This window comes from Aulonocara stuartgranti (assembly GCF_965226115.1).
Source record: "Aulonocara stuartgranti genome assembly, chromosome: 11".
Classification (NCBI taxonomy): Eukaryota; Metazoa; Chordata; class Actinopteri; order Cichliformes; family Cichlidae; genus Aulonocara; species Aulonocara stuartgranti.
Window position 1 is genome coordinate 8,259,241 of NC_138947.1, and position 134,316 is coordinate 8,393,556.

Below are 134,316 nucleotides of genomic sequence, written 5' to 3' on the forward strand. Positions count from 1 at the left end.
CCTTTGTAAGACTCTTCCTTCCTCTTTGGCACTTTAGATAATGAGATTCATGAACGGGCGGTATTTTGATTGATCCACCATGCAGCACTCAACCCCAATCTTAGCATCAGGGAGCATACCATCTTGCAGCAGGTCATAACCTGTGTGTAAATGTATGTATTTGAGCAGATTGATTTATACAGGTATTCCTTACTAAAATGGTTACCTAGCAGTCCGTATAGCTCTGTTTTTTCTTCTTGAGTGCTAAAACAATCTATTAATATCTCCACATGGGGCTGATGCTGAGAATGCTTTTCTGCATTTATGACTTTTTCTCATGTGACCACTTGGCAGCCATTTTTTGTTCTTGTCTGACTCTTTGTTTTGAACAGTGAAAAGTACTCTGAGGCCCAGCTCAGCAGTAAATTCCTCTTGTCTTCCGTTTTTTCTCCTCCTATTAGGTCACATTTGTTTCCCATCTCAGCACATACTCACAACCCACCGCAAAACTGGAAACAGCTTACCTCCCAGAATCCTCTGCAAGTCATATGATCCTGACTCACCCCGTCACGGGATAGGGTTGGGTTTTATCATTACAAAAACTGAACTGGCTCTGTAATAGCAAGAAATAGCCTTACATCACAGCGTTTAGGTACTGCAGAGTAAGCTGAGTGACATCTCATTTTCTATATGCATGTATATGGCTCTCAGAGGACAGATTATATGCCCCGAATGCTGTAACTTGTTGAAATCCATTGCATTTGAGCACCATAGAAAATCAAGCTTCATTCAGATTCTTTTCCCCTGGCAATCTAGTGAGAAAGCCCAAGAGGCTTTAAATTCTCATCTGAACTGTGTGCACTTTTCATTGACCAGTTCAGAGATTAGTGCCGCAGACACCAAAGAGGTTTTAAAGGCTTGTTTTGATTCCAACAGATTAGACAGTGTTGTCTTTTTTCATTCCAAGCTCAAATTGTTTATAGCAGGGGGAAAAAACCCATTACGTGTATACTGAGTTGTTGTTGTCTGAGCCATGCATGTCCTGCTTTCTCTATGAAAACACGAGTGTCTGTGTTTTACATTAAAAATGAAGAGGAGATGTTTGTCATGCCCTAAAAGCTGCCATTCAGTTTTGCTGTATAATTCTGTCTAGAAATAAGAGTAGTGGCCTGAAGCCAGGTGCATCTTTGTGTTACTGATGCTATTCTTCTAGAATTGTCAAATTTGTCTAAGGTATTTCTGAAAATTTGTTTCTGATGGATTTTCAGTACCTAGAGTGAAGACAAGACTTCAGGAAGTTACTGCTTCTGGTCACACAAAAAAATCTTTTCATACTTACATTTTTAGAATTCCTCAATTAGTAAATTAGCAAATATTAAAGCTGTTTCACTACTTGTGACTGTATGAAAGCTTCCTGCTATAATAATCCCCATTTCTGTTTCTGAATTTGATCCATTTTATTATGTAAATAAGGCTTTTTATGTCACCAAGAACAGAGGTGAGTGTGATTCTTCTGATCAGAAGAGTCACATACTGGCGTCTATAATAATAATAGGAATAATTTTCCAAGAGCGTTAAATCAAATTTCCCATATTACATGTTGCAAATGAAAGTAGCCAATATGTTTCAGTACAATCTGTATAGCTCATGCAACACACTGAAAGATAATAGCAAAGTAATAGTGGGAACAAATTAGTGCCACCTGGTGGCTTCTTGCGCCTCCTGTCAGAATTTACAGTAAATTTAACATCGTAAAGTGGTCATATAATCATATATACCAAAATGATAAATTTCATATTTTTTCAAGCTCCATTTCTTTTATCATGGCTTATGTCCAATTCAGGCAAAGCTGACACACTGGCACAGCTGATGTGTATCTGAGAGCGTGTCATGAGAGACATTTTCCATTGAATGTCAATTCAGTGTTCAAACAAAGTAAATTCATAAGGTACTTCCAAAAGCAGCACTGAGAGGGATGTGTGCAGCAATGAGCGACACATACAGTATGTGCAATAAAGCAGCCAGGAGCCACTGGGGCTTTGTGCTAATACCATATTACTCCTGAGGATATAATATCCACGATGACCTTCAGTTTCATTTGTACATTTCAGTAACTTGTCTTCATGGGAAAGCAATTATTTTTTACTGTTGAGTAGCTTTTACTATTGTTATTTGTCACTATTTCTTCTAGGATAATCCTTTTTGTTAGTATCAACATTCAAGATGGATATTTGGCAAATTTAGAAACAAAATGACCAATAAATCAAAAAACAAAAAATCTCACAGTTTATAAAACAGAGCTCACACTCGGCCAGCAGTGATGCTGGTTCACTGATGACTGAGTTTAGCACATTTATCTGATCATTTCTGATCTGAACTCTGTTACGCCCTCTCGTCAGCTCATTTGACTGAGTTCATTTCAGAGTATAAAATAAATATTCTCTTCCATGAAATAAATCAGATCAAATTTCAACTTTTTGATTTCAGCTCAGATCGTATGCCAGAATCATTATTTAATATCTATTCTGGTAGAAAATGTTGCTCTTGTTTGCTGCAGTGTTCTAAGAAACTCTAAAATGGTTTTTGGACCTGTTTTTGTAGCTTCGTAATTATATCAAGATAAACTCAGCACTGTTGTCAGAAGAATCAACATGCAATCAGCACAGAATTTGAATAAACTACTGCCTCTGCTGTTCAAATACAAATATGTAGTAACAACCTGTATCATCAGCAAGGTTAAAAAGGTCCCCAAAGAACTTGTGTAGAATGCAAAATGAGGTTGAGCTGACCAACATGTATTCAGTAGGTTAATTAGATGAATTGCCCTAGAGGAGCTCTAGGGGTTGTTTTGGCAGCAAAGTCAGTGTGGAAAAGAAAACAGAACAAGCAACAGAAAACAGACAAAAACACACAGTAGAACTACACGATTCACTGAATCACGGATAGATTCCCCGGGGGTGGTTTTTGGCCATGTCTTAAAAAAAATGGTCTTCATAAAACTGTTGTGAAGTTACTGTGGCTGAGGTAGAATTGTATAAACTGATGAAATCCACAACTTTGTTTCATGACAGGTGAATGGATTTAGCCAACTTTGCTCGCCTGATATTGGTTAGAAAGTCACTACCACTGTCCACATGGTGCATTTCACACACACAAAAACAAACAAATTCTGCTAATACAAGAGTTTTAGTCACTACCCACTTACTGGATGCACACAAAATACATATTAATAGTTAACTATTGCAGTAAAGATGCAAGAACAAGAGCACTTTAATTGGGTCAGTGATTCCAATTAATGTGACAAGCAGGTAGCTAGCAGCTGTAGCTACCAGTTACTCAAAGCAACCAGGCAAACAGTTTATTGTGTAAGGCTTAATTTGTGCTCTAGAGTTAGGCACTTTGAGATTAGAGTCTATGGGGAAGGGCTACATTGCACTTCCCCATTGCCTTGAAATAAGAAATTGCAGTTTTGCACTTCTAGACTAATTTTTCATGTTAATGGTTGGCATTTTAAAGCATCATCAATAAGCACAACTCAGTAAAGACTGCAAATCATGGGGCAATGTGGTGATAGGTTTGATAAATAATGGCAGCTTTATACCTGTATGGACCATTAACCCAAAAACAAAGAACAAAAGATCATGGATTTATTTCCTAATGCCATCATTTGAGCTTATAAACAACACTAAGTGGTGAAAGAGCCAATTATAATAAGAAATGTCAAGGATAACAGCTAAATTTAAGGGAAGTTACATTTTGCCAAAAACTTGTAATAAAATATAAACAAAAAGATTTCATCTTATGTCAACTTCTAGAAAACTTTGACTGTCTTAATTTATTCATTCCCCTTTTACAAATTTGAAATCCATATAAAATTCAATAAAAAAATTAATAAAATAAATTGCAGAACAGTGTTTGCTTTATTTTTAAAGCATCACCTCGCTTTGAAGCTTTCCTTTCTGCATCTTCATCATATACCCATGAGTAAATTATCAACGAATCTCACCATAAGCTGGCAGAAAAACAAAGTCATTCACGATTCCTGGCATCTAATCTCTTTACATGGCCTGGTTGCTGTGCATCTGTGCAGTCCGTTGATGCACACATGTGCTCTGATGTTTAAAGGATTAGTATTTATTCTAAGCAGAGAAACCCCCCCATATCACACACACGGAATTGAAAGCCCATTTCACAAACAACCTGCCAGCACACATTCATAATTTTTCCAATGGTTGATCTGTCACGTGCCAATCCATCTCCAAGTTCGTTCTTCAGGGATTAGCAGCCCACACGAGGCTTTAAAGTGCTGCAGTGGCTTACACTTCTGTCCTTTAATTTATATTTTTAGGGTAGGGTTAGGCAAAAATTGCTAATGTGCAGAAATTAAATGTGCTCAAAGCGTCTAGCTTAAGTGACACCCTCTTTATAGTAGTGCCAATATGTTAACCCTGAAGAATGTTTGAGCACTCAGCATTAGTCGGACTCTCAGCTGATGCCTCAACATGGATTAAAATACTAAAAGATCTATTTGTGCTTGTTTACTTTGGTCTGTGAAACAGCATAAGTGTCACCTTTGAAATCAGTTGCTAGTTCATCACAGCTTTAATTTAAAGACAGATTTAAATGAAAGGTTTAGAAAGGTTAATGAAAAAAAAGCATCAAGACTTCAAAAAGATGCATTTTTGAAAAGGTTTCATTGAATATCAGAAAAAGGGGATTTAAAACTCCATTTAAAACGCCACCCTTTGTCAGAGACCGTCTGGAAAAATAAACAGTTTGCTTGTTGAAGGTTTTGAATGTAGATCGTGAACATGTGTAAGGGTAGTGATAAGAAATACGCTGCATTTGCCTTAGCCTTTTTCAAAAAAAGACCCATTTATTATAAAGATGACCCATTAAGGAATAAATAAATGATCCTCACATAGTATCCATGGTTATAAGATGAGACGCAGTCTGTGGATGGCAGCAGGGAGACCAGATGTCGCTGGCAGCCATTATAAAAAGGATAATCACTTGAGAAGCCTTGCTTCCTCTTCAACAACCTGATAGAGGTTCCTGTTGGCTAACTGTGCTGAGGCATTTAATTAAGCATCATATCAGCCAGTCAGCACTGTGGATGAAGCTTTAATAAGCACATGGGTCACCCTCCTAAGGATTTTTAATGTTATTAGTTACTTCATTGATCTTCCAATCCAGTGTGTACCAACAAATCAAACTGAGATGACTGCTCTCATACACAAACAAGCTCGCAACAGAAAGGAAAACAGAGAAGGGCAATCAGGGGTAACCAGCCCTACAAATTATTCTCCTCACATGCAAATGGACACGATGGACGTCAGCTATTTGTTTTTGTCTGGTAAACCACATGCTGTTGAGAATCTGGTCACGTTTCTGCTTAATCATCCAGAACCTGCTCTTGACAAATTACCCTAATATAGAGGACTAGGGGTGAGAGCAAATTGGGTTTATAGGTACAATTCGGCGCCAAGGAACTGATGTACAATTTTCTGTTGATATTTATAATAACGTGCATTTAGAATTGACTGTCTAAAGAGGAATGTGTGTATCTATTGAACAGTCACATGCCTTTCTTTATCAGTGTTGCTGTTATTTGCAGGATTTCCACAGAAGTTTGCCCCGAGGGGCCAAAGGTCAGGCTTCATGATTCCTCTCTCCTAATTAGCTCTACTTTCCATTGCTCATCTCATCTGATGTTGAGCCTTCTTGGGGGTTTTATTCAAATTAAACCCCGGTGAACAGAATACCACCGCCATTCGAAAACACAGATGGATGTGTCTTCATTTGTAGAATGCGAGTTCACCTTCAGGCAACACTGTCCCTTCAATATACCATTATTGATGAGCTGTCTTCTTGGATTACGGCGTCCAAAACAATCTCTAGAATAATAGTTAGCTGAGCGCTCCGGCAATGATGCTCTCATTGTTTTGTCCACATCCTCTCTAGATTGCTTGCGTCTACAAGCTCCCTTCGATTATTTCAACAGCACATATCAAACATTCCTGTATGCTGAGTGTTGTAAGACTTCTCTTAAACCTACCTGGATATGAACTGCTGACTTGTCCATCAAGAGCAGCCACCTGTCTGGCAGATGGTCTGTCTTCTGCTGCAGGGAACTGAGGAAGGATGCCCTGCTCTAATCACTGAGCCGGAGGCCAATGGATGAGGATTAATTAAAATGGAAAGTGAGGTTAAGCCCCAGTCAGACTCCTTTTGGGAGCTAAAACTGAGATCTTCAAGCTTCCTGAAAATCTGCTTACTGTCTGAAAAAACAATTTTAGTGCTTCGAGGAAACTAAAGCACAGACTTTATTCAAAACTTTGATACAGCTGTTCTATTGCTAATAATCTGCTACATAAATTGGTCAGATTATTTCTTGATATGTCTTAATCGGTATGATAAAGTGTCTACACAATGACACCAAGTATACCTTAAAAGTTAAAGGCATCTGTTTCTGTATTTTTGTTTTTTTATGCTTACATAAAAGCAACGTTTATGGCACTAAATTAAAAGCCCAAAGACTATTAAATCAAACTTCAGCTGTTTGTCTTGTGTTCTTTACTGTCAACAAATGAAAGTCTACTGTTATAAATAAGAAAAAGTGTAAAATATACAGTTTATAGTGGCCTTTAAATGACTTTATAATTTACTTTATAATGAAAAATCAAATAAAAGTTATATTGAGTTCATAAAGTATATGAGCTAACTGTATTTTTTTATTTAGGTACACACACACACACACACACACACACACACACACACACACACACACACACACACACAAGAGTGATTAGTTGCAGAATTACTACATTTACTACATTTCACACAAAAGTTTAACTGCCCAGATGACCTTATGGTTGCATATCATATCAGTGAAAATTAGCTCCCCACTCCCAGTTTCATTCCTGGTCAGTCTTCTCCTGGCAATGTTTACTTTAGAAAAATCGAGTGTTTCAAAGCAAAACTTTTTAAAAATGAAATCTTTTATAAATTCTGTCCATTTCTGAAGACAGTCTCAGCTCTCTTGGTCTCTCTTGCATTCCATTTGCTTTTAGTGGGTTTCCTCGTCTGTTTCTATTGCTCCCGAAGGGAGCTCTGACAGGCACACATGGTAAAATCCAGAGGGAAGGTCTCTTTGGATGGGTGACTTTCCATTTCAGCCTGGGATGCATTAACTGTGAAAATTTTTCTGCACCTGTTTGCAACAGCTGAATGCTTGAATAGTTTAGCAACGGCCTTTGAGAAATGTTTGCTCCCATTTGATGGGTGCTTTGAGACTGAAAACCACTGCAGCTGCGACAAACACCCAAAGAATCAGTCATGTTTGAAAACACAGTGTACCAAATGAAAATGAAACATTTAAACAGTTTTATTGAAAATTGATTTAAATGTTCAATTATTATCTTCTTCTTTTTTTTCTTTTTTTTGCAAGAGGGCAAACACAAGTGTATCTATTCTGTAGAAACCACTTCAGTCTGTCAAAGTTTATGTCACACTTACAAAATCACTGAAATGTTTCCATATTTCAGCTTGACTTGGAGTTGGTACTTTAGCATTATGAAAGAATAAAGAATAAAAAGAATTTAAAAAAATGCCTTCTGGCTATGGTTGAGCCAAAAAAATTCTCAAACACAGCATTAGATCTTTCATGTCTATCATCTGACAATGCTGTTATTTGAATAGTAAACTACACGGAGACTATGATGGACTGTAGTCATAGACTAAGAAGTTGAAATAGCCACTGCAATATCACCCACTGCTTTTTATCTCCTTTTTGAAGCCTCAGTGTTAACATTTTGTTTTCTTTCCTTTTTTTTGGAACCAGAGGAGACCGCATCTGTTGACCTGGTCTCATGGCAGTTTGTGATACAGTCATGATCTGAGTTCATGAACTGCCATGAGTCTGGCTTAGAGTTTAGTGTGCACCTGGCACAATTACACAGTGGAATAAAGCACTATGTGAGGGTGAGGATGTAGCATTAAAGGCCAAAACAGCTTCATGTCACAAACAAAAACTCAGGCGTAAGGCTGTTAAACAGAATCTGCAATCCAGTGATGTTCAAGTGCTGTTCACCTGCTATATGATTTTTTTAGGAACTCTTAAAACTGTGCGAAAGGATGCTACAGCTTGAAACCATCAGCCCCTGACTAGGTGCTCATGGTCAGTCTGCAACACAGCGGAGAGGTTGTTCCATGAAATACACATTTAGAATGAATGAATTTTTCATTAAATCTTAAAGAAGTTTAATTAGCTTTTCACTGTTCATTGGTAACTCGATAGTTAAACCCAGATCTGTCCTTTTATCTTTAGCATTTCATGTGCTATTCTTCCGTTCATCAGTTCTGATCCTGGTAACATCTGGTCACATCTTTATTTAATGCTTTCTTGTTCCTGTTGTATATAGATCCTTGCAAATAAATCCATTTAGAAGAAGCTCTCAGTCCTGCATGTTCCTTTTATGCAAAGTATCACAGATACTGAAGTGACCAAAACCGTACCCCTGAGTACTCACTATAAGGGGGTGGCATATTAAGTTATCATCTAAGATTAGCAAGCTTGATTATAAAGATGTATCCATGAATTGTAGAGATATATGTGCACTGCACTGTTGCAGATACCTGCTTATGAGTACTGAGTAACATCAAAGTAAAAAACTAGAATTTCGCTGCACATTTTATCGTGGCAGTCTTTGGAACTGGTTTGTATTTGAAGGTTGGCCACTTGAGAAAATTCTCATCTTCATTTTTCAGCACCAAATTTCTTAATAATTATTAGGTAATTTATAGACGAAACTTAATTGAAGATGTATTTTGATAAGATTTCCAACCTACCGCGTTATTATTGTGTGTTTCTCTATATCTTACAATTGAAAAAATAATTCTTGGCTTTTAATTTGACGTCTGTTTCCCAGTGGTAAATTTGTTACACATGGGAAATATGTGTGTATGTGTATGCATATGTGTGCATTTGTGGGGAGTGGGGAATCCATTAACTTTATTTTGTACAGTCCTTTTATGTTGTATCTCTTTATGACAGAAGGCTTCCATTAAGAACAGCTATAAATACTTGCTCCTTGAATTGGTTGCATACCACCAGGTCTCACAGTAAGTATAAGTGTGTGTGAGTGCATGATGTGTGTGTATGTGTTTAGAATGTGAGGTCCCTATTAAACAGGTTTTTAGCCTGCGGTATGGAGCATCTCTGTTCTGAACGGAGAGGGAAGGTCAGTCTGCCTCATGCTAATAAACAAGAACTGCACACAGTCAGTCCACTGACTTCTCTGTGTGAGCTTGAAAAATACATCTGTATAATTATGATAATCTAGGTTTTGAAAGATTATGACCTCACAGGAAAACTGAACTGAAGTGAACTGAAGTGAGAAGTTAAAAGGATGTCATTAAGGCCATTAAAACCTTTTTTTTTTCTCAGATTACACTTGAAAACATCATTAATAAGTGTTTATGGTGGCTGTCATGTATACTGGTGTTTGTGGGAGAGACAGTAGGGGCTTTCCTTGTCTTTAATATCCAGCTGTTTCTTTAATCTGAAGATTTAGCTGTCCCATACATATCTGCACATTTCTCCCTACAAGCTTTGATAGTAATGTACTGTCCTGGAAGCGTGCCAGGCCTCACTCAGAGTAGAGGATAAAAAAAAGGAAAAAAAAATCACAAATCCCCTCAGAGCTGACAGCTTGGGGATTTTTCCACCCATATTATTATTATTTGCACATCTCTATCACGCTGGATGTGTTCTAACAGTTACTTTTGTGACAGAAAGCTAGTTTTATTCACATCAACCTGTTGTGAGTACAGCTGTGGTCTTAGTAAAGCACTGTATTGTTTTTTTCTTTTTTTAATTTCAATGAAAGTAAGAAGTCTTAAATTGTATTTCCATGTATTTTAACTGGTTAAAAGCAGAAACACCAAATAAATGAATAACTAATACTGTTGAGCTGTCAAGGTCCCAGGTTCTGATGCAAAGAGAGTCAGGCAGGTATTTTAATAGGCTCCACTCCCCACTTGAAACCCTACAGAGGATAAAGTAGGTATAACTAATTGTATGGTGCATAAAAACTTAATACACTGCAACACTGTTAGTGAAGAGCCCTGACAGGACTGGAGACAAGAACTGTCAGATGATCAAATAGACCATAAAACTTTCCTTGACCACTTTTTCAAATAACTGAACCTAAACAAATCTCCTTGAAATGAAAAGTGTTTACATTAGCCAAAATTCCAAATCCAATTTGTCCTCCAAGCCAACAATAAATACAGATATAGGTTAAACTGTACAGAGAGAGGTATATGCTTATATAGGTAATGTGCATCAATATCCATGTACCATGGTAGCACTGAAATATAGATATCAGCTTTGCATTGTGTTACACCCAAATTATTTAATTAAGAAAACACTTTGAAGTAGTTCAGTATGCATGCATAGTAACTTCACTCTGCCAGGTCCTCGGGGATATTTTGTTGATTTGTCTGTAATGTTGAGACTAAAAAGGGTCTAAGTATAACCCAGCAGAACACCCTAACTTAATAAAAACATTCTGGTAATCAATTTTAACCCATGACACTCTCAGAAGGCTAAAATTTCTCTATTACAGAAATGTGACTGCATTTTCGGTTTTCCTATCTTGTTTTTTATGTTCTTTTTAGCACTTCAGACTCATGACAAAACTTTGACCATGTAGATATGAGCAGGTACAAGTTTAGGGTAAATGTAGTACTCTTGGTTTCAAGACTTAACTTATTTCGTCATTACATTGAGTTTCAATCTGAATCAGATGACCTCATATACAAAATATATCATTATAGTGATATATTAATTTCTATTTATAGATGTATTTTTGAGTCGTTGTTATAGACAGGGAGCAGTAGCGCACGTAAAGGTTGAGGACCAATAGACTCATTCTTCGTTACGTGCGGATTTGCAGCTCCGACGCATGGCACCGCTCCAGCCTTAAATCTGTGTGACTTTTGCTCCGTGAGCTGAGCAGAGGGATGGAGATGCGGAGAGCGCAGCATCAGTAGCACCGCGGTTTGAGCGCAGGTGCTTCTCCACAGAATCAACCACTCACAACAACACAGACAGAGACACAGCCGACCTAAATTACTTTAGTAGCGCAATTATTGGAAAACTCCCGGAGGTATTCGGCAGTTGGAAAAGGAAATTAATGAAGAAGGAGGGCGAAGTAAATTGCGCGACTCTAGCGTGACAGATGTTGGAAAAGTCTGGCTGAATGTAGACCAACCGAAAAGGGAGAGGAGGGAGAGGGAAACCGTCCTTAACAGAGATGAGTACGCCTTTCTGTGGGAGATGGGCAGTGAGAGTTTAAGCGCTGAAGGCTTTAATGCGATGATTCAGGTGAGTTTCTTTATTTTCCTACAAACTACTTTGTAGGGTTCCATGAACCAGTCATAACAGAAATAGGCCACACTATATTTATTTAAAGCACGAGTTGAGCTTAGGTTTGGTCTTCATCTTAGGGTAGGTGACTCTAAAACGAGCCAGTGTTTACTTTATATTTTATTTTTATGTGGAATCGCTAAAGTTCGCATTCTTACCACTAGTCGCAGTTCTGTGAGAACTTAAACAAAACTGAAAAAAAAAAATGAACCAAACATTTATATTATTTATGTATTTGTAGCCTACACCGTGTTTCTATAACATTTAGTCCAAACCAAGTCTGTAGAATTGCAAAACAGATAGTAAAAATATCATAACAGTTATAATGTGAAGAACTTTTGTGCCATTTATTGTGAGTTGTCTGGAGATTGCCAGGGCTGAGTTTAAACACTGACCTATATTTTATTACTTGAAACCACAAAGATAAACATACCTTTAATGTCACTTTAATGTTCAGCCAAGTTTTTTCTAGAGGTCTGCTTGTTTCTTGTTGTTGTTGTTTGTGTTGTGGAGTTAGAGTGTCCATGGGAACAGTAATCCTCAGGATAGTTTGTTCCATAAACCTAAAAAAGGGCCACAGCAGACTTTGTTTTAACAGCGTTTAGGCAGGATTACTGACAGCTGTAACTGCAGCCTCATTTCCCCTGGGGCAGTGCAAGTCCCTCCGTTTGTCTTTATACTCTATACTACTTTGTAGTATACGCCACAGTATTTTCAGTACTGTCGCTGAAAGATATGTTTGTCAGTTTGCTATTATTAAAGATATGATCATCACCTCACCTGTAGTCAGGATCCACATTTCAGTGAAGGTACAGATATGAACTCAGACCAGCAGCCAACTCTTTGTCCCCCCCTCCTGTCATAATGAGGACACACATCATATCGGTTGTGGCTCAGGAGGAGCAGATCACCATCAAGGGAGAACCAAGGATTTGACACTTGGGATTCTGCCAAATGGCAATTTAATCAGAGGGCATTTTATGCACAGGAAGTATGTCAGTCTCCTTGTTAGAAACTGATTTATCTGGACTGTTATATTGGGCAGCCACTCCAGACCTCAGTTGATTGGAGCCTTAGGCAAAGAAGTACAAGACAAGTTTTTAATTGTTTTTCACTTTTATTGCACAGCTTCAGTGGCAGATATATGCAGCTGGGTCTTGAGGTATGTTGGTTAGACAGTGACTTTGCATGCTAATGTTGTGGTGAGTTTATACATTTATCTGTATTATTGCTTGCATGATATCATAAAGAATGAAATTTTTCTCCTTTGTTTTAATGTTAAAAAAACTTTGATGATGAATATTAAGGGCTTTTTTGTACTGCGGGAAACTCAGAACCTTTGAATTTAAATTTCAGATCCCACTTTAGGTCAAAGTAGGTAAAATTAAGTGGAGTATAATCAGCTTTGGTCTGCTTTCTATATGCTCCCAGGTAGAATCCAGACATTCATTTTATACCTGCCAAAGAAATGATCTTGAAGAGCTTGGCCAGATAAATAGTGTAGTTGGCTCTTTGGTGGAAAGAAATATCATCACCCCTTCAGTTATATATATATATATGTGACTCACATGAAGACTGAAATTATTATAAATTTAAATTAAAACATACTTTCTCTTCAACTGTCAACACTGTCAACCATCCCACTTGTTTTCTGAGGTAGAGATTTTAGACAACGTTTTGCTTAATTAGAGTGTGCTGTCTACACGATTAAAAAAACATGTTTAGCTGTTATTTGGCAGCTTGAACCTAAAACATTTGTGGAAATAAATATTCTGTAGAAAGAGAAAAAATCTTTACAAAGAAAAAGCAAGCTGTTGTATAATATTAGGTTTGTATTAATCCTAACACACTGTTTGGGTCAAATTTGACACATTTTGACATAGTCAAAAAATAGTCTAATTGTTTACTGTTGTATTGCTCTTATACATTTTTTCTACATTTTCCTTGTTTTTGAGCAGATTTGACCCATATCTTTTTAGATGGATTTTAGATCTATCAGTGTGGGTCAAATCGAATAAATGATGGTTTTAGGGGATCTTTGAAACTGTAACACTGTATATTGTTATGCGACATTGGTGACAGAGGACAAGAGAGACCTTTACACTGTAACAAGAGCATCACATCACCTATAGCCCTTTATTATTTCCTCACATATCGCACAGAGACAGGCACTGACTGATCATGGGGTAATCTGAAAAACAGTGAAACAGTAAAACAACATATATAGGAACAGAAATCATACAGAGGTCAGAGGGTGATTTGAGACATGGTGCCTTGACATGAGATCTGGAATAGATAGACAGACAGACAGACTATTTACACATTAAAACTAATCTGTAGTTCAAAAACTCTTTTACGCACGTATTATGAGGGAATCCTTGGCTTTACATACTGTAAAGGCACAGATTAAATTGGGCACTTTTGTAAATTTTGATTTGATTTATTATATAGCACAACTTTTGCTCATGTATTTATGGAACTTGTGTTTTCCTAACTTGTATGGTTAATTACAAGCAAACTTTTTTGTTCAGCATCCGTGAAGACAGCTTAAAAAGAATACTTTACAATACTTCAAAATGACACACATTTCCATATAAACCCATCACATGAGGAAAAAAAGAGACATGTAGGTGGGAGATTACTTCACTGCAGCTTTGACTTCTTTCCAACAGCAGCTTCTTAATACCAGGCTCCGCCAAAGAGCTGTCTGGGAGAAGGTATATTTTAGCCTGGAACAATGCATCCTCATTTCCCCAGCCGCAGTTTCAATCTTAACAGCTATGAGATTAACATCACAGTTCCATTTAGTACTTCTGCCCCCCCCCCTTTCCTTTTTGTGCAAAAGCTAAATCTCTTAATTTTCACATAAGGCCATGTGCGGTTTGCCTTTTCATCAGTCTTAACTTATCCTGGTTTTGGAGGGATTGCACATGAAAACGACTCGTGTACTGTATCCAGGGCAGGATCTGCACAGCACATTTGAACTCACAGTACACAACACTCACTATTCAGGCCACATAGTCATTTGAAGTCCTTTTGTAGATGAACAGAAACATCAGATGTTTACTGCCACTGGAGGAATGTAGTCAGGGCTTGAGTAAAGACTTGAAAGCCACTGGCCCATTGCTTGTGTTAGCAGCAGTCTTGTGTTGTTTGGCCATGAAAAAGAAAAAAATATGTAATAGAGGATTTCTTTCATGCTACATGTTTTTCTAGGTTGTGTTTCCATTTTCATGATGCATGCGTCCTTTCCGGTTTATTCTATTATTTTATTCATCTGTAAGCCATTAACCCATTTCACATGCGAAGACTAACCCAACGTCCAACAAAGAGTAAAGCATAGGCACTTCCTAAGCTTTTTTATGGTAAGCGTCCCGGATTGTTTCCTTCAGGGTAAGATATTGTGAGGGCAAGGAAAGAGAAAATCAAAAGGGGCATGTTACAGTATGTTACTCTTATTCTGTTTGTGTATTTTTATGACTCTGATGTTTTTTTGATCTACTTAATTCTACTGGTTGTCAGTCAGTGAGTGTGCTTAATTTTATCATCAAGTAGTTGTTGAGTCATACACTGGGGCCATTCAAAGCACCTCACTTCAGAAAAAATAATGTATAGTGTGGTGGTAACACAGTTGCTAGTTTAATTCCAGACAAGGACATAAATCCCCTTTGGGTGTTGCAGCAGGAAGGTCATCCAACCTAAAACTCTGCCAAATCAAACATGCAGAGCTGAAAGTTAGCATGCTTCAAACCATTGTTGTGGTTACTGGAAGCTCGATATGTCATATACAGATTGAAACCACAGTAGGTCTCAAGCTTCTCGATCAAGCTGTTTTGTTGTCATTCACACAACTACTTTCATCAGTTTTTGTATGTATAACTGCGTGCAATTTCATGAATGTCTACAAGGACATGCTGTTCAAAAGCACTTCCTCATTTGTATTATTCATTGAATCAAGTCTACAAAGGCACACAGAAAACAGTCTGTGAAGAGATAAAGAGAATCCAGTTTGATGCAGTTAGTATAAATAAGGCTGTGACCTCAGGGCTTTTGCTCCCCCTTTTAGTGCAGACATTGTGAACACGTATAAAGGGTTTAGGCTTTAGAATTTGGGCTACATTAAACATGAACTAGTTTTTCTGAAGCAAACTCAACTTCTTAGTAACCTACCCTATCTTTATTCGCTTTATCCGCTATTGAAAATATCACTTCCTGTCCGCTAGGAAGATTTAAAAAAGCAAACGTCTTCAGGCCATTAACCGGGTCCTTTTTCTGACCCCATTTAGCCATAGTCATAAAGGCTGGACAATATTTGCTCTAGGTCAAAAAATAAACAAATAGAGAACTAGATGGAGTGGCCAATCAGAAATTTTCAAAGAAATAATTAAAAGTAATTAATACAGTATTGTGAACTGGAGTAGTCAAAAGCTTATGTCCTTCTTGTCACATTCATGGCTACTGCTGGGCCTCACATTGTAGTATTTCTTTCCATCTACATGGTGTAATTGATTGCTTCTCAATGTAAAAATACAAAACTATGTATATTAGACCTAAAATTTCCCTCTTTCAGAAAAAGAAAAAGCCGTATTGTTTAATGCTGTTACTCCATCAAGACGTCTTCACTGTGTTTTGGTGGAAGATCTAATGACAGAGCGTGTTGTACGCTGTTCAAATCACCAAGCTCTTTAAAAGAATACTGTCTCGAATTTAGCAGTGCAGTTCTTATCAGAACTTTATCAGACAATTTGGGTCATTCCATCTCAAATCTATGCGGGTCTTCTACTCGACCATCTCCAATTTGCATAAAAATGTTATGGTCCAAAGTTTTTTCTTCTCAGTCAATTTGTATTTTTTCTTACTTTTGTTCTCTTTGGACAGATTTAGGACAAAAATTATGCAGAAGTTGGATGGCAAAATTCTACCATGTTCATAAATATTCATTATGTCCAATTCGTCATTGACGATGACGAAGAGTCCCACTCAAGGCACTGACAATAAACCCCCATTTTATGAAATTAATAAGAAAGGGGACTTGACCAAGTTTTTTTTTCTTTCCCTTTTTTCTGGTGAGATGGGACTAAGTCACTTTCTGAATAGCATTGATTTGTTTCCGTTTGCTTTTGTGTTGCTAAGACTGTCTAGGCAGGCTTGTGGTAGTAGCCTTGGCTGCTATCAGATTAGCATTAGCATTAGGTCTTCTAAAAAAGAAAAGCTCAACCTGCATAAAAGGGAAGATTATGGAGTTGGTGGATTTCTGTGAAGTAAAAGTTCATTCTGTCTTTGGTGTTTGTAGTGATTTTATAATTTGGCTTATTTTAGATAAAAAAAAAATATTATATCGGGAAATGTGATCAGAAATGTCTTTTTAAGACATTTTTTAAGGACTTTTAAATTTCATTTGTTTTCTAGTTTTCAGTTCTCAATTTTCTCAATTTAGGCCTTTTAGCTATTTTACCTCTTAATTGTTTTCCTTTCCCAGATTCCTCCAGATCATTCTTTTCTCCTACTGTTACTTATTTCTACTATTTTCTCTTCCCTTTGGTTCTTTTCACCGTACTTTTCAGTATTTCTTTATTTCATACTTTTATATTTCTTCTTTTTACCTCACACATTAGTTTTCTCTTTAATGTTTAATGTGTTAAAGTGTATTTTTTTTTATAATTTTCTTTGCACGTTACTTTTGCTGGTAATCTTTAATTCATTGGAATTGTGTAGGATCCAGGTAGTTCTCCTGTCTTTTGTCTTTCATCACTATAGAAACATAATTTATCAATAAGCAGTTTAAGACCCATTCTGCTGTTCTGATTGCAGCTATATTCTGCACTCGGTATGTAAGTTGTCCTGAATTATTGAGTTTTTCATCTATGATCTGTTGCAGGTTAAGAGCCCTCAGCTCCCTATTAATGTGTGACCTCCCATTATCTCTTTGTTGTATAATGATGGATCCAGTGCATCATATCAGTTAGCTGAGATGACCTCATTTGTCACATCACATAGGGTGCTGCGCTGAATCTAATTCCCTTCCCTCATTTATTTGTGCTATTATTAATATTGCAGACGGTGCACTTTGCATGACGTTGCACAGAGTCTTAACTCTCTCCTTGTCGGAATGAGGAATTACAGCAAAGTGCTTTACCCAACACACAGTCTGGAACAAGGCTGATGTGAGTGAATCTGTCACTGTGACCCAGTTCCACCACACATTAAATTGGTAATCACACCAATATTCAATCACACCATACTTAATGTGTCTGTTCTTTGTTCCGTCTTTTTTTCTCTTGGCAAAATCAATGATAGTGACATGCATACACCAAGAGATAATAGAAACAGAAAAAATACACAACTCTTGAAGACAGAGGCACAGAGACACACGCTAATTATTTATAACCAAGAGCTTTTAAAATTTGGACACTGTTATGATGGGCGATAATGGAGTTTGTTCTTGAGAAAAATCTTTACCATGTTAAAATTAGCTTCATAAATCAATCAGTGATCTTTGGCAAACAATTTATACAGTCCTATTTGTCCCAAGCAAAAGCTTATAACCATACTGAGATATTTTCTTCTTTATCTCAGTTGGATGTGTCAATTTCAAACATGCAACCAGGCAAGAACAATCCTCCTTTGCTATACTCATATATTCACAGGTCTTTGCTTTCCTCCCAGCATTTTAGAAGGTGATCAAATTAGAAATGTCTTGCATGTGCTCCACACAGTTTGTAAAATGTTGGCAATGAATGCAGAGATTGCGTAATGTAGACATGAATTATGTGAAGATTAGATTCTACCATCACAAACTGGATTACGTAACAACACCTGGCACCTGATATGTAACTGCCTATTATTGTTTCATTCATTAAAATTTGCATAACATATCTTAAGTCCCGCAAATTATATATATATATAGATATATATATAGATATAGATATAGATATATAGATAGATAGTAGCTACATGATTGTAGTATTAATCGTAATTTTAAACCTAAAGAACTATGAGAAAATATGAACCATATTTCATTTTGCATCTGTTATGTATATCTTTAACATTTCCGTTGGAGCTGTTTATAAACCCACGTGTTGCTCTTCGACTCTCCGATAGGCTGCTAACTGCAGCCAATAAATAATCGTGTAAGGTTTCTCCTATTTGGACAGTATTCATAAACCAGTTGTGCGGCCAACAGCAACTTTAGTTTCTTTAGAAGATACACAATGCTGTTGAGTTTATATACAATTTACAAAGCTACTGAGCCAAGCTTGCTAATGTTTAGCTGATGTAAAATACATCCATTGGCATATATTTTATGGCCATTATAAGCTTGTTTACGAGCATCATTATAAATACACAAAGACATTAAACAGAATTTTTTTATGGAGCACCAAATTTAAGTCTTTTAATATCAAATATTTTTTAAGCCTTTTTATAACTTTTTGTTTTTAAGACCAAGGAGAAAAAAGTAATAAAATGAAACATGTATGTACTTGAATAATACCGTACAAATTCATAGTATAGCGTGGCCTAGATGCAAGAACTCAGAGCGTTATGCTGGGTTAACATTATGCAATTTTGTGATGTACTCGATGAATGATGACAATGTAAAAGAATAGTGTCAATATTGTGTTTGTGGCTCTGTTATACTGTAAGAAAGTTCAGTATTGGATGGCATAACTGTGTTGTACAGTACACAGTGCTTTACTTTAAATTCAGAACAGTAAGGCATGCTAATCTGTTTGCCCTATTTTAAAATGCATTGTGTTTTCATGTAACCTTTAGATAAAACACAAAGTTAGTGTACCTCAGGTTGTTTCGCAAAATGTTTCACAACATGAAAAAACATAACTTCACATTATATCAGATCCAATATCAATTTTAAAAAATTAGGGCATTACATGTAAGTCCTTTGCTAAGTATAACTGCTCTTCTTTCTCCCCATCTTGTCTTTCTTACATTTTTCTCAACGACGTTATCCTGTACTCTTTTCTGTCCTTGGAAAATGCATTAGTGTGCCTTCAGATAGCAGACACATTGTGTGACAAACTGCACACTGCACAAACAGTTAGTGACATTTTTTGAGCTTATAAAAATATTGCATTTGAAATTGCTTGCCACTTAAAAAATGTTTCTGCCTTTGTGCTAGCTTCTCTTCTGTAGGTGCTGAAGTATTACAACCACAACTTATAAATATCCAAAAAAAAAAAAAAATCCAAAACCACAGTTCCAGATCATCCCTCTGCATTTTAACCCCTGAGTACAGCACTATAAATGATGCATAAATTATGGTTTTGCTTCTTTCATCTCTTTGTATACAAGTGATCAATTCACCTTGTCTTTTGCCTTTTATGTGTTATATATTTATGTGTTAAAAAATTCTCAGAGATTTCATTGGAGAAGAAAACTGAGTTAAATTTATACAGCACATTTAAAAGTAGAGTGTTTTGTATGCTCCAGTCGTGGGACAGTATACAAACAAATAATGGAGGAACTATATTGTGGGCTGCAATTCATTTCTTATCATCCAACAGTTTGTGTGCACTAAGCTTGATGTCTGGGAGTAGTGTATGACGTCTCACAGTGTCCATTTAATTTATAGGATTGCTAAAATCTCAGAGTGTAGGCGTATTTAGAATACTAAAGAATCCTGTCACCCAGCTAAAAACCTTTTTAATTTCCTCCTTCTCACTAAGAAGCATTAAGAAAAGAACATCCATGTTCCAGAATAGCATCCTGAAACTTTACATCACTGTGACACACTAAACTCAGTACAGCAGGCTAATCAGCAGGTTTAAACAACTGCACAATAAGGCACACAAAGGACTTCAACAAATGTTAATGCTTTTAAACTAGGCCTTTTTACCAAATTGCCTTTCGTTATATTTTGCAGGATAGATTTTGCAAGTTTATTATTTAAAATTAGCTCAGTTCAGAAGTTTAAAAAAAATAAATCTTGAGTTTTTTCACACTTGGGGCCATTTTTTCCATCAAGTGTGCAACGTGTTTCGGCTACAAGATTCTGCATTTTCTACATCTGAACACCAGATCGATAGATCTCTGCAATATTTTTAGTCCATCATACTCTTTGGCAACCTTGGGATCAAGATTTTTTATAAATTCAAATTATTTTGAATCTTTGTTTTTGTTGGTTTCAACAAGATTTCACTTATTAGCATAAGTTAGTGACCAAATGTGTGACCCTGCTCTCAATGGGGTAAAACTATAGTCGGTACTTTTGCAACTGTAGCTCCTTTTGTGATTCAGTTTTTCTCTGAGCTTTTACACTTGTATTTCAGATATTTTCTTTATAGATGTGCCTCCTGACATGAGCTTGTTTACAAAGACTTCCTCAGATACACCCAAAGGGGAAAGACCAGGAGACTTGTGTTTTCTTTCTATGCACTGAACAGCTGTTCTGCCAGTAAACCCTTTAATATTTGCTGCTTGCATGCAGGTCTCAGGGGCCGTCACATTGTAGCAGGTGCCAGAAACCCTTAAAAAAAAATGGAAACGCACAGCTCCACCATCTCCCCCATCAAACGTGCTTTTAACAACTTGAGTGCACACACCCACACAGAGAAGACACAAATTCATGCTCTGTGATCCCTGCACTGTTGTTCTGTTCCAGTCTTTTTAATTGGGGATTTGAGCCAGGCTCTTGTCTTTCTCACTGTGACAAGCTAAAAATAGCCCTTTGACAAGTGTCAGAAAACTCAACCGGGCTCAGACTGTGCATTCTGTGTCAGATGGGGCTGCTTGGCGCAGGGATTCAAGCTTGGGGCATCGAAATTCAGTGGAGTGGATACTGCCAAACTGTCATCCTGTGGCCCATGTGAGCTCATGTTCCTGTTCCATGCACCTGTTGCTAAAAGAACTTTTCTTTTCATCTCAGTAATTGGATTCTGTCTGTCACAATTCTTCACATTTTGCTTGAAGTCCTTTGGTGACAAAGCGATCGAACATTAAAGAACTCAGCTAAGGTGGAACTTTAAAGGGCTGAGTTTCAGAAAGACGTCCCTCAAAGCTAATGAAACCACAGTGCAGGCTACAAGAGAAGTTCAGGTTAATTGAGAGTCATTGCCTCTTTCTTCCTCGTGGCAGTGTTTTAGCAAAGTAATGATGCAAATTGCTTTTCAGTGAGTAAATACATGGATCATGTTAGGTTTGATGAATAAGAGGAACAGCAAAAATGTCTCATTTAAGCTGTGTTTCACATTTCTGGCATCAGCATAAACAAACAACATCCATACTCATGAAGCCATCTCAGTGACTTTAGTAGTCACAGCAATCATTAATGGTATGCTACTTTTAATTTAAATCATTATAATCTTAATTCCTGTGGAAGAACACAGCAACTTCGGACAGTGAAGAAATGACTGAACCTGCAGCAACACTAGGGCAAAGAAGAAAGTCCAAATGTTAACATGGGTTGGAAACTAACCACAGACTGATGTAAGGTGATAAGAGCCCGAGCTGAGAGGCTTGATGAGTTATGTCTGATGAAAGAACAGAGAAAGGGAAAACTGAACAGAGTATGGAAGGTGAATTATGTCGAACAATTATGCGACAGTTGGAGCCCATCCAAAATACTCTGCCAAAGAATTGTCTGATGAGATGTTACATCACTGATATTGTTTGCATTTTGGCAATGTGAGGGGTTATTAGGTAAGAGCTGGCATCTTCTTGGCTTTAGGCGAGTGGATATTTTTGACTCATGCATAAAAAGGTTTTTGCAGGGTCATCAAATGGCAGCTTCATATTGGTCAATCAGAGTCTGCAGTATCTTGCCAGACTCTGGCAACATAAGCAAATCCCAGGAACTGGATGGAACAAGTTCTCACAGTGATCAAACAGCATGCTTACTAAACAGAATTAAACTGAAATGAACCTGAAGTGACTTCTTAGAAATGACTGCAGGGTATTTCTAAGAAAAATATATAATAAAGAAATACAAATATACATATATAATTGAATTAACCAGAAATAATAAAACACTTAGAAAGACTGAAAAGAAATACAGGAAACGTTTTATTATTAACAACTCATTGTGATTCAAAAATGAAACAAAATATAATAAAAATAAGTTATTTGCAGAGTGTGATTTTCAATAAATGATTTTTTAAATCTATTAATTTAAATTGGTAGCTTGTTTTGGAAAAAAATGTATCCATGAAAATAACTGCAACTATAGTAGGCAAGACTATTAATCCTGTTTTTGTATTCCCAAAGGTAACCACAGATTTGTATTTATTTATTTTATTAAATGGATTAATTTAACCCATAGTCTCCTCATCTTCAGTCTTCTTTTCTAATTCCCCCTGTAGGAGGTCTTCTGCAGTGTGTTGACCCTCGTTTGCCTGCATAACTGCAAACAGTACTGTAGTAAAATATGATGATCTGCTAAACTCTTTTCATCTTCATCTCATTCAGTTAGCTGTGTAGCTTTTGGACTGTAATGACCTATTGTTTCTTAGTGGCATATTGTAAAGCCACACATGGATCAAGGTAGATTTGGAACACAACCAGAATATCCCCCCATGCATGCAGCAGCAGCTGTACTTTCAAAGAAGCCCAGTCACTGACAGGGAAAGTCATTTGCACAAAAAACAAAATTGAAAGTTGCAGCACTAAGAAATGCTGAGGTGATATTTAAAAAAATAGATACCTCTGTATATATTCAAATTTTTAAAAACAGTAAAGCTTTTAGTATTTTTATTTTTGTGTATTTGTGTTTATCTTGACAGCTTAGCGTCTTAAACCAATAAAAACCATGCTGTAGTCAATTACTGTGCATGTGTGAGCAACTACAGAGTAACACATATTTAAATGCAGGGAGTTCTCCTGGAAATACAGATATAATGTCTGATTTATTTTCATTTGTGAAGGTTACAAAATTTAAGGGGGTACTCAGTTTTCCATTTGTGCCAGTCTTTGACAAATGCACTGACAGTGCACTTTTTGTGTATGTTTTTCATTCTAATGAGAAATTGTATTATTAATAGAAACAACAAGTGTTTCAGTATGATAGAAAATAGTTAAAACAATTAACACTGTAACATGACACTCATGTGACCACAATCCACACAGGGTGAGAAATAACAAATTCATTTATTTCCCACTTTCTAATTTGATGGATGGGTCAGTCCTGGGTATAACTCTGGAGTCGTGACCTTTGGCTGGACTGTATCTTTATGGTGTGCAGATAGACACAGGGGAGGTGTGAAACCAATTGCTGATTGGCTGGAAGGTCTCGGCAACTGACAGGGTACAGGCCTGGGATATCTCCCAGCTGTCAGTCTCTGTCTCTCACAACTTAGCTCAGGGGGGGGGGGGGGGGGGGGGGGGGTATCAGCATATTTAACTTGTGAACCCCATCAATGGACAAAGTAAACCAATGCAGTTTTGTAAAATACTATATTTGCTACTCATGGTCCATTTCTTTAGGTTTTTATTTTTATTTATTTATTTTTTTACAGTTTTTAAAGAATATAAATTTAATACCATGTTATGTATTTTTTGCCATTTTTAATAGTTGAAGAACTTGAGCTTGAGATCACATATACTACATAAAATTAGCATAACAATTAACCTGCAGAAACAAAATAATAATAATAGTAATAATAACAATAATAATAATAATAGTTCACAAACACCAGTAATAAAACGTAGCATTTTACAGCCGATTTGACTTTAGCTGTGGTCAGTAAAAACTGGGAAATCACCAACTATGCCTGGCTGACGTCCAACATTTATTGGTATCTTTCTTGTGTGACTGCACTCTAATATATTGGTCTAAAAGGAGCCCTGTGAGTCTAAGAGCACAAGTGTTGGGTTTGTGAGTCAGCGCTCCCAGCCTGCCAGTATAAGAGCTGTTTGCATGAAGAACAAGGATGAGACAAAGACTGTAGAGCTCTGGGACTGTTGGCAACTCAGGCACTCAGAGGAGAGGCTGCAGCGAGGGTGGGTCCACACTCTGGAAACTGTTTGATGGTGAAGAGTAAGCTGCAGCCGCTGCAGGTCAGACACAGTTTGGCTTTAGTATTTTGAGGATTATTTTTGTATTGTATCTTTTTTTTTATATGAAAGGAAATATCCTGTGTGAGAGCAGTTCAACTTCTGGACTTGGAGGTTTTCATGCAGCTGTGGAAAAGTGTTAAGAATTAAGATTTGTTTCTTTTAACGTCTGTTAGGTAAGATTTGTTCTTCATATTTTAGCAGGTCTTAGTGGTAGTTGTTGGAGAAGGGATGCATAATTTATATTAGATTCTACATTCATCATTTTCTTAAATTCAACTGGCAAGCCAGACAGCAGCATTATGTAATTTACTGATATTTCACTTTGCAGCATTTTACAGACAGCAGGGCTCTTTTTTGACTCTGTTCCCTAAAGTTTGGAGGTTGCTTTTACTTATCACTCAGTTTCTTCACTGATTATTTTAGAATATGTTCATACAAGATTTATGCTGTAATATTTTCCTACTTAATTTGTACCAACAATGGAGGCTGCTTTGTGTTATCATGTCTTCTAAACATCTATATGAAAATATGTTTATCATTATAGTGCTTTACTCTAAAGCAACACCGTAGAGCAAATTAAGGTACAATTTAAACAAAAGATATTTGTGCACAAGTCTTGATGGATTCAATAGCTCTAACACTGACTGCATTAATATTCTGTTCATAGTTGTGAGTAATTAGAACAGATTGGCTATAAAAATAGGCACTTTCTGTTGTTCACTTCCTTATGTAAAAATGCTGTTGCAATGCACCTACTGACAAGCAGAATTAATTATGCAATATACTGATTGCAGGACTCAAAATTCACACAATCTTGAATTCTTGATTTCTTTCACTTTGGCAGTGATTGGTTTAACACACTGGTCAAATGGTTGTCTTCCCCTCATGTGAGGTGCACACTGGTGCCTCAGACACTATTCTGTGTGTTGCCAGATGCTACAAAATGAATCATTTAACTCACAGGACTGGGTTGCCTTCTGAGAAAGCTGTGTTTGTGGTGGTTTTTAATCCATTTGGTTTGTCCTGCTAGGAACACTAAGCTGATTAAATAGATGGGGTTAATAGATCTTACAACTAATAAATGTTGAAACTTACTCAGCCTGTTGTGGAGTTGCCATTTTTTCACTTAGTTAACCTTGGTTTTTCTGATTTTCTTTTATCCTCAGGTGACACAAAAGGGCATGTTGTTGACAGAAAATCATCAGTGGACTTAAGCTTGACTCCAACTTGACTGCCACTGGTTATGAAAATCTGCACTTCAAAACTAAAACGGTATGTTTTGATTAAAATGTAAGCTTGTGAGGGCAGTGAATTCAATACAAATACATTTTGCTTACACTCTGTCTTAGAAACATTAAGCTCCTATAGAGAAAAACATCTTTATAAATGTTTTTAAAAAAGGTAATTATGTGCATCTCTTTTCAGGCCGGGCGTAAGATGTTTGTGGAGTCAGTCGTCCGATGGGGCTTGTGGAGCATCCTGCTCCAGTTTGGACTGGGCGTATCTGCAGGAGGCTGTACTCCAGGCTGTCTGTGTCGACCTGAGCCCAAAGAAGTGATCTGCTCTGGAAAACACTTAAATTCAGTGCCAGGGGCCTTGCCCAGTGATGCCAGACGTTTGGATTTATCCCGCAACAGGATTAAGACTGTGGGACGCCGCCAATTTTCTGGCCTTGTGAAACTTCAAGAGTTGGACCTCAGTGATAATATAATCTCCATGATTGAGGTAGAGGCTTTCCTGGGCCTACAGAATCTCAGGACACTTCGGCTTAAGAATAACCGCCTCAAGATCATCCCAGTTGGGGTGTTTTCTGGCCTGTCCAGTCTAAAATTTCTGGATTTGAGCCAAAATGAGATTTTGGTCTTTCTGGACTATACCTTTAAAGAAATGGTAAATCTGCAGACACTGGAAGCTAGTGAAAATGACTTGGTCTTCATCTCCCAGCGTGCTTTCTTTGGTCTGCAGAATCTACAGGAGCTCAACTTAGACCGTAGCAACCTGACCTCAATTCCCACTGAGGCATTGTCCCAGCTCCAGAGCCTGACACGTCTACGAATGCTACGCCTCACCATTTCTACACTTCCCAACAATGCTTTCCGTAAACTGCAACACCTGCGCAGCCTCCTGATCACAAACTGGCCAGCACTGGACACTATAGCTGGCAACAGCCTAATTGGTCTAAATTTGACCTCGCTTGTTATCAGTAGCTGTAACCTAAGTGCAGTTCCTTATTCTGCACTTCGTCACCTGGTGTATCTGCGCTTCCTGGACCTGTCCTATAACCCCATCACTGTTATCCAAGGTAACCTGCTTGGGGATCTCTTGAGACTTCAGGAGTTACACTTAGCAGGTGGCAGCCTACTACGAATAGAGCCGGGAGCCTTCAGGGGACTAGCCTATTTTCGCATGCTTAATGTGACATCCAATCAGCTCACTACTTTGGAAGAGAGCGCCTTCCATTCTGTTGGGAACCTTCAGGTGCTGCGGTTAGATGGGAATCCCCTAGCATGTGACTGCCGGCTTCTCTGGGTGTTTCGTCGCAGAGTGCGCTTGAACTTCGATGGACATCAGCCCACTTGCTCCTCTCCTGATACAGTAAGACAGCGTGAATTCAAAGACTTCTTAGAGAAGGAACTTCCAAGGGTTTTTACCTGCCGCCCTGCTCGCATCATGCACCGTAGGCCGCAAGAGGAAAGAGTAGAGGAGGGCACTACTGTTCTCTTTTCCTGCAAGGCTGATGGGGATCCATCACCATCTATCACCTGGATCTCATCCCATAAAAATGTGATTTCTCCAACAGGAAGAATCAGAGTTTTACCAAATGGAACTTTAGAAGTGCGTTTTGCCCAAGTTCAGGATAGTGGCACGTATCAGTGCCTGGCAAGTAATGCAGCTGGCAATGACAGTCTGACTGTCAGCTTGTATGTGAAGGGGCTCCCACGCAACCGAAACATGTCTTTCGTCACAGAGGAGGGCTTGGTAGAACCTTCAAATACCCAAGCTGCAAACTCCTCAGCTCAAATGGCTAAGCCATACCCATTCGATGCAAAGACCTTGATCATTGCAACCACCATGGGCTTCCTGTCGTTCCTTAGCTCAGTTGCCATCTGTTTTGTCTTCATGTTTTTCTGGAGCCAGAGCAAAGGTCAAATTAAACACACTGCAACTATTGACTTTGTTCCTCGGTCTTCCGTGGGTGGAGGGGGAGGGGATGGAGGTGATGGTGGCAGATTTACCATGAAACTCATTTAAAGCTGAGTTAGAATTAAAAGGAGCGTTTATATAGAATTTGAGTCCTTCTGTATCACTGGTGATTTCCACTGAGACACTCAAAAACCAACACTACTATTTAAACACCCCCTAAGAAGGCAAATCGGAGCCAGTGTGATGCACTTGTGCCAGTCCTCTTCTAATTTTAGAGTTGAAAGTTCCATCTCAGCACCAACATGGCTGTGTTATCTAACTAATGAATATCTTATGATCCAGGGATGGGATAATGTTAGCAGATTGTAGGTGGAGCTGTCTGCTGGTTGCTGTGCATTTATTTTCAAAGACTTGTACATGGAAAAAGCAATTCCTTTTTTTCTTTTTTGAAGCATGTATTTACTAAACAGTTATAAATCTCATAGGTTTATGTAGTGACTGAGACCACAGTTAGAATTTCACAACTATCATATTTAAAAAGTACCAGGTGCTTGTTTAATCATCTTTATTGTACTAATGTGCTAACTTTTGTTTTCTTTTGCCAACACAATATAAGCCAAGCTAATTCTGGTTAATTCTGCTTAACAATTGAGGTAAAAGACTGTCAATTCAGCATTGGTTGTAAGACTTTAACATGTACATATATAGCCATAAAGCTTTTGATACATGCAATAAATTATTGGAGTAGAGTAGCCAAATAATTTCTTATTCTTAATTCAATTGTTACATTTTGGACATTAGAACTTTTTAGAACGTTTCAAGGTTGCTGCTTTGGAATTGATAGCTAACCCTAATGTACATAGGAATGTATCCTTTCCCTTTTCAAACAACACATTTTTCAGGTCTGTCAGTCTTTTTACAGATGTAGTTAGCATGTGATTGCATTTGATGAATCTTTGTTCAATCAAAAATTGCATTGATTTTGCTTTTTATATAAATATATACAGCAGGAAAAAATTTAGCTTTATATATATATATATATATATATATATATATATATATATATATATATATATATATTTCTTTTGTAGCCATCCCACCCCACCCTCACCCCTTAAAGACACACACACACACAAGCTAAAAAAACATGTGCCTCAGTAACATTCTCACCATTGACAGAGAGAATGCTCACCTGATCATTTTCATCTTGTAAATATTTAGGTCAAGGGCGTTTGTGTGTGCACTGTTCATTCTGTCATTTTATCTAGTTCTGCGGATTAGTGTCACTCAAATAATGCACTCTTTTTGTGTGTAAACTGAACCGTGTAGATGCACTACGCACAAAGCTTTATTATGCCATGAGAGAAGGATGTAGGTCTAAGGATGCAGCATCCACATGTTTGTCTATTATTTGATATCTTGTAAAAATGACTTTTCAGTGATATGTCATTAAAAGCCTACATTTAATTCTGGTGTGTATCCATGTACGATGATTTATTTGCAATGTTATTGAATTAGAGTGTTTAAAAAGCATCTTATCTCTGCCAGCAGATCTTTACCTGAAATTATTCTATTGTTGAAAAAATTGGCAGCTTTTAGCTTTTTTTACATAACGAAAGCGGTAAGTCTATTGTGAGAAATGGGTGTTTCAGTTTGATACAAAACGTAGCCTTGTTGCCTCACTGTAAGACCGCAAAGCTACAGCTGGCACTCAGCCACACAGATGTACATTTGTGTTTTTCTTTTCTGTGAAGTTGAATGATTATGTGTACAGAAGAATGCTGGTATGACTGCCTTTTATTTATTTATTTATTTTACATTTTTTTCCAGAGCCACGTGTACCACATACAAAATTACAAATAATCTATTTAGTTAGACATTTACTGTCTTTTTCCTTCCTCCTTACCTGCATACATAATTTTTAATGCTGACTCTCTGTTCACAACACAATATTGTCCCTGAGTGTGAGATAAATGTTAAATAATGAACCCTCGTTTCACCTTAGCACTCTTCAGAGACTTGCAGTAAATTCACTGGACAGAAAATAATTTTGTTTGTCTAATGCAGTTGCCCAGAATAACCCAGAAAAATGGAGGACAAAAAATGATAATCACGTGTATGAGCAGAGATTTAAACCCTTTTGGATTACCTCTGCATGTCTCAATCTGTTATATAGGTCTGTCTGGCGGGTGCTATCCTCCAGCCCAGCTTGGCCCGTCATATTATCTATTTTAATACAACTATGTGCTCCCATTGGACAGAAAGCCAAAAAGGCAGATTAAAGTGGTGTTTATAAGTCACTCCCCTCATGACTGGCATGCTCACACCACTGAGAACACCGTGGTCTTTGCTCTTAGTTCGTTTCAGACTCCTCTATTCTTAATGTAACTATGGAAACATTTCTTTACAACATAAGGTGCATTTTAAATTTATGACGTTGGTATTTATTTGACACTACCCTTAGTGACACGGGAACAGGCTTAACACCCAGACCATCTAAACTACAACCAACTAACAAAAGTCTCAAAGCAGAGTACTGGTTTTTTATTATTATTGTTCTTTATTTTTATCTTCAAAGAGTGAAAAGTCAAGCTCCATTAATTTAGAAAACACTTTTATCATGATGTTTTGTTGGGGCTGATATTCTTAACTATTTCAGTTTTGATTTAAAATTGGCTTTGTACCCTTAACTGCTGTAATTTCTCGTTTTATCAGGTGTGACTCAGTTTCAATTGTCCTAGTGTGGACATAAACGGTCTCTGCAGCCCTTTAGATAAAAGACCCTCAGAAAAGAAAAGAAAGAGAAAGAAAGAAAAGACCTCGCTGGCAGTATTACTCTAACTAAATTGAACATGATGCTACATTTTCAAACAGAAAAAGGTGGCTTAAGGCAGATAGCAGGCTTTTTTGATATGAATGAATTTCTAATATGATTACTCCTTATGATGATTGCATACTAGAAAAAATAGTAAAACTACATTGTATAACAAAATGCTGTTACCACAACCAGATATTTTACTGCAAGATTTGCTATTTCATTAGAAAATGAACAACAAAGCTTTATATGTAATACTGACATGCTCAATATGAATATTTTTTCAGGCTTTCTACACACGTTTCTTTAAAGAACTGTTAAAACATTTAGTGAGTAGCAGTCAAAACGCAGGCATCAGCTCTGTTTATTGATGTTTTGTCCATGTAACTCATAGCTTTTTTATGCTGCTGAAGTAAATTACTGTGCTGACTGTTTAGTCACAATTACTAACTCTGTTTGATCACTAAACTCGTAGATGTTCTTTTATTTTATGTTCTATCCTGGTCTTATCCCAGCGCAACACAGTTGAAAAATGTTGGTGGCACTATGAAAATAAAGTCAAGTGAGGGAATCACCAAAGCTTTCAGGCCTAATCCTCTTTAGGGCATCAAGACTTGTACCAAATCTCATCACAATCCATTCAATATTTTAGATTTCTCGCCACACTGGACTGACTGACATTACTGTGCTGTGGTGTGCAGGATTTTTATTTCACCTGCTCAAAGAACTAATGAGCAATGCTATCAGTAATAATACATTACAGAATTTTATGTCACTTTATTACTGTGATATGAAATAACCAAACAAGACTGAAAGTATTCAGTATTGCCTGTTTCCACTGTTATTCTGCAGTTACTCCTACTGCAGAATAGAATAACAAGCATACTGTTATTTACATCACTAATCTTTAAGTGTTTCGTAACACTCTCTAAATAACCATTTTGCATCATTTAGCTTGAGAACCTTTGAACTAAAAGGGAAGAATTAAATTAATTACAAAGAAGACATAGGCACATGCACATACTCACACAAGGTATTTGCTAATTTAATACTAATTTACATGAAACTTTAAGTTTTTCAGATCAAGTTTTAATATGCTTACTTTTAAAGCCCGATCATTATACCTATGTAAACAAGTGCTTAACTAGATTCATTTTAGTTGGTGAGTTTTATTTAATGGTAATAAAATATCTTTCAATAATTTTCATTTTATTTTAATTAAAAAAGATTTTAAATAATTAATAAGTTATTAAAATGTCACAGTCAGAAATCATTGTTATTTACCACGACTACAAACTGTGTTGTTAACTGGTTGCTTCACACATTAATGCAGATGACAGTGTTTGAAATATCTATGTGACAGTTTTAGGCTTGTTGTCTGTCCAACTATGGAGAAAACAAAATGAGCAAGCAAATTAATCATACTATCTGTTAAAGGTTAATTCATTATCATTAAATATCAGATTTATCTTGCTTCTGTAAATTGTGTTAACTGTAAACTGCAATTTGACAGAAAGACGGTCTTAAAACTGACAGGACAGCCTTGTTGTAATCCTTAGTTTTAAGTAATTCCCAAAAGGTTGATTCTGTTCAGCGTTTTCAATGAGAGAAACGTTTCCTCACTCTTCCAAGTGACTTCTTCAGTATTAGTTTGAATTAATGAAACCAAGACTAAAAACCCTGCTTTTGGCGCCATCTGGAGGTTGAACATTATACACCCAAATAAACGAGTACATGCATTATTTCATTGTTAAGCGAGGAGATTTGTTTAACAAACACATAAGGGTTTATTGTGTTAAATTGCTATTTGATCAGTAAGGAGTGAAAGCATAAAGAGTGGGAAACCAGTTAGCTAACTGTAATCTAGATACAGTGCATTACTGATACCAAAGCGGAACGCATGCCTCAAACAGACATTTTTTTCCCCTCCATGTCATACATGAATTGAGCCTCTGGATTTGCAAATATGTCTAGATTTGAATTGGTTTGTGGCATTTTCATGCAAAGCAAGATGATGTTGCCTAATTTGTATTATCTAGTTAAAGACTTCTTCCATGAATCCAGATCAAGACTGAGATCTGGATCAATTCCATAAAGTAATCACTTTGAGCTTGGGCCAAGCCCTACCTTTAGTAAATATTTCATGCAAATTTAACCTTAACTATTAACCTTAATCTTACAAAAATTGCTGGTGGATCCATTAAGGATAATAATAAGTAAACATACAGACCAAACACAGTACCGTACAATGCAAAATATGTTGCCATTTGATGGTAAGCTGTTGTGGCCTGAGTGTCCTAAGTTACGTATGTTGTGTACAGTCTATCTGAAATCTCCATATGCTTTTAATAACCATAAACATAAAAATAATAAATAAGTAACTAATCCACATATGGATCAGAATATATCCCCCATGTGCCCCTGTGTGAATTCAATAAAAAAAAAAAAAGCCAATTATGAATGAGTGTGTAGTTGATCTTCCATTAACAAGTGAGGGTGACTCTCTGACTAAGCTCAAAGGCCTTGATTATAAGGGGTTACACAAGGAGACAGTAAAGGCCTTTGAAAGAAGTTAAAAATGGTAAATTGCCCCCCTAGTGGGCGGGATTTCAGAGGCTTGTTTCTTCCAGGATCCACCTGTGTGCCTCATAACGTGCTTTCTCAGTGAGGGAAACACAGGAATGCCTCTAATTTGTTTCTCAATGTGCTATCCTGCTGATTTCCCTCCAAGGAGCTCACTGCTCATAGAAATTTCTCACAGAAGCCCAGATGAAGGTTTAGATAGCGCCTACAGAGAACGATTTTATGAAAATGGAAGCATCTGTTTAGTTGCCTACACTAAGAGGCATTCACCATTAAGAGTGGTTCAGTTTTTCAAATTTGAGTTAGCTTCCGTAATGCAAGCGCAGCAGAGTAAACCTGCTGATTCATTCTTATTCAGGCACTCAGGCAATTTATGGAGACATATTGATTAGATATTACAGTGAGGAAGTTGCTGAAATATCATCATTGGTTGATGGTAAAACTTGATATTTTTTCTGTTAAACTTCCAATCCCAGACATTTGGGGTCTCTCTGATGGTTGCTATGGGTTTCTGGGTATCTTGGGTAAAATATATCAATAGTGTCAAGGTTCGAGTTTTTGAGGAGGAGACAAACGACTGCATGGTCCTCAGTAGATGTCAAAATAGTGGTTTTTATTATACACATCTACATGTGGGGAAGATGAGCATCATAAACCTTTCAAAGCTGATCTCCCCCGAACAACCATGTCACAAGGCTTTTATTGCAATGATGACGTCAAATCACATGATAAGTATCAGTCAGTTGTCAGAACTCAAGAAGTTCTTCTTATATGGCCTCCAGATGTTTCCACTCAGTCCAGCACTCAGAGAAAACCAGTGTGTGCGGTGTGTATATCTATTCGTTTCGATTGTGAGTGTGTGTATGTCAAACAGGGAGCATGTCCTGAGACGCCCTCACAGTTCTCCATAAGTGTGTGCGTATCCTACATGACTATGTAGGTGCGTGTAGTGTGGACTTAAATGTGTGTACTCTGTGTAAGTGTATTCAATTGTTGTCCAAAACCAAATATGGGGTTGTCTTTAGTCGGCCTCAGTTTTGACAGCATTACATTGGAATGTGTGGGGAGTGTGTAGTGCATGTATCTGCAGACCTCTTATTATTGCTCAGTTTAACATAGATATAAATCAAAGATTATTCTGTCAACTGATTCGACAATGCTAAATGATTGATTAATGATAGTTCTGACTATAAACTGTCACCATAAGAATACAAAATAAAATATCTCTTGTCCACACTAGGCTTTTAAAGAAAACTCATTAAGTGAAAATGCTGACTCTTTTGCAGAATTATCAACCTCAAGGAAATCCTCTGCAGACATGTAATGATCATGTTACAATGCCTATAGGTGCATAATAGACTGGAATTAAAATTAGGTTGCTTATGATTAAGGACGTTTGAATAATTTAGTTTGCCATATATTTAATTGGCATTAGAACATTTTCAAGGCTGTACGATGACACAAATGTGCATTATACCTTTAAGAGATACCGTGTACGATTCAAAATATCTATGAAAATCATTTTTTATCAGCAACAGGTATAATGTGTAATGCCTACACGCGCCAGCTGTAAAGCAAAAGCGACGTGTTTGCGCTCGTTTTTGCACTCCGAGTTTTCATTCCAGCGCCCCTGCTGAAAGGCTGCGCTCCCCCCTGTGCCTTTTGTTTCTGAGGTGGAGCCTGATACCCCGACTTTGCCAAACTGAATTGCCGGCGAAACAGACGGACAAGACAGGACCGGAACCAGCAGTCGTTCTCACGGCTCTGGGACGTGGCATATCTGGGGGGTCAGGCGGCTGCAAGGAAGAAGAAGGGTTTGGGGGAGCGCTTCGTACGGTTTAGTTAATTTCGCAATCGACTTCACGCTACAGAGTGACGGGAAAGATGAATTATTTCGTACTGCTGTCGCTTTTCGCCACGGTTATCGTCGGAAAGTCACCTCGGCTGAAATTTGTTCTGCGTGGTAAGTAACTGCTGTAACCTTCATATATCGTGATGTTCTAATACATGCAGCAAATTATTTTTAGGAGTCAAGAATGTTTTGTGTTCTTATTTTGTGTACGGAATGAATGAGTGAATACTTGCACTGCTGGAGAGATGGACGGATGAGTGGATGGAGGGATGAGCAGATGTGAGTTATGTCATGGGGTAATGCACCCGTTTTTCAGTACTTCCTATTATCTTTTGTTTTCCTTTAATTGAAAAAAAAAACCCTGCACACATAAAGCCAATAAAAACAGGGCTACCTCTGGATTAATCTCTGAAAACACCCCCTCCCCCCCGATGTCCAAGTAGTAAATTACGCGCTCCGCCGTTCAGGCCCTGCACACATGTCCCCGGGCTATAATAAGACGAGCACCAAGAAGAAAGCGATTTTTTTTCCTGTATAAATCTCAGTTTTAACAACTGTTAATCTAATGTAGGCCTACTGAAATCAGTTTCTTTGTGTTACCATTTTTTCAGGTTTCTCCGTGAGCACGGTCTGTCCAATCTGTATAAATTGGATATAATTTGTGCAACTCGTGCCTTTCTATCCGTCTTTTTGCCAACTTGTGTGTTCCGTTTATCTCAGAGCATTACAAGTTAGCGGTGTGTTCGTGTCTAGTTTGCATAGACTCTTATTGTAGTGGCTGTCCCTCCATATCTTCACATCTTCCGGACGCACAGAGCGGAATAAAACCACAAGTGCTTAAAAGCAATATTTCCTCTGCCAAGAGGGGGAACATGGCGCCTTTCCCCCCCTAACGCACGTCAAGGCTGTACCCTTTAAACACCCGTCTGCCGCCGCCGAAAAACATCATTACTGTGAAATATGACTCTTTGGAGGTTGGCACAGTCACTGTGCCTCCCGCGTCCTTGCGGAGCTGCAATGCGGGACACGGCAGCTGCTTCACACTGCAGAGGAAGGGTCCTATTCAGTGAAAAAGAGAACTGCTTTAGTGTAGCAGACAAAATAAATAAATATATCCTATATGTGTACACATGTACAGAAAAGCCAAGATGAGGACAGGGAGTGTGGAGCAACGAATGGAAAATTCCAACCCGCCTCCTTGTTATCTATTCCACTCACGCCTTTTTACACCTCACACAGTCCTCTAATATATTCAACAATCAATAGAGATGGGTGCTGTGTGTCAAGGTATTGGTATCTCTAACCCTCCCCGCGGATGTACAAAACGCACAAGATGACGGCCTGGACGTGCGTGTCATATCAATCAAATTCATTGTTACGCAATTTCAGGGTTAGCAATGAACGCCTATCCTTAGGACACACAAATCCAGAGACACACACAATTACACATGGAACACTGTCAGAGGAAATCCATCAAAGGCGCAGTCTGAAGCTTCAGCACCTCGGACAGCTCCGAGGTGCTCTAATGGTGAAAATATTCTCATTTTGTAGGCGTTTGCCAAATGAGGACATTAAACAGGGTTTCATACCTTCACAGAGTTGTTTGAAGGTTATAATCTTTCTTTTTCCTTTTTTTTTTTATAGATTAAAATAGTATTTCCTTTAGTGGTTAAGATAGGAGCTGGTGCTTTTGATTACGATATTATAGAAGCAAGGGTTGGAATTACTTTGCATTCATTTGGTATAGACTAGACCTTTGTCCAAGTCCATTACAATAAGTGCATTCAAGCTAAGCACAGCAAGCTTTCATCCAAACTGTAAATATCTCCCCCCCCCCCCCCCCCCCAAATGACAAAGAGGATGCAGGTACAATACATTTAAATTTTATGGTGGTCATAATTTTAAGTTGTGGTTTTTAGAGTCTTGACCCTAATTAATTTAATTTGGCTACACATTTTCGATATCCATATCTCAGTATGAATCAAAGCAATGCTACTGCCCAATAAAATACAGCACCCAGAAGGATCTTTGGGCCGAAGAATGGTAAATAAATGGTAAATGGCCTGCATTTGAATAGCGCTTTTCTAGTCCCTAAGGACCCCAAAGCGCTTCACACTACATTCAGTCATTCACCCATTCACACACACATCCACACACTCTTAAGTAAAGTTAAGAAACACCTCTTTAGAACAGTCACTAAAATCAGTCAGTCGATATGTTCTCCATTGTTCTCTTTCTCTTTTTTGTGTGGATGTGTGGACTACCAAGGATGATACAGAGAATTAAACGACTAATAAATCATCATATCCAGTGCAATTATAGTATAACTTACATGTTTTTTTGCAGAGTGCTGTAAGATGTTAATATGCCAACTGTGTGAAAAATAATTGGATTGCTTTTTTACTTAAGAGTGGTCTTTCTGACTAGCTGATGATTCTAAATTGAGGAGTCACTCTATGTTTTCCTCTGTTTTTAACAACAACTACTAACAAGTTAAAATGATCAAATTAAAGGCCAATTTAACCAAAGCAGCTGGCTGAAATATGCCAAAAAACAAAGCAGAGGGAAATTGCAGAGTAGCATGATAATGCTTTGTGAGCTGTACATAAAAACTACAGTTTATTAGGTAGACCTTGCTCGTACAGGGTTGGACACTGTTTTCTCTAAGCATAGATTCAACAAGGTGTTGGAAACATTCCTGGACATGCAAAGGAACAATAGGAAGGCTGTTGCCTTTAAATGATTCTAAATAGATTGTAAGGGGTCCAAGGTGCACCAAGAACATATGCTCAAGAAAGTGACACCACCATCAGCAGCCTCAAATGTTAATATTAGACAGGATGATGGTGGTTGTGGTGTAATGGTACTTTTAAGGTTTCATGTTGTTTATGCCAAATTCTGACCCTGTCATGGTCCTGCATCATTGCCTATTATTTTGAACTAATTTACTGTGTCATTTCTGTTTATTGATAAATATGTTCTGTTTCATTCTTAGTTTGCTTATTGTTGAAGTTTCCATCTTGTGTATTTCTTTGTTCTTTTGAGCCTCAAACCATTATTTCCAAATTATATTAGAGTTTATTTTTTGTCCTCAGTATTTCTTGTAACATCTTGTCATCTCCCCTATGTTTGGTTATGGTTCTCACTTTCTGTTTTATTTTGGTTGTTCCTTGTTTCTAGTGTCTTTTGTTGGGTTAATTCCCCTCATGTCTCATTGTCTTTCATTATTAACACCTGCGTCTCATAACCCAGCTGTGTTCACTTTCCTTAACTGCTCTCTTTTTGCTAATTTTTTGTCTGCACTTAACCTGCACTTGTGTGCTCCCTGTAAACTCTGGATTCTATTTTCCCTTGCAGATTTTGTATTTTTTTGGACTTTTTCAACTACCTTATCAAATGTCACTATTTGGGTCCCAATTCCACACTTCATGATAGCTGTTAGTTTAACTTCCTGTTACCTTCCTGCATTCTGACCATCCTCCTCTGACATTAAAAAGGAATCTTTTTCCAGAGAACTGCAGCTCACTGGATATTTTCTTCTTTTTTGGACCTTTCTCTATAAACCCTAGAGATGGTTGTGTGGGAAAGTCCCAGTAGATCAGAATTTTCTTAGATATTTAGACCAGCGCATCTGGGATAAACAAAAATGCCATGTTCTTCCCAATTATGATGCTCAGCTTCAGCAGGCATCGTGGCCATGTGCATTGAGTCACTGCCATGTGATTGGCTGATTGGATTATGAGCAGTGAACAGGTGTACCCACTCATTAGTGTGTAATGCATTAGTGAGTGTACAGCACATTACACATAGAGATTTAAGCCAGATATTTATGTAGAATAGTCATAACAGCAGCTTTAATATCATATCAGTAAAGCAGAAACCATCAATATTCACCCACTGTTTTGTTTGCACTTTTTTGTTTAATTGGGGAAAAACTGTTCTGTTCTCCTCACTTCCTTAAGGGACTGAAACATAATAAGGATTTGGAATAAGGTTAACAATAGTTGTTGTTTTTTTTAAAGCAAGCTTAAGCCATGCTTTCCTTTATATTGTGTGTACATACCTAATGAGTGACAGTCACATTTGGCAATTACATAAAATGCATATATTGGCAAAGTAGGACAAACAGAGAAATCAAGAGAGAGGAAGACAGCCAGCAGCAAAAGAGAGTGAACACAGAAAGATAATTTTAAAGAAACACCCTGAGAGAGAGGAACAGCTCCTCCTCTCAAATATAATTTGACATGTACAGCATCTTAAATATCAGACAATTTCCCAGAAGTTCAGCGATCTTTTGTGTTGACCTTTCTCTTGGAGACTTAAACACATCAATACAAAATACTCTTGAACTATGAGTCTTATGGATATTCTCTTGTCATGTTAATAATGTGAGACGTTGAGATCCACCTTTTAAAAAAAACTGAATTAAAAGCTTTTATGCAAGTAAAAACAAACAAACAAACAAACAAAAAGCAGCAAACAGAAAAGCTTCAAAAGATCCCTTACCTTGACTCTGCTGCTATCTGTCTTGCTAATTTTAAGACGCTGTTAAATAAACAACTGTGTTCTACTCTTCTTTAATGTGCACATTTTAGTGCAAATAGAACTTAGCTTCTTTAAAAGTGACTCACTAATATGAAAAAAAAGTATTACATGCTCCTCCAAGAAGTTAAGTCTTCAGCCACTGAGTTTAATGAAGCTTTTTTTAAGCAACCAGCTAAAAAGGTTGTTTTTCTTAGTTCCTGGAAAGCTGACCTTTTGAAAATTCACGACTTCCAACCAGTAGTAATGATTAAGTGTCTGAGTAAAGAAAAAGGAAAGATACACACTGACACAGAACAGCAGAGAACATTTAGGAGCTCAGATTACACCCAGATGTGTCTGGCTCTTTGAAAAATTCTGTGGAGACATGGAAAAAGATGCTGTTAATATGAATGCACAATATGTTCCTACGCTCTGCTTTTGCTCTCGAGGCAGGCCACAGACACTCATATTCAAAAATGTTTTCTAATAAAGGATAGGTGGGGGAGGAGACTACCTGTAGTATAATTATGTTAACCCCTTAATGTCTAGTGTATCGTGTTTAATACATTAGTTTTGGTGGGCTTTTGAGACGTCTGCATCATTAGTGTAATTAAAAAAATTGTACAATACAATTTTATTCAATAAACAGAAAAAAAGAAGCTAAGTGTAGTGAATATGGTGCAAATTCATGTTCTCAATTATTATATACTTTGTATATTTGCCTTCCAAAGAACTTTTTGTGTGACAATATCTCCATCAAATGTTATAACACAACCCACGAATAAGGTGCAAGTACCCTGTACTTACATGCATTTTCCAGGCAAAAACTCAGGTTTTTGCAGGAAACAGTGAAACAATTACACTGTAAAACCTACAATAAAGGCGCAAATACCCTACTTGCATGCAATTTGCGAGCAACAAGGTGCAAGTAACCTGTACTTATGTGCGATTTGCAGGCCACAAATCAGGTTTTTGCAAGACACAATGAAACAAGTACACTGTAAGTACCCTGTTCTTTCTGGGGTGTGGGACGTGTTCGAGAGCGACTAAGGTGCATGAAATTTGCAGGCAACAAGGCGCTAGTACAACGTACTTATGTGTAATTTGCAGGCAACAATTGAGGTTTTTGCAGGATACAATTACGCTGTAAGTAACATGCATTTTCTGGGGTTCAGGCCTTACTACGGAGTCACTTAATCTTGTCTAATTTCCAGGTATTTTACAGGGAAAGAGTGTGAGGTTGAGCATTTTTATAAATCTTACTTTATGTGCATTTTTTGTGATTTTGCCTGCAGCTTGGTTGGCAGTGATGAAGCCCAAATTGGGCAGGCCGCTGTTACCGTTGCTCTTAGTTTAATTCTGCAAGTACACAGTTAGATTTCACACCTACATCTCTGAGGGCCATGCATCTTTAGACTGTCTAGATTAGGAGAAAAAAAAAGGTGAAGGTCAGATTGAGTGCAGAGATGTAGACACGTAACCAGGGTAAAAGTCATTATACAGAAATAGGAGAGGGATGTTAGTATCCCAGATGCGACCTCGTCTGACCATGGGAAGTGGAATGACAAGAGGTTGTGACCAGCCCGTCCACCAACAAGGGAAGGCCAAGTCTTAACCACGGCCTCTCCCCAAAGTTTTTACCAATTAGATGAACCCACAATTCAATATATAATCCTGTGTAATGATAAGTTAGGTTTTCACTTTCAGGAAGTCGGCTACAGCTAACTGCTTGTAGACTGTGGTTTTCTGCCAGAGGGGGAATCCATGTACATGTTTAAGTATTTATCTGCTTGAGGCAAATAAATACTTAAAGACTGAATTGAGACTACCTCCCACTTTTATCTCAGAAAAAAAAAGAATCCTCAACAAGAGATGCAAATTGTACTTTAAATTATTTTAAATATCATAGCAGCCTAAGTAACTACTGCTTAAGTAATTTTCTGCATAATTTCACTATTCAACTGACTTCATATATTACCTATAAAACAGTAATAATCACTTTTCTCCATTTACTATTGGAAATTATACTTTGTTACGTACAGTCAAACTTTGGAGAGCATAGGCATCATCTGAGCATATAAACAATACTTACACTCAGAACAACCATGGAATTCACAAGTATTTTTCTTTTCAACTTGGAAAATGTCTTTTACTTTGTGACTAAATGTCCAAATCTTTCCTCTGACTGTCAGCATATTTTTGCAGAATCTCCCCAATTAGTAGAAAAGCAGACCAAAACTTTCTCAAGTGATTCCCAACTGTACGGACAAAAACTTAAGATTAAAAATAAATCTTTTTCATTATCATTTGGAGACCCAAAAAGTACAATGTGCAAGGCTAAATCATATATTTTATTTTGGCTTTTACAAACAAGCCATTACTACTACACTTACTGGCCACTTCATTAGGTTTACCTTGCTAGTACCTTGCTGGGCCCCCTTTTTCCTTCAGAACTGCCTTAATGATTCGTAGTATAGTTTTAACATGGAAACATTCCTCAGATATTTGTTCACCATATTGACATGATGGTATTACACAATTGCTGCAGACTTGTCATCTCCACATCCATGATGCAAATATCCAATTCCACTACATCCAAAAGGTGCTTTATTGGATTGGACTTGGTGGATGTCATTTAAATTCAATTCAATTCAATTTTATTTATACAACACAAATCACAACAACAGTCACCTCAAGGCGCTTTATATTGAAAGATTTAAATATAACACCATAATTCTTAGCGCTTCACATAATATGAACCCAATAAGATAGTGTGGATAGTATGTGGTTTAAACTGGGACTTAAGCCTTGTTATTAGATGGAACATAACATGTAATAATAAATATTGCATCTTCTTATGATAATATTTAAAATATATATGTATATTTTTGTACATCAATCCAATACAGCAAAGAGAAGATTAACACATTCAGATCTGTGAGGGTCACTGGATTTGTGACTGGTTAAATCCATAAAACAGATCCAGCCTGTGTAAATATTATTTGTCATATGGTATTAAAAAAAAAACACTTCAAAAACCTTAGAAACACTGCTCTGATGTATTGTAATGCATGATTATATATAAGGTCCAATTACTTATTTATTTTTTTAATCAAGCAAAGACGTGCCCACAGTTTTAGCACTGTACTCTCAGGGGAAACATTTTAGACCATTAGCTAAGGAAAACCACACTTAACTGAAAACTGATAAAGCTACTGTTCTGTTTTATGGTATATTCAGATTATGCCACGTAATAATCAGGAGGAAAACAACTCTGAGAGATTAATTATTGTTTTAGATCTTCTACACTCTTTATTCTTGTGGGGTGCAAAGTGACCTTCAACAACAACGGCTACGCTGCTAATAGGAAATGACATCATCTGACTGGTGGCTTTCATAAAAAACAAAATAAAATAATAAAATTGTTGTGCTGAGTAGAGAAAGCTGGGTTTACTGAAACAGTGTCTCAGATGTGGACCAAAGGTTCCTAATTTTACATTTTTGGAAGTCCCCATATTAGAGAAGAGGATTAGGGCCACTGCATGTGGTAAAGCTGTATTTGGGTGAACACCTTTCAATTTTATTCTGATTTTTTTTTTTTAAATGTTTGCTGTTGTCCAATCCAAGAAGCTTAACTGTTTTTTCCTCTTTCGAAAAAAGAGTGAAGTAACATAGCCTTAGGAACCCGTTTTGCTTCTGTTAACTGCTAAAGCAAATATTCATACAAATCTATTGTGTTTATTCAAATCTGCACGCTCTTATGTCTGCCTTAAGACTATCACTGTGAAACTATACTCTAGTTTCTCTATAGCCCACTTCTTTGTATGTTTCTCACTTCCTTGTGAAGTACCAGGCTCATCAAGTAGATTACTGCCAATAAAAGCGGCCGCTGTTTCCATAGAAACTTGCCAGCAACCTGTATTGCTACCACTCACCACTACTGCATCCTGGTTCCTGCTATCAAACTCGATGTCTCTTTCACTTCAGGGATAAAAAGAACATCTAGTCTCTCAGAAGCATTTATGGGGGCATGATAGTTTTTGATGTAAAGCTTTCAGAGGTTTTTCTGAAGTATCTTTTAAGTAAATAAAATGTTGAAATATCTCCTGGAGCAAAGACTAATCAAAATGAAAAAGGATGGCTGCATGAGATGTTTTATACTCTAATATTTTGGTTCCATAGCATTCACTATCAGACACAGCTTTTAAGAACTCCGGAAAATCATTTGGTGCCATTCTTTATTTAAATTTGTCTTTTAACTAGTGGGTGCGGTTTTAATCTATTTCTAAACACAGGCACAGTTGCAGTGTAGGTAAGTGTGAGTCTGATTGGATCTGTGATTCAGAGATGCCCAAATGTACTTTTGATTCAACCAACAATCTGTGATAGGATTTGCCCACATAATTATTCTGGAGATTTCTGTGCTCCCACCAGATGCCCTTTTCCTCTGACACATAAGCAGGGTTGACTCACTGTTTAATGAAAAACCACAAAGGGCAGTACTACTGGATCAAGTGCTTTGATAAATCAAAGCATTCTTAGACAGTACTTTCTAAACTACTTTCTTGAGCTTTTGTTGCTGTTTTTGACCTTACAATAATACATTTTTCTATTGATTTCTTATGAATTGGAAACAGCTTTTAAAGTATGATTTGAAAAATCTACATCTCCTTACTTCTCTTTTTTATTCTTAATTATTTTGTAGTAGCTGTGGTATTTTAATAGTTCACAGGTAAAAAGACACGCATAAGGAGGAAGGTCCAGAATTAAAAGTTGAATGTTTTCACACAAAAATCCAAGAAAAACATGAAATCAACCTTATAAGAGTTCTGCAAAGAAAACAGAAAGGGGAAGAAACTTTGAATGTGGCGTGGGTGTTTGTGCCAGATGGGTTGGTTTGACTTTTTCAGAAACTGCTGATACAGTTGAACCTTATTTCTCTAGGGGTTTACAGAGAATGGTGTGAGGGAGAAAATACCCAGTGAGCAGCAGTTTTATGGTGTTGTCTTGCTGTTGTCAGAGGAGAATGGTTAGACTGCTCAAAGCTGAAAGGAAGGTAACATTAACTCAAGTAACCACTCGTTACAGCCAAGGTATACAGACGAACATAGTTAAATACACAATAAAGCAGAGTGACACTGGGTTCCCTGTTCTCAGCTAAACCCAAAAACTGAGGCAACAAATTTGACAGGCTCAGTAGAATTAGATGTTATTTCAAATTTGCCTATTACCCGACTATTGTCTATCCCTTTATGACCACAGTGTGCCCATATACGCTATGATGAATTAAGGCCTTCCTTTGAAGGTAAAAGGAAATACAACGGGTAAACAAGAGGTGCACAAAACTGTACTACTGAATAATAACCAAGCATTAACCAAGCAAGAAAGGAGAGGAAATGATGGACAGCAGTAATAAGAATTCAAAAGCTTGACAAATATGTTTATAGCAGTAGGAACGGATTTTATTAAAAACTGAAATGTTTGCTGCTGTCATTGTTTTTTTTTTTTTTAATCTTTTACCACAGGGAGCATTTTAATTGTACATGTTAAAACATAAATTTTCATAACAAAAACAACAATGTACTCTGACAAAGCTCTCATTTGTTGGCTCATCCCTTTTATTTGTCCCTCAGAGCCCTCCAGGTTCCATTTCAACAGACCAGAGAACTATATCAGCATGTACCACCAGGAAGGGAGTGACACCCTTTATGTAGGCGGCAAGGCAATGCTCTACATGTTGACGTTCACATACAGAGGGGTTCGCGACCTGCAGGTACTGTTTGCTTTTAGCTGATTTTTCTGACTTATACCCAGGTGATTAAATAAAGTGGTTCTTTTAGGATGGTGTATTATTATGTATATTTTATTTATCTATTTTATTTTAGATATGGAACTGTAAAGTAAATATAAATGATAAGACAAACTGCCACATAAATACTTCCAAACCTTGACCCTGTCCACCACCTTCATAAGCAACTTCAGCAACTGAGTTTGGACGTGATGTCATTAAAAGTTGTATGACTCACAGCAGAATATTGATCTAAGTAGAGATTTAATTAGGGAGACTGATTCTAAATACCTCTATCCAGACCTTTAAGCCAAATGAAGAATCATTTTTTTTCCACAGCCAAAAATTAGAGACATTCTGCACCAGTTAGTGGGCAGCCTCCAGGTGTGAACAGGGAAGTCAATGTTAGCACAGACCTGCCAGTCTACTCTGGATAGAATAGGAGTGAGCTATTAAAATTTGTTTAGTCACTTTGGAACATTTTCTTTACACATCTACTCTAGCAGATAGTGAGCTTAACTTTGCATAAAGACTCAAGAAGTGGAAAACAGGGGTGTCTGACCTTTTTTATGATAAATTCTTAATGGACAACTGTGTATTTATTCTTAAAATCCCTGGTTTCAATTTTTTGGAATGAATGAAGGTCTAATTAATGAACTGCTTTACCAAAGTTGTCAGGAGGTGGACATTATTGCATGGTATTATTTTATAAGGTAGCATATGAGATTTGTTGAAGAAATCTGTTTGTGGTACTAGTAAGCATTACATGATGTGTTTATTGTGTTTCTTGGAAAATGAACTGTATTTGGCACTGGGAATTAAATGTAACCAGAATTCCTATACCTGCTGAAAATAGACACCCTGTAAATGCATTTTAATTCACAAAAGTCTCTTGCTTTTGAAAGTATGGCTAACCCTCTTACTGTTTGATATGAGCTGTGGGATGAAAACAAATATAGCTGCTATCCTGCTGTGAGGACGACACAGAGAGCCAAAGAGGGCAGAGAGAGAGAGAGATCACTAGTCTGCTGCTGGCCCATTAAAGCAAATCTAGTCAAGACCAAGGCAGTTAGGTCAGGCATACATTCATTTCTTTCTATGAGGATAGAAAACATAATTCACTGAGCTAATAAGGTGAGGATACTGTAGGCACGAGATTACACTGTGTGCACTACAGCATAAACACTGACTAGCCAAGCAAATTGAAATTGACTGTAAACTCAAATAGTTTGCTAAAAATAAATATGTCCTACTTTTTGGAATGATCGAAGGCTTATTTGGTGGTTGTGACTCAGAGAGAGGTGATGTATTTGGCAATTAGGAGATGCTTTCAAGTGAAATGGTGTGTTTCTACGTTTATTTTCACAGTAAGTGACAGTTTGACAGGATGAGTTACATGCAGTGCAGCTTAGAGGAGTTGTCATGTCAGTGTGTGGAGAGAGAGAAGAGAGGACCCAAATGCAGGCTGGTGAAGGATGCGGACGGTGTTTATTACAAACACGAGAAAAACAGAACATAAGACACTGAGTGAGTGAGTGAGTGGTGAGTGAGTGAGTGAGTGAGTGAGATGAGCTGACCTGGAAGCACGCAAGAGATTGACGATGACAAGACAATGAACAGAGGGAAACTGAGGGCTTAAATACACTGATGATAAAAAACAGGTGAGAACACAGCTGAACTAAGTCTGACTAATAACACAGGAAGCAGAAATGAACATAATGCACACAGACAAAAACCTAACACAATAAAACAGGAAACAGGGATGGAAAACTAAATGGTGACAAAGAGTATAGACAGAAGAAAATAAATGCCTAAGAGCATTATACATCAAATCTTAATATCACTGACACAGAATGAAACAGTGAGGGATTGTTTATTGAGATTCAACACTTGTAGAGTCAGACATTTGTGGTAAAAGGTCAAAAAACCCAGTTATTTACTTTGCAATGAAGAACCAAAGCTTGTTTGACAGATACAATGCACAAGCATTTTTTTCAAAAGGATAATTTTGCTATGCAACTTAACACTGCTCATTCGTGGAAGGACTGTCCCAGGTAAGAGTGGAGGAATTACACTACACAGTCGACCTCCGCACTATTCCTGGATTCTTCTGTAGAGCGTAACTCCAAATTAGTCAGGGAATATTCAACAATCACCATGCATACCGGGAGTTGACTGTTGGTCATTTGTCCAATAAGGTTAGTATGACTTACAATGTACAGTAAGTGTAGCGATTGTAAATTGTTTAAATTAATGCATATAAAATATGCACTGGTATCGTTTTAGATGGTCCACAACTTGCCAATTCAAAGCAGAGAATTGAGCTAAAACATTTTCATTGTTGTAAAACAGTGTACTTTACCCTGAGAATGTTCCTTTCAAATTCATGGCCATTTCTGTAGGGCTGTTGAAGGATATTCTGTGAAAATGTGGAAGCAAGGTAAGGAAGACGAGGACTCCAAAGTGAAGCTGTCAAGTAATAAAGTGACTCTTGAAGGCACTGAAAAGCCGTAGTGTCATATAATATTGTGTGTATTGTATTTTAGAAGCTCCAGCCAGCTCAGTGCATGCTGAAACAGAGAATATTGAAGTAAGTTGGCACAAACTAAACAATCACTCCTCCCACAGATCCCAGCAGTATCGGATCAGACTGCAATTGATACCTGCAAGGCAAAGGCTGCACCACTCGAGGTAGAAAGTCCTCTTCACCGTCAGCACCTCCATCACTTCAGCAACACCCCTCATCCATAATTGATATCATCCTCTTTCTTATTACCATCATCATTATTATCATCCGCAGCAAGGTTTGTGTCCAATGTCAGAATGTTCACGTCTGACTTTTCAATTCAATTATTCACATAAAGCTTATGTTAAATCTTAAGAACTTAAGACACCAAATAATTCAAATGAGCATTGTAAAAACATGCACTAACAAACAACAGCATAGAAAATGATAATCCATGCAGATGAGATAAAATTACACAGGAGACACTGTCACCTCGATAAACAAACACTGTGCAGCTGAGTGAGCAGTGGATAATTACATTGAATAATTTGTGACTCCACAGAGAAAATGAGAGAAAAGCAGTATTAAAACAAAAAAGTGGCAAGATAAATCTTCAATTGAGAGTTTAAATACTCTGAGAATAAGACACAATACGTTCCATTAAATACTGAGGGTCAAAATCTGCATTTGTTAAGTAAAGGAAATAAGGGGATTATAAACCTTAAGTTGAATACTTACACCACCTACACCTACCAGCTTTCATTATGCAGGCAATGTAAAGGTCAACGTATAGTTTTGGGACTATGATGCCACAAGAGTCCATGTGCTGTACAAAGAAATAATTCAATTCCTGCTGCATGGAAGCACTATAATACCAGAGCAGACAGAGGAAGTCTCTCAATTCAATATTTTATGGAACAATAATTAAATAAGTTGTGAATTCAGTTCAATGCAGTTGTGTTTATGAAGTATACATTCACAACACCACTTATGAGCAACCACTTGTGAGTGGTGAGAAGTAAGCTGCCATGCAGTGGTGGTGTGCAAATGTTAAGATGCTGAAAAGGAGGAATAGAAAAGAAATGCTCAGTATTCACTGGAAGTCACCAGAAGCCTGAGCCTACAGTAGCATAACTAAGGCCCCGGTCAAAGAGGTCTAGAGAGAGGCACCCACCAGCTCGGTGAAAACCCATTGCAACTGGTTGCAGGAGGTAACTGGCAGTCTCTGTGAAATCAACTGCTAAAGCCCCATTCACACAGGCCTATAAACCAATCAGTGACCCACTTTAAGCAATCACTAGGGAAAAGCGTGTATTACATAGGTGGTTGGTGATTGGTTGGTAGGGGTTGCTGGCAGTTGCTAGTTTAAAACTTGTCACAACGAGATATAAATTGTTGCACCAAAAATGTCCTTGCACTAGCTTTGTGCAGTAGCAGATTGCTGCAGATGCCCTTACTATAGATGGGAGAAGTTTACATGTCTGCAAACACTGCCAAATTACTCACCAGGTTCCAGTGAAACTGTGAAAAGTGTGACTCAAGCTAGAGATCTACTGGCTTCAAAAAGTTTTTGAAACGTGTTGGTTGCAGTGGCAAGGCACACTGTTAAGTTTGAAGGCAAATGTGCTCCACTTCTGATTTCTGTAGTGAAGCTGTAAGTGAAACTTAAAGAAGCTTCACTATAGCCCAGAAAATAAATGGCCAATATTTACAGACGAGTCAGTGTTTTCCATGCAAACCATTTGTGACCCCAGCAATCTGCTAACAACCAAAGAAATCACAACAAGCGCTTTGGTTCAGCACCTCTTACATTCTTTCCCTAGATGAGATAAATAGAAGGTAAATTACAAATTCTATAGTGATTACTCTGTGCAAAAATGCACTTCTGAATGTATCTGATGGTAACATTTAATCAGCCTAGAATTCTACTAAAGCAAAAAATTACCCTTCATATCACAAGGCAAAAACCGATAACAAAAAGATGTAGCTGAAGTTATGGCACAGAAGAAAGGGCAACCAGAGCTAAAGCTTACAGAAAGTCTGATAATGACAGATGGTGGAGAATGAAATACCCTGAGTCATGCAGCAAAACCTTGTCCCATGAAGGACAAGAGGCCAAATTTTCAGTAATTCACAACCACTGAGTGTGTGAAAAACAAGTGAGATGAAGGTTGAAAGTTATCCGTAGGTAGCAGACTGAGTGTAATTTCACAGACTGATCGCATATCCGAGAAGGTTTTAAAGAGTCTGTCCACTTCAACATCAGTCATCAGCACAGTCATTTTACAAAAGCTATGCACAATAAATACACACAACAACAGAAACAAACCATATTGAACACAACAAGAAGAAACTAAAACTCTTTTTTGACACTGTTCTGAATGGGACAGCTACAAAGAAATTTTCTGCATGTTGAAATGTTCTGATTTTAAACTTGAATCTACCAAACCCAAGGACAGCCACTCATTCCATAAAGTAGTTTAATGATGTGGTTTGTGCCTCTGGAGGAGCTTTGTTAGTTCTGAAGAAATGACTCACTTCCCATCAGTTAGTATAGCATGGCTTGGGGACTCTGATATGTGAAGAATGGTTGGTAGTTTACTCAAAAGTACCTCTTGCTTGCTTCTTGAGGAACAAAAACTTGCTTGTTCCTCCGCCAGATAGCTTATAGCATTTCAGGCATGTAACTTGACATTTAAACTCACTTACTTTGACTTCACTCCTGCATTTTAGCCTGAACAACTGAAAATCACTGCCGAAAGTAGAACAGAAGAATAGAAACTTGCATACGCTCAGTGAAAACCAAACATAAATAAATAAATAAATGTCAGCCCACACTATTGCCTACCCAACCACCTACATATCCACCTACTCACACTCACACAAGCTCTGGCCCCAGTCTTTGGATTTTGCGATGCACCTTCACTGTCTCCAGAGACCCATTTGGATTTGTGATAGATTGCTTACGAAAAAAATACACATCTCATTTTTTATTAAACGCACATTCCAACAAACATCTATTAATTGTGAGGATACTAGGAATATATTTTCATCTTCCATCTAGCAGTGGATTTGGGATAGGAGTCTGTTTTTTGTGCTTAGTAAATAAGTCATGCATATGGAATATTGCAGTGATGTACTGCAGGTTTAAGCCTCCTGAGTGCTGTCTGCCAAAAATGTTTGGCGCATGAATGGCTTCCAATTTTTCTTAAATCTCTTTTGGTAATCCACTCTTTCTCTCATAATCTGCCGTGTGTTGTGCTCTTGCTTTGTCTCTCAAGCCCTCTATTCCACATTGGGCTCTTTCCCTGTTTGCTTTTTCAGTCCCTTGGTGTGTTTTTTTGTTGTCTTTCTCCCTTTGTGCTGTACCTTTCTCTCTAATCTCTTTTTCACATACTCTCCTCTGTTTTCCCTTTCTCATTTTAATCTGTAATCCCTCTACCTATCTGCACTTCTTCCCATTTTCATCTTGCTTCTGAATCATTTTCTGCCTTTGTCTATGTCTGTTTATCTCACTCATGTGCCTTTTTCTCTAACAGCTGGAGTGTGATAATTTCATCACAGTCATTCAGAAAGTAAATGACACATTCATAGTATGTGGGACAAATGCTGGAAACCCCAGGTGCTGGATGCTGGTAAGAGATTTCTTTAAGTACGTGTGCTTCCCTTTGTAGTGATGTGAGTGCTTCACTTAGAGTCTAAGTAATCCATGGATCAATTGTAATTAGAATTTATTTATCTTCTTTCTTATTTCCTTAGTTGGTTAGATAAGGGCTGGGAGTTTTTCTTTCCACAGAGGGCATTTTCACTTCGTGATGAATATGTTACCCCATGGCTAAGTTGAAATGTTCTAAACTCTGTGTTGTAGTAGAAAGATAAGTGGGTGCTGGGTGTAATACATTTAGACACAAAATGAAATGAATAGAGTTTAAAAGCTACACCTCCACTGGGCTTGATTGTCTTTGCCTTCTTTCTGCAGGTTAATGACACAGTGCTGACTGATGTACAGGGTGCTGGGCAGATATCTTCAGCCTCTCACATATCACCGCAATTCCCTTCCCATAGGGCCATCAGCTTGCCTGCAGGTAACACAAAAAAGACCTGCAGTAGTGTAAGTTCATGTGTATATGATAGAAAAGAATACTGTTTTGATACTAGCAAATGAAGGCACTGCAATAAAATATGCCTGACAAAGCAGACTCAGTAGACCCAACAGATCTCAGCTATAGGCAACATACAGCATACTGGCGTCCAATGTGGCTTAAGTGTTCAAACCAAAGGAGAGTTTGTGGTAGTTTTTGATGGTTTGATCTGAAGAGAATGACCCTCATCCACACCAGCAACAAAAAGAATATAATTTACAACTATAAGAATATTAGTACAGTGGTGGTAGCTATTAACTACACTAACAACTAAATCCACAATCCAAACTTAGCCCTCAATTAGGATTTGTTGCTTCATTTCGTTCTGTCTTTTATTTAGTTAAATCACAGTAAAGTCTTGGGATTCACTTAACACAGTTTACTATGATGAGCTTGGTTCAACTGCATCAACATAGAGAATATAGGCAAAGGCTACAGGAAGCGCAGGTGTTATATACTCCATGTGTCTTACTATGATACTACAATCCCACCTATATTTTAAAGAGCAAAACTACATGTGACATTTGTGAATTACTGAGCCCATAAGAGCATGTGACTTGAGAATGGTGCAAAGGTAACAAAAATAATTTATATAGCTGTAAAATAAAATACATCTTCAAATTTTGAAGGCAGTCAATCAAATATACTGGCGTTTAGTTTAGTTATGTAAAAAAATCTATCCTGTTCAATTCATTTTACTGTCAGTATTGATGTTAGAACTGGACATCAAACTAGCATCTTATGAAAGCAATCAAAGCTCAAAATTAATTGTGCTACAGCAAAGCCTGTAATCAGAATGAGACTGAATGATGATTACAAGTGTGATGGTTACCAACAGTGAAATACAGAAAAACTCATCTGCAAGCAGCAATAAGAGGGCAGGGGGTTCAACAGGGTTCAGTCACCATGGCAACTCATGTGATCTTGTTAAACGTGTGTCTGCAAGCACGTGATAAGAAAGAAAATGCATTTTTGTGTTCATTGCAGCGCTTCCCAAGAAATCTCGAATGTCAGGGAACAGTGCTGCATCTGTGGACCAAGTTTGGTACCAACAAACAGTTGCTGAAATTTGATCTCACTTTCTGTCTGGTAGTTTTGCTGCCAAATTTCATTGGCAGTAGGAAACAAATGGCTTTGAAAATCTTGAATCCATCTTATAATTTCACTGAGGGTTGGCCTAAAGATAATACAATCCAATTTTAATAAAGATCTGAAGAATAAATGTGACCTGTTAATAATTATTGACATCCGGCAGCTATTCATGAAAATTCGATATAGCTTACATCACAAGTTGACCTTGGGATTAATCATTTGGCCTTTGGGCATCTTGAGGCTTCTGGTTTTGAGAATAGAATAGAATAGAATAGAATAGCCCTTTATTGTCATTGTACATGTACAACGAGATTGTGGGTTGTTTTGGGTTTGGTTTTGTTTTTTAAAAGTAGAATAGCCTGGCTGTGGCTGTGGCTGACAACTGATTTTAGAAATGCCTTTAAAACAACCACGACCACTAAGTGCTGTACAGAAGAATAAATGAAAGATGTATTTAAAAAACAAAAAAACGATGACATACCAGCTCACATGAGGTATAAATTCAACTAACAAAATGAATAAAAGGCATAAAACATGAGCAGAACAGCAAAAACCATAATAAAAGGTTAAAACAACTATGGGTGCGCAACTTCACTGCTTATCCCCAGTGATCATTCTTTTGGGATAATAAAAGAAGAAACTGGTAGTAATGATGAATTAATGTTATTGTTTTTTGTTTTTTTTCTCAAATCTCACTCGGTTCATTTTTGTACGAGGGACTCTTACTTTCTATGGCAAAGTGACAGCTTTGCCAAAGATCTTATTTTAGAACAAAGCCACCTTCAAATCTTTATATTAACTTTGCTCATTTGCGACAGGAGCAGCAGTGTGACACTTGTGTGCCTCTGACTCCCAGGAGCCATCTGTCTCTTATTATCAACCTCTATTCATGTAATGCAAATGAGTGAATGCTTTTATCTGAAGTACCTCACAGTGTTTTAAAGAGTCAGTGCTTTACAGGACTGATGTGTTTGCAGATTTTAAAAGCCAATGTGTTACTTTTCTAGAGCACATGGTGTCTGGATTAAATCTGAGTCTTCTGTTCAGTTTGCGCCATCAAAATGACGTAAATGCAAATAGGTTTGAAACTATTATTGTACTTTAAGAATGAATAATTACCATCTGGGTTGATTCCTTATTGTTCACATTTTAAATAGTTTCTTCAGCATAACACTTTTGAACAAAAATAAATCATGACTCATTTCTAATGACTCCAATCTAACAAGTACAGACCCACTTGTGCAACCACATAATGTATTATATAAAGCTTACTGTGCAATTTATCATTGTCACCATGTGCCAGTCATTAATAAAATGCTATATGTGGACAGGAGCCATAGGCCAGTATATTGGTTTTGAGGTTATAAAAGTAAAACTAATTAGCCAGCCTTAGAATATATGTCATCCATTAATTAAAGAATTAATGATAAATCAATAAAGGAAGTAATGAAAGTAATGATTTATTAATTTAATGCCTCCAGCACTTAAAGCTGTTAAATGTTTTTTGTATGTTTTTATCCATCACAGTTGAGCAACATAAGTCATTTCAATCAATTTTATATAGTTAAAAGTAACGCTTAGTGGAAGGCAGTTGAATGAACATGGCATTCACCACATCAATCACTTAATGAGTTTACTTACACAATAATACCTATAGCATTTAGGTGCACGTAAAAGAGGACACAAACACTAAAGCATTGATGTAAAGTGCTGCATCTGACACCCTGAAAAGCTCATGTCTTCTTGCTACCACCAACTATGCTCAAAAGGTTTCAAAATTGTTTGAAAATGGAGAGTTTAATGTGTATTCCTGTGCCTTAATAGATCATGCACATAATTAAACATCCACAGACCAGTGAGTGTCTGTTATGTGAGTGAATTTATTTATTTATTGTTTTTCTCCAATTATCTCATCTCTGTTCATAGCAGCGATGATGGATTTCTACATACCCTCTTGAGTGGCAATCCCAGTTCATATTTGGTGAAAATGCAGATCTGCTAATGAACTGTAATGCTCTTAATTTGTATTTCTCCTAAATCAAAGGCAAATTTCGGTGATATAATTCACCCGTTTCATGAGACTGATTTACAAGACCTAAATGCCCCGCTTCATTCCCCAACAAATAGAGCTCCTGGTTGTGCGGTTATTTGGGATCACATTAACATAATAGAGATGTTTCTAATTAAACTAACATTTTATTGGTCATACTGCCTGATGAGAGACACTATTTGTTAAACCGCACTCTTCAGAGGGGTTGTTTGAAGAAACACTCAAATCAGTGAGAGGTCGCACTGCAGGATGCTCTTTCAGATTGGGATCGATTGTGGAAGCAACGAGCCGGCCCTTTGCTTGAGCTGAGCAGCATTCAAATAAAGATCAATCCTAATTAAGATGTTAGTGCCATGATTTCAAATGCTCCCCTCTGCATTGCTATGGAGACGGAGCTCTAACTGGGGTTTGGTGATTGGTAGCTGCTCATCAGTGCAGTGAGCTATTCTGGCTTGATGTCTTCTTTGCTCTGGCTTTTCTTTCTCTCCCCTGGTTTTTTTTTTAAATTCTGTCTTTGTCCCCTGATCCTCTTTTTTTTCTCGACTCCCCTGCTTTCTGTTTAATGTTCTCTTCTCTGTATCTTTCTCAGTCACTCTTTTTCTTGTGTCACTCCAATCTCTCTTCCTCTCCCCTTGAGCCTTGTACAAATCCATCAAGCTCGCAGTATGCCTTCTATTTTTTTTACCCACTGTTCACCCTCTATTTTCTTGTCCATTTTTCTTCCTCGCCATCTCAGATGGGAGTCTGTATTCTGCTATGTCGTCGGTAGAAGGTCATTCCGGCTCGATACGGCGTACGTTTGGCTCCCAGAAACTCCTGAAGACAGAGAACGTTTGGCTGTTAAGTGAGTAGGAGGAGGGAAGTCACGCAGAAACCGTACAGGTTTAGACTAATGCATATGGAGATGGTGGGTGGTTCTGTCTGTAAATCATCTACTATTATTCCCTTGGGAAAAAACATGTAGGTGTATTCACTCTCAGAAATCTAACTACTGTGACTAACCGTTTACACAGCTACTGATTCTCCCAATTCTTTTTTTTCACTAATAAAATATGTTATTATGTAAAATAATCAAGTGTTGCTTATCTGCCTCATTATCAGATCCACAGTTTGCTGGAGCATCTATAATCCCCTCCTCAGAAAAATACAAGGAGGAAATCTACTTTTTCTTCAGTGAATTCAACAAGACAGCCAGAGTGGACGAGGAGCCATACAGGGCTCGCATAGGCCGAATATGCATGGTAAACATCCTGCTCATTTTTGGAAATTTTCTGCTCTCCTATGTGATTCCTGACTGACTCACTCAATTGATTGTTAAATGAATTTCAAAATAAATAATCCTTAATGAAATTATTGATGGTTAAAGAAAAACATTGAGGCTTTCATTGATTACCGTTGCAATTAGGAGTTAGGAAAGTGTGTCAAACTAGAACATCATAATAAGTCCTGACCAGTCTCTCTTTACTGAGCAGAAACTTTAACTCAAAGGCTCAAAGACTCCTGCCAAGTGCTTAGTAATTCATAATTAAGTAATATCCTTCCACAGACAGCTTTAGAATATTGTGGAGGTGACTTTTAGGAGAGCTAGTCCACCCTTCTCCATCAGTTGGTGTGCATGTTCAGTTACAATAAACAGCATTAATGTGTTTGCTGACTGCTTGTTCAGTGGCTCTGTCTTGTGTCCCACTTTGCCGAATGCACATAATTCAGTTAAAAGAAATCTGTTAGAGGGCAAGTTTTAAAAAGCTAGATTTGATGTGCCCACCTGTGTACTGTGTACTATAGGTTACAGGACCATCCTGTATATTCAAGCAAAATTACTCTTTCCCAAACTGACAGAGAGAAGAGAAAAGGATTGCTGGTGGCCTGGATTAGAGGACAATATCTTTGCAGAGGACACTTTAATTTTGTTCTGGTTTCAGACCAAAATTCAAAGGAAAAAAATCACCTTCAGGACATTGTTATGACCGTCTTTATTTATATTTCAAGGTTGATGAAGGGGGTGTCAAAAATCTGATGGCAGACTCTTGGACCACCTTCTTGAAGGCACGGGTGATGTGCGGTGCAGGAAACACTCAGCAACAGTACAACAACTTGAAGCAGGCAGTAGTACTGACTGCTCAGGATAAAAGGGCTGGGGTTCTGTATGGCCTCTTTTCCAATGCATGGTAAGTATGAATTACCCGATCCTGCTTTTTTCTGATTCCAGATCTGGCATATCCCTCACTGTGAGGAAGAGATGGGAATTTATCTTTCAAGTGCAAAGAAATATTAAGCTCAATTTTCCCATCTTATAAAATAAAATGTAACAATTGAATCCACTGTAGAATAACATCAAAGGAGATAGCAGAAGTGAAATAGTTACATAACGTGGTGTTGATAAGAACCCTATGTTAGCATAACAAGTGTTATATCAAACCAACATCCTTCTAGCTTCTTATATAAGCTCGCTGATTGAACATAGAGTGAAAATGAAAGAGCTCTTGAGAGACAGCACTGGATCTTTTTTATTCTTGCCAGCTCACTTTGACCACAGTTTACAGTTAAGTAATAAATAAATAAATAAATAAACATACAAATAGAAGCTGCTGGTGTAGCAGCATGAAGTAATCCAAACTGCTGTCGCTCTGATGTTAGCTTATGGATCAGCTTATTGTCACCGATATTTGATCCAGCTTTTTTGGTCAGTATCGGACCAGTCATAATCATCATCAGCATCATCATCTCCTTCATCTTTGTGATTGTCTTCATCATCTTCTCCTCCTCCTCTGCCTCCTTCTCCTCACTGCTTTCTTTAGGGTTTGCCACAGCAGATCATCTGCTTCCATCTCACCCATCCCTAGCATCCTCTGTCACACCACTCCTTTGCATGTCCTCCTTTATTACATCCATACATCCATGAAAAGAGGAAGATCGTGTGATCACGTACTGATCAAGCTTTTAGGAAAATAAAAATAAAAATAAAATAAAAATGAAGGGAAAATAAAATGAAGCAGATGTATAACATAACAAAGTAACCTACATTTCTCCACCCACACAGTACACACCACATACCACACATTTGCAAGAAATGTTCTTGCCAGAGAACATTTTCTTTCCTTTTAACTTCAACAGAAAATTTGTGTTGGATTCCAAGTCCGTTAAATAGTTTTCGGTAAATGCATATTCCATTCCAGAGATATCAGTTGCCATACACAAAACAATATCATAAACCGCTGGAGGCATACATTAATTGTTGCTCATATTAAATTTAGTGCAAAGGAAATTCCAAAATAATGCACACAAGTTTGCAAACTGTAACGTATATGGATCCATATATCAGCTAAACATGAACAATATATAGTGACTGCCCTTATTTAAAGTATTATAGACATTTTACAACCTTAATTATAAAAAGTGTAGTTGTATAGGCTTGCTCAGTGTAAATGTGATAAGCATTTAATCAAATCATTAATTGACAAATGCCCTGTATTAGATTAAACACTCTAATGAAATACAAAGCTCTTTGTGAGGATTGGGCTATAATACTGAACAACCGATCTATACAGGGAGTGCAGAATTATTAGGCAAATGAGTATTTTGTCCACATCATCCTCTTCATGCATGTTGTCTTACTCCAAGCTGTATAGGCTCGAAAGCCTACTACCAATTAAGCATATTAGGTGATGTGTATCTCTGTAATGAGAAGGGGTGTGGTCTAATGACATCAACACCCTATATTAGGTGTGCATAATTATTAGGCAACTTCCTTTCCTTTGGCAAAATGGGTCAAAAGAAGGACTTGACAGGCTCAGAAAAGTCAAAAATAGCGAGATATCTTGCAGAGGGATGCAGCAGTCACAAAATTGCCAAGCTTCTGAAGCGTGATCATCGAACAATCAAGCGTTTCATTCAAAATAGTCAACAGGGTCGCAAGAAGCGTGTGGAAAAACCAAGGCGCAAAATAACTGCCCATGAACTGAGAAAAGTCAAGCGTGCAGCTGCCAAGATGCCACTTGCCACCAGTTTGGCCATATTTCAGAGCTGCAACATCACTGGAGTGCCCAAAAGCACAAGGTGTGCAATACTCAGAGACATGGCCAAGGTAAGAAAGGCTGAAAGACGACCACCACTGAACAAGACACACAAGCTGAAACGTCAAGACTGGGCCAAGAAATATCTCAAGACTGATTTTTCTAAGGTTTTATGGACTGATGAAATGAGAGTGAGTCTTGATGGGCCAGATGGATGGGCCCGTGGCTGGATTGGTAAAGGGCAGAGAGCTCCAGTCCGACTCAGACGCCAGCAAGGTGGAGGTGGAGTACTGGTTTGGGCTGGTATCATCAAAGATGAGCTTGTGGGGCCTTTTCGGGTTGAGGATGGAGTCAAGCTCAACTCCCAGTCCTACTGCCAGTTTCTGGAAGACACCTTCTTCAAGCAGTGGTACAGGAAGAAGTCTGCATCCTTCAAGAAAAACATGATTTTCATGCAGGACAATGCTCCATCACACGCGTCCAAGTACTCCACAGTGTGGCTGGCAAGAAAGGGTATAAAAGAAGAAAAACTAATGACATGGCCTCCTTGTTCACCTGATCTGAACCCCATTGAGAACCTGTGGTCCATCATCAAATGTGAGATTTACAAGGAGGGAAAACAGTACACCTCTCTGAACAGTGTCTGGGAGGCTGTGGTTGCTGCTGCACGCAATGTTGATGGTGAACAGATCAAAACACTGACAGAATCCATGGATGGCAGGCTTTTGAGTGTCCTTGCAAAGAAAGGTGGCTATATTGGTCGCTGATTTGTTTTTGAATGTCAGAAATGTATATTTGTGAATGTGGAGATGTTATATTGGTTTCACTGGTAAAAATAAATAATTGAAATGGGTATATATTTGTTTTTTGTTAAGTTGCCTAATAATTATGCACAGTAATAGTCACCTGCACACACAGATATCCCCCTAAAATAGCTAAAACTAAAAACAAACTAAAAACTACTTCCAAAAACATTCAGCTTTGATATTAATGAGTTTTTTGGGTTCATTGTGAACATGGTTGTTGTTCAATAATAAAATTATTCCTCAAAAATACAACTTGCCTAATAATTCTGCACTCCCTGTACAGCCATGAGCTAGGTGCAAACACAAATACCCTCTTTTGTTCCAGGTTTAATTACAACATCAACACAATAATTTGGTAACAAACACAAACTTAAGTTTAAGCTCAACCCAAGTCTGCGCTGAATGTGTGTATATTTGTATAGCCGTGATTAAAGCTCACTTACAGCGATATTTAAAACAAAAGAGTTAGAGTTGGAAGGTATTATAGGGGAGCAGTTACTGACTATGTGGTAGTGACAAATATTATCAAATTCAGTGAATGTGGATTCACTGAAGACAAAGGAGACAAAGGAGAAAAGTCGGAAAACATAAACTGTAGCAATTTTAAGTCTTTGTACAATTAATATAATTACTTGAAATGTTGTATCTATAATACATTGACCTCAGACACAGACTCAAACTTCTTGTCTTCTACTTAAAAGCCATTTTCCATGCCTTTATTGTGGTTGTAATTACTCCTTCCTTGCTTTTGTTCAGGGGCAGAACAGTGATCTGTGCCTACTCCATTGAAGATACTGAACAGGCCTTCTCCACATCTAAGCTGAAGGGCTACAGCGGTCAACTCACTGGCACACGCCCTGGGACTGTAAGTAAAACCTAACAACCATCAATCCTGCTATTTTTTTAATTAAAGCCCAGTGCAAAAAATGTAATGAGTTAATTCATATTTTTAAATATAATTCAGGTGTTATTTATAAAGGAATGACTCAATACAAAATAAATTATTTGGAGTCCATCGGAATAGAGTTCGTCACTTTTTCCCTTAGTGTCTCCGCAAAACCCCCGGAGCAGCGGAGAATCAAAACAATGTGAAAACTCTTGGGGTGATGAGATACCACCCAGAAATTGAGGATGTGATCCGGCCTGTTGGTGTGGCTCCACTTGACCTGCCCTCAGATGACCAAATCACACATACAGTGGCGGACATCGTACGGGCAGTTAACGATGAACACTACAGCGTTCTTTACCTTGGAACAGGTGTGTGTCTGAGTGTGTGTTTATGTACAAGCACATGTGCTTGTGTGTTGTTATGTGTGTTGTTAGCTTACAATGTCTCTTGTCATGCTAAAGGGTTTTGTTAGCTATCTGAAAGCAACTAATGAGTAGCTATTTTCTGTTCTTTAGCTGCACTGTCCCCACATCAGTAGTATTTACATTTACCTCTGCAGTCCTTTCCTTAAGAATTGTTTTTCTTTACAATATAATATTCTGCGCTTCACTTCAAATACTGCTTCTGATGAGCGGCATTTGCATATTAGCCACTCTCTACTGTCCCGGTTCAACATGCAACACTAGATTAGAAACGAAAAACAAACACAGACTAAAATATGATTTAAAAAAATTACCGCTAAGATATTCTTAAATTCTCAATACAAGCTGTGAATATTAAATGTGAAAAACTGACAAACTGTCAAAATATTTTCTTCTCAAAATCTAGTCAAACAATCCATAGCCTTCACAAGACTATTTCTATTTGATCAAAGCAGCAATTCTGAGCTGCTGCTTCCCATAGCAGTTACTGGAAAAATTGTGTTGTGCCTAAGGGAGATCACTATGGCAACCATCACAAGTCATATGCTCGTGTGTCCATGAGTGTCTCACCACTCAAGTTCACCAAAGATGAGTGAGTGTCATCTTTCAAAGTGCAAATTGTGACTGCTGCAGTGTATATGTGCTTGTCATTCATAAAGCTTTTCTGGTGGTATTAAAAAAGGCAGATTAATTTCCTCTCACTATGAGCTCTACAAACTGTGCCAGTAATAGGAGGGAAAGGATGGTGAGCTATGAGCAGCAATGGGTCTCTATGGTGGCCTAAAAAGAAAGTAGAGCAGTTTGAGTCACACTGGTATCTGAGGCTGTGGGAACACATTGTACTGCTGTTTCCTACTGACAAAATATTTCCTGTTTCTTGTTTTTACTTTCAGGGACAGTAATTGGCATGCAGAACAGAGCTTGTGTTATCCATTACAACACAGGTTATATGTTACAGTTCAGCTTTTACAATTTTCAGATTCCCTTTGTGATCACTTCTGAATTGTCGTTTAAGAGCGTTCATTTTCCCTTCTGTTTAATATTGCATCACCTCCACCTCAGACTGCTGGATAAATATTCATTCTGTGTATCCCGTCAAGCTCATCAGTCTGCATAAATTATTTCATACATGCTCTTGTATCTGTGTAAATGATGGTGAGAAGCTGCCTTCTTAAAATAATTCAGTCTTTAGTGAGTGAAGAAGACAGGCAGCTCATGCATAGTTGGGTAGTTGCATTGTTACAGTCTTAATTTAATAAAAGGGGTACAAGTGATGAGCGCATGTCCACCTCGAAACCACAGACAATGGAATCATAGAGAGGCATTTTCTTCAGACATTAGTCTTTCTTGGTAAAAACCCTGGTAAGTCTTATTTAACTTATTCTGCCTCATTTACCTTGCTTTAATTTAATTATGTGCAAAGTTCTTCTTAAATGAAAAAATCATTTAAATTAAAAATATCTTACAAAGCTGAGCTTAAAAAACAAAAAGAAAAGCAAAGCAATAATTAGTAGGCAGGACAAAAAACACCACGAGTGCTGCAATGTTCAATATAATTACTCCCAGTAAGGAGTGAGCGGAAGACCAGCTGAAGCTGGCATTTACACTTTGTTGTACACTTTGTTAGTTTGCTTTAAATCTGTTATGTTGTATTTGCTATTGTTTGGACAAATTCATTTAGTTTGATAAGAATGCTGCAATTCAAAGTCCAAAGCAGACCAAACAACCACTTTGATTCAATCTAAAATGACATGACTGAGAACACAGACATATGCTAAAGTATTTAGAAAAAGGATCGTCTGATGAAAAGTTTTTGTTTTTTGTTTTTTTTAATTATACAAAGAGAAATTGTACAGAAGCAATCAAAAGAAAACATTGCAACAACAGCAACAAAATAACAACCAGTTAGGTTGTTGGCAATAGGTCAGAAACAAAAATTAGGGTTTAAAAGACCATGGGAATTAAAGTGAAGAGAGGGAGGGATTTAGCACTCCCACTCACACTTAAAGGCTCAAGTAGAACGACAAGACTCTTGTTGCTGTTATGCAAAACACCAATTTGATGGCAGTTTCTATGGAAGTGGAAAACATCACTTACTCAACTTCCTCTCATCTAATTTCTGCACCAACCTCTTGTTTATTCTAGTCACAGCTCTTTGCCAAAGTGATGTATTTGAAGGCTAATTGAACTCCCTTTAACATGTTGACCTAGAACAAGCTGACAGGGTGGTGCCCAACTCCTAATTAGCTAAATAGTGCACTGTATATTTTGCTTTTTAAACCCATGTAACTAGTCTCAGTGGGACTACACTATAAGATATAAACTGACAAAACACAACAGTTTTTGACAGAGTGAGTTTCTTAGTCTTTTGATCTCTAGCCAACAAATATTTCAACAAAATTTATGCATATAATAACTGGCTACTTCAATAACTGTAACAGGATATTTTCTGCAAGCTGCTGCAAATCTGCTTTCATACAGCAGAGTTATTGTAGTGCTAGAGTGGTATAGATAATGTACCCAAATCTCAGCCAGGGGTTGAGTTTGATAATGTACAGTAGGTGCTGGGTTTTCACAAGGACGAAAATTACTTGGAATAGACAAAATGTTGTCTCTAGCTCCTGTGTGTGGATTTGGATGCCGTTTTAGTAGTAACCTAATTGATGGAATTTAAAAAATGTATCCCACAGTCTTAGCTACATGTAGAGAAGAAACCAAGAGCCAGGGCTGCATTTAAGATAAAAGTCAAAGTCTTGGCCAAGGGCAGCTGCAGCCTGATCCCAATCTGAATGAAACAAAGCTAAGGTGGCGGGAAACTGACTCTTTGAAAGTTGCTGAGGCATCAGGCGTAAAAGGAGAGATCAAATAACCCCTTCAGCAGAAAAACTGTCTCAACATAGCTGTGTGGAGAGTAAAACAGTAGACCCAGAATGCAGAATGCGGAGGAGTCAAGCAAAAGCTGTTTACTAAACCAAAAATTGTAACTTAATCTAAGACACAGAAGAACAAAATACTCAGTCAATATGAAAATAGACACGAAGTCAGACAGAGAAATGTAGGAAGCGGAACTAAAACAAAACATGATAGAAAACTAACACTCTGAACCGAAAACAAGGCAAAAGAAACTAATAAAGGCACGAACACTAACACCTTAGAAGGAAACACATTAAGGCCAGAGTTTAAATGTGAAAACTGACACAAAGAAATTCTGTCGAATCCACTGTAAGATTCAATAGCACCGTTTTAAGACACACTGGGACAGTTATCACTGTCACCTCACAGCAGGAAAGTTCACAGTTCAAACTAAGCTGCCAGCTGGGACCTTTCTGTGCAGAGTTCGATGTTCTCCCTGTGCCTTTCTGGGTTCTCTCTAGGTACTCCAGCTTCCTCCCATAATCCACAGACATGCATGTAAGGTTAATTGGTGATAATAATAATAATGGATACTTTATTGATCCCCATGGGGAAATTACTTGTTTTTCTCTGCATTTGACCCATTCACTCAGTGAAGCAGTGGGCAGCCCACTAAGCAGGCGCCCGGGGAGCAGTGTGTAGGGACGGTACCTTGCTCAGGGGTACCTCAGGGTAGCCGTTAAGTGGATTCGAACCGCCGACCTTCCGATCATGGGGCGACCACTTTACCTACTGAGCTATCCCTGCCCAATAGTGATTCTAAATTAGCTGAAGGTGTGAATGTGAGAATGAATGGTTGTCTCTCTCTCTCTCTGTGATGGACACTTCCACTTCTCCAATTCAGGGTGGAAAAGAGGGCTGAAAACTATTCCAGCTCCAATAGGGCGAGAGGTAGGATACATCCTAAACAGGTTGCCAGTCTGTCACAGGGCTAACACAGAGAGATAGATCATTCCCGATCATTCACACTCATATTCACACCTATTGGGAATTTAGAATCACCAATTAATCCAAAAACACGTGGAGAGTTGGTGGTTTTGAACCCAGGATGTTCTTGCTGTGAGGCAACAACTACTGTTCCACCATGATGCCCGAATTGCATAATTGATTCAGAAAAATGATGAATGAACACGGGTTTCACTCTCCAAGCCCAGTGTTTTAAAGTATTCTCTCTGTACCTTTTCTGCTCATGTAAGCAGACAATAAAAGTTAGCAGTTTTGGATGAGTTTTAAATGAGGGAATTCAAAGATGTTAATGTTTAAGAAAGACTGTAGTTATGGCAAGGGAAGCTTATGATGGATGTGATTACTACCCCAAGAATCATTTGTTCACAAAGAACTCTCTTTGTTTTATCCTGCCTAAAAACCGTAGAAGTTTCTTCAATATGAAAAACATTCCTGAGATATTCTGATATCTATAAAGACATATAGACTCAGTGTTATTCATGTATACAAAGGGGAGAGAAGGAAAAGTGAGCTGCAATTGGCCCCTGAAGTTCAATAGCCCAAAAAAGCAACAAAGGAAAAATAGATCGCAACCTTTGAGAGGCAGTGGAAAAAGTGGAGCATTTAGCCTTTGTTACAGGGGACTACTTGAAATGGAGCAAAGCTAAAGGACAGTAGTGAAAGATTTGTTTTCCTGCTTTACCTCAGTGACATAGTGAACACTACAAGATGCAGAACTGCCTGGACCATTTCAGTCATCGAGGTGATATAGCAGAAATCTCCCTTGAGGGATGGAAGAAATGTCATCTGTTTCAAGATGACTTTATGTTATTTTCTGTTAAGACAGTGGCACACGATGTGTCAGTAACTTAAAGGTAAGACACAGACCAATGAGCTATCTGACTAGAAAAACAATCTGGGGAAGTGAATGTACTGAATGTATTGTAACTTAGAGAGAAGAGAGTTCAATCTTGTTACCAAAAACAGGCCCATTTTAATTATCGTTATCATACCTGGAAAGCTTTTATATAATAGGTGCACATAACTGCAAAGTTTTAAAAGGGTACTGGGATAAGAATTTACAGTAAATGAGTATGATGTGTCAGCAAACCTCATCTGAAAAAGCTAAATATAACAAGAAAAAAACTGATTTACTCAACAGATGCCACTGAGTTCAGCACTGTCACCCTTTTCCCCCTCAGAATATCTTGCGGCTGTCTTTGTGCTGATATACACTGTTTAGATAAAGGAGCTGAAAATAGCATTTGACGGGATTAAAGAACCACATAAGAATAAATTAGATAAAATATGAAATGTTATCTTTGACAACAGGGGATAAAAGATTTGAAGTTTATGAAAAAGAGACGAGGCAGTTTGAGGACAAAGGAAGTCCAAGCGGCAGCAAGAACCTGCCTGTCTAATTATAAATGAGAAAGAGCCTCACAGAAGGAGCATTCAGGATGTGAGAAAAAAAATAAGGTATCACAGTAATCACATTTTCACAGTAGGGAGAAAAAACATTGAGAGAGGAAAAAAAGATGCAACAAAAGAATAAAACAAGTTTGAACTGTTTTGTTTTCTGGCATCAACAAAGGCCCATCGAAGTGCATGTACTGCACTGAGGGTAGAACATTTACATTTCAATTTTTATGAAACAGTTTGCAGCAAAAAAAGAACTAAAAACAAGGAAAATATGCAGAAGAGATTATGAAAAACTTGGCTGTTTAGTAGTGTAACCTGATTGTACAAATCAAAGTGGCTCAAAGCTAGAATAGTGACTTGTCAGTTTTCAAACTCAAGCTGAATGCAAAGCAACATTATTAACCAACATAAATTAGCAAAGCTAAAGAATGGTGTACTAAATCCTCCAAATAGGGCTTACTTCCTTCGCTCTAAGTGACAGTTGGATCAAGTATTTACATGGACGATGTGCTGTGAACATGACTTTGCTCATTTGTGCAGCAATAAAAATCCCCTTTCCATGTTGGAAACACAAATGCAGACAATCCAAAAGAAGAGAGAGCAGCTAACAGTTAGTAGCAAGGATACAGTTAATGAAATACAAAAAACACATTCAGTGCATTTTCACTCGAGCTCTGTGTTATTGTACGCAGCAGTAATGAGAAAAACAGATGTTTAGTAGAAGTAAGTTGTTTTGCAGCAAATTCGGTGGCTCATAGTAATAGAACAATAATAAATCGAGGCTTGCAGAAGCATTTTCACACTAAAAGCTCAAATTTGAAAGTTGCTTAAAAGTATGACTTCTTGTCTCATTCTTGAACTCATTAAACTTGCAGTAATTATTATTATATATTGGAGGATTAATCTTCCGACAGCCACTGGCTGTTTTTAATCCATGTTCTTTTTGATGTTGGAATACTATCTGGCATGAGGATTGCTGAGTGGTAGTTTCATAGAGGATGAGATATGCATGATGAGATATGTAAGAATAAAGTTGAAATAATGCAAGTCTTCAAACAAAATGTTGACATGTGGCCCTTATAAGACCTTATTAATGCCAAATGGCATTGTGTTCTACTGATGCATGTTGATGTAATGTGTTTAATTAATAAGGACAGACCATTTGGAACCTGATTTGTGCAAACCCGGGGCAATAAATTGAAATTTACCATAAGTCTGTGTTATGGCCAAAATGTTTCAGCTCAGTTTGCAAGAAATGTACTTTTAATGCGAAACTGCATCCTTTGCTTTTGAACATTTAGTATCCAGAGGGGATACTAAATGTTCTCGGTTACTAAAAGCTGTGACATTTTTATGAAGAACAAAACAAAGTGCCTAAGTTATGAAACCGATCCAAAATTCATTCAGAATCCAAACCTCTGGGTTGATTTCCCCTGCTGCCCATAGAACTCAGACATTTAAGGTTACATCACCATTGGTAACATGACTTCCTGTATTACGTTATTTTTCCAGGTAATCATTTTGCACAGTTCAACTAAAGAAAAGCTATTTTTGAGCTGAAATTCTTATCTGCCATTTTGTATTTGGACCACCTATCTGTCATAAAACCTCAACAGAAGCATAACAGGGGCTGGAACTCAGTTTTAACAAAGAAATTGAAAAAGAAAATACCACAAAGAATGTGTGGCTTTTTCATATGTAATCGTTTCCTCTTTTCTCCTTTGTCTTATACAGAACAAGGCAAAATTCTCAAAGTTCTTCATACCAGTGAGGATGTCTTCATCATATCTCAATACTCTCTGTTTCACAATGAAGGCCCTGTTCTAAACATGGCTATTGATACCCAAAAGGTATGAGTAATTATGTTGATTTGTGTGGTAGAATGTGATTTTAGCTACATTTGTCATTATAAATATGCATTAGGGCTTGGGCTATGCTAGGAACGGCCACAGCCTGTGAAACATTCAAAGAAAATTAATTGTACTAGAGCTGGTTATCCTTGCCACAGCACACAAGCTACTTCATTAGGTACACCTCTCTAGTAGTAATTTAGAAATTACATGATTTACAGTCCCCAGTATGTTAAGATGGATCTAGTTTCTCTTTGAAATTGCATTTAAGGGTTTTTGTTTGTTTGTTTGTTTGTTTGTTTGTTTGTTTTTTCAGAGAATCATGGTAAATGTGAATACTTTACACATTATGAGTAGTGGGCGGGGCATCCTGTTTGCCTTCAGAACTAACTTGATCAACAAGTAACTGAAAATATTCTTCAAAGATTTTGGTCCATATTGACATGATCACACAGCTGCTGCAGATTTGTCAGCTGCAAATGTCCTGTACTGAATTGAGATCTGGTGACTTTGGAGTCCATTTGAATACAGTGAACTCATGGTCATGTTCAATAAACCACTTTTTTAACTTTTTAAAATTGTGCATTATCCTTCTGGATATGGCCATCGGACGATGGGTACGCTATGATCATACAGGGATGAACATAGTTAGCAACAATAAACATGTAGCCTGTGGCATTCAAACAATGCAGTTAGTACTAAGGTACTCAACGTGTGCAAAGGAAATATCCAACACACCATTAAACCCCAACCAGCAGGGACCATTTTTACAAGCCAGGGTGGAAACATGCTTTCATAAAGTTTATGCCAAATTATGAGCCTGCTTTTTAAATGTTGCAGAAGAAATTGAGACTCGTCAGACTAGGTAATTTTTTTCCAATCTTCTATTGACCAATTCTGGCGAGTCCATGTGAAATGTACCCTCAGTTTTCTATTCTAAGCTGGCAGGAGTGGCACCATTGTGATTGGCTAATTAGATATTTGAATTAAGAATCTGTTGAATAGATGTATCTACTGAAGTGGTCAATGAGTGTATTACACTGAGAGATTTGGGATATTATATTATTATATAAGCTTTGTGCAGCTCACAATCCTTTTTTTTATTATGTATGTAATGTATGTAATGTAGCTGGGTATTAGTTTCATTGTCAATCAAGATGACTACTTGCAGTGGTTTAAGTATAAAGATAGCTCTGTCTGCTATTTATGGCTTTAATATTGATGCTACTATATTGCATCATCCTCCAAAGGGACACCTGTATGTTGCTACAGCGATGGAGGTCCAGCGACTGCCTCTGGCTGACTGCAGTCGCTATGGTGACACCTGCAGAGAGTGCATCCTTTCCCGGGATCCATACTGTGGCTGGGACAAGTCCAGGAGGAAGTGCGTCGCCATCCCACCCGCGTACAATTCCTCAACTGGGTATGATTAGATGTGATGTTACTGCTATTGTTGGTTTTTATTTGAGCAGACAACAGGCTTTCATTAGCAATCTTAACAACACAGCATCAATGCCAGCAGAAAAATTACATTTCATATATTTTGATTGACAGTAAAAATGGCTGCAAATACAAAGTAGCTTCAGTTTCGGGGGGGCATGACATGCTACTGCTACTTCCACTGTTTGACATGATTAATAAGTTTTCACTTGGTTTAATACATGTTGTTTATTTTCAGTTAGAAAAAAAATTACAAGTTAATTGTATAGAGTTTTAAACCTTTAACTCCTTTGTCCTTCCTCTGCCACATTTTGGAGTCATTTGTCTGCATGTTTTAATTTTTAACAATGCAGTGGCTCATAAACCATTTGTGGCACTAATAAGAAATTTGTCCTCTGTCTTATTTTCCAACAGGGGAATCATTCAGAATTTGGACGGTTCAAACTCCTCAGTTTGTGAGGAAGCTGCTGGTGAGCCTTTATCAACTTTCTCCCACTTTCTCTCCATCTTAATTAAACCAAAATAGGAACCTTTCTGAGCAGCTACAGTAAAAAAGATGATTATCATATAATTGAGCAGATTCCAAAAACCCAAAGGGACAGATTTTTTTTAGCATATTATAGCTTGCCCTGTTTCAGAGTTCAAATCCAGTTATGACCTCATAAAATGATTGCAGTTTGTAGTCTCTCAAGAGAAAGCGATCTACTCAAGTGATCTGACCTTAGCATTGCATTTATTCCAAGTTGTGCCACTGGTGTCAAATGACCTTCCTATAAACACAGTAAGAGGTTGATCTATTTTCTTGAAAAACAGTATACAAAGATTATGAGAAGCAAACGCCTTTAAACTCATATCAGGATTAATCTAAGAAACAGCAGTAATGCAAACCAGTGCCAAATCTCATAGCACGCTACTGCCTGCCAGGCTTTCTCGCCTCAAAGGGCATGCTGTTTACAGTGATAATATTCAAAATGCAGATCTAGTTTCTGGTCTTAAGACAAAGCAGCCTTGCTTCCTTCATCTTTATGAGTAGGTTGAAAAATTCAGATGAGGGGGTTTGTTATCATTTTCAGTGACTTCTTGGACAGTTGGTTACATTATAATTGTTTTAACTGTGAATTGTGTAGTGGAAAACAGTAAGAAATATTGAATATGGAATTATACAAGTCAACAAGAAAAAATTAGAAAATAGTGAATATTGAAATCTGATAACCACCAGAAGCTGGATGATGTTATGTGAGTAATGTGAGTTCTATATTTGGTATTTTCCAGTACTTATTGGTCTTGAATATGATGTGTATTTCAAGATCTTTTGGTTTTTACTTCTGTTGAACCAGTCGCATTTTATTCTGCTTACTGTAACTGAACTTTTGCAAAGTTATTATTAGATGAACTCACCAGAGGCCTCAGCCCAAAAATGATCTGTGGGTCCATTTTGAATACTTGAAGAGACAGGAAATAATATAGAATTAGCCTTGGGCTCCAAAATTATAATAATATTGTGCTGTGTAAAAGTTCCCAATCAAATTTGCACTTGATTTTAAATAATTATAAACAAACAGGAGGCATAATGAATATGCAGACTTCAGATTTTTGGGTGCCTGAACATTTGACAATTGTCAGATTTTTTTTTACTGTTGTTGCTTTTTTATTCTGCCTCAGCAACAATTTATAAAACAATGCTAAAGGTTCAGAGCTGGAAATATGAAAGATGAAAAAGCGTTACGTGGGTTCGGTTACCAGGTGTCCACGGAGAGATCTTCACTCAGCATTTACAGCTGTAATGTTAAATTGTGAATTTCAGGTATAAAATTCCTTATCTCTCTTCCTTGACAGCTCTGAAGCTGCGTCGAACTTCCCCTAGAGAAGTATTCGTGCAGTCTAACACATCAGTCTTTCTCCCTTGCCCTGTGCACTCCTTCCATGCCACTTATCGCTGGGAAAAGGACAACTGCATTAAGAACTACCCCTGCATTTTTTCTGGAGACTTCTGTGTCCTGGGGCCAGTTGTTGACACACCCCTAAAGGAAGGTGTCTTTCGCTGCATGGCTACCGAAGACGGATTCAAGGTGGAGGTCATTTCCTTCAGGCTGGTAAACGATGGGAGGCTTCTGGCTGCCTCCCTTGCCTTCACCTTGGGGCCATCACTCCTGCTCGCCATGGCTACCCTGTGGCTTCATTAACTGCAGCTAAAACTAATGCTAACTCCTCATCCTTACTGGCTCCCAATGACAGGAAAGACAAGGAGCCATTGCTCAGAGATGAGGTTCGCAGAGCATTAAAGTGCACAGTTGCGTTGTACAGCGGCAATTTGCCGTTTTCTATTTCGGTTTTTAGAGAGGGTCCAGAAAATATCAGTGAATACGGGGTTTATTCTATATTTTTTAGAATAAAACAAAATAGCCGCAGCTTTAGCTGTCTTAATCAGATCAAAAATAGAAGACGGATACAATGCCATTTAAAATAAAGTGATTAGGAGTTAGTGTCCATGAACTCACATGTTTTGCAAGTTTAAACGTAATTCAACCATAAAGTGCTTTGCGAACCTTTCCTCTCTGACAAATAAAGATAAACATATCTTATAAGTTTGGCAAAAAACACCAATACCAGGCCACTTCTTTCTACCATTTATCTACTTATTTTGAAATTGATTGATTGTGCTTATTTGTGAATGTGTAAACCTTTAATACTGCTCTTGCATCTAATCATTCATCTTGTTATACTTGTAATGAGCTATACATTGGTATAGCTCATTAGTACTTAGAAAAATGTCTGGTATTGAGATTTCAAAAGCCTTAACACTTCTGGGACATAACTCCTAAGCACAATTTTGCAGTTGAGGCAGAATACTGCAGACTCAGTTGGACTTGGCGCTATAATTAGTGCAGCTGAGTCTAACAGCATTGCTGGGAGGAAGTGTCAGCTTTTTGACAGGAAGTAGGCGGGTGAGCACGAGCTCACCCTCGAACATCACTGTGTCTCTGCACCTCCTCTTCTGACAAAGCAGTTCTTGCATCTTTTAAGAAGATTTTATCAGACATTATTACGCCTTGTTCACAGCTTTGTCCATTTTTTGGTTTGTTTTCTTTTGATGCCCTAAACATCAGAATGTGAGAAGTATCACAACATTGTTTCTAGCATACAAGGGTTACTTTGTGAGAACTGCAAAGCAAACTGCAATTTACAAGCTTTTAACCGAAAAATCTTAAATCTTAAATATAAGTATTCAGTAAAGACATTAATCTCTGCAAAGCTGCATAAATAACTAAAAGCTGTGTGAAAGTTATGTTAACAATCATCATTGAGCTGGTTTTGGGTATGCTGTCTGGAGGTCATTAGTCTCCTGTGTCCATTAGGTTTTTGGAAACAGAGCTATTTCTTCTAAAGTCAAGCTAATGTGCTGCACATTAAATACAACATCTTCCAGCCTGGCAATGTGTAAAGATGTGAACAAGGTGTTACAGTATTGCAACTTTAAGAATGACATACTTACATTATCATAGGGGCAGATGAAGCTAAAAGGAAAGCATAACAGAGTTGCATTCAGTTGTTTTTCAGCAGAAATAAAGGCTTGTACTTAGATGTGAGATATATGTTCTATATTTTATTGTTCTGCAAATGCTGATTTCTACCATTGCTGCCTACATATGTGATAATTTGTCTTGATGGTTTGGGTTTTTATACCATAGTTAGAATGTGAAATGTGACCATTGATTGCTTTACCTCTTTCCAAGGGACATCAGAGCAAACAGACAAGACAACTGTTATTTTTCCACACTTGTATGCTGTGAAACAAAAGGCTTATTGGACATATTCAAAAAGTATTCTTTACTAATGTACAGCAGCAACCACTACCAGGGGTGAGAACAATGGGCTTAGAACAAAACGTCTCACTTGAAATGCACCTAGTGCATCGTCTTTTAATTTTTTCTGATAACATTGGGGTGGAATTATAAGGAAAACAAATTAAAGCCAAATGCAAAATGAATGATTTGTCAATGTAGCTGCAGTTGAGCGGTACTGAAGTGCCCAAAACTATGCCCAACCTTATGAATACTGATCAGCTGACTAAAGAAGTAGACTTGTGTGGTAATGAATTATGCAGTGGATTAGCATGTCCTCCAGAGCTTTGAGAATTATCATTCACTAATGGTACATAAATATAGCCATGCCGAGCTTTCCACAGTGGCAGAAATGTCATTAATAGCTAATTAGACAATAGAGCTGGCTTGTCATGTCCTGTATTAAAGAACTCATTTTATATCATGAGGGATAGGGCCAGCAGACATGTTCCCAAATGTGAAAATTGTGAGACAGACTTACATTTCTCACTTTTCTTGGTTGTGTGTTGCTGCTCAGGGATCTGCTTATTTTATGCCTTGCACTGATGCAGCCCATTGACTGTGCTAAAAAGGAAAAAAAACAATTGAAAAAAAACAAAGCTGTGTTGAGCCTCATCCGCCTGGCACTTACCGCTTCCTCTTATGCTTATTTGTGAAGTCCCGTGCTCCATACCATGCATAATGTTTCCTGTCAGACAAACCCTGAGCACATGTACAACATCGGTCTTCCTCTCAGCCAAACAACATACACAGATATACTGCAGGTCTAACATGCATATTAGTTGTGTCTCTGTGTTAACACCAGGTTTGGAATATAACACCAGCCACCAGCCTGGTAAACTGTTAGTAGAGGCTGTTAACAACTTTTATCCTGCCAGAGAATTTTGGCATCAAACTAACTCGGCATACAAAGATGTGTTAAAATAATTTCCTCGATAACCTTATCTATATTTCGACTAATAAGTACTGTATGGGTCGATGTAATTTCATCCAGATAGTTGTTTTGCAGGACACTTTAAGAAGAATTGCCTATTCTGTCCAGTTCTAACAAGCCAAATGATCCTGATATCTTAAGCTTCATCACTGCGCCCCTTGTCCATACAATCTACTTACTGAAAGCAACAGATAAAGAAAAGCTTTAGTCATTTGTTCTGATGCTTAAGAATCAGTTTATATTCTCAAATTTACCTTACCTTATGGATAATTGCTTTCCTTTACAAGTAGCATAGACTGACGTAGCATTACATTGCTACTAGAGCATGGCATATGGTTCATGTCACTGTGAGAGCGAAGAAGTGGTTAATTTTAAGATGAATGTGAAGATCTAAGGTGGCAGATATCATTTTCAGAGGAAGTTGTGGATGAAAAGTGTCAAATTAAACTTCTGAAAAATCGTTATGAGAATGAAAATTTTTTAATCTTCTTAGTGAAGACTGGTTTATGTGTAACTGCTAGCTCTTTTACTGTTAAAATCTACTTTGTTAAATGTATTCTTCTTTTATTCGTATTGTTGTAGTCAGGTGCAAACCTTGTATACAAGCTTTTGATCCTGCAGTGATATTTTTCCTCATAGTTTGCTAGGTAAATTGTAACAACAGTTTCTAAACGTGCATAATAACTCAAAAATAAATACAGTACTGCAGTAGATGCATTCACAATAGTTACTTACCTAACCAATGACTTCTTCTGATAGACTGGTGACTACAATTGTGACTACATAGGAATTCAGTATATATAATCATTGCATCTGAGAATAGGATAAAAAGAAAAAAGTCAAGAGATTGTTGACCACACTTTTATGTTCAAGTCTGAGAGGTTGTTAAGTCTCTCATTCTCAGCCTTTAGTTTTTCTAGAGTATACTAGACTGCTCACAACTTTGCTTTTGTATGGATTTGGGACACAGGGTTCACTTACCTAGCAGGAGTGATTACCTTGTTACGCTGTGTTAAATATGGTTAGTGATTTGTTGTTCAATGGAGCTGATTCCCCTCTTCAGGCTTCCTTTATTCAAATATCCACAATGAAGGTAGTACAGCATTTAAACCCAAATAGCATCTTGAGACGACATCTGCAGTTTATTTTAGGTCTTGCTTTAATATGGATGCTCATACAAATGCTGAAATTAGGTTATTTCACACTCATAACTGTCATTGGAGCCAGTTTGATCAAGGCTAATATCCTTCAAATCAAGCACTTGATTTGCGTCAGGAAACCATTTTTGGTTAGATCATGCTGTTTGCTGTAAATGAGCGAGGCGGGTCGCTGTTTTGTCTGCTCTGGGGTTTTGAGTACACTGTACTGTACATGATGTGTGCCCATGATTCTGTGTCTTAATATATCTAATTTTAAAAGTAACATGCCAAACTCTATTATATAAAAAAGAGATTTATATTGGTGCCATGCCAGTCTACATAACGTCATCTCATAACATGTATTTTTAAATAAATGATATCTATAGTACAATAGATATTCATGTAACAAATCCATATTTGACATGTGTTTCCCTGAACATGTGTGGTGAACATTAATAAAATATAAGTATAAATAAATGATGTATTGTTTTTATTCGAAAGCAACAAGTATAAATATAAATAATTGATGTAGGAAGCATAATAATTATTTTTACATATATTTTATACATTTCTTTTACAAAGGTCTTAATTGTTTTATGCTACCATTACTACTTATTTGATAGATGTTTGCATTTTGTTCAAGTTCATTCAAAATCTACTTGTTGTTTACACCACATTTTACAGTTCACAAGAGGTTGCCACTCATTTGGATTTGCCTGTCAAGACAAGCAGGTTTTGTCATCTGTTGCCCAATATTTGGCATATTGACAAGAGTATTACAAAGGCTTTACAGCCCTAAAGGATTCATAAAACCAGTCTATAGTATTTATTTCCTTCTTTGTTTTTTGTTTCCATGCCGTTTAATTTTATTAGGTTGCTTCCATGTACCTTCAAAGCATTCAGCTAAAATCCTTAAATCAACAAAACAATAATCTGCAGGTCAAACCTGACTTCGGCAGTAATCAGCAATGAAACAGGTCATTTCTCCCATAAAAACCTCAAGTGCTTCATTGTTTGTGTGGGCTGGTATTTAGGTGAGTCAGGAAGTAAAGTATTTGACGGAAAAGAGCACAGAGGCTTTGTTTTGATTTCTCATAACTTCATTTCCTCATCACAGTGGGCCATTATGTAAACAAACAATGAACAGTGAGGCGATGTTGCGCTGCATTAACACCTTGGCATGTGCATGATAGGCACACATAAATAATGACGTTTCATTGTTAATTTTCAAGACCTCTGAGTCTGACTTATGAAAAATAAATGTACATGTAATTATATATAACTTTTACATTACTATACAGCTTTAAACTCCATATTTGAACTACTACAAATATTAGAGGGGAAAGGGGATAAAAAATAAATGTCTAGTGCTGAAAGATGAAAATAAAATGTTCACCGAAGGTTTCTCACTGAAGGCCACCGATGAATTGTCTCCAACACTGCATTCTCTAATAGACTGCAATCATTAAGGAACAGTAAGTCTAACTAAAGCATGTACATAAAGGCAAAAATTAAGGTTTTTATAAGCAGTAAACTCCCTCCCATGGCCAAAACTAACTATAAAACAAAAATTAGGTCAGTAGAGAAGCTGAGCTTTCCATTACAAACAAATCCAGATTACTTTTGGAATGTGCATCATCACAGACTTCAAACCATTAAACTCACAAAAGGCTCAGAAAACCTGTGACTAAGCACAGCCTCAGTGAGCTGAACAGGCAGACAGTACTACAGTTGGTAGTGTATGATGAGAGCAAAAGCAGGGCTGAATCAGTCTCACTGAAACCTCTGGAAAATGTCTGCAATGTCTGAGTCATACCATAAAACAGAAGGTATTACAATGAAAGCAAATGAGTCAGCATACAGCAGTGACCTTGTAAAAGGAGAGGAAGCACAGTAAATGAACAAAGCTATTAAAAAAGCATAATAAATGGCATCTACTGGAAATACCTTTAAAGTAGCTTTAATACCAAACACAATACTGTCAAACCAGCTGTGCCACATTAAGTCACACCTGCAGCAGAATGGCTCAAGAAGGACTCATCATCAATCAGCTGATCAATCAGCTCATTATTGTAATCCAGAGAGAAATAATGTTGGATGGACTGCAATAAAATTGTGTACAGACATTTATCTTCCACGGAGGAATTATGGTGTTGACTTTGATTATCTAACTTTCCACTGTGGCATTTCCTTTGTGAATCTCAGCAATTACTGGATGGATTGCCATCAAATTTTGTAGGAATTCCCTGGTGAATTCTTTGTAATAATGTCTATGCCTATGCTGGAGTAAAGCTTTGCAGAACCCCCTTTGACCTGAAGTTATTTTTCTTGCTTAGCTATGTGAAATAATAAAAGATAATGGGCCTAAGTGTGCAGTAAAATGAGCATATGTCTCCTCAACCGAAGACCCTTTAAGGCAGCCTTAAGGGCACACCTTTGATTTTAGCAATAATTTGGCTCATGCTTCGGTCTTCTTTTTAAAATGAATATAAACCACTTGAGATCTTCCACAGCTAAAAGGGGACTTTCTTTTTCCCACAGGTCAATTAGTTTTTAGACTTTCCACTTGAGAACAAAGAGACACTATCATCAAGAATCTTGAATATGAATTGCTGTCTTATTCCAGAAACTCGCTATGCAAATCTTTCTCCATCGACAACCTATTTTCATAAAAAGCTCTAATTTCATAAAACAAGGAAAACCAATAGTCATTAATAGCCACAAATAGCCATTAAATAAAACATAAGTCTGTCATGGTCTGCAGTCCTTCTGAGGTCCACCTTTTTCTCTCTTTTCCTTCTCTATTCTTCCTGTTCTTTCCACTGATTTTTAGTAAGCAGGTTCTTACCACCTTCCTAGATCCCTGGAAGGTGTGGCTGCATGTGATTGAGTTAGCACTTGTTTTATTATTACTCATTGTTAGTCAGTCGGTCTCTGCCCAGCTATCTCTTACCATCTCTGGATCGTTTACCACTGGAAAAGAAAATAACAACCCCACTCTTCCTCCTCTCAGGTGACATTGCCAGCCTGCTCACTTGCTCAATCCTCACTGTTCCTTCTTCACTGCCTGGATTCCTCCTTTAACTGACAGCGTGCTCAGTGAATACCTCAGGCAGCAGAAACCCAAGAAAGTGGAGGAAGGCAAGGAACCATCATGGAAGGACAGGCCCCTGCACGGTATGTACCACCGGCAGATAGAGGAGGTGGCTGATATCCAGAAATCCTACCAGTGGCTGGACAAAGCTGGACTGAAAGACAGCACAGAGGCACTAATCATGGCAGCACAAGAACAAGCTCTGAGTACAAGATCCATAGAGGCTGGGGTCTATCACACCAGGCAAGACCCCAGGTGCAGGCTGTGTAAAGATGCCCCAGAGACAATCCAGCACATAACAACAGGGTGCAAGATGCTAGCAGGCAGGGCATACGTGGAACACCATAACCAAGTGGCCAGCATGGTATTCAGAAACATCTGTGCCGAATATGGCCTGGAAGTGCCGAGGTCAAAATGGGAGGTGGGTGGTGGTGGAGAATGACCGAGCTAAGATCCTGTGGGACTTCCAGATACAGACGGACAAAATGGTGGTGGCTAACCAACCGGACATAGTGGTGGTAGACAAACATGAGAAGACAGATGTAGTGATCGATGTAGCGGTTCCGAATGACAGCAACATCAGGAAGAAGGAACACGAGAAGCTCGAGAAATACCAAGGGCTCAGAGGAGAGCTCGAAAAGATGTGGAGGGTGAAGGTGACGGTGGTCCCTATGGTAATCGGAGCACTAGGTGCGGTGACTTCCATTCTGGAACAAGGCTTTAACATGATGTGGAATAAGTGATGTGCTGTGAATACTTTCTGGACACGCTCTAATTTCCTATATTTCTCAGTTTGTTGATGTATTTAGAGACAAAACCTCACTCATAGTTTTATAGGGATGTAAACCCACAGAGGAAATGACATAATAACTAATAAAATATACAAATGAATAAGACAACCAAACTGTGAAAATGGCCCGAGGGCAGAGATGAACTGAAATTCCTCCACCCAACAGATTATCTTCATGGGCCTGTCTAATTACACAGGCAGTTTTTGGCAGAGGTGTTCACTGAAACTTGGAACAGCGTGGACATGCTTCTTCTTTTTTCAGCAGTTGTTATTTTTAACTTTTTTGTTTTTGCTATCAAAATAGTCTTAGCACATACTCAACCTTTATTTTTAAGTGGGTTTTATTGGGTTAGATTAAAAAAAAAAAAAAAAAAAAAAAAACAATATCTCAAGGTTTTAACAAAATAAAATCAAATGTATGTGCATGACCAGAGTAATGGCTATGATGAAACTGATATTTCCCAACAGTTCTGGCTCTAATGTTTGTGTTACAGAATAGCAAACATGATTAAAAATATGTGGAGCCTCTGAGGCAAAAAAAAAAAACTACTTTCCACATTCCTGAGCGACACACACACACACACACACACACACACACACACACACACACACACACACGTGCTCATGCACAAAGACTGAAGAGTGAGTGAGAGAGAAAAAGAATCAGACAGAGAGGGAGGGCCAAAAACACATACAGACTAGCAGAGCTAACAGAGTGCCCATAAGCTTATCCAGTGGTGAGTCACTTCTCACTAAGCACTGACAACAGAACAGGTTAGAATGTGTTATGAAAAGTCCAGCTAAGGAAGACCTGAGCCTGTCCAACATGAGGTGAGTGTAAACATATTGTTTTCATGTCTATTTCAAGCTTGTTTTGTCTCTTAACATTTAAAACAATCTACCTGGATCACTTGTAGTTCCAATCTTTCAGCACATTCTAAATGTTGAATAATAATTCTAATTGCTATATTTGAATTAGAATATATTAGAATGGTAGCATGGCTCAAGATCCTAAAGAGATGTAGTTTATTGTGGAGGCACATAAAATTCACTAGTTGATCTAAGGGGTGGAAAATGTTAACTTGATGGACTTCCTCTACTTGATAGTAATTCTAATTCAATACAGTGTTCCAGACAAAATAGCGTCCCATACTTATCATTTAACAGTACACCAGTTAGACAGGAAGTGGGAAAAGTGGCAGGTTTCAATGCCCAGTAGTAACATTTTGTAGGTCGTTTGACATATTGACTCTATCTTGGCTTAAATATTTGAGCCCAGACACAGCTGTAGTTGTCCACTAGTTCAGGGATAGTTCAGTAGGTAGAGTAGTGGCCCCATGATCGGAAGGTCGGGGGTTCGACTCCACTGAACGGCTACCCTGAGGTACCCCTGAGCAAGGTACCGTCCCTACACACTGCTCCCCGGGCGCTGCATTGGTGGCTGCCCACTGCTTCACTGGGTGAATGGGTTAAATGCAGAGGAACTATTTCCCCATGGGGACTAACACGCACACTTTTTACTTTACTACAAAAAATAAATAAATAAATCAAACAAAAATAACTAACTAACAAAAACAATCTCTTCCAGTGGTCATGCAGTAGCTTCCCTGGATAAATGGGGGTTAAAGAGGAAATGAAACTCAAACTGACATAGATGTAACACTGTCTGTGAATTTTTTAAACACGTTTAAACAACTTTTTAAACATGTTTAGTGCCATCTTCTGTCAGTATGTTTATGTTTGCTAGCTAGTGACAGAATGGATAACTCTGAGGAAAATCAGGACACTAAAACCAAAAACCAGTCTAAAGGGATCACTTTTGGGCTGCCCCTGGCTGCAACAATAAGTTTTATGTCAAGCAATAATTGGCTCTAATGTTTGATGGCTAGCTGCATTCAAACAGGAAAATCCATGTGTTTGCTGTAATGTTCATTGTTTTAAACCACATTATGAATAAGATAAGTGTGGAAGAGCCTGTTTAAGTCATGTGACAGGTTGTTCACCCAGACCGACATGCTGGAGTTGGAAACTGAGTTTTCTTTCCTTTTTAAAGGTTGCATTGCTTAAGGTTTCCTTAGTATAGGAAAGCAGGAAGGTGTGCATTTTTCACTTCCTCTATTGTTTTTATGTACAGCCTCACACAGCTGGTAGCATGGCTAAAGATCCTAAAGAGATGTATTTATCCAGTTATTCACTGAGCATAGAAAAACACTGAAAATCCCTCTTTCCAATACCTCAGCTGTGTTAGAAAGGAATGAAAAGGGTATTTCAGTGCTATGAAAGGTGTATAAGCTCTTGTGTTAGGAAGGAAGTGATATAACACAGAGCATCTTGTTTTGTAACAAATAGGATATTTAAATCACAAAATAGCATTAAAATATGACTTTCTTGGGTGGAACAATTGTTCATCACAATGAAAATTAAGTTTTTGAGACATCTGGAGTATGTTGGCCTGGAGGCATTCACTATTTCAGCTTTCACTACACAGGCTACAGGTAAGATGGCTTGGAGTATCTCTGCTTATATCCGTTTTTCATCTTTTAATGAGTTGTGTTGATAATTATAAAAAGATAAAGATTTCAGGTTTACTGTATGCTTAGAGACACTCCTAAGGCAAGCAGCCTCCTTAATTGCTGGCACCTGTGAAGCCCCTGTGGTAAATAAGCTAACATTGGGGAGATTTGAACAGCTGCTGGTGTCTATGTTGCCTGCCTGATGGTGTATGTAAAGTCTTCTCTAAAGATCTGAGCGGCTTAGTCATTTTGAGATTACAGGTTTTAAGGTATATTTAGAGAAAGTAGAAGGAGTGTCCAGGATGTGGTGATTATTCAGGGATTTGTTTGTATACTGAACTCACTGGATGTCTCCTGCTGCTCTGCCCTCTTAAATGTTTTTCAAACAGTTCCCTGTGTGATTTATTTTAGTTCTTTAATGCTTCAACTTATGTTGAACCTTCGGTTATTATTTAACTGTAATGCTGAATGCTCAGAAGCCAACCCAGTTAATCTTCTTATCTTTTAACTGAGAAGATGTCCAGAGAAGCTCATCCTGAGCAGATATAATAGTTGATGCAGTAGTGGACCTGTGCCCACTGATACTGCAGCAGCTTAGAGACGATGAATGCAGTACATGTGAGTGCTGCAGCTCTGCCCTACTGCAGCTGCCTCCCTTTTCCCACTGTATCTAATTAGTTTTTCATTGTAATCAGATTTTATCTCTATGGGGGAAAGTAAAATTATCACATAGCTACTATTTTATCTTTATAATTAATGTCAATTTTCATGGCAATATCTAAAATGTTATTGCATATTTTATGACTTATATAAAGATATGATCAAGATGTTTGACAAGAACACAATTATCATGTTTCTCAACAGGGAACATTTACTACAAAGCAGCCTTCTGTGCTTGTGTGTTGTTGTCACACACATACATATACACACATTTATGGCTTTAGAAAGCAACAATGGAGGCTGCTCAATGAACTAAAGTGAACCCCTGAATCCCCAGAGTGCTGGATCACTCTAGGGCTACTTCAGTTAAAAGGAAGCTTCTTTAGTAAATAATAAGATTTTCATCAGTCCTTTGCTAGTTAGTGACATTACTTTGATATTTTTTTCATATGTTTCATGTCATATTCAGTGCCTGGTTTTAGTCAGTCACTGAATATGACCATTGGAGTCAAGTGCCACTGAGACAGCACACATTTCTCTTTGCTGAGTAGTTTTTCCTTTTGGGTTTTGCAATAAGACAGAATTCATTTTAAATCCCTCTTGCTCTTTGTTTGTAAACTCCTCCTTAAAATGCCTGAAACCAAAGCACTTAAACAAAACACAAATCTACCCACACTATCCTGTTTAATAGAGCTTTTACGTGGTGGATGCTTTGATTTGTTGGGTGTGACTAATAACATCTGCAATTGTTATGTTCCACTTGAATGTAGTATTTTACCACAACATTGAGCGAGCATGTGCAACTGGAGAGCACTAGCAGTGAAACACGGAAGCAGAATTTAAAGTTCGTATTGTTTTCTTTAATGCTTTCCTGACCAGAGTATTGATTTGAACAGAGCAGACTGTAATGATTTAGTAATTATTCAAGACTCTCCAGAATACTTTTGTTCTGTTTTGCTCTAACGCCCCAATATAGTATCACACTCTTTCTTTTCTTTACTTGTCGTGTGGTAATAGAAAGAATTTGTCTCATCAAGCACAGGTGTTACTTCTATCAAATTGTGACTATCAAATATTTAACATTTACTAGAATGCTTTTTCTGTTCTTCTAAATCTAAATGTCTGTTGTAACAAAGCTGTATTAAGTTTGAATAATTGTTGTTATTACTTTTCTTTTCCTAGTTTGAGGGATGCTGATGGGAATATACAAAGGCTTTGTGATTTAACTTGACATTTCCCTTCAGAAAGAGTCATTCCTGCCATTTTTATACCCAGTCATCTGTTAATGGATTGGATGTTTTTCACTGTTTGTATAATTTGTGATTTAGTTCTTCAGCTCACCCTTCTTTGGCATTTCTCCCTCTAGAAGTGTCTAGTTAGTAAGCTGTTTTTGCTGGTATTTGTTCAAGTTTTCCTATCTGTCTCCCTTATGGTAGAAGGCTTTTATTGGAAATTCTTACAGGAAAGTCGTGATTCTTGAAAACAACTTTCACAGTAAGCGGTTTCTTTAAAAAAGTAACTGTCAGAGTCAAAGCGAGAAGACGATAAGCAAGTGCTTTTGATGATAGTTTAGATAACAGCAACTTAATTTCATTTACTGTATTTATCTTACTGCTCTTTGTCTATACAGCAACAGTGCTGGTAAAGAACATTTGATATATGATAGAAAAACAACCTGTGCGCATAAACATGTGTAGCATCTGTCCCTGCGGAGGATGAACATGATAACTTAAACAGAATCATCAACCAAGTGCAGCTGTGTTTGTGCATAGCATGTAAACAGCCTCATTAAACCAGAGTAAAGAACACTCATTAGTGAAAAAAGTCTGCTGCCAGATACATTTGTCATATCAGGGCAGTGGGCCCAGCACTGCCAACACATGTCAATGAAAGAACTGTTTGCCACCAACTATTGACTGCTGGGTAAATATCAGATGCAGTAATAGATCTTTACACTTACTGGATGACGCTTTCCATGCATATCAGAGAGATATCGCGACTTAATGAATGATAGAACTGTTTGCTGTGTCTTTCACAACCTGGTTACTAATTTAGTGCATAGCTACCCTTGTCAAAAACTTACATTGTATTGTAGAAATTATATATTACCAGGAGAAGACTGACTTGTTGATATTCATATATATATACATATATATACATATACATATATATATACACATATACATATATATATACACATATACATATATATATATATATATATATATATATATATATATATATATATGTATATATATATATATATATATATATATATATATATATATATATATATTAGGGGTGCAACGATATTCGTATCGATATTGAACTGTTCGATACAGTGCTTTCGGTTCGGTACGCATATATATCGAACAATACAACATTTGTAATTTATTTTATCAACTTTCCTTCTGACGATGCTGTCTGTGTTGAGCGCTCAGTGAATCTGCGTTCGACTACTCCGCCTAGGCTGCACTGTCGAGCGCAGATCCACTGAGCGCTCGACACAGACAGCATAGTCAGAAGGAAGAGTGCAGGGCAAGCTAGCAAGACAGAAGTTAAGCTCTCCTTGCAACATGGACCTCCCCCATTCAGATCTGGCGTTTGGAATTATTTTGGTTTTCATGTGACGTATGACCCTGAAGGTAAGCGAGTCATGGACTAAAGTAAAACAGTATGTTGGATGTGCCGTGCAATGCTCAATTACATGGGAGGGAACTAGTGTGTTAGCGTAGTTAGCTCGTTAACGTGTTGGCCGTCTAGCCCCATGCACGGGGCGATCGGCGGTAGCTCGTTAACGGAGATTTGCCGTGTTGTGGCGTTAAGGTCATTTCAACGAGATTAACCTGAAATCACTAGTGGGAACACAACGAATATGACTGCACATTTACGCCGACATCATCCTAGTGCAAAGACAAAAACAACAAGCATGCTACTAACTTTAGCCGAGTCATTTAGACAGCTGTTAGCACATGTTCTCCTTATGCTGCTGAGAATATAGCCCAGAAGAAGCGATAGTATAGCTTTTATTTTGGAAAGAGACATTTCTCTGTAATAAACTCTCTTTTCCAAAGATGAGTGATTCCTCAATCAGATACAGGGCTTGCAATATCGCTAGCCCGACGTCCCGGAGCTAGCGATTTTTTTCAGTCGGGCTACCAAAATCTATCTCTTCCCTGCCCGTCGGGCTATTGTAGGAAAAATATATGTCAATGCTTTTGCATTCTTTCGGAAATGTAGCTGGGTAATTATGTCATTGGCATCGGTGAGCCACTGTCAATATGTGACATATTGAAGTCGCGTTTGAATTTGCGCTTGTTTTTTGCTTTCACTTTGCAATCCTGCGAACTGTGTATAGAGAGCGACAGCACTGATCTGTGAGTGATGATAATTTGTGCACCAATTCCTCTGACATCGTCTTATTAATCGTTAGCTTACTATGCAAACATGACAAGTGAAATCTCCCGCAGCAAGCTTAAACATGTGAGAGGTTGATCGCGCAGAGAATCGCTGAGCTTATGTGAGTGCGTGTGTAAAAGCATTTCAGTTCTGCTGAGCCAAATAAGACAGGTCGGGGTGAAGAAGTGACAGCCAAAGAAAAGCTTACCACAAAACGGAGAAGTTATGACAAATCAGACTATAAGGCAAAAAGAAAGTGCAGCTTTATGGTTTCATGGACAAAAGAATTTCTGTGGCTGCAATATGACGAGCTAAATAACCGGGGCTGCACATAAGTGGTCCGCAGGTGCGCATTCGCTGTCAAAATAAAAAACGCGCACAAGGGTTAGGGTTAAATTTAAAAACTGTACTTTTGAGTTAAAATATATATTTATAATTTTAATAAATGACAAATTAAAAAGGCATGAACATTTTTTTTGTATCGAAAAAATATTGAACCGTGACACCAAAGTATCGAACCGAACCGAACGTGAATTTTGTATATCGTTGCACCCCTAATATATATATATATATACACACACATATATATATATATATATATATATATACACACACACACACACACACATATATATATATATATATATATATATATACACACACACACACACACACACACGCGCACACACACACATATATATATATATATATATATATATATATATATATATATATATATATATATTAGGGGTGCAACGATACACAAAATTCACGGTTCGGTTCGGTTCGATACTTTTGTGTCACGGTTCGATATTTTTTCGATACAAAAAAATGTTCATGCATTTTTAATTTGTCATTTATTAAAATTATAAATATATATTTTAACTCAAAAGTACAGTTTTTAAATTTAACCCTAACCCTTGTGCGTGTTTTTTATTTTGACAGCGAATGCGCACCTCTGGACCACTTATGTGCAGCCCTCGTTATATAGCTCATCATATTGCAGCCACAGAAATTCTTTTGTCCATATAATAGTGGAGTAACCAGTGGAGTGGGTGCTATCTGCCCAGAATATGTCACCATGGTTGATTTGTCATAACTTCTCCGTTTTGTGGTAAGCTTTTCTTTGGCTGTCACTTCTTCACCCTGACCTGTCTTATTTGGCTCAGCAGAACTGAAATGCTTTTACACATGCACTCACATAAGCTCAGCGATTCTCTGCGCGATCAACCTCTCACATGTTTAAGCTTGCTGCGGGAGATTTCACTTGTCATGTTTGCATAGTAAGCTAACGATTAATAAGACGATGTCAGAGGAATTGGTGCACAAATTATCATCACTCACAGATCAGTGCTGTCGCTCTCTATACACAGTTCGCACGATTGCAAAGTGAAAGCAAAAAACAAGCGCAAATTCAAACGCGACTTCAATATGTCACATATTGACAGTGGCTCACCGATGCCAATGACATAATTACCCAGCTACATTTCCGAAAGAATGCAAAAGCATTGACATATATTTTTCCTACAATAGCCCGACGGGCAGGGAAGAGATAGATTTTGGTAGCCCGACTGAAAAAATCGCTAGCTCCGGGACGTCGGGCTAGCGATATTGCAAGCCCTGTATCTGATTGAGGAATCACTCATCTTTGGAAAAGAGAGTTTATTACAGAGAAATGGCTCTTTCCAAAATAAAAGCTATACTATCCGCTTCTTCTGGGCTATATTCTCAGCAGCATATTAAACATATAAGGAGAATCATGTGCTAACAGCTGTCTAAATGACTCGGCTAAAGTTAGTAGCATGCTTGCTTGTTTTTTTTCTGCTTCCACTTGTCTTTGCACTAGGATGATGTCGGCGTAAATGTGCAGTCATATTCGTTGTGTTCCCACTAGTGCTTTCAGGTTAATCTCGTTGAAATGACCTTAACGCCACAACATGGCAAATCTCCGTTAACGAGCTACCGCCGATCGCTCCGTGCATGGGGCTAGACGGCCAACACGTTAACGAGCTAACTGCGCTAACACACTAGTTCACACCAATGTAATTGAGCATTGCATGGCACATCCAACATACTGTTTTACTTTAGTCCATGACTCGCTTACCTTCAGGGTCATACGTCACATGAAAACCAAAATAATTCCAAACGCCAGATCTGAATGAGGTTCAATTTGCCATGTTGCAAGGAGAGCTTAACTTCTGTCTCGCTAGCTTGCCCTGCGCTCTTCCTTCTGACTATGCTGTCTGTGTTGAGCGCTCAGTGGATCTGCGCTCGACAGTGCAGCCTAGGCGGAGTAGTCGAACACAGATTCACTGAGCGCTCAACACAGACAGCATCGTCAGAAGGAAAATTGATAAAATAAATTACAAATGTTGTATTGTTCGATACATATGCGTACCGAACCGAAAGCACTGTATCGAACGGTTCAATATCGATACGAATATCGTTGCACCCCTAATATATATATATATATATATATATATATATATATATATATATATATATATCATATCTGATCTGCTTCTCAACCTTAATAATCAGAAATTTATTTACCCCACTGAAGCAACCATCTGATGTGAGGCCCTCTATATCATCAATCAAGTCCTAAATAGAGTTGTTTGGCGTGTTGTGAGCACATCTTTGTGTATTTTCTGTTGGTTTTATTCTTCCAGGAGTTTTATACTAACCTCATTTCTCCTTTCAATTACTGTACACAATTGGATCCTAGTCTTTAAAGTATTTCCAAAAGATCTTTTAAAAAGTAGACCATTCAAATTTTGCTCTTCTTGTAACAACAAATGGAAACCTTGTCCTTGTTATGCTCTTATCTGTTGTTACCTGTTTTAGATACCGGATGAGCCAGTGCAGCTACATGGTGTCCTCTATCAGCAATTATGGAGCAAAAGCAAAGAAAAAAAAAGAAAAAAGCATTCACTCATCTTATTTCTTATTTGGTTATCCATGATAATTTGAGCCCTTCCACTTGGTCATAGTTAGAATGCAAACAGTGTCATAGTTGTAAAATTTAAACGTGACACAAACAGTGATAACAAATTATCTTTCTTTTTTTTTCTCACATGCTTGGGGAGATTCCAGCTTGTCTTATATGAATTTGGCAGTGAGCCAGCCTGGGGAGAATAATTAACTCTGAAAAGATTTTGTATAGTATACTGTGTACACAAAAGAGATTATGTGTAGGTGTTTTGACTGCACTACGTACAACTCTATTTTGACACACCACATGACTTTGTTAAACAAATGAAAATAATACTAAAAATTAGAGATGGACCGATCCGATATTACGTATCGGTATCGGTCCGATACTGACCTAAATTACTGGATCGGATATCGGAGAAAAATAAAAAATGTAATCCGATCCATTAAATATCAGGAAAGCACCTCACAAAACTTGCAACACGCCGTAACTCACCTCAGAACGTTAGCACGTTGGAGCAGTATGCATCACATGATAGAGCGGCTGTGGCATGCGGGACCTGTCGGTGGTCTAGATAGCATGTGGAGTTTTGCTAGCAACCTGGCATTTCATCTCCGACAAAGTTATCCCCGAGAGAAGTAAAGCAAGTGTGTAAGTCCATCTCTGAATGTTTGTAAAGCATTCCTGCGTTAAGCTTAACGAGTGACTGCCTCTCGCTCTCCGGCTGCTACTTCAATCATGAAACTGCTTAATGATCAGCTGATCGGCTTTTCTGTGCGAGTCCGTGTCTCTTGTTTGCTTTTGGCCCACTTTGCACCAGACAGAGGAAACCAGCGGCTGAACAACAGCAGCACGTTTAAGCTTGATCAGCTGTTGTTAGAATGTATTTAATATTACTTTCTACTCGAGGATCTTTTTCTACGTAGCTGACGCTGGTAACTGTGCAGGGGCGCATCTAGCAAAGTTTAGCCAGGGGGGCCGATAGGGCATTAACAGGGAAAAGGGGGCACAAAGACATACTTTTCTTTCTTATTCTCATTTAAAATGTCTAGCTTTTAATTATTTAATATTTATCCGAATCTTACACCCAAAGTTTTAATCTGATGTAAAATGTATAGAAGTCCATTATTGTATATAGTGACTATTAAGTCTAATATATATACCCTAGTAAGCTATAGTACTTTTTTCCTTTGGGAAGGTACCATCTGTGCAGTCTGCAATTTTGTTGAAGAAAGATGTTGAATCTATTTAATATTTCTTGAAAAATAATTGATTTCTGTGCATTTATTTTTTCACACTGCATCAAATTAAGGTTGATTACGTCGATTAAGCATCATGAGGTGGCGCGTGAGGGGTGGTTCCCTATTTTTTATTTATTTATTTTTGTTGTTGCTGGGAGTTGGAACCCTGTTAGTTAGGTTGCTTAATATTTACGCTAAGTACTCTTTAAAATACCAGAATAGGGAGGATGGTGTAGGTTTAAGTTTATTAGATTGATCAGTATTGCTGAACTATGAAATTTTTTTTTTGCATACAGGTATAACAGAATAGCTTTAGTGTAGTTGTTGTTTTAAACTTGAGTATGAACTTATACAAAATGCAGCAAGATATTTAAAAAACAGTTTTGTTGATTAAAAAACACTATATCGGATTCATATCGGTATCGGCAGATATCCAAATTTATGATATCGGTATCGGTATCGGACATAAAAAAGTGGTATCGTGCCATCTCTACTAAAAATTTGAACAGAGAAGTCTGCAGCTTTGCCAACATGTTTGTGCAGATTCCTTTAACCGATAAGACTGTACACCGCAGAACAGAAAACATTTCTCTTGTGGGAATTGTACATTCATGAGAACCACAAAAAATTCAGCAAGAGGTCACAGAGAACAAAAGTACGGTTCATAAGAGGAGTTAAACACAGAAGCTCATAACCTGCTGGTTAATATAAAATCTGATAGACATAACTTAAAAGCTCTCAGTGTTTGCAGGAATGTGGCAATTTGGCTTACCTCTGTTGGAAACATTAATGAGGAATTTGCCTGAGGTAAAAGGTTTTAGTTTTCTGTGGTGGCCCTGAGAGATCAAATGCAGTGGAACTTGAGGAAACACTAACAAAAAGAAAAATGCTGCAAAGGCACACAAAATGTAATAGATGTTGAATAAAAAGCAAAGGAAGCTGAATAAAACACAACAGCAGTAGAAAAAAAATAAAACGTTACAAAGCAGAAGTGTTCTGTAGGAGACAGCAGAATAGCTACGGAAGTGACAGAAACCAAAAGAAAATGCTTAAAGAAGCAGTGAATTTATCAGGTTTGTGAGGGAGAAAATGATGCAAAGCAATGTGTGAAGATCACAGTACAACAGGTCACACAGATCAAAAAGTCTTGACCTTTAAGTTTTTCTAATTAAAAAAAAACTTGATTAAACCATCCTATTGACTGCAAAATGACCTGTTGTTGTTTAGATTTATGCCTAACAACCACAAGATAAAGCTATCTGAGACTACACTGTGGGAGTTGCTGACTACTCTAATGTTTTTGCAAACTTATCCCCTTTTACAACTGGTGCACTGATCTGTATCTGGATGAGTAATCTGAGGAAGGGCAATTCTTAACCTAATGCTTGGCACACAGTCACACCAGCCAGATTATATTTGGTAACAATCAGATTTAAATTGCTGCTATGTGTAAATGAAATCTTTGCCACCAACAAAACATCAGTCCCACAACTTGAAAGGTCAACTTACAATAAGCAATAGAAATGATTCATCAGATCTACTCATGACTTCTGCTGCTGTGTTCTATATCTGCATCTAGGCAATCAATATAAAGTATGGCCAGTGTAACTAAACTAAACTAAATTGCATGTACAGTCAAAATTTGTTTTTGCTCCATTATATACAAGAGCAGCTGGTGAATGACATGAGTTTATGTTTTGTCTGGATTAGCATTGTTTTCACATTTTAGCATTACTATTCACTACTTATGTATCACACAGGCAGGCCTACAAACCAAAATATAAATGTAAAGAGAAAAAGCAAGAGGAATGCAGATAGGTGCTTCTGAACCCTGATGGAGTTATCACAAGACAACACATGGGATCAAAGAAAGATCTTGCATGGTCCGTGTGGTGTGGCGTGGTCTGCGGTGCCGTGCAGGGTTAAACAGTTACCTATTAATAGTCCTGCAACAGGCAGGTCTTTCATGTTCACATACCATGAATGGGTATTCATTAACCATGTCCACTTAAAGTAAAAATTGTATTTCACAATTTAACACTATTAAGATCAAAATTGAAATGAAAATGTTAACACTATCAATATTTTTTAGTGATATCTGGCAAATGATCTGAAAGACTTGGTGCCAACTTGGGGTTAAACTTGAACTTGGCACTAAAATGACCAAAATAAATGGAAAATGAAAACATTGTCTCGTGGCTTGAAATATAATTGCATTTCAAATCATTTAAGACAAAATTAGCATTGTTATAATTAGAGATGGCACGATACCACTTTTTTATGTCCGATACCGATACTGATATCATAAATTTGGATATCTGCCAATACCGATATGAATCCGATATAGTGTTTTTAATCAACAAAACTGTTTTTTTTTTTTAAATATCTTGCTGCATTTTGTATATGTTCATACTCAAGTTTAAAACAACAACTACACTAAAGCTATTCTGTTATACCTATATGCAAAAAAAATTTCATAGTTCAGCAATACTGATCAATCTAATAAACTTAAACCTACACCATCCTCCCTATTCTGGTATTTTAAAAGAGTACTTAGCGCAAATATTAAGCAACCTAACTAACAGGGTTCCAACTCCCAGCAACAACAAAAATAAATAAATAAAAAATAGGGAACCACCCCTCACGCGCCACCTCATGATGCTTAATCGACGTAATCAACCTTAATTTGATGCAGTGTGAAAAAATAAATGCACAGAAATCAATTATTTTTCAAGAAATATTAAATAGATTCAACATCTTTCTTCAACAAAATTGCAGACTGCACAGATGGTACCTTCCCAAAGGAAAAAGTACTATAGCTTACTAGGGTATATATATTAGACTTAATAGTCACTATATACAATAATGGACTTCTATACATTTTACATCAGATTAAAACTTTGGGTGTAAGATTCGGATAAATATTAAATAATTAAAAGCTAGACATTTTAAATGAGAATAAGAAAGAAAAGTATGTCTTTGTGCCCCCTTTTCCCTGTTAATGCCCTATCGGCCCCCCTGGCTAAACTTTGCTAGATGCGCCCCTGCACAGTTACCAGCGTCAGCTACGTAGAAAAAGATCCTCGAGTAGAAAGTAATATTAAATACATTCTAACAACAGCTGATCAAGCTTAAACGTGCTGCTGTTGTTCAGCCGCTGGTTTCCTCTGTCTGGTGCAAAGTGGGCCAAAAGCAAACAAGAGACACGGACTCGCGACAGAAAAGCCGATCAGCTGATCGTTAAGCAGTTTCATGATTGAAGTAGCAGCCGGAGAGCGAGAGGCAGTCGTTTGTTAAGCTTAACGCAGGAATGCTTTACAAACATTCAGAGATGGACTTACACACTTGCTTTACTTCTCTCGGGATAACTTTGTCGGAGATGAAATGCCGGGTTGCTAGCAAAACTCCACATGCTATCTAGACCACCGACAGGTCCCGCATGCCACAGCCGCTCTATCACGTGATGCATACTGCTCCAACGTGCTAACGTTCTGAGGTGAGTTACGGCGTGTTGCAAGTTTTGTGAGGTGCTTTCCTGATATTTAATGGATCGGATTACATTTTTTATTTTTCTCCGATATCCGATCCAGTAATTTAGGTCAGTATCGGACCGATACCGATACGTAATATCGGATCGGTCCATCTCTAGTTATAATATTAGTATAATATTGATAATGCAAAGTACCACAGCTGCTTTACATGGAAAACATTACTTTACAACAGTGCCTTTATGTGACGTGTCTTACTAAGTAAATGTTATTGATGTTTTTCTAATCTACTGTCAATTTCCAGGAACAGCTGTCCACTGAGGCCCAAGTCATATAGCTAAACAGTATTACTGTTGTGTTACTTCCCATACAATGTTTAACTGACAAATAAGGAAGAAGATTGCCAAAGTAACAAACACAGATATTGATTCAAAGAACTCATCTGTCATGTGACACTTTTTCCCCTAGAACAATACGTTAATTCACTCATTCACATGAATAATTAGAAATGATGAGTAATGTTAAGGTTCAAAATATTGGGGATGGAGACAAGAGAAAAAACCACAATAACAACACTGGTCCGGCCGGGTTGAGTCAAACGATGATTTAATGATCACACACGTGGGAGATGGACACTGATGCAGACAGCCTCAAAATCTCAAAATGGTGGAGCATTGCTCAAACTTTTATAGCCTCTGGTGCCTCCACCTTATCATAAAAAGCCTAAACATTCACATGCTCTCTCTCACACAGCGCCTAAGCTACGACCTTGGCTCCCTGTTTATCTGCTCCTGCTGAAATGGGGCAGAAAACTCCAGCACACTCTGTTCTCTTCTACTCAGACAAATTAAACAATAACCTTCTGCGAACAGTATTTCTTATAACTCAGCAATATAATGCATCATAAAACAATATCATTCATTCACAACAAGTCAGCAATTTAATGTAATGCAAATCAGTTTAACTAATGCAATAGTTATCAGCTTCTTCTAATTCAGGAGAATAATGCAAACTAAAACTACATAATAATTCACAATCTTTAATTAGGGGTATAACATGGCATAAAATAATATCATAATTTTACAGTAACTGACTCAAATGTCAGTGGAATGTTATGAGAAATTACATTTCCCCAATGAATATATTTGTGGATAAATTATATATTTGTATTTTTTATCTATTTATGTATTTTTTATTTATGTTTCTGAATTATAATTCAGAAATTAACACATCAGTTTATCATGTACCATCAATCTGTTAGATGCAGCTGAGTCAATGAATTAAACAAAAATTATGTTTGACAGGATGATGATATATATATTTTTTTCCTATCCAGACTGTCACAAATGAACAGACAGTGCTCTAATACAGTATAATGACCTACAATTATCTAAAATAAACAGGGCAACAATGTTTTTCTACTCTAGCCATATCCATGCAGAATTGTTTATTCGACTCACATCAATTCTGGAATAGATAAAACAACATTGTTTTATGAGGGTTATAAAGCTTTCACGTAAGGGCACAAACAATGTGTAACCTTGAGCTACTACTATAAAAGGGGAGGAGAATTTGAAAGTGTCTGCATTACCAGCCCTTAGCAGAAAGGTAGACTTCACAGGGTAAGTGCTGTGTAATGACAAAGTTGCCGTTGTTGATGTTTACTGAGGGACCAGTGGAAATGTATATTGTAAATGGATGAAACTAATGTCTTTTTAAATGCAGGTTTGCTGCCTGAGTGCATTCAATAAATGCGGTGATGTGTGCGGTTTCTAGGTCAACTTAACCTGAAAAGAAGCTAGAAATCAGTGACTACCAGACACACTTATAACCCAACAGGAAATTATGAAATTAAATATATCAGAAAAAAGTGTTGCATTCATGCATCTTACAGGAATTAAACATTGGTTTTGTTTACTGTTTTGTAGAAGTGGTGTACTGTTACGTGTCACAATTTTGCCCAACATTGATAATGCAATTTCAAAAGTACACATTTTTCTCTGATTTATATACTTGCATGTGTGTGTGTAAATGTTTAGACGTCTTTGTGAGGACAGAAAAATTGGCATGCCACTGTACTTGTCGGGACCAACAGTCACTTATGGGGAGAAACGGTTGTCCCCACGAGTTTGACGGCATTTTTGTTATGCTTACTACTCAATCACATCTAAAATTTTTGGATTCAGTTTACTTGGATTTTTTATGCCCTCACTTCAGTTAAGTGAACACAAGGAAAATTGCAAAGAGATCTGAAGCCATGAAATAGATTTTTTTTTAAAGTACAGAAGAAGTCTAAGAAATACAGGAAAGGGGATTGAGGGAAAGCAGGGAGCCTAAAAGAGCACTCAAACACAGAATAAAATCTGAATGAGCATTAATGTTAATGTTTAATGAAATGTTAATCAAACTATTACGTGTATCTGGCATTTACTGTCTACGAAAATCAATAAAATGTTTTGATAATCTTGCCTGATCTTGTTCATTTCCAGGTCTAAAACAATGATTTGGAAGTTGATCCATTTCAGTGGTGTCTTTCTTGGAGCTCTCACACTCCCAACTCCATCTTCACTCCCCACTACCAACACTGAGGAAAGACCCTGTCAGATCTACAACTCTGACCGATCTGCAGATTGTCTGGGAAGACAGCTTGACAGTATCCCATGGAGACAATTTCCACCCACACTTGAAGAAATAGACCTCTCCTATAATAAACTTCAAGCTGTTTATGCTGATGACCTTTTCCACCTCCCTAAGCTTCGTATCCTCAAGCTTCAGTACAATAACATTTCATACATTGACAATGATGCCTTCAGAAACAACACACTCTTGGAGTATCTTGACATCTTCAATAACTCCCTGCAGGAAATTCCTGCCAGAGCTCTGACACCTCTCGTTAATCTAAAAGAGCTCTACATGTCTAATAACCTTTATATAAATGCAACTTTGGCTGACTGCTTCTCCAAACTTTCCAGACTCCAGGTTCTCTCCATGGGCGGCCCTTTGGTGATGGGCCTAAAAAAAAAAGATTTCCAACCCCTGAAGAACCTTAAGCTCCAAGGATTTGCTATTAAATGTTCCTCCCACCTCCATTACTATGAGCCTGGAAGTTTAGAAGTCATTCAGACAAGTCAGATGGGCTTTGACATGGCTATAGACCAACACCCAAATGCTCTTGTTCATATGCTACAGGACCTAGCTAACAAAACATTCACAGTCATTCAATTTCGTAACCTCTTTGAATTCACATACTACATGGGAAAGGAGGACATTTTTCAGGGTTTAAAACACATTAAAGCCAAGCAACTCATCTTTCACAGAGGAAAATTCAATGAGAACCTTATAAGGATGGCTTTAATCAATTTACAAGCAACCAGCATCAAAAGATTAAGACTTCAGTACATTGACTTTGCCCGTTCGCCAACATTTGTTGATAGTGGTGCAAGTTCCAGCATCACAGATCTTGTACTGGATAAACTGGATCTTTGGTGAGTATTTTGGTGTCCTACAAGATTGCTCTAACAGTAGTTTACACATCTCACTGATCTAAACTGCACTACTGAATAATTCTGTACAATAATAACTATAGTTCTACAACTGTTAACAACTGTTTATAACTTGTATAGTTCATATTTCTGTATAGTTTCATATTTATATCCTGTTCGTAGCCTGTACATAGCTTGTACACTCACTAATCAGAATCAGAATCAGAAACTTTATTGTCATTGTCATGAGAACAACGAAATTAAGAATGGTCCCCGATCATTGCATCATCCCTAGCAATATCAACATATAAATAAAACAATAAAATTCAATAAATAAAATAGATAGAATACTTAAAATACTAATAAGATATAACAGTAAAACATTCACATACATTCCCACACACATGCTTCAGACCGTGCATAGATTAACACAAGAGTGGCGTGATGGACATTTTTTTGTAGTATTCAGATGTGTTATTGCAGTTGGATAACAGCTGTGTTTGAGTCTACAGCCTGTACATACTTATAGTTATAGCATATTCATAACATACCTTCATACCGTGTACATTGCAACATACCCATAATAGACCCATTTTTGTAATATATGTATTTTATTACTAAGCACTTTCTGGATGAATGCAAACTGCATTTCGTTGCCTTGTACGTGTGACATGTGCAATGACAATAAAGTTGAATTCTATTCTATTCTAATGGACCGTAAAATGTGATTTTGTGATTTTCATCTTGTAAATTATGGTTATACTTAAACAAGCAATTTTAGTCACAAGGTTGTGCAGCGCAACATAGGGCATGACTATAAAGGAACATACCAGGGCTTTAAATTAATGATCCAAAAACAGCAGCTGCACTAAATACGGTAGAGCTGCACAAGAAGATGATGCTATGAAATAGTGGGTTTGACAAGTATTTTGTTATAGTTATAATTCAATACCTTGTTACAAAGTGAAATTACATGAATGTGAAGCTCACTACTAAGGTCATATAAAAATACGCAAACTAAATATCTCTGTTTCTTGTAGGTACATCAGCAATCCTGATGTGCTACGATTTGATTGGCGTTTCACCTGGTTCAAGAAAGTTAAGCAACTGTCTATTCAACATGTGTATTTCAACTCTGCACCCTGTGATTCATGGGTTGAGATGAACGGTGTGGAATTACTAGATGTCTCCAATAATCGACTAAAAAATGAGTTTGTATTCAACCAGCGATGCGATTACAAGAACACCATGCCGAATCTTCATACATTCAACACAAGCAACAATGAGTTGACCAGCTTAAAAGACTTATCATCCCTCACAAAAGAATTCCAGGAGCTAAAGGTTTTGGATTTCAGCTACAACAAATTAGGATCTGCTAAAGATAGCCAAAATTGTGTCTGGAAACAAAATATCACCAAGTTTATTGCTCACCATAATAACTTTGTAGGTGAAGCTCTCAGTTGTCTACCAACCACAGTACAGTACTTGGATCTGTCCTACTGTGATCTGGACCAGCTGGACATGAACTACTTTGAGAAAACCACCAACCTCAAAACCCTTCTACTGAGTGGGAATAAAATTAAATTCATCCCATCTAAATGGGAAAGTGCATCACTGCAATCGCTAGCTTTGGATGGGAATTCATTTGGCCTAATTAGCAAAAAATCCTTTGAAGATATGCCTCAGTTGTCTCAACTTCAGGCAGGGAACAATCCTTATCATTGCACATGTGAGCTTCATGCTTTCATCCAGGACACAATTTCAAAAGGAAAGGTAAACCTCACAAACTGGCCTGAGAACTACAAGTGTTACCACCCAGAGGCTTTGCTCAACACAGTCATAGCCAAATACTTTCCGGGTCATGTAGCATGTGACATCAGACTGGTTATCATTATCTGTGTTGCAACCACCACAGCAGTGATCTTAATACTTATGCTGATTTGCTATATTTTTGACCTCCCATGGTACACTAAAGCAACATACCAGATCATCAGGGCTAAATACAGAGCTCACAAGGAGAAAGCAGCTGGTGATCTGGAAACTTTTACCTACCATGCCTTCATATCCTACAGTCACTCAGATGCTGACTGGGTGAGGCACCAGCTCTTACCCTGTTTGGAGAACAACACGAACCCCTATCGTCTATGCATTCATGAGAGGGACTTCATGCCTGGAAAGTGGATCATTGATAACATCATTGAGAATATTGAAAGCAGTCGTAAGGTACTAAAATGTATTATGTAGTAAAAGCACCCCACTATACACCAGCACATTAAAAGTTACAGTAAATTAAAGTCTTGCAAAATGAGAAACAACACACAGCAAAACCTAATTATTTTGGACATTTTTTTTTAGGAGCTACAGTTTTAGTCAGTTGATCTATAGCAACGTCACTCAGTGGAAGTGTGTGTCATTTTCACATAATTTTGTTCATTCAAAGGCAAAACAAAATAGCTTATAGTCACCTGGTTCAGTAGATGCCACTTCTTCTTGGCACTTCTCATTTTTTAAACTACATTGCAATTATAAATGATGAAAACATCATCTCAAAACTTGCCTGACAATTTGTTGACTGTTGGAATACCGAGTCTTAAAAGTCTAAAAAAGTAAGTAATGGTGATATGAGTTATGCTAAATGGTTGATGAATATAGTTGCCCTGTTATTCAGCATCTCATCATTGTTGTTTGGAAATTGGTAGGAAAGCATAAGGTAGAGACCCTATAATAATTTCCTTTCTGTTGTTTTCTTTATTCCTAGGTAATGTTTATTCTCTCACGGCACTTCGTTAACAGTGAGTGGTGCAACTATGAGCTGTACTTTGCTCAGCAGAGAGCAATGGGAAAAACCTTCAGTGATGTCATCTTAGTGGTTAAGGAGCCTATTGATCCAAACTCCTTACCCAGCAAGTATTGCAAGCTCAAGAAGATGCTGAGTACAAAGACATACCTGGAGTGGCCCCAGCAGGTTAACCAGCAGGCATTTTTCTGGGCACAGCTGAGGAGTGTCCTGGGAAAGCCAACAACCCAAGAGCGGGCAAACAGTGTTAAGAGAAGAACCCTATCTGCGGGAAGAATATCTGTGATTGGTCCCCCTATTGAGGAAAGGGTGCCAGAAGAAGATAAGATGACTGTGGAAAAAGAAGCAGAACCCACAAACGAAGCAAATGAAGAGCCATTAAATCAGATACCACTGGTGGCATTTTAGCCATTAAATTAAAAAGAACTATTAAACAAATGCCTTTCTCAGTATTTTCTCAGTAAAGACCTCCCCTCAAGTAACCTTTTTGTTTAGGCTATGCCAACAAGGGAGCAAAATACAGCATCTCATTGTGATAACAAAGAAAAACAAACAACCCCTGCCCAACAATCTGTCTGCCCAAGGCAGTCTGTCATGTCATCCCTGACAGCTGAGCTGATGGCCTCTGCTTCACTTTCCCTCAGTGTCTCAGGCCAGGTGCCCTGCTGACAGGCGCTGAAAGGCCGGCTCACATGAGATCTCCCATGTTGCACTCTGGATAACAAGCAAGGTCCCAGCAAACCATGGTGACAGGTGCCACACTGTGAAAGGACTGTGCACTGTTACATTCTTGGCCCTCAGAGGTATGAGATCATGAATGTTCAAACTCAGATCAAGCCGAGTCAAATGAAACCATATAGTAACAATACAAGCGATATCAAGTTGTAGAGCAAAAGCTTAGAAACTGGAGAATGGTAATGCTCCATCAATCAGTGTTTGTATCAGCACTAGTCATTTTGAAGTTTTCGGTGCAATATTCAATGTGTTTCAAGCTGAATACTATTCCTATTTTAGTGAATACTGCACACAGGTAGTCACCAATTTAAGTTACTGCCAAATGTCAGTCTGAACTTGTGTGCTTGCTGTTTGTTTATTCCTAAAGCCATCCCTCATGAGTTACTATTAGCTTTGCTGTTGGCATACATTGCAAAAGCACACTCACAGAGATTGCTCACTTGACACATGTCATACTTTCACTGGGTCCTCTATGAATCACTGTTTCATATAATAGTTAATGTTTATCAAATATTTGTTCAGTTTTCAGTGTTATCATTGTCACCAGGTATAATATAACTAAGGGAATTAGAATGAGTTATACAGACAGATAGCAGATACATGTCCAGTGCCTGAATGAAGTTAGATTTAGTTGTCTTTACACATGCTTTAAATAAAATAAAAGCTGTTGTATGATTAAGAAAAATGGTTTTGCCAGTTGATAAATGTGAATGTACGTTTGTTACATATTGAGTCATTATGTCTACCTTACTACTATTTTTAATCATTTGGATTCAGTAATGTAATACTTTGATAAAAAAAAAAAAAAAAAGCAGCGTTATTTCTTTTTGCTGTGCTCTGACTTGATTCATGTTGGGCCATTTTAAATTTAACTTTTTTAAAACTGTTTTTTTTAATTAATTTAACTTTTATTTAAAAAATGACTTAACTGATATGGGTTTTGCTATTAATGGTAAGTGTGCAGCCTTGCTTACTTACATATGTGGGCAATAACAAAGTTTGAAAATGGCCAGTAGATGACACCCTTGAACTTAGGCAGAAATGTGACACCACACAGCTAAGGTGTGATGTGCACCCATTTACCAGTTTTTGGTAGTAAGGGGAGTAAGCTCATATATTTTACTTCCCTCTGCATATGTGTATAAGTAATGTTAACATGCAGTCTATAGACTTCAAGTGTTTTTGTATTAAACCGCAAATGAAGGACATGTTTGTTTTTCATGAAGAGTCATATTATACATTCTCTAAAATAATGCAGTGCCTTATTTTATTGTCTTGTATAATGCTGGTCATTCATAATTCATACTGTGCAGATGTTGAAATGAATGAATAAAAACATATTTAGTTTCATTTGGCAAAAGAGTGATCACCATAGACACATTGTTTAGAACAGCTTTTATGAGTAATCGACAATGGATGGTTTTATTCCCCCACACGAAACACAGAGTGTTTAATCTCCAAGTATGTTCCCCACACCAAAAATAAAAGGCCAGTCTGGTCTCACCTGCTGTCTCAGACCAGAGAGGACATTTTTTTTAAAAACTGTTGCTGTAGATACCAAATGCAAGTCGGTTTGGTAAATTTTTAACTAGCATGCAAAAAGCATTGGCATTACACAGGCTACCAGGAGATACTGATGCAAATCAACTCTTAACAACCTGACCCGCATTTAATTTGTATTTCTGCAAAAGTCGAGCTGTCATTCAAATACAATCAATATCTGACTTGCAAATGATATTTAAAAAAACATTAGTCATGCTTGATAAGCTTACACAAGACCTCGGAGAGGAAAAGAGGAGGAATACTTCAGCCAATTTGCTTTATTCTTTATGTTGCTGATTTTAATTTTGGTTGTTTCAGATTAACAAATTTTCAGCTTTTAGGCTGAAATCAGGGATATTTGTAGGCACTTTAAAATGGAAATTGAAAAACCTTTTCTATAGATTTTTCAAGTTGCACTCGAGTAATATTTGTGCTTCTAATGCAACATTAATACATAACTGGTATATATAATGTAGCATACCCTGAATTACATATAAACACATGTACCCTCACTAACCATCTGAGTATCTACTTAATTTGTAACTAATCCCTGTTGCAACATAACTATATAAGGTTAGGAAAAAGAGTGAGTGGTGTTTGTCCTGCAAAGTTCTAAGAGCTGAGGTTGTTGCCTTTAATGGCAATCCAGTTCAATGGTGAAAGCGCTGATGATGCCGTTCAGAGGGAGGTGCCTATCTGATTAAGGTTCATTTGCACACAGGTGAGAGTCGCTATAAGTAATGAGGTGAGAGCTGTGGTGAGAGCTCAATTTGATCTACTTTCAACAGAACCGGTTAGGTGTCACTGTCCAGGTGAGTTACTGATCTTTTGCTTTTCTTTTTCCCTCCATTGTTTTGATGTGCAGTGGTAGTGTGAAGGATTTTTTTTTTTTTTTGTAGAACTACTTGTGCTGTAGTTGGAGTCACAGTTAATTAACACCAGCTTCTCATTTGACATTCAAAGACTTAATTAGCTCCCTGATCACGCTGGGAATAAATGATTAACAGCAATCATTGAGAATAATTAGGGGAATCTGATGCCACATCATTTGGAGAAGTGATTTTGCAAACTGTAGATATTCACACAATCTCTCACATACACTATAGATCATTAGATACATGTTGCTCTTCATATAGGCTAAACTATCATCTAATAGCTTTGATGGAAATAAGACCATACTCTAAAATTAATCTGAGGTTAAAGGCTATTTATATAATGTAATGCAACAAAGAGCAAAATCTATACTTACTGTATGTGCGACCTGTCCTGGAGGGGGTCTGGCTTTTGTCTTCTACTGGTTTGTGAGGAGGGGTGTGTGAAATGAAACTGCTCTCTTGTATAGGCTTCTCAGGTGTCTGATAGTGAAAGGCTGGTATAAGGTTAGACACTAGACCTGTCTGGTTACCATGCTGCATTCTCCTCTATGTATTCTGTTTGGCACCATTATTAGCAGGCTTCAGCAATTGAAATCTATTTGTTTCATGAGACAACATGCTTCCCCGGCAGTGCCATATTATATAGAATCAACACGCCTAACCAAGAAGTGGTCCCTCATCGCGTGTTTTACCTTGTTTTGTTTTTAATTATTATTTAAATGTCTTGAGAAAAGTGAGCAAAAGTGAGTACTTGCCCTTTAATCTACAAAATGTAATCTGATTCTGGCTATAGTCCACTGTACAAATAACCGTAAGCCATGCTCTGCCAAAAACTGTCCATACCACCATCAGCGCCAATCTTTCTGTCATTGAGAAATAAAAATGCAGGGAGGGAAGTGAAACACTGTCATGTAACCTGAGTTTTTCTATGATTACATGGTAAGTGTGTGAAACAGTTTTGCATCCTCATTCCTTTTCTAATTTGGTTTTGCTAGAATCATCCCAATCTGTGTGCCAGTGTATTAAAACAATTGTAATGAAAGGTTTCTCTTAAGCTTTTATAGAAACTGAATGACTTTTAGTCCCTCTTTGTATCTGTATATCAAATGATGCTGGTCACCCTGCTCTAAATCTAAATGGTATATTCCATGTTTGGAATAAATCTCTTTTGTGGTTAATTTATCCTTCCCTTTCTGATTTTTAGAATTGCAAAATGAGTGCCAATCTGAAAGGAGCAATGGTGGACCTCATTGATGTGTTCCACAAGTATTCTGGAAAAGAAGGTGACAAGTACACGCTCACTAAATTGGAGCTGAAGAATTTGTTGAAGAATGAACTTGGAGAGTTTCTGGAAGTAAGTATCTGTTGCTTAATCAATTTTTTTTTTCTCCTTCTGAAGCTGACCTGAATAATGTATAATTTTAATGTATTTTAAGTTTTAACAAAGGTAAATCACCATGGTAATTTCCAAAAGAACCTGATGGTTTCTCAGTTTCAGCTATATTTTGAGGAAAAAGTATTTTATTTGCTTTTAACTCTATAATGTTGGCCAACAAGTTGATACCTGGGCAAATGAGGAGAACATGCCTCTGTCTAAAGTAGAAGTTATTTCCAGACTATGCAAATTAAATACGACCAGCTCCATCAAGATTTGCACTTGGGGAAACTAAACTTGTTGCTCCCCTTTTAGGGCCCCAATGATGCTTGCGTGGTGGAGAAGATTATGCGTGAACTGGATGACAATAAGGATGGTGTGGTGGATTTCCAGGAGTTTGTTGGTCTGGTCGCTGCGCTGACTGTCGCCTGCAATGAATTCTTTAAAAGTGATTCCTCTTAAAAAGGGGGGAAATAAATGCTTATTACTAAATAACTTTTACGGCAGAGTTGGTCAGGGGTTCGGAGGGTTCAATCATTTTGGACACTAGAATGTTGCAGAAGATCCACTACTGCTAATAAATGTTTTTGTTCTGTCCTTGGAAATGCTTCCATCCAATAAAAGTAATTAAGTGTGTGTGTGTGTGTGTGTGTGTGTGTGTGTGTGTGTGTGTGTGTGTGTGTGTTGTCCTTGGGAAGCATTTGTAATGGCTCAATAAGTTTACCCACATAATTTAAGTATAATAAAACCTTTCAACAGGTTTAATTGGCTTCATGAGCTTTCTAGCAACTTCAAGCACCACCTAATGGCTAAATCTTGGCTAGGAAAAGCATTGGTCCTAGAAAGTAATTTTAAAGTTGGCTTTTGTATCTCTCCCATATTTAAAAATAAAAAAAATAGCCTGGAAAGAAATTATGACAGGGTTTAAAAACTTATAATGGCTGTGCCACAATGGGCTTTATCATCTTTTAAATTGGAGTGTTGGGCGGGGTCTATCCTCCACTCTCTGATATCTGGAATCCGTCTCAGTAGGGTAAGCATTTCATGTGCGTCTCATCCTAAAATAAATCTGCACTATCGAGGATGCACAGAAGTATTTCTACCTTCAATACAAAGAAACCTACGAACTGTGAGGGAAGGGGGGCTCCTTAACAGCATGTCCTTCTCATTCACATCTTTCATTTAGATTATCAATCTTCTGCCCTTTGATTTGGACTTCATAGATCCCCCAGCGGGGAAATTTGTGCGTAACCTCAGCTCAGGTTTCTGTGAATAAAGAGATGCTGTATCATGTTGTGAATGTAAAGTGGCCTTATAAAACACACCAAGAGCATTGTTACACCTGAGCCAAAAGTGGACTATAAAGACACTACTTGGAATGAAGTGGTGTTACATGTCATACTGAACTGTTATAGCTTCTAAATGACAGGTTATCTTGGTTCGTACTTTAATACTCTCATGTCTCTTCTTCGCTTCATCATCATAGGAGCAACAAACACGTGAGATGGGGAGTTGAGGTTGTGCAGTTTAGTAAATGGGGGGGGGGGGGGGGCAGGTCGTGATAGCTGCCATGACTTACTTGTACTTAAACCAATAGGAATGCGGCTCTAGTTACCAATGATAATTTAGCGTAAAACAACACTGCTGTTTTTAGCCTCAACACTGACTCTAGTTTATTTAATCCGTTTTGTGTTTAGTGCCCTTAACTATGGGCTTACAAGCGCTGGTCTCTTTTTGTTCTGAAAGGATTATCCGGATCAGGGATAGTAAATGGCATTATTCCAGGGGGCTTTTCATTACATGGCTGCATGCCTTTTCAAATGAGGAAGATTGTGAAACTGATAAACATTCATCTAGGCAAAAAGTCAAGGTGTGCTATCCATGAATGCATGTGTGTCCCTGAACAGGTGCAAGGTTAATGGGTGTTTGACTCCTAAAATCTGACTTTGTCCTCACTTCTGCAGCTGAAGCACTAAACATGTAGAAAAAAAATTCACACAGAAAAAAGTGTTTGAATTAGCATAATACCCTTTGATAGAAAAACAATCACTGCTTCACTTTGGCTCAGCACAGCAGTGTTCCACTAGAAATTTCTTTTCAAGCATGAATCAAGAAATTGCTTTCAAGATTGCTTCATTTTTATGTTATTCAATTTAAATAAATTGAGTGATTTGTTTAGCCTGACACGTAGCCAAAAATGTATACAGATCAATAGACCTACGTTTTTAGGTAAATCTGAACAATTAAATCTGATTTTCCTCAAAAAAGAAGCTTTGCTTTGCCCTGCCTATCCTAGCAAAGCTAGCTTTGCCTCCTTTGTTCACACTGACACAAGTAGGTCAGACAACCATTTAAGGTTAAACACAATGAAACTGCACACAATGAAGTCTAAAGAAACTCAATACAGCTCCTTATAAAGCTGTAAAGCTTCATTTATATTGTAAGAGCAGGTTGGTTAACTGACATTCTCCTCGGAAGCACAAGCTCGAGTTTCATGACACTGCTGCTAGCAGACAAGGCAGGTTTGTCTATACTGTCAAGGTCCACCCTGCTGCCACGTGGTGGCAGTGGATTAAGCTACAAATGCAGCTTCATAACTGATGAAGCTAAACAAATTTTTTGGAAAATGTCAAGATATAATTTCACACAATCTACCCACCCTTTCTATACAGTGTTCTGAAACAGTGAATGCAGCAGAATTCCCAAACTGTAATTTCAGTTTCCGCTTTATATAAATAAAATAATAATAATAATAATAACTATATATATATATATATATATATATATATATATATATATATATATATATATATATATATAAAACACCCAGCACACCCCTGCGGGCGGTTTATCCTTCAAGCTCGGGTCCTCTACCAGAGGCCTGGGAGCTTGAGGGTCCTGCGCAGTATCTTAGCTGTTCCCAGGACTGCGCTCTTCTGGACAGAGATCTCCGATGTTATTCCCGGGATCTGCTGGAGCCACTCGCCTAGCTTGGGAGTCACCGCACCTAGTGCTCCGATTACCACGGGGACCACCATTACCTTCACCCTCCACATCCTCTCGAGCTCTTCTCTGAGCCCTTGGTATTTCTCCAGCTACTCGTGTTCCTTCTTCCTGATATTGCTGTCATTTGGAACCGCTACATCGATCACTACGGCCGTCTTCTTCTGTTTGTCTACCACCACTATGTCCGGTTGGTTAGCCACCACCATTTTGTCCGTCTGTATCTGGAAGTCCCACAGGATCTTAGCTCGGTCATTCTCCACCACCCTTGGGGGCATCTCCCATTTTGACCTCGGGACTTCCAGGTTATACTCGGCACAGATGTTCCTGTACACTATGCCGGCCACTTGGTTATGGCGTTCCATGTATGCCTTGCCTGCTAGCATCTTGCACCCTGCTGTTATGTGCTGGATTGTCTCTGGGGCATCTTTACACAGCCTGCACCTGGGGTCTTGCCTGGTGTGATAGACCCCAGCCTCTATGGATCTTGTGCTCAGAGCTTGTTCTTGTGCTGCAATGATTAGTGCCTGTGTGCTGTCTTTCAGTCCAGCTTTGTCCAGCCACTAGTAGGATTTCTGGATATCAGCCACCTCCTCTATCTGCCGGTGGTACATACCGTGCAGGGGCCTGTCCTTCCATGATGGTTCCTCGTTTCCCTCCTCTTTCTTGGGTTTCTGCTGCCTGAGGTATTCACTGAGCACTCGGTCAGTTGGGGCCATCCAATGTATTCTTGGATGTTCCTTGTCTCATCCTGGACTGTGGTGCTGACACTCACCAGTCCCCGGCCCCCTTCCTTCCGCTTAGCGTACAGCCTCAGGGTGCTGGACTTGGGGTGAAACCCTCCATGCATGGTAAGGAGCTTTCTTGTCTTTATGTCAGTGGCTTCTATCTCCTCCTTTGGCCAGCCTATTACCCCAGCAGGGTACCTGATCACGGGCAGGGCGTACGTGTTGATGGCCCGGATCTTGTTCTTACCATTCAGCTGACTCCTCAGGACTTGCCTGACCCTCTGCAGGTACTTGGTGGTTGCAGCCTTTCTAGTGGCCTCTTCATGGTTCCCATTTGCCTGCGGGATCCCCAGGTACTTGTAACTGTCCTCTATGTCTGCAATGTTGCCTTCTGGTAGTTCAATCCCCTCAGTTCTGACTACCTTCCCTCTCTTTGATACCATCCGACTACACTTCTCCAGTCCGAACGACATTCCAATGTCATTGCTGTATAGCCTGGTAGTGTGGATCAGTGAATCGATGTCTCGTTCACTCTTGGCATACAGCTTGATGTCATCCATGTACAGGAGGTGGCTGACAATTGCTCTGTTCCGTAGTCGGTATCCGTAGCCAGTCTTGTTAATGATCTCACTGAGGGGTTTCAGGCCTATGCAGAACAGCAGTGGGGACAGAGCATCTCCTTGGTAGATCCCGCACTTGATGGTGACTTGTGCTATGGGCTTGGAGTTGGCCTCTAGTGTTGTACGCCACATCCCCATTGAGTTCCTGATGAAGGCTCTTAGGGTCCCATTGATCTTGTACAATTCTAGGCATTCCAGTATCCAGCTGTGGGGCATTGAGTCATAGGCCTTCTTGTAATCAATCCAGGCAGTCCACAGGTTGGTCAGTCTGGTCTTGCAGTCTCGGCTGATTGTTCTGTCTACCAGTAGCTGGTGTTTTGCGCCTCTGGTATTCTTGCCAATTCCTTTCTGTGTCCCGCTCATGTATTGACCCATGTGCCTGTTCATCTTAGCCGATATGATGCCTGACAGGAGCTTCCATGTAGTACTGAGGCAGGTTATTGGTCGGTAGTTGGAGGGGACCGGTCCCTTCTTGGGGTCCTTGGGGATCAGGACCGTCCGGCCTTCAGTTAGCCATTCCGGGTGTCTCTCGTTAACTAGCAGCTGGTTCATTTGTGCTGCCAGACGCTCGTGGAGTGCAGTCAGCTTCTTCAGCCAGTAGGCGTGAACCATGTCGGGCCCTGGTGCTGTCCAACTCTTCATACTGGAGACCCTTTCTTGGATATCTGCCACTGTGATGGTTACTGGACCCTGTTCAGGGAGGTCGCTGTGGTCTGCCCTCAGATCCTCTAGCCACTGAGCATTGCCGTTATGGGTTGCATCCTTCTCCCATATGCTCTTCCAGTATTGCTCCGTCTCCAGCCTTGGTGGTGCTGTTCTCTTATTGTTCCCTTGCCACTGAGAGTACACCTTTGCTGGTTCTGTGGAGAACAGCTGGTTTATTCTCCTGCCTTCTATCTCTCTGGTGTACCTCCTCAAGCGGCTGGCCAAGGCTGTGAGTCTTTGCTTGGCAGTTTCCAAGGCCTCAGGTATGGACAGCTTGCTGTATTTCTTAGGCACCTTATTTGTCGCACCTTTCTGCAACTCCGTTAGTTGGCTAACCTCCCTCCGTGCTACTTTGATCTTGCCCTCTAGCCTCCTTCTCCATGGAGGGTACTGCCCCTTGTCGCTGTTCAACTTGTAGCCAAGCATCTCACTGATCACTGCTGCCGTATTGTAGATCAGCTTGTTAGTGTCGGTAATCGTGGTTGTAGGTATTGCCCGTAGTGCTGCATTAACATCATCTAGCAGACCTTCTGAGGGTACTTCACGTAATCTTGGTAACCGGCTATGGGGGATACAGGTTTCAAGCTTGGCCATGATCCTATTTTTCAGGTCAGTTCCTCTCGCACTCAACGATCCTTCTCCTATCGCACTTGGGGCTATGTACCCAATCTCGGGTGGGGGTGATGATATCGCCCCCCTGACCTGGCGTCCTGACTCCTCCTTGCCGTAGCATTTGTGTTGTACCTCGTCAATCTCTAGCTGTGAGAGCAGTCCCTTCTTTCGAATGTTGGAACAGTGAGCTACTAGTTGTTTCGCCGTCATTGTGGATGTTGGGTATCGAAGAATCCATAGGTCCCTCATCCTATTCATGTAGCCCCTTCCGCCGGGGTTACTTGCGTAGTAGCATTCCAACAACGCCCTGTTTTCGTCTCTTGCCCACCGATGCCTTCTTGTTCCAGTAGCCCACTTTTCGTCAGGGTGCCCTGGTTCCTCAACACCTGACGCGGACCTTGTTGATCCGGGCGACGTCCGAGCCGGCATGCCTTCATATTTATTTGTCTCGCTCATGTCTGCGGTAGGCTCGCTTAGCATAGGGGGTCTAGCCTTAGGACCCTTACTTGATACAGACGCCCCAGGCAGGAATCGAACTTGCGATCCTCTGTTCCAAAGGCGTGTAGTCTAACCAGGGACGCCTATCCAGCTGCATTGGCGTCCCTGGGTAGATATATATATATATATATATATATATATATATATATATAAAACACCCAGCACGCCCCTGCGGGCGGTTTATCCTTCAAGCTCGGGTCCTCTACCAGAGGCCTGGGAGCTTGAGGGTCCTGCGCAGTATCTTAGCTGTTCCCAGGACTGCGCTCTTCTGGACAGAGATCTCCGATGTTTTTCCCGGGATCTGCTGGAGCCACTCGCCTAGCTTGGGAGTCACCGCACCTAGTGCTCCGATTACCACGGGGACCACCGTTACCTTCACCCTCCACATCCTCTCGAGCTCTTCTCTGAGCCCTTGGTATTTCTCCAGCTTCTCGTGTTCCTTCTTCCTGATATTGCTGTCATTCGGAACCGCTACATCGATCACTACGGCCGTCTTCTTCTGTTTGTCTACCACCACTATGTCCGGTTGGTTAGCCACCACCATTTTGTCCGTCTGTATCTGGAAGTCCCACAGGATCTTAGCTCGGTCATTCTCCACCACCCTTGGGGGCATCTCCCATTTTGACCTCGGGACTTCTAGGTTATACTCGGCACAGATGTTCCTGTACACTATGCCGGCCACTTGGTTATGGCGTTCCATGTATGCCTTGCCTGCTAGCATCTTGCACCCTGCTGTTATGTGCTGGATAGTCTCTGGGGCATCTTTACACAGCCTGCACCTGGGGTCTTGCCTGGTGTGATAGACCCCAGCCTCTATGGATCTTGTACTCAGAGCTTGTTCTTGTGCTGCCATGATTAGTGCCTCTGTGCTGTCTTTCAGTCCAGCTTTGTCCAGCCACTGGTAGGATTTCTGGATATCAGCCACCTCCTCTATCTGCCGGTGGTACATACCGTGCAGGGGCCTGTCCTTCCATGATGGTTCCTCGTCTCCCTCCTCTTTCTTGGGTTTCTGCTGCCTGAGGTATTCACTGAGCACTCGGTCAGTTGGGGCCATCTTCCCAATGTATTCTTGGATGTTCCTTGTCTCATCCTGGACTGTGGTGCTGACACTCACCAGTCCCCGGCCCCCTTCCTTCCGCTTAGCGTACAGCCTCAGGGTGCTGGACTTGGGGTGAAACCCTCCATGCATGGTCAGGAGCTTTCTTGTCTTTATGTCAGTGGCTTCTATCTCCTCCTTTGGCCAGCTTATTACCCCAGCAGGGTACCTGATCACGGGCAGGGCGTATGTGTTGATGGCCCGGATCTTGTTCTTACCATTCAGCTGACTCCTCAGGACTTGCCTGACCCTCTGCAGGTACTTGGTGGTTGCAGCCTTTCTAGCGGCCTCTTCATGGTTCCCATTTGCCTGCGGGATCCCCAGGTACTTGTAACTGTCCTCTATGTCTGCAATGTTGCCTTCTGGTAGTTCAATCCCCTCAGTTCTGACTACCTTCCCTCTCTTTGTTACCATCCGACTACACTTCTCCAGTCCGAACGACATTCCAATGTCATTGCTGTATAGCCTGGTAGTGTGGATCAGTGAATCGATGTCTCGTTCACTCTTGGCATACAGCTTGATGTCATCCATGTACAGGAGGTGGCTGACAACTGCTCCGTTCCGTAGTCGGTATCCGTAGCCAGTCTTGTTAATGATCTCACTGAGGGGGTTCAGGCCTATGCAGAACAGCAGTGGGGACAGAGCATCTCCTTGGTAGATCCCGCACTTGATGGTAACTTGTGCTATGGGCTTGGAGTTGGCCTCTAGTGTTGTACGCCACATCCCCATTGAGTTCCTGATGAAGGCTCTTAGGGTCCCATTGATCTTGTACAATTCTAGGCATTCCAGTATCCAGCTGTGGGGCATTGAGTCATAGGCCTTCTTGTAATCAATCCAGGCAGTGCACAGGTTGGTCAGTCTGGTCTTGCAGTCTCGGCTGATTGTTCTGTCTACCAGTAGCTGGTGTTTTGCACCTCTGGTATTCTTGCCAATTCCTTTCTGTGTCCCGCTCATGTATTGACCCATGTGCCTGTTCATCTTAGCCGATATGATGCCTGACAGGAGCTTCCATGTAGTACTGAGGCAGGTTATTGGTCGGTAGTTGGAGGGGACCGGTCCCTTCTTGGGGTCCTTGGGGATCAGGACCGTCCGGCCTTCAGTTAGCCATTCCGGGTGTCTTTCGTTAACTAGCAGCTGGTTCATTTGTGCTGCCAGACGCTCGTGGAGTGCAGTCAGCTTCTTCAGCCAGTAGGCGTGAACCATGTCGGGCCCTGGTGCTGTCCAACTCTTCATACTGGAGACCCTTTCTTGGATATCTGCCACTGTGATGGTTACTGGACCCTGTTCAGGGAGGTCGCTGTGGTCTGCCCTCAGATCCTCTAGCCACTGAGCATTGCCGTTATGGGTTGCATCCTTCTCCCATATGCTCTTCCAGTATTGCTCCGTCTCCAGCCTTGGTGGTGCTGTTCTCTTATTGTTCCCTTGCCACTGAGAGTACACTTTTGCTGGTTCTGTGGAGAACAGCTGGTTTATTCTCCTGCCTTCTATCTCTCTGGTGTACCTCCTCAAGCGGCTGGCCAAGGCTGTGAGTCTTTGCTTGGCAGTTTCCAAGGCCTCAGGTATGGACAACTTGCTGTATTTCTTAGGCACCTTCTTTGTCGCACCTTTCTGCAACTCCGTTAGTTGGCTAACCTCCCTCCGTATATATATATATATATATATATATATATATACACACACATACACATACACACACACACACACACACACACACACACACGAAGGCTCAGAGAAGAGCTCGAGAAAATGTGGAGGGTGAAGGTAACAGTGGTCCCAGTGGTAATCGGAGCACTAGGTGCGGTGACTCCCAAACTAGGCGAGTGGTTCCAGCAGATCCCAGGAACAACATCGGAGCTCTCCGATGTTGTTCCTGAGTAGACCTCTGGTAGAGGATTACTCATTCTCATTACTTTATTATTATAGTACGAGGAATAAGTAATAAGGGAAGGACTCTGGATCAGCACCACAGTATATACAGTATTCTGGAGAAGGTATACAATGTCACTGTATGTGCATGTGTGTGCCAGACATGCCTGTGAGGCCAGAATTTTAAAATTTTGATAGAACAGTAGCAGTATAATGTCCTCGTAAGTGGATATCAGGCCCTTGTAGAGCAAAATTGAGTATTTTGGTCTAAATAACCCAAAATGTGATGTCCACATATATGGACGCCAGGTCCTAGGGGGTTGATGCAATAGCAAATTGTGCCTTGTTCTCAGTTGGACAGCAAGTGGAGAGTAATAGATGAGATGAGGAGATGAAAGGAGGAAGAGAGGCAAAGAGTGAGTCAGTTTATTTGATCGCTTGACTTGTGATTACAAGCGCTGCTACCAATCTTTGCATTTTATTATTATCTCATAATACTTGCTTAATCAGCTACTATCTCTCCTATGAACTTTTTAATGTCTACAGTCTCAGATCAACACAGCCCTGCCCTCCAGCACTAACAGCAGCAGGAGCAGCAGCAACCCCTCAACAGCAACATTGCACCCCATCAGTAAAACATAGGCTCCATTTGCTTTGCATTGTCCTCACCCTATAACAACGATATAGCATGATGCGATTACATATTAGATTCTTGATGAATATGGGTTGTTGTTATTCAGCCTGGTTCTAAGTGCCCCTTAACTTTGAGCACCTGCCCCTTCAACTATCTCTGCATGGCCCTGCTTATAACTGGCTAATAGGCTGACTAAAAGGTAGGGCCATTATTTCTAGGGGAAATAAGTTATTGTCTCAAAGCGATCCTCTTTCTAAAGCTGTTCTCTAACATTTTATGGCCCAAAGATACTGGTATATGTAATAAATGTAATGGTTCATTTGACAAAAGTCTTTAAAAAATAATTTGATAATATTAGTAATGTTTCAAACAAAAAACGTCCCTGCAAGATAGTCATGAGCACCACCTAGTGACTGTTGGAGTAAATTTTTTACATGTGACATAATCATTTATAGCATTGTTCTGTTCAGCAGTTCTGGTTCATCTGTTACCATATAGCTTAGTTTTTTCTGATTAGGTCTACTCACGACTTGTAGCAAGTAGTCTGATTACTGTTGCATTTTTATAAAGGCCAACTGGGACCTTTAAGCAGCAGCAAAGATTATGGTCAGTAATAGTACCCAGAATATGGGTAGCCTGGTGGACTGAAGTTTGCGTGTGTGTGTGTGTGTGTGTGTGTGCCATGTTTACATATCTTTGTGGGGACCAAAAATTTGAATTTCACTACACCTGTGGGAACGAAGAGTCCTTATGTGGACAAAATGCCTGTCCATGAATTTGAAGGCATTTTTGAAACTCAAAATGTGGTTTTAGTGTCGGGGTTACAATTATGGTTAGGCTTAGCCATTCATTTTTGATTGTTAGGGTTAAGGCAAGCAGCTAGGGAAAGCATTGTGTCAATTAGATGTCCCCACAAAGATATGAAACCAAAGGTTAGGTCAGAAGTTTATACTTATCATGGGCATTAATGTCATGGTCATTTAGGGCTTTTACCTTTTTTTTTCTATGAATGACTGCACAGTCTTTAATGACTGAAAGAAGAAGAAACAAGCATTGGGTGCAGAAGTTTAATGTATTTACCATGTTTTCAAATCCACATAGGGTCAGAAAGATGCAGGCGCAAATATATACATACATCCTCACTAATATTTGGTTAAATGTCTCTTGGGAAGTTGCACATTGACCAGACACTTTTGGCAAAATTCTGCCTGGATATTAAACCACTGTTCTTGGCAAAAATTAGAAGTTTTCATTTAAATCGGTTTCCTGTTTTGTGGTTACTTGTACCTGGCCTTTAGCTGTAGCACGCACATTTTCAGTAGAGATGAGGTCAGGGCTTTGGGAAGGCTATTCCAACCTTTCATTAGTCTGCTTTAGCTAAACCAAAACCAGTTTTAGAGGGTGTTATGTTGTCCTTTGAAACACCCACTTGTATCAACCATCTAACCTCTGGACCATTGGTACCTGTCAGTATATAGTTGTGTATTGTTGTTGAATGAGCAGAAAATGTATAGGTGGACAATTCATTAATATTATTAATATTGTTTTTATTATATTTACTTTAATTTACTTATATTTTAATACAATTTGTTTGTTTTGTGGGTACTTTTTAAACTGAGTGGGGAAAACCAAAAAGCCTGCAGATGGACCAGCAGATGGAGACAAAGACTTCATGATGATCTGCTCTGCTCACAGGGCTGTTACCAAATTGTCACTGATTGAAAGTTCACAGAATACAGTTTTGCTGTGTAATTGGTCCGACGCATTCTAATTTTACAAAATCCAAGAGATATTACAATAACACACAGTAAGAGCATTTAGGTAAATCGTCTATTTTTATTCACTTCCAGTTTGTTTCAAGTGCCATTAAATTATACACAACTAGCAGGTTTACAACTGACAGAAAGAGTCAACAGAAAGAGTCAATGAAAATTCAATATCCTGACTGCATATGTGGAGCAATGGTTGTTAGAAAGTGTTTGCACATGCATATATGAATGCTAGCTCTCTGACATCAGGTTGCAATAAAACATATTTAAGGAGCTGTATATGTGCAGCAGCAGTGTAGACACATAAATACAAAGTTCCATAAAACTAATGGATTTCTATGTATATGTGAGCAAACAAGGGTTTTATAACTTAAATAAACATTCATTAAAATCAAGGTATGCACTGTTAGAATATCTTGGAATAGAACAACATGAATATGCACCCATGTCAAATATGCAGCAATTGCATGAAGCTTTCATGTCAATATGGACCAAACTCTATGAGGATTGTTTCTAGCACCTTGTTGAATCTATGCCACAAGATTTAAGACTGTGCTGAATGCAAAAGGTGGTCCAACCTAATACTACTAAAGTGAACCTAATGAAATATTTAGATTGAACACAATTCTCTGAAAAAAAATCAACTAAGGTGAGATTTCAGAGAAACACTAAATTCATCCTAACATATTGGTTGTAAATCATGTAATTGGAAAATTACATTGTGGCTGTTTTACTCTTTGGGTGATAAAATTGTGTACAAATGTATTTTTATGTGCACATTCATTTATTTGCTTACAAGTTTGCATTGGGCTCATGAAGAAGGGCAGAGTGTGTACTGATCCAGTTACCTATTAACAGACACACTGGGTCATCTTGTATTACCTTCCTTCTTTTGTTTGAAGTAAACCCCTGGTTTTACTGCTCAACCTCTCATTTTAGTTTGCATGTGCTCTCTGCTTGCTGCTTACCTTTTACTGCACACTGGAGCAGCTCTAACCTGGAAGACTTTATAATTACACTGGAAGCCCTCTTTTTTAATGAGTCATAATAATCAGTCATAATAATATATAGATGCTATAGTAACAGTAATGAGCTCTTTAATATATAGCATAGCCATATCTCTATTATTTTCCTGTGTCAGGGAAAGGGGCGGTTATTATTCAAATTATTCAAACAACCACAACTTACTTTAGTGCCTTTTAGTTAAGGAGAAACATTCACTTTATTTCAGCTTATTAGTCAATCTATATGTTACAATCCCTATCAGTATACCACAGCACTTGCCTTGAGTGGATTGGGGAAGCCTTCTAGATGGGTTAAATTAGCTGCTGACCCTGTTTCCTTCAGTGGGACATGCCCTCTGATACCAACCTCTTTCAGCAGCCTTACAGCTGGCTAAAAAGCCCCTGCAGACCATTTCCACTGAACAGACTTTTACTTTTCTTTGCCTGTCTTTTTCGCCTGTCTTCTTACTTCACCTCTTATAATTGCAGTATTCATCCTTTCGTATGCCTCCTCCAGCAGGAAATGAACCAGAGCACCAGATGTGGGTGGAGGTTGGTAACTATGATTTCAGGTGAAAAGGTAAGGTTTTTATTGAGATCACCCCTCATTTCCCAATCTCTGGCTGACTGCAGTAGGCCTCTTTCAGATGGAGTTTGGCATGCTCTTTCTCCATTTCCAAGGTGAGCCAGGGTCCAATTTGTTTTCTGTTAGAATCATTTTGCTACCTACCATAAACGGTTTGGAGTTGCACATAAATAACACACAGCCCTGATAAAGGAACTCATAATCAAAGTGCCTCCTTTCCTTCTCACTTGCCCCTGCAACCATGTCAGGCTTGAGAAACTGTTGTGGCACATCTTGATGCCTCGTCCAATCAACACACCAGATGGTCTAGTTCACTTGGTGTGGCCCTTTGCTAGGTGGTACTGTTGTTCCCTGCCAAAATCCTCTGCTGGCATGTTGGACTTGCGATGTCTGAAGGAACATTGCTTCCACTACTGTTAAAGCTGAAACCCTTTTCCTCCAGGTTACCAGGGCTGGTGCAAAATCTCTTCTGAAGAGATCTATGGATCCTTTGAGTGTCACTTCCAGTGCTTATGTACAGTTAAATGCCTCCACAGGACTTGATATTGAAAAGGAGGAGGATCCATTCCCATACATTTGTATTCTGCTCAGGTATCTTGGCAGCCCAAGCCATTTACTCACCTGTGCATTCATAAATGGAAACATGAAGAGCACCAGCAGAAACACTTTATCTGAACAAAACTTTTTTTGATTGAATGCCTAATAATAAAACACACAAAAAGGTAGGTTCTGGGGGTCTAGTTCTCATAATCAGACCATACTTAAAGTTTACTATTTGGAGTGAAAGAGAATTATCAATGCATCCTTGCTGTTTGCATAGTTTCTCTAGTAAAAGATGGACTTGGACAAGCAGTGATATGACTCAGGTCAATGTTTACCTCTCACCTTTCTTATCAGGCTGGAAGTTTGCACTCCACCCAGGCTTAAAGCTCCTTGACTCTACCCTCAGCCTTTCCTCTCTTCTCTTCGTTGCATGTCCAACTATTGAGCAACAGTGTGATTAGAACACTAACACAGTGAGACATATGAGAACCAAAACCACAAAAACAGGAGATATCAGTGATTTTATGTTTAACTACGGCAGGTGGAAAACAGACTAAAGGGCACAGTGGAAGAATGTGTATTATGAACTTGAAAGATTGCGCATTGTGTTGTCAACTATTAACCTTTTTCTGGGAGTTTAACCTTAATCCATAACATTTACTTCTTATCTTTTTTAGTACAAAAGAGAAATCCATACATATATTGAGAAAACCAAAAGAAAAGAAAACAGCTAAAAGAAAACAGGTTGTTCTAAAATGACAGGACTTCATAAATTATTTTAGATTAGATTTATTGTAATTGGATAACTGCTTGATCTCAAAGCCCACCAGCATCCAGTTATTACCACTCATATTTGCCACTGCTCAGAAAATAATCCAAATTTGGGATTACTGGAGTTAGATATTTTTTATTAGCTGCTGGGGGTAATAGCCAGGATGCGGTGATGAGTGTGTTGCAGTCATGAGGTGGCCAGAAACATGTATTACTCTAATGTAAACTATGTTCTGTGATGTTCATATGAACCATATGAACATGAATATTAGACTTCCCAATCAACCATGTGGAGTGACCTGCCATTTTGACCCCCTATGACAAGGAGGAGCTGAAAGTAGCTATTAACTATGACTGGTAATTTATTAGTGTTTGCTTCTTTTAGTGTTTGCAAAGTCTTTGCTCTGTGTTCTTACAATGAACAATAGCATAGATGGTATTCTTTCTAACTGTGTGTGTGTGTGTGTGTGTGTGTGTGTGTGTGTGTGTGTGTGTGTGTGTGTGTGTGTGTGTGAGAGAGAGAGAGAGATGGTAAAATGTGATCCTTCTGTGGTTGCAGGAATAACTACAAAGGCAGCCATTCTTTGGTAGAGCTTTAGTAGATCTTTTTATGGCTACCTGGCTTTATTTTCCCTATGGATAGATATTGTCACCACACCGGTATCACAACTATGCGAGATACAGTCATAAAACTCTACAGATCCATTGCTAAGATCGAAATTAAGGCCAAGTTTAAAGGTGTGTTTCATAAAACCCTTTAGTTATGAGTACTCAGATAATCATATACCTGTGACTACTGAGTACTCATAGGTTGCAACGTCACCATGTCGACAGACACGCCAAATGGCAATATATTTTTTACGTCAGTCGTGACTCTGTGTGTATGGATCCGTGTGTGTGCGTGACAAACCTTGGCCTTCGCCAATGCAGCAGTCAGGACAAAGGCATGCCATCCCACAGCAGACAGAGAGTCTGCAGCTAGAGAGAACACGGAGATAAATTATGTCGACTAATGGCTCATCAAACTGTCACGCTGAGCCAAGACAATGCACGCAGCACTGTCCAACTCCAGAATAATAATAAGATAACACAGAAGCAAAAGGAAGACTATACTTAAATTGGCGGATGTGTGTCACTCAGAATTGCTCAAAGAGAAAGCATGTACAGGCTTCCCTCACTCAGTGATTAACATGTAAGACTGTATGTGTCAATGTATAGACTGCACAAAACAAAAACAGAGGAAGCTCTTTGCAGTAGAGATATTAGCCTCGTTTGGGTTTGCAGAAAGTTTACATACATAAATACTTTAATTTCCTCTAATTGAATAACGATGGTGCACCTGAATCCAATGTATTTACAGTGACTATCAAGTAGAGGAGGTCCAGCAATACGACATTTTCCACCCCTTAGATCAACTAGTGAACTTTATACATTATTATTTTAGTAGGTGTTTATTAAGTTTAAGTAAATTCTTTGAGAATTGCCTCCAGCTTTGAAATGAAACCCTGAATAAGAATAGCTTCTGTACTTGTAATAGTCTTTCAGCCATTTATGACTGTCGCACCTCCTTGGCCACAACCCTTTAGGTCATGGCCGGCTTTGCGTTAGCAAGATATCTTTTAGCATTTACAATTATGTTAAACTATTTTCGTTTTAGAAATGTCCTCAGTAATGTGCTGCTCTGAAATGTTTTGACTGGTTAACTTATACTTTGTAATTTAAGCTCTACTAGCACTACAGAATGTATATTTTTTGTCTCCTGATATCTGACTGCAGGACATGAAGGTTGTCATTTGATGGTATTCAAAACAGCTAAGGTCAACAGTGTGAACTTTCTCTTCTTTATTCGGCTTATAAACAGACTGCAACAATATACTAGTATCTTGGCTGGGGGCTCACATCATGTAAAGAAGTAGTTTACGACAAATTAGTTAGAAGATTTTAGTAAAACTGTTAAATAATCAGGTAAGAAAATGCAAAAAAAATTTCTAGGTTAACAATGCAGCAGTTCCTCCTCTACTGAGTCCTTATAAAACCTTTTACACTAGTATTATGCATGATAATTCATGGAAATTGTACCCACAGAGGTTGTGTGTAGGATTTCCATAGAACTGGAAGCTCTGTAGAACTTGAATCACTACCTGGGCCAGTTTTCATAATTGCAAACACATTTGTGTAGAAAGAACAGAATGAATTTACATGCAGAAGTTGATCAGTTTGTTTGGATATAAATCTGTTTACACTTTTATATTGTGAGAACCAATGGACCAAATTAATGTTTCCTTAATACAAATCATTTAACTTTCATGTGCAAACATCACACTTACTGTATATATCCATCATAATAAAGGCAATATTCCCTAGATGATGGAGACAAACCAGGGTTTGTGTAGTCTTATTTAAGATTCATTTAAGCCAGACTCGCCTTCTGCATTACAAATCTGTGTTAGGATGTAGCCCAGCTGGAGACATTTCTCGAGAAACATATTCTTGAGATATGTCACTAAAGCCTGCTTTTCTCAAACTCCCCCAGTTGGAAAGACTGAAAAATTTCAGCTATATAGTGAGTGTGTTCTTCCAGCCTGACTATCAGACCTTCCCAGACCATCCAAGAGTCATCAGTCACTGGAAGGGCATCATTCATTATTTATTTGTATTTATTTATGTATGGAGTTAGTTAGTTAGTTAGTTAGTTAGTTAGTTAGTTAGTTAGTTGGTTAGTTAGTTAGTTAGTTAGTTAGTTAGTTAGTTAGTTAGTTAGTTAGTTAGTTAGTTAGTTAGTTAGTTTGTTTGTTTGTTTGTTTGTTTGTTTGTTTGTTTCATGTGCAAATACTGGCAGTCCCTTATGAATGTACACTATTAGCTCCTTTACATTAGTACCTACTGTGTACTGTATGGTATGGTTGATTATAATACATCTGCAAATAACTGAAAACTCAAATTATAAACAAGGAAGATCTTTTTTATGGGTTCAGGAGATTTTTTTGTCATTTTCCTTTGGTTTGGAAAGTATAGGTGATAGGAAATTGCTCATTTATAGAGTTTACAGAAAATGTTAAACATGCTGAACATGCACCACAGTACTGTAAAGATAGGACAAATCAGTGGAACCAATCAAAGGAAAATAAAGTTCTTAAACAAAACAAACAAGCAAACAAACAAACAAACAAAAAGGCAGAGACCAGAAGAAGAAAAGAGAAGAAATGAAAAGTTGCTTTTGTTTGACAAATATCAAATCTAATCTTTAGTGTCCTCCTTTGTGTGGATAATAATTACAGATAAATAAATACATTGCCATGACTTTACTGAGTTCCAGTTTGTCCAGTACCAAGAGTCACCAGTGGGTGCTAAATCAGTAACTACAGCAACACATTACCAAACAGTAAAAACTTTTCTAATGTAATGAAAAAAGTGATTTTGTAAACATACAATACCTGACTTTTGTTTAATAAGCAAAGACTCACTGTGGACAAACACTGAACTTGTTTCCAGCAGCACCACCCTGTTTCAAAGTATGCTTCTGTCACCCTTTGGCTATTAATTTGAAATGCTGTGAGTCCAATCTAACTGTGGCAACAAATTAACTGAATGTGAATTTTGGTTAACTAAAGGACTCAATTTTAATTTATTGTGTGTATTTAAGGTGAAGAACATTACCAAACAGCTGTTAAGCTTAAAATTGTTCTGCAGTTTGAAGCAGCAGCACCAAGCCAAAGGACCATTACGTTTTCTGTCATCGTTGTGACCGGTCAGTACAACTCTTGGTCAGGGCAAAGTGAGGACACTAATACCCCTCAGGGAGAAGTCCGTGTGTGTGTGTGTGTGTGTGTGTGTGTGTGTGTGTGTGTGTTAAAGAGTTGGTTTTGCAGAGTTGTTTAAAGACTGATGGTGGCTGTCACCCCTTGCTACCCTCACCACCCCTGGCAGAGTCCACTGCTGGTTATAACTATCACACAAGCTGTGTCTGTCTCTCTCTCCTCTCTCTCTCTCTCCATATATATATATGTATACCACAAAAGAATATTTTTTATTATTATTATATATAATATATATATATATATATATATATATATATATATATATATATATATATGTGTGTGTGTGTGTGTGTGTGTGTGTGTGTGTGTGTGTGTGTGTGTGTGTGTGTGTGTATTATCAGAAATGGAGGGCATCCTAATGAATGGCCTTTGACCACCAGAAAGGGGAACCGGACAGAGGAAGTTCAGGGGAGAGGTGAAGAGGGGAGATGGAGGCTAAGGGGGCGCCAGGCGCCACATTATACCTCCTGTCAGTCAAACAGACACCCACTGCTGCCCCACTCATGAGGGATCATCCACTGAAAGTGAGAACCACCAACCTTAGAAAAGATGCTTTAAAAAAAAATACACTGGAGTTTAAAGGTCACTGTCCCGAAATGTTTTTTTCAGGTCACGTAGAAACTAATTGTAAAATAAAATAAAAATGAAAAAAAGCATTTCCACAAAGGCATTTCTTACATTGTAAATTTGATTAGATCATAGATGCATTCATGTTAAAAGCAAGGGGTAGTTTCTTGAGCTGACGAGTTAAGCATTAAGAATAAGTGGAGATATATTTACAGATGGGTACAAAATGCACTTTTGTCCTATGTGGATAGCTTCCTTCTTCATAACAACTCTGCATTGGACCAATTTTGTTTGTACCTTATTCCCTATGTAACTGATTTAGGGATGTGGCTGCACTAATTCACAGGTTGTCCTAACATTTAGGCAACTAGGCTTCATCCAATACTTCAAGCAAAACTTAACTGGACTTCCTCACCATTACATGGCTAATATTAAGACTTGCTGTGTGTGATAGACCATCCAATTAGTTTTTGCTTCAGTTTTGCTATTTTAATAGTCAGTTATTTAGCACTAATTAGCCTATTTGCATGTGTGTGTGTTTCCCCCATGCAGCTAACGTAGCCAGGCAGCGTTAGACGATAAAAGGGCATTGCATCATTCATATAAAGTCATGTATAGATAAAACACTAACACTGAAGCTTCAACATGTCCAAAACCGATGAGTGAAGTCATGGTGGCTACATCCATCTTTTTATACCAGCTTAGTTTAGAAGTTGAACATTTAGTTGACTGTCTAGACAGAATATATCATCAGGAGTATATTTTGCAACTTGTCAACACACAAACCGTTCAGCACATTCAGCACACAGTTATTTAGTTATTTATCTAGCCAATATTTTCTCAAAGAAATCTGAACCTTTAAAGGAATAATAGGCAAAGGCCAGTTTAAAATATTTGCAGTATTTTTGTACAGTGTTTGTGCAGCAGGTTTTTCAACAGACATTTTCCTTGTTAGTAAAGAACAGGATTTAAATGTGACTTGAGCAGTTCCCAGCCAAACTTTCCATCAAAGGTTATCATGAACTGAACGCAGAGCATTTTAAAAGTCTTAGAATTGAACTACCCACAATTCAAGCAGAACTGTGGCAGTGAAAGTGAAAGAATAAATGCTTCCTGGGAAGGTTTTCCTGTCACTGAATGAATGTACTCAGTGTGCTTCAGCAGGCTGTCCTGTAATTTTTGGTAACTGCAAATACTTGAATATCTAAGCCAGATGAAATGCAAGATTTGGCTGCCAAACTTCAACAGCGCTAGAAGACATGTATAGACACAAAGTCACATAGACATGCACAGAAAAACTTGGAAAGTACTGGATGTCTTTCCAGATCATATGCGATTGGCTGATGCATGGTCTGACGATCCCATGCCCTGACCTCTAAGTCTGGGATTTTAATGCAGCTTCAGCAGGGTCAAGGCTGGGACACCACACAGAAACCTAATGACTTCCTCCAAATAAAGACGTGATGTATGAGTTCTGTGATCAGCCCCTGACCAGCAGTTAACCCATGAGATCAGGTGAAATACACGAAGAAATAACCCCGCTTAAGTTAAAATTGTATTATATATATGCAGGCAATATGAAAGCAAACTGAAATTTAAATGAACAAAACAAGCTGAAAAAATTCACTTGATGGAATAATAGTGTCCATTTTAATTTATATTTATTATTGAAACTTGCACCAAGGGAGTGGCACTCCAATTTCGTTGTACTCTGTACAATGACAATAAAGGCTATTCTATTCTATTCTACTCTAATTTGACTGCACTACATCCACTGACAAACATTCACTAGGGTTTGTTTGATGCATGCAGCATTTTTGTGTTTGTGCAGTGGAAAAAACTAGTTGGAAAAAGAAGGGAAGGAGGCAGGAAGAACAGGAAGAAAATTAATTAAGGTAGAGGAAAGTTAAAGAAGGTACCAACAGAGAAGCATCCCATCAGAATATCCCACAGAGTATGGTCACCACTAGATGATAATTCACCACAGCCATGAGCCACAGGCTACTTCCTCTCACTGCTGTGGTGCTTAAGAAGAGGGCATGACTGTGTGTGCTTTTGAGAGAAGGGGAGGGGTTCATTTGAGCAGGATGCTTGGAAACTCTGATTCATTCAGATTGAAGTTACAGCAGTTACAGTGGACTGGTTTTACTGGAAGGGTAACATGGCATCATAAAACCAGAAGACACCCCCCACATCTCACAACACTGTGTTCTATGTTCACTTCAGGCAACTTGTGTCTGTAAACAAAGGTTGTATGACCTCAGCGTAGCTCAGTAGAGAGCCTGACCTGTGTGCCTATAAAAATAAGAAAGTTGAGTTTATTCAAATAAACAAATTTTTGAACAGATGTGAAAAAAAGGTTGAGCTGGATCTTTATTATTAATGATGTTGTCTTAAAGGCAAAAGTAGAGAAACTGTATGTGTATGTATCCACTCTCTAAAAGAGAGAAACAAGAGATTAATGTTTTACATATTTGCGTGCATGAATAAACTAACTCAAGCATATTAGTAGTTTCTAAAATTTTAAAAAAGTAATATCTTATTTTACACTAATTAAAACTGAATTGTGTAAGCATGCTATTCATATCATATTCTTTTTGCATGCTCAACCAAGTGATATCACGAGATTTGCCAGAAATGTGTATAAATATAAAAGTGTGTTCATTTAGATGACAAGATCAGCACATAGATAGAGAAAAGGAGGGCCAGGAAAGAATCTTCTTAAACTATGTTCACTTTTGGTTACACTATTGCACTGCAATAAAGTCATCAAGAACAACTGCATTCATTAATCTCTTTCTTTTTTTATCATTGCACAGTCCTGATATGACAGATATTGGCTCACAAGCATGGTTTGTTGGAAAGATACTGCTTTGATGGTATGTTATAAATAATCCAAAATTTCTGAAAGGGAAAATTCATATTTTGAACAGAGCAGACACAGAATGAACACTAGGTGGTGACACACAGTTATAAACACAAAACCTCTCATTGTCTCCCTACTTCACACATACACAAATACTCACTCAAACACACACAAAGACTCATATACAAAATCATAAAGTATTTTAAATTTACTTTATTTGTTTTATTGGTTCATTTTCAGTACATTTATTTAATGCTATAGATTTATAGCACTGAATTAAATCTCAATTTTTAGCGTGAAAAGTGTAAATGACCAAACAGATCAGAAAAATTGGGGAAAAGTGCTAAAAGGAGAAATGGATGAGGAAAGGAAAGAGTTAGAGGAAGGGAAAGAGGAGGAAAAGAGGAAAAACAAGACGCAGTATAGAAGAAATGGAGGAAAGGAGTGAAAGGAGTGTGAGACAACATATAATAAAAATGGGGAAAAATATGTAGGGATTTTGAAATGGAGAGAGAATAAATAATGGCTAGGAAAAAAGTAACAAAAACGGACGATAGAAAAAGTGAGGAAGAGAGATTAAAAGAGGAGGAAGAGAAAAGGGAGAAAGAAGGAAGAGAGGGGGACAGCATCTGTTTCCTGTCTGGGGTCCAGCTGGAGGTGGAACAAACGACAAAAGAAGAAGAAGAGGTGGAGGAGGAGGAGAAGGAGGAAGTACCGGCCAGCCTGAGAACCTGTCTCATACACACATGCAGGCTTCCTCAGGGAAAAATTGAATCCTACTTCCTCCTGTGTGTGCATGTGTGTGTGTGAATGTGTGTGTGTTTGGATTAAGCTTAGTTGCATACACAATTTTTAAAAATATCAGGCTAGTGTTACAGATACAGATGGGGCGATCGTGGCTCAAGAGTTGGGAGTTCGCCTTGTAATTGGAAGGTTGCCGGTTCAAGCCCCGGCTTGGACAGGCTCGGTCGTTGTGTCCTTGGGCAAGACACTTCACCCGTTGCCTACTGGTGTGTCCGGCGGCCTCACCTCTGTCAGTGCGCCCCAGGGTGGCTGTGGCTACATGTAGCTTACCATCACCAGTGTGTGACTGAGTGGATGACTGGATGTGTAAAGTGCTTTGGGGTCCTTAGGGACTAGTAAAGCGCTATACAAATACAGGCCATTTTACAGATATGTGTTTTTCCAAATTTATTTACATATTAAACAACTACGAGGCTAAATCAGGCTGGCGCACTTAATAACACACACACTCACTGTAGTAACTGATGTCAGAACTCACCAGTTATTTTAAATGCCAGAACAAACATGAACCTGAAATTTTGGGTTTAAATTCACATGCCATTCCACTGCAACTTTCTTTTGATTTGTTATGCAAATATGCTTTGTCTTGATCATTCTAAAAAACACAGATGTTGGACAAAGGGAAAGTCCCCCAAAATCTCCAACTGACCTTGAGAAATCCAAAGATCTCAAGCACTAAATTCCATGAACTTGTCTTGGACTTTTTCATGTTTCACTATGTTTCATTCATGGTCCAGGTATTACCCGTTTTGTGGAGATCCAATCTGGTGACAGTTGTCGTACATGTACAAATGTTCATCACAAAAACCTTTCCATTCTACATTATTAGGTTATTAGATATTACTTTATGTAATAAACTAATAACTGTTTGTGTGTGTGTGTGTGTGTGTGTGTGTGTGTGTGTGTGTGTGTGTGTGTGTGTGTGTGTGTGTGTGCAGCATAGATGGGGGGTGGGGAGTAGGGTATCCAGATTTGTTTGTTCCTCTCACACACTTTTCTTCCTGGTCCAGGCTAGATTTAGACTTCCTGCTTGGAGCTATTCTCAGAGCACACACACTCTCTCTCGCCCCCTCACACACACACACATTAAATGCACATCCCTACATATAAATACATTCCTCTTTGTAGCTCATGTGTGTCTGTGTTCGCAAATATCAAACTATCAAAACATAAACTACATCTTAATAACTTACAGCAGCAGGTGCTTAATTGCAACAATACCAGCACAGACACGTAAAGCTCGAAGCTCTAAAAAGCCAGCTTTTCTCACAAGCCCTTAACAATCAAAGGAATTCATTTTTTCTTTCATTGTGTGCGAGTGCATGTGTGTTTCCTGTTTACCTATATAAACAAAGAACCCCCTCTTTCTCAGGTCATTGTATCCCATCGACACTCTCTCCTACGTTAAGATCAGTCATCCCCTTCCAGGCTGATGTGATGATGTGTTAGCAGACCGATGTGATTTGGTGAAAGCGGCAGTTGGTGTGTTTAATGTGCTCCCTGTGTGGTCTCAAATTTTAGGTTGCACGTGTACACCTGCATGAATTTCTGTCCCTCATACCTCTGCGGACTAACACAGCTTTGGCCTTGTTCCTTCAGATTATCAAAATATGAAACTGTTTAAGCTGAAGAAGCTTGAAGAAGTTTAAGTTCTCACCATAACAGTATATGCTATTGTGTTAGATTTACTTTTTTTACATTAATGTTTCTGAAATTGATAGTAAAGATTTTTGTGAATTAGTGATAAGTATAATCATCTTGAGCATGTCCAGTTCTCCTGGGAAAGTTAGATTAAGATAACATGTCAAGAAAAACTTGCATGCGTTGTGTGTAATTTAACTGATGGATACCAAAATTAACTTTACAAGTATTAACTAACTTCGAGGATTTTTTTTAAGTTGACATTCACGTAACTCTGACAGATAGTAGACCCACCTGCGGCAGGCAACGTTAGAAATTTTTTCATCCACTCTTAGCCCTGCGATTTGCACAAGTGTGTGTGTGTGTGTGTGGGGGGGGGGGGGGGGGGGGGGGGGGTTCATCAGTCAACATTGTCCATGGAGTCAGTAATTACTTTTGGGGATGTTTGTGTGTCTGCAGGATCCTCCAGCGACAAAACATGAAACCACAACAGAAATGTAGTGTGTCTCATCTTCTCATGTTATTTATAGGCCTTTGTATTAGAGACACACACGCAGATTTTGTTGTGTGTCTGTGTGTGCTTTCTACAGTGTGATGGATGAATTTTGTGCATGTGTGGATGTACATGTGTGAGCGTGTGTGCTTGTGTCTTTTGATCGTCCTGATGAATGACTATGTTCACAACATCTGCATGTTTGTGTTTGTGTGTGTTGGTGCAGCAGAGAAGTGGGATGATTTTGCTGAAACTTCAAAGCAAAAAGGAAAAAGGAAAATTCAGACATCCTGCACCCCCACACAGACGCACACACACATACACTTGGCAGCGCATTTGTACCTCTGCAGTTGTGGAGACTCTCATTGACAAAACACATCATAGCCCTTAACCTTAAACCTAAATCTAAACCGTAACCCTATAACCAAGTCTTCTCAACCAAACCTCAAACAGCCCTTTGAAAAAGTTAGGACTGGACGAAATGTCATCACTTTCTAAAAATGTCATCACTCAAAAGATCTGAAGTTCTAACGGGTTCTCTGAAAGACAGGCAAGGGCGCATGCACACACACACACACACACACACACACACACACACACACACACACACACACACACACACACACACACACAGTGAGTCTGAGTCAAAGCTCTCAATAGAGGAGGATGGCTGGACAGAGCGGATACCGTCAACCAAATGCTATATCATTACCACAGATCTGCTGTGTGTGTGTGCATGTGTGTGTTTATATCCTTCAATGCATCGGTTTGTATTCTTGTTTGATCTATTCTTAGTTAATTCTTTCTGCAAGTTTTTACATTTCGATTTAAGAAGCAATCTTACAATTGTAATGCTTTTGTCATTCAAATAAATTGTTCCAAATCGTTGAAAAAATGAGTGATCCCAAAAAAGTTACACAGTCATCACATATATTCAGTCATTAATCATCATCAACTTATTTTGATTGAATTCATTCATTCGTTTTGGTTAAATTCTTTTCAGTTTTATTAATATAGTGTCAAATCAAACAACAATATCGAGCACCTCAAGATCCCAACAATCAAATGACCCCCTGTGACAATGGGAAGGAAAAACTCCCTTTTAACAGGAAGAGACCTCTGGCAGAACCAAGCTCAGAAAGCGGCAGCCATCTGTGTCAACCCAGTGGAACTAATGACTGAATGCAAAGTGGTGTATAAGCACAAGGAAAGTGAGAAGATGTGGGTAAAGAAGAAACAATTCATTCATCATGGGAAGCCCCCAGCGCGCCTACTGCAGCATAACTAAGGGAGAGTTCAGGATCATTCGATCTAGCTATAAATATATGCTTTATCAAAAAGGAAAGTGCAAATTTAATTAAAAAAAAAAATGGGTGGCTGTTTCCCAAATTGCAACTGGGAGCTGGTTCCACAGAAGAGGGGCATGAAGAGGCTGAAGTCTCTGCCTCCCATTCTTGTTTTAAATATCGTAAGACCCCCAAAGTAAGGCAGCAGTCAGAGATTAAAGAGCTCTATTGGGGTGATAAGGTACTATAAGGTATTAAAGATAAGATGAGGCCTGATTATTCAAGAGCTTGCATTTGAAGAGAAGGATTTTAAATTTGATTCAGCGATTTTAACAGGCAGCCAATGAAGAGAAGCCAGTATGGGCGAAATTTGCTGTCTTTGTAGTCCCAGTCATTTCTCTCAATACAACATTTTTAATAAAAAATGAAGGCTTTTCGGGGAGCTTTTAGGAAATCCTGATAATGGCTAATTACAGTAGTCTAGCCTAGAAGTGATAAATGCATGAACTAGTTTTGCAGCATTACTCTGAGACAGCAAGTTTCTAATTTTAGAAATATTGCAAAATTGTTAGAAAGCAGTCCAATATATTTGTTTAATATGCATTTTGAAGAACATATCCTGGTCAAAATTGACTCCAAGATTCCTCACATCGTTACTGAAGGCGCAAGGTAATGCCATCCAGAGTATGTATCTGGTTAGACATCGTGTTTCTAAGGTGCCTAAGGGACAAAACCATATATAGAGCACAGAACCCTTTGGAGCTCCATAATTACCCTTAGCATGTGAAGAAGAAGCCCCAACTACAACACGCTCTAATCTTAGCTCTAATCTTATTGTGGTCTACAGTATTGATCACTGCACATGGTAATATGGTGGTCCTACGCACAGCCTACTGACTGCTTTGCACACTGTGATCTACATGTTGTAGCTGTTCATGTTAACCAGAGGGCAGCCTCACAAATAACATCTCTGTAGACTACTGTTGCTTGTTGATGAAGAGTGAAATTATAACTTACAAAGAACTGAAGTGATGCTAAATGTTAAAAACAATGAAAAGTGTCCACTTTGTGATTCTCACGCTGTATTTTTTCATGTCTTTTGGGTCCTTTGGCTGTCCTTCTGGTCATAGCAAACTCCACTGCCACTCCCTTCCCTGTTTCAGCCCACTTTCCAAAAGGTCAGCATTTGCTTGGTGTTATCCACACAGAGCTGTGTGCTGCTCTATATAGGCAAATACCTATGCAAACAAGTATTGACTGTGACTCTGATTTCTAAATTCTTTTAGATTTTTGAAAAATCTAAAAATTTGCATTCTATCATTAGCAGCATTTAACACGACTATTACCTGACTACTATGAAAACATAAGCTTAATAAGAAATCTATTGCATATCTATAAATCTAGTATATATCTATATAAATGTATTTAATATATAATATTTATCTCTTTTTTTAAAAATTTGGGGGCTTTTTTTAATCATTTTATTGCATGGTTGAGGTTGAGTGGAGAGATTGAGGGGGGGGACACACAGCAAAGGGCCACTGGTCAGGCTCAAACCTGTGCATACAGTCACTCACTCCACTGACTGAGCTAAACCAGCACCCAGTGTCATTTAGAATCATCAGAATTAGAATATTTTATTAATCCCTGAGGAAATTATGTGTCCACAGTGGCTCCAAGACAATAAAAACAGTAACTAAATTAAAAAATAAAATTACAAATTTTGATATTTTACAAAACATACCACAATTGCTCTAATAGATACAAAAAGCTCTAAGTATAAATATCCCACAATTTCTAAATATAGAAATTCTGAATAAAAAAAGACAACAGTAAATATTTTTAAGTGCGGCAACTCATGTGTGATTCAAAAGTACTGCTCCTGTAATTATCCAAGAGTTCTTTCATTTTTGTGTGTATGAGTTTGTGTTAGTCAGTGAATGTGTTTGTGTTTGACACAGCTCATCAGTCACTTAAGAAGAAATGACACCATAGCTCTCAACCTAGCAACAACAAAACCCAAGTTAGCTAATTCCGAGCATTGCTTTCAATGCAGTCTGACCGCACATCAGTCAGCCTTCACATTAGCAAGTTGAAACTATTCAAAAAAAACAATCCTTGTGGATCAAAATGAAAAGGGGGCAAATACACTAATACTTCTCCAAACCAATGTTTCATCACACAGTAATCCTTAAGGGTATTGTTGACTCAGAATAGCTTAAGCTAGTGCCTGTGGCTGCGGGACTGGTTATCCTAGAGGCCAAGGCCACTGAGCCAGGGGCTAGAGCGTTGGTTGGTACTGGGCAAGGTGACTCAGGCTAGGGTTAAAGGGTGGCTGATGTGGTCATGAGTGTCCATAGGGTGTGGAGAAAGGGAGTTGGAATTATTAGGATCAGGAAAACAGTCTGATTGGGACATATTTGAGTCATATCTAAAGAAAGGAAGGGCAAGAATGAATATACTTGGTGATATTAGGTAACTGTTACAATTTTGTTTGTCTGAGTCAGTCACAGCCTCTCTGTGGCTCAATGTGGAGTCATTTTCAAAATGTTTCAGCGCTGAAGTCCAGCTGTTTACCTGTAAGCCTTTCAGAGGGCTTGCTACAATATAAATATGTCTTTCTTCAGTAGGTTGGGGTGTGGATGAACAGAGCATTGTGAGGGTTTTAGGACCAGCAATAGGGGATGTTATCAGAACTAGGTCCATTGAGATGGGAGGGAATGTGTACTTTACATATTTTGTGCTCTAGAATGAGAAAATGGCACAAGTACAGTAAAAAAAATTAGATTTAACCCTCTGGTGTTAAGGATACAACCTGTAGGCCATAACTGAAACACCAAAGGATCCAATCTCGCTTTCGGATGGCTTTGAAAATTTTGGAAATTGCAGTGAAGTCAGTATATTTTAGTAGTTTATTTTTACAATATACTTTTTCACACCATAGATAGGTTTATTACCTAAATGTATTTCTGGACACCTGGTGGAAAACCGCTGACTAACAGTTAAAAACAAAACTGCAACAAAGATTGGTTAGTGAATGAGAGTGAAAACTGCTGTGGCCTGGGATTTGTCTCCTTCCAAAAAAAAACTATGTGCAGTGTGGAAATAAAGAGAGTCATTGTTTCCCAACATTGTGAACTTGAGCGTCAAGTCCACATTAAAATGAAAAGTGTGAGAAATGTGTGGTGGATGTGGCATTGCGACGACACAATGCGTCCATTCTTTTCTGCGCTGAAGTGCAACATCCTTCCTTTTGTTTTTCTCCCCCAGCCTGTTTTTATGAATGAAGGTCTGACCTGAATAATGCACCTGCAGCAGTAGCAGTACAGATGGGAATGAACAAGTGAATGAATGAACGGGAGCACACACATGTCCATACAACTGTTTGTGCATGAACACACAGGAAGTGGAAAGAACAATTAACTTTAATGTCACCTCCACATGCATGACAATAACTACAGTAGGAACAGCCTATTCTAACACTTAAGATAAGTCCCATTACTTCCAGTGTTATGAGCACCAGAGAGGCTATCAGCTCACTAGAGAGGCTATCAGCTACTGTGTTATGTATGTTAATGTCACCTCACTTAAAATAGTATGTATATATATGTATATACAATAATACTTTCTTTCTGTGTGCTAGTGTTAGTTTTATTGTATTTTTTTTACCAACTTGTGGCTCACTTATAAATACTGTTTGTAAAATGATGTAAATGTAATAAATGCCATTTATTGGAGTTACATGCTGCAGATTTACATTCACAGAAATGTGAAGGCCAGTCCACATGTACAATGTAAGTTGACTACTCTTTCATCTTTTTACCTCTACTTTTGTGTTTATTTGGTACAGTTGGAGTCAGCTGCTGCACCGCAAGCATTTAATGTAAGAAATATGTAGTTTTATGTTGTCCAAAATATTGAGATGGATCATTATTATCATATCAAGTC

The 134,316-nt window shown here is 38.4% G+C and overlaps 4 protein-coding genes across 10 annotated transcripts; all 4 read left to right on the forward strand.

The window, feature by feature from the left end:
• Positions 1-10,994: 10,994 nt before the first annotated feature.
• Positions 10,995-28,579, forward strand: lingo4b (leucine rich repeat and Ig domain containing 4b). 4 transcript variants are annotated; one of them, XM_082552949.1, is made up of 3 exons: positions 10,995-11,371; positions 25,588-25,693; positions 25,847-28,579. In XM_082552949.1, the coding sequence occupies exon 3, from the start codon at positions 25,859-25,861 to the stop codon at positions 27,671-27,673; it is 1,815 nt and encodes a 604-aa protein (XP_082409075.1). In that variant the 5' UTR covers positions 10,995-11,371; positions 25,588-25,693; positions 25,847-25,858; the 3' UTR covers positions 27,674-28,579. The 4 variants fall into 4 exon arrangements, with proteins under 4 accessions (XP_082409075.1, XP_082409076.1, XP_082409078.1 ...); XM_082552950.1 differs by lacking the exon at positions 10,995-11,371 and adding an exon at positions 12,517-12,575; XM_082552952.1 differs by lacking the exon at positions 10,995-11,371 and adding an exon at positions 24,357-24,421.
• A 6,185-nt stretch (positions 28,580-34,764) lies between these two features.
• LOC309717447 (semaphorin-7A) lies at positions 34,765-76,031 on the forward strand. Its single transcript, XM_082552037.1, has 14 exons — positions 34,765-34,926; positions 44,973-45,112; positions 47,756-47,818; positions 51,173-51,268; positions 51,613-51,718; positions 55,654-55,761; positions 56,019-56,158; positions 56,907-57,085; positions 60,493-60,601; positions 60,783-60,993; positions 68,062-68,177; positions 69,428-69,600; positions 70,032-70,087; positions 71,454-76,031. The coding sequence occupies exons 1-14, from the start codon at positions 34,848-34,850 to the stop codon at positions 71,798-71,800; spliced, it is 1,923 nt and encodes a 640-aa protein (XP_082408163.1). The 5' UTR covers positions 34,765-34,847; the 3' UTR covers positions 71,801-76,031.
• A 4,069-nt stretch (positions 76,032-80,100) lies between these two features.
• Positions 80,101-101,902, forward strand: tlr18 (toll-like receptor 18). 4 transcript variants are annotated; one of them, XM_082552032.1, is made up of 5 exons: positions 80,101-80,247; positions 87,024-87,102; positions 96,142-97,137; positions 98,175-99,357; positions 99,893-101,902. In XM_082552032.1, the coding sequence occupies exons 2-5, from the start codon at positions 87,062-87,064 to the stop codon at positions 100,337-100,339; spliced, it is 2,667 nt and encodes an 888-aa protein (XP_082408158.1). In that variant the 5' UTR covers positions 80,101-80,247; positions 87,024-87,061; the 3' UTR covers positions 100,340-101,902. The 4 variants fall into 4 exon arrangements, with proteins under 4 accessions (XP_082408158.1, XP_082408157.1, XP_082408159.1 ...); XM_082552031.1 differs by lacking the exon at positions 87,024-87,102; XM_082552033.1 differs by lacking the exons at positions 80,101-80,247; positions 87,024-87,102 and adding an exon at positions 92,768-93,660.
• Positions 101,903-102,910: 1,008 nt separating this feature from the next.
• On the forward strand, positions 102,911-105,094 carry s100a1 (S100 calcium binding protein A1). Its single transcript, XM_082552055.1, has 3 exons — positions 102,911-103,020; positions 104,288-104,437; positions 104,774-105,094. Exons 2-3 carry the CDS (start codon positions 104,297-104,299, stop codon positions 104,918-104,920), a joined length of 288 nt encoding a protein of 95 aa, XP_082408181.1. The 5' UTR covers positions 102,911-103,020; positions 104,288-104,296; the 3' UTR covers positions 104,921-105,094.
• The last annotated feature ends 29,222 nt before the right edge of the window (positions 105,095-134,316 follow it).

What these genes read in the sequence shown, in the direction of transcription:
- lingo4b (XM_082552949.1), top strand. Translation starts at nt 25,859, where the DNA reads ATGTTTGTGGAGTCAGTCGTCCGATGGGGCTTGTGGAGCATCCTGCTC.
- LOC309717447 (XM_082552037.1), top strand. Translation starts at nt 34,848, where the DNA reads ATGAATTATTTCGTACTGCTGTCGCTTTTCGCCACGGTTATCGTCGGA. An exon ending in GCTGAAATTTGTTCTGCGTG is followed by an intron (nt 34,927 to 44,972) that starts GTAAGTAACTGC and finishes TTTGTCCCTCAG; the next exon opens with AGCCCTCCAGGTTCCATTTC. An exon ending in GCGTACAATTCCTCAACTGG is followed by an intron (nt 69,601 to 70,031) that starts GTATGATTAGAT and finishes ATTTTCCAACAG; the next exon opens with GGGAATCATTCAGAATTTGG.
- tlr18 (XM_082552031.1), top strand. Translation starts at nt 80,204, where the DNA reads ATGAAAAGTCCAGCTAAGGAAGACCTGAGCCTGTCCAACATGAG. An exon ending in CTGAGCCTGTCCAACATGAG is followed by an intron (nt 80,248 to 96,141) that starts GTGAGTGTAAAC and finishes GTTCATTTCCAG; the next exon opens with GTCTAAAACAATGATTTGGA. An exon ending in CTGGATAAACTGGATCTTTG is followed by an intron (nt 97,138 to 98,174) that starts GTGAGTATTTTG and finishes TGTTTCTTGTAG; the next exon opens with GTACATCAGCAATCCTGATG.
- s100a1 (XM_082552055.1), top strand. Translation starts at nt 104,297, where the DNA reads ATGAGTGCCAATCTGAAAGGAGCAATGGTGGACCTCATTGATGTGTTC. An exon ending in AACTTGGAGAGTTTCTGGAA is followed by an intron (nt 104,438 to 104,773) that starts GTAAGTATCTGT and finishes CTCCCCTTTTAG; the next exon opens with GGCCCCAATGATGCTTGCGT.